This window comes from Cuculus canorus, chromosome 4, assembly GCF_017976375.1.
Source record: "Cuculus canorus isolate bCucCan1 chromosome 4, bCucCan1.pri, whole genome shotgun sequence".
In the NCBI taxonomy this organism is placed as follows: Eukaryota; Metazoa; Chordata; class Aves; order Cuculiformes; family Cuculidae; genus Cuculus; species Cuculus canorus.
This window is the reverse complement of record NC_071404.1, coordinates 53,641,820-53,748,258: the sequence shown is the minus strand read 5'-3', so window position 1 is coordinate 53,748,258 and position 106,439 is coordinate 53,641,820. Positions and strand designations below refer to the sequence as shown.

The 106,439-nt window shown below is 39.8% G+C and overlaps 2 protein-coding genes across 5 annotated transcripts; both read right to left on the bottom strand.

The window, feature by feature from the left end:
- Positions 1–2,125: 2,125 nt before the first annotated feature.
- On the bottom strand, positions 2,126–67,657 carry NFKB1 (nuclear factor kappa B subunit 1). 2 transcript variants are annotated; one of them, XM_054065687.1, is made up of 24 exons: positions 67,476–67,657; positions 55,133–55,179; positions 53,974–54,058; positions 41,844–41,884; positions 39,194–39,292; positions 31,942–32,090; positions 30,223–30,386; positions 29,287–29,445; positions 27,191–27,295; positions 25,195–25,286; positions 24,541–24,679; positions 21,930–22,052; positions 20,813–20,932; positions 19,736–19,927; positions 16,918–17,059; positions 12,490–12,604; positions 10,240–10,441; positions 8,951–9,120; positions 8,024–8,126; positions 6,996–7,120; positions 6,094–6,160; positions 5,592–5,764; positions 5,281–5,458; positions 2,126–3,679 (listed from the first exon to the last, which is right to left on the bottom strand). In XM_054065687.1, exons 2-24 carry the CDS (start codon positions 55,169–55,171, stop codon positions 3,492–3,494), a joined length of 2,970 nt encoding a protein of 989 aa, XP_053921662.1. In that variant the 5' UTR covers positions 55,172–55,179; positions 67,476–67,657; the 3' UTR covers positions 2,126–3,491. The 2 variants fall into 2 exon arrangements, with proteins under 2 accessions (XP_053921662.1, XP_053921663.1); XM_054065688.1 differs by having other exon boundaries at positions 41,844–41,881.
- A 2,552-nt stretch (positions 67,658–70,209) lies between these two features.
- Positions 70,210–79,580, bottom strand: LOC128852060 (uncharacterized). 3 transcript variants are annotated; one of them, XM_054065529.1, is made up of 3 exons: positions 79,404–79,580; positions 78,598–78,842; positions 70,210–72,776 (listed from the first exon to the last, which is right to left on the bottom strand). In XM_054065529.1, exon 3 carries the CDS (start codon positions 71,975–71,977, stop codon positions 70,532–70,534), a length of 1,446 nt encoding a protein of 481 aa, XP_053921504.1. In that variant the 5' UTR covers positions 71,978–72,776; positions 78,598–78,842; positions 79,404–79,580; the 3' UTR covers positions 70,210–70,531. The 3 variants fall into 3 exon arrangements, with proteins under 3 accessions (XP_053921504.1, XP_053921505.1, XP_053921506.1); XM_054065530.1 differs by having other exon boundaries at positions 70,210–72,515; XM_054065531.1 differs by having other exon boundaries at positions 78,598–78,705.
- Between the last annotated feature and the right edge of the window lie 26,859 nt (positions 79,581–106,439).

Below are 106,439 nucleotides of genomic sequence, written 5' to 3'. Positions count from 1 at the left end.
AAACCACCACCTTATTCCTCGCTTTTGAGAACTTTGTGAGTAATACCCATCTCAGTTTTGTTTCCTCAGAGAGAATATGTAATATAATGGGAAAAATACCCTGTGCTGCAAGGTGTAGTGAGGTCCATGTGCTAACTTACTGTGCTAAACAAAACCCGAGACTGTTACATCATTACTATCCTCTTGTTAGCTGTGAAGTAAGAGGTTCCTCTCTTAAAAGCCAGGTAGAGACAAGAGTTCTTGGGCAGCAAATTCCTGTGCTCCTGCGGGACTATTTTTTTAGTTTATTCCATCTCATTTGTGAAACAGGAGTAGCATTTCCTTTCTGGGCAAGGAGGTGTAAGGCTAAAATAGCGTCTGAGGTGAGCAGATACAATGATAAGGCACATAGATTTATTCTTCTTAACAGATGTATTTGCTTTAAATGTTTCTGTTAAGATTAGTCTGCATCACTTAAGTAAGCTTTCTCTTGACAAGCCTGGTTCCTCTGTATGCTGCCTTCATCATCGCTGCAAGGAGCCTGGCCTTCAGCACTGGTGAGACCGCATCTCGAGTACTGTGTTCAGTTCTGGGCCCCTCACCACAAGAAGGATGTTGAGGCTCTGGAGCGTGTCCAGAGAAGAGCAACAAAGCTGGTGAGGGGGCTGGAGAACAAGTCTTATGAGGAGCGGCTGAGAGAGCTGGGGTTGTTTAGCCTGGAGAAGAGGAGGCTGAGGGGAGACCTTATTACTCTCTACAACTACCTGAAAGGAGGTTGTGGAGAGGAGGGAGCTGGCCTCTTCTCCCAAGTGACAGGGGACAGAACTAGAGGGAATGGCCTGAAGCTCCGTCAGGGGAGGTTCAGGTTGGATATCAGAAAAAAATTCTTCACAGTAAGAGTCATTGGGTACTGGAACAGGCTGCCCAGGGAGGTGGTCGAGTCGCCTTCCCTGGAGGTGTTTAAGGAACGGGTGGATGAAGTACTTAGGGACATGGTTTAGGGAGTGTTAGGAATGGTTGGACTCGATGATCCAATGGGTCCTTTCCAACCTTGTGATTCTGTGATTCTGTGATTCCTCCCAGGTACAAGACAATGTGCCCTTTACTGGAAGACCACCTCCTAATAAGAATAAAAAGTAAAGCAGAAAGAATAAAGCTCTGTGGTTTAGAATTTTAATTGAGCTGCTTGGAGTCAACACTAGGCTCTGCAGTTGGTTTGTTGTGCCAGCTGAAAACTACACAAGACTACACCAATGGCTCCAACTAGATGTCATGCCACCTTCTGCAGCGTCTTACACTAACTGGTGTGTTCTACTTCCTACTCTGACATAGTTCTAACAAAGCGTGTGGCATGCCTGCAACACACTGAGCACGCTAAGAGTTAATGCAGATGGGAGAAGTTGTCCTATTATGTGACTTGATTGTAAAAACTTAGTGTCCCTGTTTGAATGAGTGAGAATATTTCTAAATTAGTATTTTTCTATTTCTAAACAAAGGCAGGAAGAAAGGACCAAGTCTCTCTTGTTAAATAGACTGAAACAGAGATGCTGTGAAGAAAGAAGCTGCCAGGCTGCCATTTAAAGCACTTGAATACACAGGGCCTAGGGGAGGTGTCCCGCTGTTCATTGCATGGTTACCAACTTGACGAATAGCTATTATGCAGCATTTGATCATGAAGCGCTTAAGGAAATACAGACCCAGGTGTCTTCTGGTGGTTTAAAAGCAGAGCTGGTCAGAAAAAAGACTAAAAGGTGTGAATCAACAGCCAGGGTGACCTGCGGAATTGTCGAAACTTCAAATGGCTCTGCCAGCCCCCCGAGATGTGCTGGAAATTCTGTGGCAGCAGAAGGTGCATTTGACTCACACCACAGATCTGCTCAGGCTCAAAAAGCTCCACCACCCATAGAATATAAGAACCTTTGTTTCTGTTAAAGCTGGAATGCAAAGAGAACACTGGACATGAACTGAACAAAAATCCATACACCTTTGACACTGCATATGTAGGTTATCCATACAGTAACGGAATAAAAGAATGGTATTTTTACTATCATGAACCTTGTTTCTTTGGAAGTAATGAACACTCAGTAATTCAGCTGGATATAAAATTATTTCACAATTTTTTTCTTTATTATTCATATTTTAATCTGTAACTACAAATCCTACTCTAAACATATCGACTCTTATGTTTATCTTGATTCATTTTCTCAGGAGTGACACCTACTTACTGAGGACTGAGCTGAGCCAAGAACACCACTGTCACTCTCCATCTCTGCGCCAAGAAAACTGGCTAGGAGTGAGTGACAGTGGTACAGCGCTGCTCATTCCATTTTCAGAATGAGTTGATGCCTCTTCTGTATTCTTAGTAGGGCCAACATCTGTTAACAGTTAGACTCATCACCTCAGAATTAACATAAAATGAGAACAGATACTGCTCAGAAAGACAGTCACTAGGGGGTTTCTAGATAGCCGGAAGAACTCTCATCAGAGTTTTGCTGAGATGCTAAATGGTTGGTTTCAGAGCAAATGATTCTCTGCTGCTGTAATTATGAGAACTAAAAGAGACCATGAGTCAGAGGCTTTAGTTCCAAAGTGCAGACAAAGCACAGCTGCTCAACAGTAGCTGATGCTCCTGGTCTCCTACCACAGAAGATATTTTAGCTTTAGGACAGGTGGCTTGCAAACCTTCATGCCGATTTCCAAGTACTAAAATAAATAATCTTGTATCAAAGCCTACAACTGAAATGATAGGTCTTCAATAGCTCTACTTGAGAGATACATAAAAATTATAGCAAGTGTACACAAGAGATTTCCTTTTGGATTTTTATTATAAAAGTAAAATAAAAATAAGCATTTAAAAAGCACACTTTTTTTTTTATTAAAGCAACAGATATAAAAAAACTATTTACAAATAGGAAAATGCTGAAGTTGAAAAATTTTTCTAATAAGAGGCACCGAAGTGAAGTTTAAATACGTTATTTGAAATATACAAGATTCTTTTTTTTAGGATTCTCTTTTCTCTGAGTTGTCATTGTGATTAAAGTAATGATTTTTTTCCTTGTGAGCTATTTTATGAGCTTTTTTTCATGCAACTGTACTGCAAAAATTATGGAGAGCAGCTAGAAACGGTATCCTTTGATTGCTCTGTGTGCCTTACCTCTTTTTATTAAGTGACTTGGTATTATGCATTAACAAGGAGTGACTTTTACCTATAAAAGAAAATCCTTGCAAACCCGAGAAGCTCAGTCAGTCATTTGCAGTGTCCAGTCCTTGTATTAATGAGGCAGTAAAGCCCTGGTTATTGCATAGAGTTTGTAAATGAATAAAATTAAATGTACTTGAGGAAGGAAGCAGAGGCTAGGAGTTGCACGCTGAAATCGCCGTTGGTTCAGGTTTGTGTGGTTCCTCCAGCACGCTTTTTATTGCGAATTCACTTCCCTCTGACCAGGGTGACACCGATGTAATTTTAAATGTCACATTTGTTCCTGTAACTGTATACTGAAAACTGAATATTACTAGTTGGCTATATAATTGCTTTGCGCTGAACTTTCATGTCCATAGCCCAGAGTCATTTTGCTAATTGTTACTGATGACTTGCTGTTCAGAGAGTCTGAATAAGTAAAGCTCAGTTTGCGGAAGGAGGTTTCCACACCACTGTCACACACACTTTCATTGTCTTGAAATTTGCTATCGTAAAGGTCGCCTGAAGGAGAGAGGAAAAGTAAACACATTATCATTTAGGTTGCTTCAGTAATGTTGCTTTCTGAAAAGCCTAAGGAATGCAAACTGATAGGTTAAAGCTCTTGTACAGGAAAATAACTCTGACTTTAGATATTATAATAGGAAAAGCTATGCTGAAGGTTTCTGGTTGACTAAAGCATGTGATCTGATGCGCTGCTAGCAGAGATCGACTGCAGCTGGAGCTTGGATGGGATGGGAAGCCTGGAGCTCTGCTGACACTAACGGTGTCACTGCTCTAGTCACTCTACTCAAGTGTGATAGTAGCAGGGCAAAAGCTTCTCTGGCTCTTGGATTCATAGACTGTACAAGTCTACAGCTCCAGGATAAGGCTCCTAAAACTTTCTCATGTTATTTCACTTACAGATTTCTTTTTCAGACAAATACTTCAACAATTTTCACCTAGTAAGAGCCTGAAATATGACGAGTTGGCAGCTGCTGTTGTCTGTGCAAGATGCACAGAGCCCCTGCCTGCAAGAGAACTATATCCAAGTTGAAGGTATGATGTGGGCACAGTGTGACTGGAACAGTGGTCAGCATATTAGAGTTCAGTATTATTTTTCTAAACAGCCATCTTAACATGACACGATGCAGTCCCTTCATGTTGCAATGCAGAAGAACCCCTCTTACCCTTCAAGATTTACCTAAGAGCATTTTGGGACCAGGCATGAAGATTGATTCCATGACTGAACAAACTATTTTCGATAGAGAGTAAACTGGCAATGTTAGACCAGAATAGAATTACTGGGCTATGTGTTTCTTCTTTTGAGAAATCTCTGTAGTATTTTCAGATAGGGTTCAGGTTTCCACACTAGGACACTACCAGCACTACTTGGTATTTGAACAGGGCCTCAGGAAAAAACAAAGTTTTTTTGCTACTTCTTGTGGCCATGCAGTGACTGAACATCCCTGATGACTTAGTTACTGCCTTCTCACAACACCTGTTTAGTAGAGCCCCAAAACACCATAAGACCTCCATGGGTGAAGATGTTCAAAACTCAATTGGACATGACACAGGCAGCCTTGTGTAACGTCACATTGGACCTGCTCTGAGAGAGTGACTGCTGGATGTCCCCTATTACCTAAATCATCTCCGATTTCAGAGTGCCACACTATGTGGAAGAAGAAATTTAATACCAAAGTCTTACTGAAACTTTTAAGAATCCAAAACATTTTTGTTTATCCAGATATTAGTGGTGGGAGGAAAGTAAAAACGTAATGGCACTTGCATAGGCCTGAGAGATCATTCTTTTGAAACATACCCCCAGTATATCTAAGGAATCACCACCAGTAAATGGCATATATGAGATTTTAGAAAAGGGAGCCAGTATAATCAATACTGTAATGCAGGGCAACTAATTCAAATGGTCCGTTTTCCTCCTCTCTTCTAGGCCTAGCAAATATCTACAACGAAGTCCTACTGCATTAAAGTATTTCTGAAACAAGAATCTCAGGTGTTGTGTGTAAGAAAATATGCAATCTATCAGCTGTACAAGGCAGGGCTGGGGGCAAGAATTGAAAAAAATGTTTTCAATAAAGCTCTTGATGCTAGGCTGTCAATTTTACCTGTCTTTCCATTTGTAAAGGTGGGTGGTGATGATGATGGAAGAGCTTTTGCTGCATTATCCTCCTGGCGAGATGAGCTTTGTGAGAGGGATAGTGCTTTCTGAATGACTTCAACGGCTTCTGTGTGATCCATCTCTCTCAAAGCAGCCATCAACTCCTGAACTGTACCACCAGAAACCTGAGAGAAGACAACAGATGATCACTATCACCCAGGCTAGCTAAAACCAAAGGGCTGCGCTGTCTCACTATTCAGGACAACGTTCACTACATGTCTGTGTGTTTGGTATTATAACTCATTACAGTCACATTACCTCATAGTTATCTAGCAGAGTTTTTGATGGGGAAAGGCTCAGCCTGAAGGCATTGTTAAGTATGCCAAGACCTAGTTTTTGTGCTAGAGTGGACCAGTTCTTGTTTGGATCAGGTCCTTCCAATAGTTTGTAAAGGTGCATCTTGGAGCTTTTGTTCAGATCTCTCAAGTGTCCTGGGGAGAAGAGAAATATGTTAGTTTATATAATCCATGCACCATGCACCAGTTCATTTCTAAGCAGAAACAAAGCCAAATAAAAAGGTATTTGTGCCCATCAATCCCAGCCTTTACTAATGTATTGCTGTAATATTGAAAAATGTGCTCGTTTGTATTCTTGTGACCCCTCTGTTAACGGAATCCTCCTCATTCTGAGGAGGACTGAGTGGGAGGATATCTCTTCTCCCTCCCCATTTCAGTTACAAGCTATGGCAGGATAATGTTTTCTGCAAGTGCACTTTCAGTGCCCAGTTACTAGAAAGATATTGTATCTTTGTAAGTGTTACCTGGTATCAGTAAGTCCTCTGAAACCATGGCTGGCTCATAGGGTTTCCCATTTAATATGTCGTACACCTAAGAGAATACATTAATAGAAATCTGGTTAGCACCCATTATCTTGACAAGTCTCATTAGTATTGTACAAAGCCCTAATTCCCTCTGTAAGTGGGCAGTTCTTTTTGTGTCAGGATCAGTACGGCTAAAGATACCATAGGATACCTATGCAAAGTTTGAGGGAGAACTCCTGGGAAGCCAGTCTGTCTCCCTCGCCCTTTAGCTATGTCACCCAGCAACTGTTTTCAAGATACAGAGGAAGTCTTTCAGTAAATGAGCGGCAGTAGCAGTGGCTACAGGAGGAGTTATTGCCTGCCTGCAACTAGTAATTTAAAACAAAGCCTGCGTTAGATTTTTAGCTAAAACTAGTACCACTCCCCAGACCCATGTGATGAGAGACGCCGACTGCTTCTACCTTACACTCACACCAAACCAACCGCACGTACTCAGCTGTTCAAGCATGGACTGTGCAGCCTAATCATTGTTTGGGTGGAACACAAAAAACTATATTCCCTACACACACAGCCTGTAATTCAGAAGAAAGCAAAGAACCCCCTAGAGTCTCTCACTGAATATGGGCCTTCAGACACAAGACTAACCAACCAACTAAATACTTCTGCATTTTTAAGACTATTTCAAGAACTGCCTGGTCATTCCTGTTCAGCAGAAGTGGTCTGTTAAATAGAGTTTTCTTCCAATACTATTGCATGGGGTTTTTTTTTGTGGATTAATTAGTTTAATTATTGATGGCAAATTAGTAACTTGTTTCACTGCATCCACACTTATTTCAATGATGACAAGTTGGCTTAGAGTGCTGAACTATCATTTATTATTAGAAAAAAAACAGACCATGTACCTCACAGTTGGCTGCCATATCCAGTGGTGTTGTTCCAGGCACAATCCCTTCATCGTCATCATCATCACCTTGCACATCGTCTAGGTCAAATAATGGCTCAAAGTTCTCAATGTGAGGATTTGCACCTAGAAAACAAGTGTGCAAAAAAATTCCTAAGGCTTCAAGTTGTTTTTCAACAATATTTAAAATATATATTTTGTTCTGAATGCCAACCTGCTAACTTAGCTACTTAAGCTAAATTATGATTTATATTAAGTCAGAAAAAAATTTTTTTTGTCAACTAAAGTTAAATGCTGCAGAAGTCACATCTCTGCAGAATGCTACTCTCCATTATAAAGAGGGAAAAAATGACAAGCAGAGTGTTATGGCCCGAGATGTGAGCTATGATTACACGAACTGACTTCCAGTCCCATTCTTGGCTCACACAGAGCATGGTGTGGAGGTGATGAAGCAGTGGTGTGGTGCGGTGCTTCTTTTATAGTGTCAGAGAAGGTGTGGGTATTGTTAAAAGATCAAGCACACAGTCAGAGCAATGGTAGGCTTAGATTTCTGTTTCAAATGAGAAAAATCAGGTCTAAATACAATTTAAAGGATGTTCCAATAAATATTCAAAACTAACCCTTCCTCAGTGACAGGAGACACTAACAAGCTCATGTTTCAGTGACCTATTTTTTTTTTTTGTTTTCAAAGCAGTCCAACATTTATCCCAACTATGTAATGAGGTCTCTTCTCTGCTTCTTCAGCCATAAAAAACTACAAAAGAAATACTCAAATACCTTTCAAGAGTGCTGGAGACTTTTTACCTTAACCCAACATAATTTGCTTTTTTAGCCATTAGATGGTGCTAAAGATCAGTAGAGCAACTGAAAGGAGGACTTTTCTCGGGGAAAACAAACCTCTATGCTTTTAACATCTGATATCTTCTGCTGATTAAACAAGTTCACTGGCATATTGCTTTCTGCTTGCAGCCTTCTAACCTGAAGTGTCACTATGAGACAAAACTCTCCAGCAAATATCTATTTTCATACCTGCTGCTTTAAGAACTGCTGCCAATTTTGTCAAGCCCCTTCCAGCTGCTAAGTGAAGAGGAGTTGTCCCATCATATGTAGTGCTGTCCACGTCTGCATCACCCTAAGATTTTATTGAACGACAAAAAGAGAAGTGCTACTTGTCTATACAGTTCAGCTGCAGAGACTCATGCATAAACACTGCTGGTGCAAATAAGCACCATTCCATGCCTGAGTGCATAAAAACTCTCATTATTGTCTGAAAACAAGGAATTAGAAATTAACTGTCCACATGCAGGAACAGATGGTGTTTGTGTGCTCCAGTTACAGCAGGAGGCACAGCATATAAACCCACATGGGTCAGGCAGATAAAAGCCCCTTTGCATCCTGTGTAATGTTCTGCCATCTGAAACAGCGTTCGGAGTCTGGACTGGTGTGCACAGAAATCTGCACCTGCCGGCTGCTCTTCAGGATAGCAGGTAGGCTGGTGGCACATTCACTGACAGATACAGAGGAAAGCTACCTCGCCCAGCTCCAGCTGTGGGTGTGTAGAATTCAGCACAATAGGATGAGACAAATATTTAGATACACACAGCCACCTATGCACACCTGTGTACACATTCCACTTCACAAAGATGAAGCAATTAACCTATTCATGACTGGTTTCACTGGCTACCAGGGCTTGGTGCAAATTAAAACAGGGCATATGAAGTCAGGCCAGGGTCATAAACTGTAAATGCCTCAACTTGGGCTAAAGGTTCTCCAGCAGAGCTGAATAAGTAATAATGAATATCATTAGCAATAATTTTGTCATTATACCAATTTAAGTAATCAAGTCTATAAACAGGAAAAAAACCCCCTTACTTCTGTTCCAAAGCACTTGAGGTTTTTCAAGACTTTTGAAATATGCAATTGAAAAGACCTGGGAGAAAGAAATTCTGCCCTTACCTCAAGCAGAAGGCAGCCTGCCAAAGGGATGTTCTCATGTTCAACAGCTAAATGCAACGCAGTTCGTCCAGATTTTTGTTCCTGAGCATTGACATTAGCTCCAGCAGCAATCAGCTGTTTGAGGCAGGACATGCTATTCGCCATCACCACTATGTGAAGTGCGCTGAGACCTACACAAAAGAAATCCATTCCATCATGTGCATAAACATTTTAAAAGGAAGGAAATGTCAGTGTAATGAAGTGGTTGCCTCTATGAGAACTGTAAAATGATTGAGAGCTACTGTAGTTACCTGAGCAGAACTTACGTATTTTTTCTGCTTATACTTTGATTGCATTAATTAAAACGTTCTTTATGTATAAATAGGAACTAGTTGTGTTACTGATGGCGAGTCAAAGCCATGCACGAAAAAAAAATCAGCAAATTACGAGGTCGAAAAGAAGGCAAGAACTAAAGAGCTCACCTAGCACATCTCTACCTCAAAGGATAGTAGCCTTTAGAAGAATAACTGCATCTTGGTACTAAACAAAGAGGTGCTCTGCACTGGCCCCATCTGCTACTGAACAGCTCTTCTACAGTCTGGGGAATAATTTGTATTATTTTATTACCACACTCCTGTAAGGTCAGGCTGCCCTATTGCCTCAAGATTACCTGCATCAGCTCAAGAAAAGAATAATAAAGCCTTGTATTTAAAAACCAAACGTAACCCCAAAGCAGCCAACCAACAAACCCCCTCTCTCTGAGGAACTGAATACAGGTTTTTGAATCCCATAATGACATTTTTAGGTCAGACTTTTTATAATCCACTAGAGCAGGAGTGCTAAATTCAAATGACAAGTGCCACTGAAAAACAGGAAAATTATGTCTTCGCAGTTACGTTATATGCTCTAATTCTGCATGGTCATAAAGAAGCAGATATGAAAATCAGCAGTGGTCCAGAAATTATTTTTGAAGGCATTTCCTTCACTAGAGAAGAGGAGGGAACATTTTCTTCAAGGGGGATTCTTTTTAATAAAAATGGTTGCGTAAGGTACTGTAACAGAAGTTCAATTCCATACTGAGACATATGACCATTACCAATCTTTATGTTCTATATAATCACAAAACCTACATGTCTATGTTCTGTCTTCTGTGACTGCAGGCATATAAAAGCCAAGGATGGCATGTGCCAAAAGGGGAAAGATGCTGTTTCTAAGGTCTGTATCTACCTTATAGAAACCACTGTATCAGCAGGAATTGTTGTGTATTTGTCTGGTGGGTAGGTGTAAAATACAGCCATATCTCTCCATACCTTCACCATTGGAAAGGTCGATCATTGGAGCTACCTTCTTATGCTTGAGAAGTAGACTCAAAATCTTGTTGTCTCCTTCAGCAGCAGCTAAATGTAAGACAGAATTACCACGGCGATCCAGAAGGCTGACATCTGCTCCAGCCTTCAGCAAGTCTTCTACCACCTCCGCCTGCTTTGTGATTACTGCCAGGTGCAAGGGCGTCTAGAAGAGACAGAAGCAGGCCATGAGAAGATAAGCAACAGCTACATCACCTCTGTAGAAATCTCTTAAACCCATAAAAGCTCCTAGTGTGAGGAGATGTTACTCCACTTCGAAACAGAAATTAAAAGCTTGCATATCTGTACATTTCTTTTTACTGCATACAACAAATGTGGTTTCTGCTTACTGGAAATAAAAGCTGCCTTGCTGGTGTCAGTAGTCAGACTTCGGGAGGAACAAAGATGTTAGCTACTCTGTAAGCCAGGGCACTGACCTGGCTAGTTGAAGGCTGCAGTGCAAGGGGTTTGGGAAATGAGATAATCCTTGTGCCCCATAAACAATCTAACCCTGCTCCCAGCTGCCTCATAGCCAGGTTCATGCCACAGAAGGAACACATGCACTTTCCAGGCCCTGCTAAAACTGTCTGTGGCACAGAACTTTGCTCCTGAATAGATCTGCAACCATGGGCTTAGAGACTTCCTTATTGTTCAAAATGACTGCAAGGAAAAGAAGAAAATCCAGCTGCTCTGTGTATTTGTCAAAGCACAGAACAGCAGTGCATCTCAGCAGCAAGCATCTAGCTAGCTGAGTCTATCCACACATCCTCCATTTTTGTGCGAAAACACTATGGCACCAAGAGTTTCAAATATTTCCAAAGGGTGATTGTGTGCTGCATTCTTGAAAGTCTGGCCAGTGAACGGCATCACGTAGAACATACTCAGAAACATATGTATTTAAACAGGAAGCATTCCCATAAGGTTTGGAAAATCCTATTTCCAACACTAAAATATGTAAAAATTGCACAAGATTCCACCTCCACATCATTATCCTTATATTAACAGAGCACTGTAAAAAAAGACTTCCAACTCTGTACAATAAACATGTGTTTGTCGATGGACTTGTCAGCATATTTGCAATTAATTACTGCCTCTATAAGGTACATGTATGATTCAGCTTTCAGAACGTCTGTACAAAAAGAAAATTGAAGCCCAATTCTAAATTCCCTCCTACCACTGGTTTAAGTTTTAAGTAGAAAGCAGTGATAGCTGTAGAGGTCATGGTAGTTAAGAGATTTATTTCTTGCACAGCTTTGCTTCCTGTTTCTGTTAAACAGAGGGCACAGAATTCAACTCAAAATCTTCTGCTTGCTTTTATCAGTTTCCACATTTCAAACTTGCTTTAAAGGAGCATAAAAATGAAATTTGAAAGAGAACAAAAAGTAAAAATAAATCCCCTAGGACTATCTGTGTAGAATAAAATCTTGCCTTTACTGTTCACAGCAAAAGCAACGACACAAATGTCAGAGTGCTGCCGTGTAACATCTAGCTGGTTCCCTTTGGGACAACCGAATGGTGGGCAGAGCTGAAGAGAGATTCTTTTCCAGGCAGATTTCCACAGCTCTTTTTAAAGCCTGTTTGAGTTACAATACAAAAACCCTCAGACTCTGCCATAGATGAAATTGAAGAAAGAGAATTATGCCTGGCAGTTAAGAGTTCTTTTCCTGCTAGGTAAAAGACATAGGGGGTTTTGCTGGTTCTGGGTTAGTTTTTTTTGCAATAACATGAATCTAGAAATGTAGAAGACATTTTGGCGCTCATGTGATGGGTCCAAACACCATCTGGGCTATAGGAAGGGCATAGTTTGTTACAGCTTCCACATGCCTACAGATAACTGATGACACATCAACTGACTCATGATCCTGAGTTATCCTATGTTAGAAAGGTCAAAAGAGCCCAGAGTTGGCACACTGTAGTCCATACCACTGGCTTAAAAAGAGAGAAGCCAAATAATGAAGACATTAACTGAAAAATTTCATATTTTTTGCCTGTCGTACAATTAACCCATGGAGACATTTCTCTTAACATCAAGGGGAGTTATGAACTAACCACCTTACAACAGGACATTTGTGTTTCTAAACTTGTTTGCATTACAGTTTGATCTGGGTTCGTTTCCAAGGAACAGAAGGAAAATAAGACAGATGGTAAGTTGTGCAGTTTCTTTTTTTGCTGGCTAAACAACCCGACAATACTTATACCACCACAACTGCCCACCTGATAAAGGTCATTTCTCATGTTAATGATGTCATTATAATTCAGATCAGGCATCACTTCCAAGAGGTTTTTCACCAGCTCAGTATGAAGATGGATAATTGCTAAATGAAGGACACTGAAACAAACAAAAAACAGATTAAGAAATCCACACTATTTTCAGACTTCTTATAAAAATTTTAAGGTTTTACTGTAGATCTGATTGAATTCTGATATAAACACTTGACTGTTAGAGGTCATGATTTCAGCACTAAATATCAGCACCCAAAATGAATCCCAACATTAAAAAAAAAAGCTAGTCATAAGATAACTGTGTTTAACCCTTCAATCATAAAACCAGACTCAAGATGGCTTTTGCTAGCCTTGGATGTAGCTTCACTAACAGTCTAATAAATACAAACTTTGTTTAACAGAAGAATTGTTTCGGAATTTGTTTGAAATCCCCAGATTCTTTGCTGTTTTGTTTTTTTCATGTTTTGAATTATGCGGTACAGGAACATCTCTCACTGTCAAAACCTTCCCCCTCAGAATTTCCACAGGCCTCTGCCACCAAAGCATATTTCCCCTTGGGGGTTTCCCCAGATCTGCAGGTTTTTCTTTTCTTTGTTTTCAAACAGAATAATGACTCAGGACTCAGGCCCGGTGACTAACAGCCATACAATTTACAGCAGCAGCCAGAGACATCATGCCAAAGGAAAGAAACTCTTCTGGGACAAGAGTGATTCTGCATAGCAAGACACTTCACTTCTTCTACTAGGTTAATGCAATGGCCTTTCCCATGCTATTCTCCAGAGTCAGGTCCTCCACCACTAGCCAGAGCAGTTGTACTTGCAAAACACCACCAGAAAAAAAGCAGGTTGCAAATCTCATCGCTCCTCTCCAACAGAGATCAATTTGCCTTGTTCTCTCGAGGCTTAATTTCAAAGCCACACTCTATGTTTTGAAACACATCTTGTAAAGTTTTCCCTTAACAGACGCTGACCACTTTGAGACTTATCTTTTTAAGATATTGCTGCTGCCATACAATATCAACATAGGACATGTTATGCTGCTCCAGAAATACTTGAATATACTCACATCTACACTTTCATCAGAAAAGTAAAACACAAGTTTCTTGCATTCCAAGTGTAGAGTCATCTTGAAATTGGGACTGAGAGCATTCAAAACCAGAAGATATGTTAAAAACAGGGGAAAAAAATGATTCCTAAACAAACTCATCCTTGAAACACCTGTTTTATTGGTTCTGGATACTGCCATAGGCAGTACCATGGCACTTCTGCTCTCCTGTGCTGTTCAGAGCCCCATCACTACTGTAAAATCTCCTTTCCTCTGCTCTCTGGTAGATGCTTCTTATTAGCTCTATCATGCTCACATTTTATTTCCAAATCTCATTTCAGAAGCAAATTTGCTCTTACACTGCCTTTAATTCTTTTCCCTGTGGAAAGTATTTTAATAAGCGCAGTCAATTCCATTTCTTAAACAGTTCTATATCAAAAAATGCATTTCAACACTGCTGAGGAGGCAGAGTGCCGTAATACCATCCAGGCTCCTGGAGAGCAGTGGCGCTGGTATAAACACAGTAACAGCTGGTGTTACGGTGACCGCTGTAAATACACAGACTAATGCTGCACTGCCTTTGCATGGCAAGGTTTTATAAGCAGGGCAGCTGCAGGGTGGCTTCTGTGAGAAGCTGCTAGAAGCACGCCTGACAGTGACAATGCCTAGTCGGCTCTCAGATGGACTCACAACAGTGGTATACAACAACTCTGGGATATACAGCACCTCTGGTATAGTGTATTTAAGAACCGAGGGCAGAAAAACCTGTGCAATTTTAGCTGGAGAAAGGACTCAGACTATGTGAGAGAAACATCTCCAGATATTGAAGTCAGTGAAGAAGGAAGGGAAGGAGGTGCCCCAGGCACAAGAGCAGAGATTTCCCTGCAGCCAGTGGTGAAGACTATGGTGAGGCAGGGTGTCCCTGTGAAGCCCATGGAGATTCACAGTAGAGCAGATGTCCACCTGCAGCCTGCGGAGAACCCTGTGCCAGAGTAGAAGGATGAGCCCAAGGCAGGCTGTGACCCTGTGAGTAGCCTGTGCTGGAGCAGGCTCCTGGCAGGACCTGTGGATGAACCCACTTTGGAGCAGTCTGTTCCTGAAGGGCTGCACCTTGTGGAAGAGACTCACGCTGGAGCAGTTTGTGAAGAACAGCAGTCCGTGGGAAGGGCTCACAGTGGAGAAGTTCAAGGAGAACTGTCTCCTGTGGGAAGGACTCCATGCTGGAGTAGGGGAAGAGTAAGAGAAGTCCCCCCCTCTGAGGAGGAAGAAGCAACAGAGACAAGGTATGATGGATTGACTGCAACCTCCATTCCCCATCCAACTGTGCTGCTTGGGAGAGGAGGTAGAGAAATGGGGAGTGAAGTTAAGCCTGGGAAGAAGGGAGGGATTTGGAGGGAGGGTGTTTTTAATATTTGGTTTTATTTCTCATTATCCTATTCTGATTTGATGGTTAATAAACTAATTTCCCCAAGCTGAGTCTGTTTTGCCCATTATGGTAATGCATGACTGATCTCTCCCTGTCCTTATCTTGACCCACGAGCCTTTCATTGCATTTTCTCTCCCCTGCCAGGCTGAAGAGGGGAGTGACAGAACAGCTTTGGTGGGCATATGGCATCCAGTCACGGTCAACCCACAACAAAAGTATTTTGTCTCAAAGCCACAGAACACAACACAGAGTCCTATGAAAGGTATTTTCAATCCCTACATGCTACTTCGATAGAACATAAGCAAAATTGTTGACATCAAAATTTCTTTAAAGGCTTAAGCAAAAATTGTATAATTTTTCTATATAATTTTTAACAATTAAAGTGAAAATTAGAGAAATTAATTTAAGAGTTGCATTTTGGATTTTTGTTTTGTTTGCCTTCTTTTTTTTTTAAACAGCTTCTTGAGAGAGAGCTGAAAGACAGTCACCAAAACTTCATTTTGTTAACAAGCTGCAGAGTAATTTAGATATATTACATGCTCACAGACTAAAATCCATTCCAGAAAGGCAACATGAGCTTGAGCCTCACATACTTGTAGGTTCTTCTTGATCCAGGAAGAAAACAACTATTTACCATCATTCTGAAAAGTATTCTGGCTTTGTTGAAATGCTCTGCAAGTCTAAATCTGAGGGGCACCTTATTGATATTTAAATGCAGGTCTTGCTTGCTCAATACTCCACTAGCAACCCATCCCCCACGTTTTTTTTCCTTTTTATTTAAAACACAGAAGCTCTATTGTCCAAAGTGCTGACTGCTTTTGTTGCTAGCTCCTGCCTCATTCATATTCCTGCTTTCCTCAAAGCACACATTAGGTTGCCAATTGGAAAGCAAAGCACGCAAAGTAGCTATCTCTGATTTTGCAGTCCTTAGTGTACGCTATTTATCAGTAAGCTGAGACCTATTATCTTACTTCAAGTGAAGTACTCGGTTCTCAACAGACTCATCAAACTTCGGGGCAGCTTGTCTCAGTCACTTGTAATTTTCCATGTAGCTAGACGCCTTAAGGCTTCTATGGCTTCTATGTACCAAATACTGCAATTTAAGGAAACAAGTGAAACACAGGGTCTACCCAAAGCCTGCTCAAAGCTAAAAAGATGAGGATGTGATAATGTCACTTGCTTATTCAAGAGATTATTTTTGCATGTGTTCAGAGCTACTTTCACTGAATTTGCTTTTAAGTAACTACTCATCATTAGTTCCTCACTGTACTTCACTCTGAGTTCCACAGAATCTGCTTAGCTGTAAAGGAACAAAACGGATTTCTACTCCAGCTCACATTATTGAGGGATTGACAAGCAAATACTAGCAACTAAGTCTGCCACACACAGCTGTGCAATCTCTTGGAAGACAACAGTACAGTTCAGATGCAAGCAAGAGCAAAATACTGTCCTCTGGGAAGAACTTAGTGTCAGTGGGAGAAAAGCAGCATGGACCCTCCAGCTACTATGTCTTCCAGTGCATCTGCAATTTAAAGCTTCCTATGAGACTTAAGGACTTGTATGGAATAAAAAGCAGAGCACTCTCCCCCACCAACTCTGTATCACGATGGCAACACAGCCTTCTTGGTCAATAAGACTTTAAGTAAAAAAAAAAAAAATAAGGCAAAGAAACTTGCAAGAAACTCAACACACCCTCAAGGATCAGATTATTAGCTGACAGGTACTGAATCAATGAACTTTGTGGTGTGAGTGAACTTTCTGCAAATGCAACAAAAATGTCTAAATCACAGCTGCACCTCTCAAAAACAGCACAAAGGAGAATGATATTTATTTGAATAGAGCAGTGCCTGCAGTCCATGGCCAGCACCCACAGCGAACAGCACAAATTGACTACACTGTTCTGCTGCCAAAAACATGACTTTTGACCCAGTAAATAGAGGGCAACTTACCTGTCTCCATTGTCATCCTGGACAGCAGTGAGATGGCGCTGAACAGCCAACAGCATCTTCACATCTCCAGTTACAGCATAATCAAAGAGAGCATTGCAGTGACGCTTGGCAAGCTGCATGGCCTTCTCCAGGAACAGATCATCTGCAACAGAGTTTTGTCTTCATTAGTTCGGTTGCCTTCTTTGCAACACCACCTTCTTTTGACAGGCATTTGTGCTGCCAAAGAAATATGAAGTGCAGACCACCAAGCATTATTTACTGATTCACTGAGAGAGATTGTTAATTGCTCCTAGGAGGTAAGGATAGAGCGAACCAGTCCCTTGGAAGAAAAACTAGCTGCATGCTGAGCATTCAGGCAGCAGGAATCCTGAGAACAGTCAAACTGGAAACTACCTTTAGTTTCAGTGCACCAAATTAATTGCATTTGTGTGTAATGAGACACACGGACCAGGTATTCAGATTTGCTGAGATACAAGCAACACCTAAGGACTCCTGTGCAGTTCTGTGTAGACTTGAGGAAACTGAGTGAAACAAGAAGCTTAAGTGACCTGTTGATTATTGCACAGAAATTCATAGAAAAGCCATAGAATGCAGGACTTTGTGCCCCCTCTCTGACTTGAACCATACAGTTTCTCCTGCGTTACAGCAGCAGCACAAGAGATTGTGTTCACCTGTTTAAAACATTCCAGTGTTAAAGATAATTAGTATTTGTAGCATCCTGGTTTGAGATTTATAAAATGTACAAACACTGAGATTTCAAAAAGCAGAATTTGTCATGGTGGGGAGCAAAATGGAGAAAGGGGAGGAAGGAAACTAATTTGTGGGAGAAAAAGTCACTCTAGCTGCTCTGTTGATACAAGAAGTAGTTATTATGTCAGTAACTTTCACGGTTCTCTATCAGCAAGAAACTAGCGAAATTGAAACAGATGAACTTTCAAACCACAGTCTTCATTCTGGCAAGCAGTATCACCTGAAACTAGTCTGTATTTTGAACAGTTTAATGTTTCTATAAAACCTTGTAAGATTAGAAATTACTAACCGCAAACAAGTAAAACAGGCTTTTCCATTTAAAGCACACATGTGGAGAGAATACTGTGATTTCCAGCTTCACAAATAGAGGCATTTAGACTGGGTTAGAAGCATATCCTAAATGAATGTGAATGTCTCATTTCTGTAAGCCAAAGTCTTACTCAGCTATCCATGAGGCTTATTGTTTTACTCAATACATCACTGCAATTCCTATACTCTATGCCCAGGCTGATATAGTTATATTTGCTATTTACCTCTTAACACTAATAATAACACTAAATGGATGTTACATTTAGAATATATACCCAGGGTAAAGTGTGATAAGCAGTTCAATCTTTTCTCACTATAGACATTTTCGAAGTCCAAAAAACTGGATGCTGAACCCTCTTGGTTTCCCATATCAAAACCACACCCAAGATATCCTTCAAAATACTACAAGATAGCATCTTTTAGTTTAATACCCAAATGTTCTACCCTGCAGTAGCCATTTAATGGAGCCTATTCTTCTGCTTCTATATTCTTCATATAATCTGGAGTTTGAAATTGCCTCTTTTTATTCCATTATAATAGCTAAAGAAAAGAAACAGTCAACTTCATGCCTACAATGTTCAGTACTCAGAAAGTCAACAATTCAGGCCCCTTCTTGGTTACTGCCAAAAGTACATTATTTTTTCTTCACATATCAGCCAAAGATTTTTCTTTCTCTATAATTCACAGGATTTATCACAACCAGAACTGCAAAAAGCAAGTTCTTGAGCTTTTTTTCAGGAGTACCATCTGTTTCTCAGGTCACAAGATGCTATATCTTGGAGGCTTTTCACATTTCCACTATGCGACTTTGGTTTTCCAAGCCAGTTTCTAGTGCTGTTAAGAGCAAGTGTCAGACAGGCCTCACACACAAGGTAATATGCCCCCTCCCTGACCAAGGAGGGAACAACAACAGTGGTCTAGATCACGTTGCACTTGGTAAAAGCCAAGAACAATAAATTCTTTCTTGCTCACTTCCTACCACTACAATATCTTTCTACTCCAACTGTTGTTTTTTTTATTTTATGAGAAGTGTAATTACTCAAATCCTTTAAAAAAGGGATGATCATCTCTTTTGAAAAAAAAAAACCAGGAAAAGGAATTCTTACTGTCTGGGAAAAGGTGATTTGTAGTCTTTATATACTTCACAACTCTACCACTAAATGATTTCTACTGACTATGCTTGCCTTCCCACTCTTTTGTTCACCAGTTTTATGTATAACACTTTGCCACCCAACAGTGTTCTTTTACTGTGGATTTGTCACATGGGAACAGATATATTTACATTTTAAATTCAAACCTTTAACACTACTTTACATGCAATTCAACAGCAAAATAGCAGGGAAGAATACTGCAACAATCAGGCCAACAATTGTTTACTCATCCACTAAAGCCTATCAAATATCAAAAGCCAAGTCAACCACTGAATTGTATTCCACTCACTGCTTTCAGCGTTTCTCTTATGGATTTATTATAAAGCAGTGTTAAATGTGCCCAGCAAGCTATGCTATCTCTTCTCCTTTCATGACAAGCAGAAGGTCAGTTGCCCTGTGGCAGTATGAAGGTGGAAGATTATCTACAGAACTATGTATGGAGAGGGATGTTAGATTTGGGGATATGGAATCCCTCCTGTTTCCTCCAAGAGGCATTATCTCACTTTGAAAACAGGAAGCAGATGTTTATGGAGTTTCCAGGCCTTTAGTACCAGCTTTGCCCACACTTCAGACTGATCGACCCTAAATATATGTACCTGTTCACTTACCCTGCCACCTACAATCTGCTTCATTTACTTCAGTTTTACAGGAAGAAGCATCCTCCTTCTCCTCATTATCACCAGAAGTTCTGCACTCATCCCTCTCCATAGTTTCCGCTTTCACATCATGTTTCACATCCCGCCGGTCACATTGTTTATCACAGCTCTTCCCATCCTGCTTAGCTGTGCTATTTGATAGTCCTTTAAACAAAAATTAGTATCATTAGTGTCCAATACTGTTGCTTTTTTACACAAGCAATAAAGCTCAACTAGCCATAACCAAACCGTAAAGAACCCAATATAAAAATTTAATTTGACATAAGGGTTATCCTTAAACACTCATGAATCATAATACTCCATATGCCAACATAAATAGACAGACACAGCAATATAACTTGCTCTAAAGTGATGCTATGCTTCTGACAGCCTCTGCTTTAAAGATAAACTTTTATATATAACAACAGATACACCTCTCTTTTTACGGTACAAGAATGCAAATCTGAAATATTCCCAGTAAATCTAGTAGAACTATTCAGATTTACTTCTATTTTTCTGATGGCAAATTCATCCCTGAGACTTTTTAGGTAACTACAGAGTATTCAACATGTAAATTTAAAATGACTTCTCTATTTTAGGAAGTCAAGAAAGCTCTTATTACTAACTTGAACTTTTCCATTGTCTTGAATGTTATTTCTGTGGGCTACGGTGTAGTACTAGACTGCGGCAATAAGATACCTTTTCTCTAGTCTAGTCCTTGGCTCACCTGTAATCAGCATGTTCAAGCAAGCAAAGTGGCTGTTGCTCAAAACATACACAGAATATAGAAACACATGGAGGGATTTGGTGACTGCTTCTAAAGAGTTAGCAGTAAAAAGGAACACGCATGTAGCCTTTAAAGTAGACTTGGAGAGAGTTAAAGAGAAGCAGGGCAGTATAACCTACACAAGCCTCTCTGCTTCCAGAGGTTGCAGAAAAGACTGATTCAAAGGGAAAAACTATATCCTGCCCCAGCATGCTTAACTAGACGTGCATGACACTTCAGCTCATACTGTAGAAGAAAATTAAAGACGGTCAAACTCAATTTACCTGTTGCAAGAACCACATTTTCACTGTTACAATGTTTCATTCCAGCATTGGACTTTGTTGTGCCAGGGTGGAAATGCATGCCTCCAAAAGTAGAGTATCCATATGAAGGATAACTGAACCCTAAAGAAAGGAAAGGATTAAGAATTAATAGAATTATACCCTAAAGCAATGAAAACACCATCTGGAAGGACATTGAGATTAAAGAACTGAAATCTTGTTTTCTATGTATCTTCTGCTTTTTTCTCTATGTGATTAAATTAAATTTTCAGAGTGAAGGGGAACTGTCCCTCAGCCCTTCAAAAATCCAAAGAAATTCTAGATACTTGGCTAGTGACACTCTCTTTCCCAACATCCGAAAGGCCACACAAATGTATTAGCACTAGTATGCTTCATCTAAAACTCAGTTGAGACTCTACACACTACCTCTATGCTGTCAAATCTTTGCATTTACAACACTTTCAAAACTGTTGCTTTGCCTCTGCTCTAAAAAATAGGTTGCAAAGGTATTGTGGTTCAGATGACATTTACTGATGTACAGGTTTTTAATGCGCTGCTGCAAGAATCAAAGCAATGCTCCTATGATCCTGCACCTCAGCTATGCCCTGGCTTCAAAAGCCAGAGCACAGTAGAAAATTTACTAAATGGTATCTCAAGTTTTTAATAGTTCTTTGCACTAATGGAGTTAATTTGTCAAATTCCACTCCTGGTCCCAGATATAATTAAGACCCTATTTAATTTTAAGTTCCAAGTTGGTACTTAGCTGAGCTCTCTCATGAATTTCAGTGCTCTTGACCCCTTCAAAGCAACAAAGCTAAGGTATGATGGACTCCTGACTCAGGCTCCCTCAACAAGAAAGGTGTTATCTGTGACTTAAAGCTTCAAGAGAGAGAAAAAGTCACTATGAGCATTATATCCAAGTAGGAGGGCAAAGAAGCTTAAGAAATATTAAGAAAACAAGGAGACGCTTGACTGACATGAGTAACACTGCTAGAAAGACAGGAGAGTCAGGTCCTATCTACCTAGAAGGACACAAAATCCTCATCATGTTTTAAAAATCAGAATAAACATTTGTCCTGCTCTCAAAGCAGGACTCCCTCCCCTCTTCACCCAACCTTACCAGAGCCAGCGCCGCCACCTCCCCCTCCATACATGCCACCGCCTCCTGCACCACTGCCTCCACCATAGCCATCAGAGAAATTTGGCATGAGCTTCTGTCGTTTCCTTTGCACTTCTTCTTTATCTGGGTTAGAAGGAAAAGATGCGATACGGAGTCACTCTTACTGGTGGCCATGCACAGAACAAGATATGCATACAGAAACCATTACTGAATTTTACTAGTTTATAAAGGAAAATTCTGAGTGCTGTAGAGGTGTCTGCTCTCTTCAACCTCCAAATAACAGAACAACTAGCTTTGTATGTAATGGAGCAATGAGAATTCTGGTGAGAAACAAGCTACTGCCATGGTAGGGGGGTTGGAACTAGATGATATTTCAAGTCCCTTCCAACCCAAACTATTCTATGATTTTAAGTCCCCAGCCAGACCAATAGCATCGCTCGAGCCCACTTGGTCTCTTCAGTTATGTCAGGTGCCTCGCCCTCAGACTGGGAGGGAAACATGTAGAGATGCCTTAGAGGGCTCAAACATTCCTTCAAAAATGTTTCATGTACATAGAGCCCTGGAAATCACTGGTCTCAAAATTCGTCTATCTCTAAGGCAAATCATAAAGCAGCACAAGTGCTCGGAACCACACACTTGTTTAAGAAAAATTAGTCTTTGGGGAATATAAACACAGGCTCTTCTATTAAGCAAATCTACTTCAGAAATAGACCTTTATCAAAGGGTCAGCGGTCACAAGGAACTTTGAGTTCCAACAGTGCAGAGTACCTGCTGTGCCCTTTGAACTTTAGTCTAAAGGTAATGATGACAAGAAATGGTGAAAGCAATATTTGCTTGAAATGATTTACTTAAATTATCACAACAGCAACCAGAATAAAGAGAGTTTACTTTCAGGCAGGACATAATACTGTCAAACCATGCTGAGCAGCAGTATTAAAAAAAAATGCCTAGATGTTTTATAGTGTAAGTATTGTACTTAGCCCTTCTGGAAAGCAAACCATAAAGATTTAAAAGAAGTATTCCAGTGACTGGGGAAAGTGCAAGTGTCATCATAATAGCTACAAAAATAGGAATACAAGCATAACAGGAGTTAAAATCCAGTAGAACTGCTGAGGAAAGAACATAATATCCCTCCTTCATTAAACAATCTAGTAGTTTTTCAACAGCCATATGACAAAAAGAAATTCCATGCACAGGCACATCAGTCAGTGTGACAAATGAGACTGAAACAGCATACTGAAAAGTGCAAATGGATTATCTCCAGGCATACATGATCTGTAAGTACATATCCATGCATGCACCAGGCATACTCACACTGGCGAGGAGAGATAACTCTAGAGAACAATCTAGTCAGAGAAACAAACAAAAAATTCAAATATATGTGTCTAAGTTTTTAGTGAACATTCGCAACAATGGAAAAAAACCAGCCCCTAAATTGTGTTTTCATGATTAGGTTGTATTAGGGATCCAGAAATGCACATAACAATATCGAATTCATTTTACTCCATTAATAGGCACACAAAAGAGGTTTGTTTCAAATCTGGCAACTTTGGTCTGCAGTTGCACTTTCCATAAAACTGGTGCAAGAGATTCCTGAAATCATTACCAAGACAAAGTCCTCTAGCAACTCTGGTGTAAATGCATGCTTTTTGCTCTTTATTACAACAAGCATAAAGTAGATTCAGTTGGATACCAACTACCACCCTTCTCTCCTCAGCTGTCCTTAGCCCATTTCCTATGATACACACATATTTAGACAGTTTGACAGGGTATTGATTTCAATGTGGCTCTAAGTTAGCCACAGAAAATGTGCAAGATTAGGACTTAATCGTGTAACCTGCAGGCAAGTAAACTGTTATGCAGAAAAATTTTTGTCTTAGTACAACGAAACACCAATTGTGACTTGGGCCTTACGGCATTTCCATATCACAAATGTTATTGATATTTATGCCAAATAGTTCAATGTAGAATTTAGATCTCCTAGTTCAACTTCTTTTCACTAACAACTTAGGAAGCCAGTCAGATGCCAACTACTCCACTTCTGCTAGCCAAATAACATTTTAACATGAGAGACTGAAATAGCACTTTCCCTCCTCTCAAAAGAAGTGTCTTGGGCTTACTTAACTACTACAGGCAACTGAAAAAAAGCAACATCAGTGAAATTGTGAGGCACAATGGTAAAAGGAGAGAACTACAAAATACCTACTTTTCCCACCAGATACCAACCAGTCCTTGGTTTAAGGTTTCATCTGAAAGTACTGAGAGTAAAATGTCCTCAGATACTATTTTGCAGAAATTCAGAGGAAGAGAGTGCCATCTACTGTACGAACAGGCCTCTTTGCATATAGGGCACCTGCAGGGAAGTAAGCCTTACCCGGAAAATACTCAGATTTACTGCCTACCAGTCTGACAAAAAAAACCTACAAACCCATTACAGAGCTACTACTTTTCATATTAGCTCTGCACAAAACAAGGAAGAAAATATCCTATTTTCCAGAAATTAAAACTACAAAAAAATCCTTCATCCAACGAAAGTCCTATCTTACTAAAAGCATTCCTAGGGACCCTGCAGTTTCTGTTTCCAATATATAAAACAGGTTTAGTGGATTACCTTTGATTTCCGGATAGTAGAGAAAAGGCTTTGGTTCGCTTGTTTCTAGGTCAGATTTCCTACGCAGTTGTACAAATACAGATGCTGGCTTTGTGATATTGACATCTCGATATTTGGGTGTTTTGAACACAATAGCAAACTGTGAAGGAAACAAAAATAAGCACATCTATCATGCAGCATGGGTTTTGACAACTTTGATTTTACATTTGTGTTGTTCTGTATGAGTTGGTTCACAGCTTGGGAGGCAAAAATTCCCAGCAAAGGGCTGCTACAATAGTTCTCTTTTAGTTTTCAATTGTACTTTTTGGTGCTAAAGCACTTTGGAAAAGACAGAACTGCCATGCAAGCATCACTACACCACGTATGTTAGTAGTGCATTGTTTGCCCCTTCATCGTACAATATTTATTCTGTGGCTTTCTCAGGATGTTCATGGGAGCTCTGAGCTTCTTATATATCCTACCCCAATTCACACTGGTGCATGTTAAAGCAACTATCTCCCAATTTCCTCACGCTGTATTCCTAATCTGCCAAGCTACCTAAAGTACATATTGAAGTTAGCACAGGATACAGATGCTTTCACCTAATTTACTAATTATAATCCTAGTTTACAGAGACAAGAAAATCATTAACGAATGATAAAAGCTGTTACCTACCTGTCTATGTACATCTGTAGGAGAAAAGTCTCCAAAGCCTTCCCACATACCTCCATTCTCATCTTCTTCATAGAAACGTATTTGAATATCATCTGTGAAGCGCAAAAGAAACACTCTTCGAGATGTCTGTGCATTTGTTTAACCTTTGGGATGTTTGTGCATTTGTTTAACCTTTGGCTAAGTTTAGCTCAGATAAAAATCAACATGGTTACATTTTGGCAGGATGATAATACCGCATGAATAATACACGACCTCTTTCCATTTTATGAAAACATCATAAATAAACCATTTTTACAACAATTTCAGATCAGCCAAATCTTAATGACTTCACTGAAGTTCTCTCTTATTTACTGAGCCATAAAAGGAGAACTAGGTTCACTAAGTCTTCCTATTTTAGGGCTACAAAACATTCCAGAGGTGCTTTATTTGGAACAAAAACGTAGGGAGGGGAGAACTTGAAGCTTGAAACGTAGAAACCACTCTCTCCCCTCCAACAGTTTCAGTTCAAAAAAACTGCAGCAAAACCTGAAGTGCCATAGTTCAAGTTCCGCTTGCTGCTGGCAGAATGCCATTTGGAGCTGCAGCTCAGAGAGATGGCAAGGGGGTGAGCGAGCTACACGTCAGTAGTGATTCTGCACCCTCCAAACACAGCACGGGCCAGAACCAGGAGATTTGGCTTCTGTTCCTCTAAACAAATTTTCTTTTGTTGTCTTTGTATTGATTTATTTATATTTCTTGCAGAAACTGGGAAATATCACACTAGCATATTCCTTTCCAGCACTCCTGGTGTGAAAATATTAGAAAAAGCCTATATTGTCTTACGGTAACTGATGCAGGACAGGATTTTGGAGCAGACAGACTGGTTCCTCTGATCTACCACCTGCTAGTCTCAAGACTGAACCACCACTTCCAGTCCTGCTGTCCTGCACGCTCAAGTTCCTTCAGGCAGGAGGTTTCTGAGAGCAATGAGGTCAGGGGAAACCCCAATCTGGCTGAGGGGAAACCCCACTCAGGGCTTCCACTGAGTCAGACATTTATTTAATTTTTTTTAGTGCATAAGTGTTGTTTAATCTCAGTGCTTCTGATAGCAGGGGGTACGGGGAATATACCTACTGAAGGAAAACAGTTTTCCGAAAACCCCTTAAGGCCCCCAAAGTCCTCTATCTTTCCTCAGTAGAAAAGTAACACTTGCAAGAAATAGAGGTCAAAAAAGACAGCTTGTATTAATAGAAATCATCAATGTGATTTTAACAACACGTGCAGGGACTGATTCCAAACAAGTGAGAATGGGGCACCCACTTCACCATGCAGCCTACACCAGGGAGTCCCAGGTATTACCCATAGCTGAGAAATGCAAAGGCTCACTCAATTCTATTTTTCTTCCTTTTAATTCAGCCCAAATACTACAACCAACCACATTAATGATTAGCTTCCGATCCAAAAACAAAGCATCCAAATCCACACTGCCCAATCCTGATACAATTGTAGCCACAAGCAGAGATTACAATAATGAGTTTGTGAAAAGTATCTTTTGACACCAAATAATCTCTACCATTGGTATACAAACAAAAATGAAGTCACCAGCAGCAGTATTGAACACATTCAATTCCCAGCAGTGGTTAATAGAGAATGCTCATACTTATTCTTTATTATCAGGAACTTAACAATAAATCAGAAACTTCTGAATAATTCAGAGCAGGTGTTATTTAATCGAGTCAAACATCACCCACAAAAATCCCAGAACACAGGCAAGGGCAGAAATTTGAATAGAACACAGATGATCATATGGCCTGTGTGGAGACAGCACAAGCCGATTTTGCTTTGCAACAGATTATTTTATTTATTGTCTGGACTGATGGCTTGACTTCCAGAAAGGTTGAGTGTTTACAAATCCTGCCACACTCTCAGAACGGGAGAGTACTACGGCAGCATAGCAGGCTTTGTGTGTACTCCAGATGAATACCCTGGTGTGCCTTACAATAATCAGGACTCTTACCTTTCTGAACCTTGTCACAGAGAAGGTAAATTTCTTCCCCTCCTGTTACGCACCCTGCTGTTCTGTCCATCCTTACGATTTTTAAGTTGGAGGCATTGGGAGCTTCTATTGAAAAGAAAGGTTAAAACCAGCTTACTTTCATAATAGTTTTTTATTCAAAAAAACCCAAGCACAACACAGAGAAACGCAATAGAAAGACAAGCCTCCAATAAAACCTACCTAAGCCTGTGTTTTTACATGAATAAATCAAGAATTTTTCATCTGAAGGGTACAATCTTGTACCTTATAAGCTTTGACTGAACTGTGAACAATACAACAAGGCCCTGTACATTCCAGCACAATTACTGTGCTAGTAAAGTAGCACAGCAGTGAACTGCATCCAGTCCTCTGCAATAGTACCAACTTGATGATAACAGCACATTACAAGAAAACATATTTTTTTCCTCCCCATTTTCTTGACAGCATGACACTCTTGAGAGAGTGCTCCCTGTCACACAGTATCTCACCATTTCAATGCAATAAGAAATACTTTGTGGCTTTCTTGAAAGCATCAACATTCAGCCAACATTCTGAACTGCAACCAAAAGCCCACCTCCATGGATCTTAGTAGAGGCATCAATGAATAGTTACTGGTCCTCAAGACAGAACATCTAATAATTAGCAGTGGTGATAGACAGTTATCCTACCACAAGGAGTATCTGCTCTGTGGAAGAGGCTTGAATGGTTTCAATGAAGAATATCAGAAAAAAATTAAACCTGAGAAAAATCTTTTGGAATTAACAACGGCAAATTCATCTTGGGAGCTCAGAAACTAGTAATTGACATCTATGTAGTAACTTAAAACAGCAGAAACACGCATCCAAAATTTTCCCTTTATTCATCTCCTTAGTGGAATCAAAATTTTGATGACCAGATTCAGAAGGACAGGGTAAGTCTTCATATGTATGGCCTGATACAGACTCTACCTCTGTTGATGCTTTTTCCTCCTACTATTCTTTGCTTTACAAATAGTCTATCGTTAAGCAGGTGTGAGATAGAATAATGAAAACAAATGGAATCTGTAATTGTTTCTAATGACAAACAAAATTCCTTAAAGACAATGCTTGGTAAATCAACTCAGCCTTCAGATGAAAGGATTGTGTTTTTTCATCCGGAAAATGCAGGTCATGCGTACCACAAGAATAGCAGATATTACTTTTTTTTCACCCAGTGAATACATGCAAAATGGTTGTGCTACATCATTACATTCCCCAACTAATAGCAAGCAACACACGACATTAGAAAAATTGCATTCAATACCTTTTTATCTAGACCTTGTCCTTAAAAAGCAATGATATAGACATGACTGTTGTGCAAGGGAAAAACCGGTACTTTTTCTGAGTCATTACAGAGTAACTATCAGGAACACGGTAATCCACAGCTATAGCGAGGAAAAATCAGGCAGCAGAAAGGGTTCAGGTAAGATTAATAAGTATAATCGAAAAGCACAAGGAGAAACATGAAGTGAAAAGATTCACCTAGCAAAAACACAAATAGAAGGATGTAACAGAAGTATAAAAAGTACTGACAGGTCTAAAGGAAATGGATTGAAGTTGAGTTAGTCTCACAGAACAAGGACAAGCAGATAGCCAGCAAAACTGAAAGGTGTCAAATTCTCAACAAAAGCTAAGTATTTTTTTCTTCACATATTGTGTGATAAGGCTTTATCATAGAAAGCAACTGAAAACTCTGCAAAATTCAAGCACTTCTTACAAATATAACAAGAATTTATTTAACAATAATCCTTGTAACAAAAGTGACAGGATTAAACATGCTAACAGCAAAATAAAATCTCCTTTTATGGTTCACATCACCATAAAAACCAGAACGATACCACATGTACTTGGACAGACACGGGGCCAACTACCCACAGGCTACTTAGTTGTTATTGATTAAATAACAGGCAACAAGCAGTCTAGGTAAGACTACACAAGCAGTCTAGGTAAGACTACACAAGCAGTCTAGGTAAGTCTACATTAGCAATATTTACAGATCATTTTTGTATGTACGAAAGCTTGCTTCTTATCAAAAAAGTAATTAAAGCCAAATATACTTACTGCTGTCATATATCGCATCTGATATAACAGGATCAAGTTTCCGTGTGAAACTACCATTACTGTCAGGTAGAAAGGCTGTAAACATAAGACGCACCACACTGAGATCCATTTCTTTAGTCTGCTGTATTGCCGCTTGACGAATAATTTCTCTTTCTCGTTCTGGAACCGATAATTAAATAGACGAATTAACGCAAGGAGTTGGGGACCCGTAGCAAAACAGAGAGAGCATTTTCCAAACTTTACTGTCAAAAGGCATTGATCATGAGGAAATGTTTCCCTTTTCATTTAGTATCCATCAGCTCCTCCTTTTAAGCAGAGAGGAGCAGCTATTCACAATATACTGCATTCATCTTGCAGTTTGTGTATCAGATGTTATTTAACACAAGGTATATAATTAAGAGACATACAGAAAAAGACTACTTTCTGAGCTCAATTTATAGAAGTTGTGAAAAGGACAAAGGCTGACACTAAGGATATCTGAATGCCTGGTAGAAAAGTGATAAAAAGAAGGTTGGTCCCTCTATATAGCGCCTAAAAGCAACATAGGCCACAGGTTTTATAGGAATGTGGACAAAATGCAGCTGTATAAAAAAGTCCCAAGTCACTTGAGGACATCACGTCTTGCAGCAATAATGCAAAATGACTTTATTTACCAGCTTATTGAACAAGGTAAGAGCAATGAAACATAGGTGCAGAGGTGGGTACAGGCAGCTATGGAAGGAAGTTTATCCATTCTCGTGTGCATGTTGACAGCAAAGACACTTTTTCTCTCAGATTCCGTAAAGCATCACAACAAAACACCACCTCTTAATGCACACAGCCATATGCTGCTTTCCTACCCAAGACCTTTTTCTGGCTAAGAATCTGTGTTTTCAGAAGCAAAACTTGTTTTTAGTGAAAGACCTATTAAAACCAGGACACCATTTCTCTACATACCAGTTAGCTGTCTGTCTCCACACCCATCTGCCTGCAGATAGCCAAGTTCAGGATGCACCAGGAGTCCCGGGTTGTAACCTTTCTTGCAAGCATCTATCATGCGTGTTTCCAGAGTTTCAAACACTTTCTTCTTTGTGACGTGAAGTATTCCAAGATTTGCAAACCTGCCAAATTTTGATGGAGGGAAAGATTTTCTTAATGCTTCATGCCAAATGGGCAGTGGGTAGTCTCCCTCTTACCAGAGGCAGCTACACAACTGAAGTCAACAGAAGGGCTCTATAGGCTTATGTAGGCACTCTTAATTCCTGAGGGCAATTTTTTTCCAGCAAGAATAATTCAGCCCAAGCTTACAAAACACATAAAATGTGCACCATTATATGGCAGCAATTGTATGGGTGCGTGGGATTTTCCCATCGCCCAAGTAGTAGACTATCAGGTTTCCAACTTACACTGTCAAAGCCACTTACAAAGCATTTGAAAATCTGGTTATCACACTTTGTTTGCTCTGCCTTGGCAATGACATTAATATGTCACTCTGTATGGCTGCTACACAGACCAACTGGTCAGAATAAGCTCTATCTGCTCAAAAATATCTGGAGAGCAAGCTAAGAAGCTACATTAGTGCAACATTTTCCAAAGGAAATGTTTTAAGCAAGGCTCTGGATGTTTTTCAGCAAGACACTGTAGGTATCTATTGAATGAAAACTTCCATAATACAATATCTGCTTTTGTAGAAATCTTGTAGCACATTTAAAAATCAATTAAACGTGTAAGTATAAAAACAAGACAATAACTCAATTTTCATGTGGGTCAATTGAGGATAGAAAAGCTGTTTCTAAACATCTGATGAAAAACAAGACAGGTTAGGAAATGAGCCAAACTTTTCAAGATGAAAAGAAGCATTTCAAATAAAGCTATTTAAATTGATGTGCTTGGTAAAGTCATTGCACTGGGCTTGGACATCAAAAGTTACGGTTTAAAAGAATCTTTCTCCCCCAACCTCCTCAGCTTTTTAAACTTCATCTTCTTTACCAACAAAGACATTCTTGAGATCACAGAAGTAAAACTCACAGCCAGTGTGAAACCTGATCTAAGCCTGAAAATGTAGGCAGGAGCCTCAGCTCCATATACCGATATAAGCAATTATTCTTTTAAATTAAACAAGAACAGAGCAACTACAATTTCACAATAATCTTAACTGCTTCAAACTTAAAAAGTTTGACTCATTTAGCATTTTCATGTTTATACATGTCTTGCATTAATTTCAATTTTTCTAACCTTATTTTCTTAACACTTTTCACTATATTCCTATCGGCAGATTTCAGCAGAAGTAAAATATTGATCAAAATGGTAACTAAAGCTTTTCTTCTGTCATTTTATAGTCCCTTCTCTTTGATCAATATTACTTACATTTTAAAGAATTCAATATAATACAAATGTGGACTGTACACTCTACAACGTGGACTAAAACTCTACAGATTCCAAGTGAAAATTATTTGCTTAAATCTATTTAGCCTGCTTAGGGCAAATTCTACAAAGGTAAAAGAGAAGCCCCATTAATTTTTCCATTTAAGATACAAACAAAACATAGATCAGAGCACAAAGACTACTGCTCCAATTAGCTGCGTCTTAGCAGCATTATATTTGTGCATTGCTTCTTAAAGTGTTTATACTTGAATCTCTCTCCCTTAGCCTGGCTTTACAAATAAGTTGACTTACCCTACAACCATATCTTTAGGTCCTGCATTAACCGTGCATACTCCATCTTCACAATATTTACCCACCAAGCTGTGAGCATGTAAGTGGACGTATTTCCCATTAGTAACTAACTGGACAATTACTTTTGCAGGTCCAACATAATTGCAGATCTGTAAATAAACACACAAAAAATGTGTAACTGTTTGTTTAGGTTTTTTTTTAATGGAAGAAGTAATTATTCCATTTGAGTATATTCTGTCAACTAAGTACAATGAAACTTCCATAGGAGAAATGTGTATGCATTTCCTCATAAAATACGAATGACAAACTAACTGCATCAGATCATCACAAAGAAAAGCCAACTCTTTTCCTGCATAATTAACTTATCAAACAAATGGAGGAGTAGTGACCAAAAAAGTTAAAAAGAATCAAACAAAGCTAAATGAAAACAATCTTTGGTTTCCCAAATCATAAATCTCATTTTTACATTGTGGCCAGATACTTCACATTGCTCACCTTAAATTTCAAGCACATTGAATTAACAATAGATATTGGTACCTTTTAAGAAGCATTCAAAAAATGTACTATTTAACCAAAAAACCTGCATTATTTTACCCAATGTAAAAACATTTAAATTTTTTCTTAAATACTATGATTGTTTTAGAACATTTTGGCCTCATTACAATTACTCTTCAGGTAGAGATTTTAAAATTAATTAATTCTATATTCATAGGTATTTTGTTAATACACTATGCTACATTAGCACATATTACCCAGTCCAGTAATTATTTCCCTTAAGCACCCATGAGGATATATGCTAAGTCTGCCCCTAAGATTTTGCAAGACTGGAACTATGATAAACTGTGCACCTTAGCACAGCCAGCTTTGGAGGACTACAAAACTTTTTTCCCCTGCCATAGTTTCTAATCATCATACATTTATATTAATAGCTCTTAAAACTGTGACATCAAGTAATGCCTCAAAAAAACCCTTCAAATTCCTATTAACATACCGTATTAGTAAGTTATTTGCTTTACATATATTATTTAGAACTTTATTTTTTCCTCACAAGTAACACTCTTCAAGTCAGCTATCAGTTATGCACCACTTTCAAATTATGCTAAATATAAAATTACCCACTTTTAAAAAAGTAAACACTACCTTCCCTTCCAATTCACTTAATTAACCCTTTTATCAACGATGGGATTTTTCCCTCCTCTAATTTTTCTTCTAATTTGCCATGGGCAAAGTTCTTTGTATTACAGAAGCATACAGATCTAATCAACCAAGGTGTTAAAGGATCAGATAAACATTAAAGTGATGAAACAGTGATGAACTGAATACTTAAGGTTATATATGATAAAAGGCTGATAAACAGGCACTGCCATCATTTCACCACGTTACTAAGTCCTGATAAGCTTCCTTCACTCCAGGTTACGCAGCTCTTGAACTCGTATCATCACAGCTGAAACACTCCGCGTATGTACAAAGGGTGCCCTCCCCATCTTGCTATTCACTGCTAAAAGCAGAAAAAAACCCCAGACTATGAAAAAGGCATTCCAGGAGAAACAGGTGTGTAAGAATCCTCACATTACTCATTGCATGCTAGTTAGCTTTATAACTGTAGCATAATGTACACTATACAAGCAGCAGTTTCTAAAATACAAAACACGAGGGACCCATGCTTCCTACTGTTTCTAATCTGTAATTGCTCCTGGACTGAAACAATACAGAGATGCAAAATAAGCACTGCTTTATCATTTCCACCATTTCCCAGCAGTGAGAAAATGCAGGGATCCCTATATAACTTTCACATTGTAATCTGAAACTAAAAATGTTTCTATTTGGTGCTAAAGGTCACCACCACTACTACCACAATGAACTTTTCAAGATGGAAGCTTTTTAATAATTATTTTAATTTTATCCCTCACTAAACAAGCCTTTCCCTGCTATGAAGTTCCCAACATATCTACAGTGTTATATTCATTATAAGTAATATGCATGTTCTAGTAGCACATCAGAAAAGTTCAAGACAATCCTTCATCAGCTGTAGAAACCACAATGAAACTGTAGGTAGGACTGCTGCACGTCAAGGACTTTCCAGCCTCTGAAAGCAGACCACATAAGTGCAGCAGTAACCAGATTGCTATCTTCCCCGTTACTCAGCTCAGCATGATCTTTGTAGTCTCTCTCAGGGGAAAAAACAAGAGTTCTTAAAATGTAATACTTTATGTAGGTCATAAGGCAAGAGAGGACTACTTTTGTCATCCAGTCCGATGTCCTATGCTGCAAAGGCTGTAGAATGTCCCTGAGCTGTTTCCTACCTATTTTTCTTATAGGCACTTTCCTACTTGATTTTGAGATGTGCACATTATCTCAGTGCCCAGAAAATACCCTCAGTGATTAAGTATCCTTATGCACCATAAATTAAGTCTGAAATAATTTTTTGGTGTCCTTGAATCATTGACGCCACAATTTCAGAATAACTCAAAATTTATTTGGGCACTAAGACATACAAATAACTATTCCCTTTTACATACCAACTTTAAAAATACTGTCAAAGTTATTAGAAGTTAGACAGTATGTTACAATGCTGTATATCTACAGAAACCTAAGGATTATGGTGTTGACACACAAACATATACTCAACAGAACTGACAGCATGTGGGTGCTGTACTGTTTAAAATCAGAGCTGTGATCTGAAAAAAAAAATAGTTACTGAACTTCAAATTAAAGATAAGAGAGAAAAAAGAAAATCAGGAGTTCCTGGGAAGAGCAGAGCTGTAATATTTGATTACATCCTGTACTGTAGCAGCATTCAATTGATCTAATCTGATAAAGTTAAAATGCTGCAGGCTCACATTTATCTGCTCTTTCTGTTTGAGAGATTTGTCTGACAGATTAAAAGGACCCTGTGAACTTGAAATTGAGTCAATTTCAAAACAAGAGTTGAAAGTTTTTTCAGTTATTTCACATCCTCCTGCAATCCAGACCCCAGTCAATTTTTCATCGTTTCTGGAACTTTATAAAAACTTTATAAGAATGCCTTCCTACTTCAAAGATATTTTTTCCAGTTACTCCTACAAGTCAGAAGTGAAACCAACTGGTAGATGACAGAAAGCAAATGATGGGAAAGATCATGTCAAACCTACAAAGCCAGCAACGACAAAAATATCTATTTCTCTTTCTAATCATTTGGTTAAAGCAACTATAGCCCAAATCCTGCCTAACTGTCACAGAGTGCGATCAGTGCTGACCTCAAATATGAGCATATAAAAAGTGCTCCACAGATAAGGCATCACTCACTCCTTATAAACAGTACGTTTTCACTCAGAGGCACAATTTTATTTTCCAGTTGCTAGATCCAAGACAAAAATATTCAGATGTGGTGCAAATCATTTAGGCAACTGAATACTTAGAGGTCTAAGAATAAATAATGTAAAGTAATTTAAATCAGTGGGAACTGAAGATCTGATCCTCTGAATGTGAGGTCACTCTTATGCCAAAAAACAGAAGTTGAGTGCTCTGCTTTAGGAGTCCAACTAAATCTGTGGCTCATATTTAGCCAAATTAACCATAACAGTAAAAGGCACAAATCTCACTGAATTTAGCTTTCGCTGAATTTGGTTCAGTACAGGTTTTTAAAAGGGGTAAAAATTTATAACAAAAAGTCTGCTTATTCTTGCCTCATGTTTTTTCCTTACTACAGCTGTTAAATGCTTTTTTCACTTGTAATCAGTGATCTATCATTGTACTACTTAATTCCTATAGGAGGCAAAAAGCAAATATCCTGCTCCTTTCCTCACCAAGAAGTCTCATCAACAAAGTAACTTGACTTACTTTCCATAAATTCCCTTCCTGAACTTGTACATGCTGAAATTCCCGGGAAACGTTTATCTCTAAATTGAGGTGTAATTTAGGATAGCTCCAGGACATAACTGAATGGGCAGTTCTCCTGTTTGGATGCCTGGGTTCAGGGCTGCTTACCTGGTGTGCAGCTTCTATTTGCAAGCTGAACTGCACAATGTCCAAACTTTCCGGCAGAGAAATAGTGCTCAGAGAGATAGTGCTCATTAGCTTGGGCACACGTCTAAGCAATCGGTTAGCAAATCGGCTCTAGGCTGGAGCTGATTTACATCCAGCCCACAGAGAATAAGTAACTTGAGCCTGCAGCCACCCACTTAGATTTGCACCCAGGGAGATGAAAATTCAGGACATTTCCTTCACGCCACTAACTGCAGCAGATTCTTTGTACACCCCAAAATAGATCAAGTACTTCAGTGTAAACCAGGAGTATTGCCTACCCTAAAATCAGTACGCAAGATGAGGACACGGATGGTAAATACATAAAAAGGCTAGTGGAGATTTTCTGTGCAAGTTGTCTCACAGTTTTTGAAATACATAAATCCATGCAAATTATGAATAAAAATTGAAGATAGTTAAGTAAGCTGGTGTTAATATTAAACAATTCAGTTTTATGCTTTCTGCTTATACTATTGATTTTTTCCCAACAAAAAGCTAACGATGAATAAACAGCTAACAAGCTCCGATTTCAACTGTTCTAGATAGTAAAATTTTCCAGTGTTGTGTAACTTACACTAAGCAGATGAAAAATAAATTTAAATAAAAAATCTTAAGTAGGTTTTTACTATAATCATGAAACTTGTTATGAAATGTAACTTCATTATAACGTGTTCAATATCCACAACTGCTCTCTGTAACTACACGCAAAGTTACAAAAAATCCTCTGAAAATGTAAGATGTTTTGTACATGCTACTAGGATTACTGTTACCAAAGATAGGGTTCAACAAAGGAATCTAATTCTATAAACCATAAAGATTAATTAACGTTATTTTTTCATATTATAGAGAAATACTAATCCAGATTCCATTTGTTGTGACTGCGGTGTTAAAACAAGAGATTTTAAATCCATTCCACCTTGCTAGCCAGTGCAGATTTGTCTTAAGTGTAAAGACTGGCATTGTAGAACGACTATGTAATTCCTGACCTACAGCATCTTCTACTATATTATACAGGTGGTGGTTAAATATAATTAACTACTAAAACATCTTACTTAGAGACACAGTAAAACATTCAGCACTTCAGCATTGAAATTAAAGATACATCTTGGTGTGTCCCAGCTCAGCTACAAATTAGGAAAAAGAAAAAGGGTGAAGCTGAACATTCCACGTAATGCAAGATATCATAACAGCTCAATGTGTTTCCTTTTGGCCTTCAATCCAGAGTCCTACAAAAAGGGAGTAGGGACACTGCAACACTTTTTCGTGCACTGTTTTCAGAACATCCTGTGGTAGCTACCAGTAAATTACACCAGCTTTCCCAATGTGAGCTGCACTGACCACACCATGGCCAAGGTATAAAGACCTGTCACAAAACCTCCTTTTTACACTACAGCCAAAGCTACTGTGCTTTCACAGCACTGCAACCAGCTAAGGGAGTTTTTATAGTGAAAGCCTTGGCATGAGAGCAAAACATACCTCACCAAATAAAAAGCTTAAAACCAAATGAAACCTCCCATTGTAACAAACTCCAGCAATTTTCAATTGTGTTCACCTCAGTTATGACAAGGTGAGTACCCTTTGACAGAACACAGAAGAGACTTACAGGAAAAGGTGTGAAACATTTCTGTATTTACTGGCACCACTTGAATCGAGAACAGGCACTAACAAGCAATGGCCTTGAGGAATTTACTTGTTGTGTTCCCTTGCCAGCCTCTCCCAGCAGGTGTTGCCATGTGGGGATTTGTACTAGAAAAAAGCCAGATGCACACAGTAGAACGAGAAGGAGGGAAAGGCACACATGTGTTTGGGGAAGCTTTGGGTTAAACTGAAATCTGATGATCAATGAAACCATAAAGTTTGATGGAAAGCCAAAGAACACTTTGCTTTCTAGTTTACTCATGGAGAAATTTCATTTTCTGTAGAACTCCGCACTATATATCTCCTTGTCATGCTATTGTGCAACCCATCACATCTCTATAAAGAATCATTTCTGTTATTACCAACACAGATTTGATTGGAATCCAAAGGTCTGGCTTGTTTGAGGTAAAATATTTCATATGTGAACATACCAGTGAAATTTCATTCATCATTACTGTCACAATAGGAAAGGAGAAAGCTACTAGATATTTTGCCTGGCCTAGTAATTTTTCATAGGAGTTGTGCAAGGCTACATGAAATCAGCTTTCCCAGCCTCTTCTCAATTCACAAGACTAATACCCTAGGCTACCTCAGCTAATGTAGATTATTTTCCATTGAGTCATGCTCATACTGATTCATTACGGATATGTAACCATTTCAAACTCCAGTCCTCATGAACCACAGAACTACAGGCATACTGCAGGCAAAGCTGAGCCCGACTGCTTGTCTCTCTTCCCGCCCCTTCTCTCCTGATAAAGGAGAGAGTAACACCAGAATCAAAATACATTAACCCTCCTCTTCTCACAAGACAATGTCTAGTGCAATAGTTCAAAGAGGTAATGCAATACCCAAATTAAGACTTCCAAAAACACTTTTAAAGTTAAAAAAATACCAAAAAGACATAGTGTATTTTTTCCTGACTTTCATGGAAAAAGAATTTGCTACAAGATGAATAGGCAAACACAGTTCTTCTCTAATCATGGATCAATTAATCACCACTATTATAATTTTCATATTGTACTAGCACAGAATTTTTCTTTGGTTAACACACTTGATATTTGTCCAGGGGAAAAAAGACGTAAAAAATGTTCAGTGAGCACCAAATATAACACCATGTTTATTAAAATGAGAAGTTTTCCATTGATATTAAAAGAATTAACGTCTTAAGAATAGAGTATCCTACAGATATCGAATAAGGAGTAGTATGAACAGAAAAAGAAGGAAAGCTTGGTGAAAAGCATCTTAGAGTGGAACACTGAACAGACTTGTGCTTTGCAGTATGCTATAAGTGGAGTAACTGAGCAGCTCAGGTCTTGCTTTACACTAAAACTGCACCTCAAGGAAGAACTCCATTAGTCTGCACGAGGGCAGTGAGGTGGTAGGTGCAGGAAAGCCTACCGCTTAACTGCTGGCAGGTAAGTACGGTGCCAAAATAACTCTACAAATCTAAAGGCAACTTCCTTTTCAAAATCAATTACATTTTGAAACTTGGGAATGAAATGCAGTCAGCCTTGAGTAATTTCACACAAATTATGTTGATATGCAGTAAGGCCCTGCACATGTACATATGACACTTGCATTCAGTTTGTAAATCCAATAGTTTATTACTTACTTTCACCTGAGGGTATGATTTTTTGTTCTTTTCACTAGAAGCACCAGGAAGTCCACCATGTGAAGGCCCTTCGCATACGTATCGGAAACGAAATCCCCTCTGTGGTAATAAAGGAAAAGAAACTTGAATGCTGTTTAGAAACAAAACTTTTTAAAAAAGTAAGTACATGCACAAACAAGTGTGCATGCACACAAACAAGACTTACCCCAACAGCCCGCTGACAGAAAAGTTACAACTGTTCATCCCTGAAATGCTGTCTGGGTGCTGGTTGACAAAGCACCACTGAACTGTAACCCTGGAGAAAGTGTTCTATTCCCACTCTTACACACAGCAGCAACCCGAAATTGTTTTTCCAGTAAGTGATTTTGAAGCAGAGATCTATTCATATGCTTAAAACAATTTATAAATTACAAGACAGAGAAGGCAAGAGCAGATACTCTTTCTCCCATGATTGCTGCTAAGTAGAGAGAATTGAAGCCAATAAAATCAAGAAAGTACAAAGCATCATAAAGAAAAGAACAAGAGTGAATCAGAAATGTTTCATCCTTCTGGGAAAAGCAAGTGAAAGCTGTATCGCTGAGTGGAGTCCAGAAACAGCACAAGTTTCAGGGGACTTTGAATGGCTGGATTTTCATCTCAGCTATGTAAATAGATGGCTAAATATACTTCAGGGAACTGCAAGATATTAGCAACCACTCTGGAGTACAACTGTCCATCTATTCAACTTTTATTTGTAAGAAATAACAGCCTCTTTACAGGCTAATTTATAAGGCACAAAAGATGCAACTCTTAAGCAAATTTATTTGGTAACTCTAACTCTACTTCACTATATTATTTCACATGGCCCCTAACTTTGAATACTTTCCGATCTCCTCCCCAGTCCTGCAACTCCTGGCAAAAGTCCCATCTTATATAGAGCTACCAGCATATGTTCAAATACCATCAGTAAGTGTATCTTTGTCAAGAATCATTCAACTTCTTTCTAATAGCTGACAACTCTGAACTTAAAGCCTGTATTAGCTGACAGTAAACACACTTAAAAATTACTCTGTAACCATTAGCTTCAATACCTATCTCACTATAGCCTTTTCAGTTTAAAAACTTCCCAGGCAAATGGCAAGATCTGACTTGTATTCAGATACTGACCACACAATGTAATTCATCCTTAAGCAAGCACGTATTTGCCTTCCTACAGTGAAATGAGTGACAGGTGATAAACTTCAACACAAGTTGTCCAAAAGGCAAAGCAACCTCTGCAGTCACAATGCATAAGATGACCCAGTCTCTCTTCACCTCTATGTCTTCATTCCAACAGAACCAGCAGTCATCTATGTGGCTTTGCCCTGTTTATTGCCCTTGCTATCCTTGCTATTTTTTTACACATGCAGTCTCACTGTCACCAGCTGTCTCTTTGCTCTAAATAATTATCACAAGCACAGCACTCTGCTGAAGGCGCACTCTCATCACCCTGTTATAAAGCATTGACCAGCTTGTCACATGGGTACTCCACTAGAGAAGCTGCTTGCTGAGAAGTCATGTACAGCAACGACAGTTCCTCCTTAGGCACAATACGCTGTAGGCTCTACCATGCAAAGACATGGCCTGATTTGGGATGAACTGAAACAAGGAAAAGGAAATGTATTCTTCCAAGAGTTCACAGTTCCCTGCTGTTTCACCTATGATCATGAAGTGATGTGGAGAGATGTTTGAGCACAAAAGTGTCTTTGGTGTGTGGCTGAAACTAATGTTTTCTACTGCTTCCTATAAGGAAGACTGGATTGCAGCATTCTTCTGCAGAATATGAAACAGAAGACGACACAGCTTTCGGTCACGCTCTTTCTCTGTCTACTTAACAGCTCCACGAGGTAGGATTTTATGTAACTGATTGGGACAGGCAGGAAAGGAGTCTGCATACCGTAACAGCTTAAGAAGGTATACCAGTAACTCTCGATGCCACTAGTCAAATGGGAACAAAATCATGGCATACTTCAGGGTGATGTCAGCTCAGCAACCACTTTCTACATCAGTTGCATGAAACCTAAGCAGTGCATTGGGAGGACTTTCATACTGTCAAAGGAGTGTGAGTGTTTGCTACACAGCTGCAAAAATTTCACTCAAGCATTTATCTTCATTTTTCTTGGGTGATTCAAAACATCTAATTGAGATGAAAAGAATCTCAAGGGACAACAGAATTTCTTTACCATGACAAAGCATAAGTCAAAAGTTCCTGTAAGTTGGCAAGAGAATTCAATGTTTTCATTTTTTCTTTCATGTGTTTCAAGAAAGAAATTCTAAAAATCTTCCATGCTTGGTTTAATGATTTACATTTCAAAATACTGGGGTACTGTAAGAGTGACTTCTAAGATGAAGAGTCTATACTTGGAGCAAGACATGTTTTTTAAGCCTTCAGGGCTTTTTTGTGTCTTATGACACTTCCACAGAAACACAAAGATTAAAGCAGAACAAAACAGGAAACGATTTAACTATAGAAGTGAGAGGAAAAACTGCTCATGTTTAAGTGTCACATTTGTTATAAGAATTCAATCTGTTCAATACTGCCTCTTTCTCATCTTAAGTCATAATTTTATTCAAAGCTGAATAGAGCGACATAGCTACTTTAAAGATTTTCAAAATGTACTGTGGTTCTTACCTGTTTTGGCTGTTCTATGATTTGAAGGTAAGGTCCATCTGCTAACATAAAAGAAAGAAAAGTCATAATACAAATTATATTTATATTTCTATGACATGTAAGTTGCAGGAGTAAGACTGATGCCCTTGAATGTCTTAAAATGAAAATTCTGAAAGCACCTAAGCGTCTTAAGAACTTTAATTTTAATAACTCAAAACCTTTATTTTGGCTTAGAGAGCCTCAATAGGCAACTCTGATCACTCAGTTAAGATTTGCAAGGGTGAATAAAAACAAGATCCTCCCCTTGCCACTTACAAGCAGCCTGGCCTTCCTGAGCTAAGGTTAACTTTTGTATTTAAACCCCTTGGGCTCTAAAGACTATATTCACAAGCTTTTGGCCCTAAGGCTTCCTAACAGATAGGAGCTTTAGAAAGTTTAAAGACAGCCAATGGGAAGCTCTGAAGTATGGGAATACAGGAGGAATTTAAGCTGCCTCAACATGCCCTAACATTCAGAACAGCTTTTAAAAAAAAAAACTTGGATCTGAGGAGACTAAACAATTCACATTCTTTTAATAGTTTCAGATACACAGTTCTGCTGTGCCTCTAACAACACTGAACACACTCTGTTTGACTGCAGATGCAGAGTCTGTAATGAGATCCAGCTCTGAGTATGTTGCAAATACATAGGACTATGTTCTACTAAAAGTCTATTCGTGTCTTTCAAAGAAGGCTTCTTGAAACAACTTTCAGTCTTGCACCACTCCCTGAATAGTGGCTAGCTTGATATCATACACCTCATCCAAAATTCACCAGTTTAAATCGCCTTTAAGCTGGCCCTAAATCCAGTAAGAACTCTGCGCCACCACATGTAAGAACTAATCACCTAATCAAAGTTTAGCACCAAGTTTAGATTCTTTACACAGAGAAGGAAATGTCTCTCTGTGGATGCCTGAGAAATACCTCTTAAAATGCAAGCCACTGCCAAGTCTGAAAATGACAGTTCGAAGAGGTATGATTTATTCTCTACCTCTTGCTAAGCAGAGACAATTCAGATTTCAATGCTAAAAATTCAGTTATTGTCAAAGCAGATCCCAAATGACAGCTTCATTGTGAATACCTACACAGTAGTTCACCAGCTAAATTCCTGTTTGAATTATGCGTCTTCACTTATACACTATTCAAACTACTAATGCTAAGGAATCAAGGAAGCTCACCAGGACACATGAAAGCTCCGAAGTGGACAAGCCACAGTGGGCCTGATCACCTGGATGTCCTGCAAGTGCCATGCGATGGCACTCAAGATTATATGCTCCTTCTCTGGCACAGAGGTCAGGCTGACAGGCCTGTAGCTCCCCAGATTCTCCTTAGAGCCCTTTTAGTAGATGGGTATCACATTTGCTGATCTCCAGTCAAGTGGGACCTTCCTGGTTAGCCCAGACTGCTGATATCTGATGGTGAGTGCTTCAGCGAGAACTTCTGCCAGTTCCTTCAGTGCTCTCAGGTGGATGTCATCTGGCCCCTTAAGACTTGTTCATGTCTAGGTGGCATGGCAGGTTGCAAACCATTTCCTCTTGGACTATGAGGGCTCCATTCTGCCCCCCAACCCTGTCTTCCAGCTCAGTGGGATGGCTACCCAAAGAACAACTGCTCTTGCTATTAAAGACTGAGGTGAAGGAGGCATTAAGCACCTCAGCCTTTTCCTCATGGTCAAATGCATCCTTCTTGGCTCCTCAATACAGCTTCACTTTAATAAAACAGACGTTCATGTGTTTAGTCAGCACAGGTCTTAACTGAACATGCTTCTCTCAGAATTCAAGTTTTGATAAACATACTAACAGATGAAATTAGTGCTTTGCTGTAGAAGTTACCTGACTCAGCAACTGAATTAGCTTCATGTCAAAGTTATGTTGCAAATGTTAGTCATAACAATTTGTAAACAACAACACGTAAAGATTCTTTATTTCCCCAACTCCAACACTCCTCCTAAGAAAAAGTAAGCACTGCTACAATTAAAATCTTGAAGTCATGCAAAAAAAATTCCTCAAGACCATATACACATCATCTCACATTAGAAAGTATAAAAATCAGTTTGAACTACAGAAACTGTAAAAGATGTAGAGTAATATCTAGCTTTGGTGTGGTTCTACGTTTCAGTTTTTGTCTGTAACACGGAGCTAAGATCAGTTGAGTTGGGTTTAAGCATTAGATCAGCAATGAAATTTAAGACCTTTGTTCACAGACCTCTAACTCTCCTCATGCTTTAGGCATCTAAAAATTTATACTTCACAATCCAGACACCTTGTACCTTCTAGGCTCTGGCAGAAATAATGCACCAAAAATACAACTGTGTAGTTCAACTTTCAACTAAACCTCCAGGCCAGGATCTGCCAAGTAATTGTTCTCCCCATAGGAACTCATTTTCAAGGCACATACATTAGGTTAGTATTAGCACAAAATATTACTGCTTTCTCTTAAAACATTAGCGAGAAAAGGAAGCACTCTTTTATCCAACAGCTAAATGGATGCAGCAGGATGCAGCAGATCCAGGTTCCAACTTCTCTTCAGCTTGAGGAAATTCAGACTCCTAAGAGAAGGATATACACTGTATTGGTATATTGGAAAGCTCAAGGGGAATTCTTTGTACCACTGAAATGCTTTCACATTGCATGACACTTGTGAAAACTCAGGACAATTGAAAACTTTTGATGATGTTTCTTAAGCCCCCTTGGAAAAAAAACATATAAAACCCACACAAATATATTAAAATAAAAAAAATCTAAATATCTTACATACTAATGCACACATGTGCAAAGCACTCAACACTGTCCCACTCAACATTGTTGTCTCTAAATTGGAGAGAGACAGGTTTGATGGGTAGCCCATTCGATAGGTAGGAAATTGGCTGTGTGGTCCACTCAAAGAGTTGTGGTCAACAGCTCAATGTCCAAGTGGAGACCAGTGACAAGTGATGTTCTGCAGGGGTCGGTATTAGGACTGGTGTTGCTCAGCATATTTGTACTTCAACATTGAGGGCATTCTCAGCAAGTTTGCTGATGACACCAAGCTGGGTGTTGTGGTTAACACGCTGGAGGGAAGGGATGCCCTCCAGAGTCACCTTGACAGGCTTGAGAGGTGGGCCTGTGCAACCCTCATGAAGATGAACAAGAACAAGTGCAAGGTCCTGCACCTGGGTCAGGGCAATCCCAAGCAAAATACAGGCTGGATCGAGAACAGATTGAGAGCAGACCTGAAGAGAAGCACTTGGGGATACCAGTGGAGGAGAAGCTCAACACGAGTCTGCAATGTGTGCTCGCAGCCCAGAAAGCCAGTCATATCCCGGGCAGCATAAAAAGAAGCGTGACCAACAGGTTGAGAGAGGCAATTCTCCTCCTCGACTTGGCTCTCATTAGACCTCACTTGGAGTACTGTGCTCAGTTCTGGAGTTCTCAGCACAGGAAAAATTGTAGAATTGTTTGGGTTGGAAGGGACCACTTGTCACAGATCTCCATCTGGACATCAAGCCATTGACCACTACTGTCTGAATATGACCATCCAACCAATTCCTTATCCACTGAACAGTCCACCCATCAAATCCTTCTCTCTCCAATTTAGAGAGAAGGACGTTGTAGGGGACTGTGTCAAAGGCTTTACAGAACTATAGATAGATCACATCCATTGGTTTTCCCATGTCCATTGATGTGGTTACCCCATCATAGAATGCTGCTAGGTTGATCAGACAGAGCTTGTCCCCGGTGAAGCCACGCTGGCTGTCTCGAATCATCTCCCTGTTCTCCATGTGCTTTAGCATGACATTTAGGTGGATCTGTTCCATGATCCTCCCAGGCACAGAGGTGAGGCTGACAAGTCGGTAGTTCCCAAGATCATTTTTTCTACCCTTTTTAAAAATGGGCACAACATTGCCCTTCTTCCAGTCACCAGGGACTTCTGACTGCCATGACTTTTCAAATATCACAGAGAGTGGCCTGGCCACCATATCAGCCAATTCCCATAGGACTCTGGGATGCATCTCATCAGGTCCCATAGACTTACATATATTCAGGTTCCTTGGGTGGACACAAGCCTGATCCTCTCTTACAGTGGGAGGGGCTTTATCCCCCTGGTTCCCATCTTGTTGTCCATTGATCCAGGAAGTGTGAGGAGAGCAGTTGTCAGTGAAGACTGAGGCAAAAAAGTTGTTGAATATCTCTGCCTTCTCCTTGTCTGTTGATACGAGGTCACCATTTTCATCCATCGATCGGGGTACACTTTCTTTAACCTTCCTTTTCTGGTTGACACACCTGTAGAAGCCCTTCTTGTAAGTCTTTTCTTCCCTTGCCAAGTTCAGCTCCAGCTACACCTTGGCCTTCCTGACCCCATCCCTACACAACTGGGCAGTGTCCCTATACTCTTCCCAGATTCTCTGTCCCCGCTTGCACTGCCTGTGCAGTTCCCTCTTGTTCCCAGCAGGTCTTGACTCAGCCATGACCAGCCGGTCTCTTCTCTTCCCTGATGGACTTCCTACATCTGGGGACTGAGTGCTCTTGCGCTTTATGGAAAGGATCCTTCAGCACTTGACAGTTCTGTTCTACTCCCCTGTCTCTGAGGCCCATGTCCCATGGGGTTCTTCTGACTTGAAGAGCTGGAATTCTGCTTTCCTAAGATTTAGGGTCCTAACCATACTCCCTGTCTGTCCCGTATCCCTCACGATCTTGAACTCCACTAGTGCATGATCACTGCAGCCCAGGCTGCCTCCCATCTCCATGTCACTGATGAGCTCACTTGCACCGGTGACCATCAGGTCCAGTATTGCATCCCCTCTGGTAGGGGTGTCTTTTACCTGCGTTAAGAAACTACTCTTCAATGCACTCCAGGAGTCTCCTGGATTGCCTACAGCTTGCCGTGCTACTTTTCCAGCATATGTCAGGGTGGTTGAAGTTCTCCAGTAGGAGGAGAGCTTGCAAGCATGAAGGCTCTTGTAGCTGGAGGAAGAAGGCTTCATCATTAGGCTCTCCTTGATCAGGTGGCCTGCAGTATACACCAACCACAAGGTTCGGTTTGTTGCCTCAGTCTTTTATTCTAACCCACAAGCTTTCAACCTGTTCGTGACTATTCTTCAGAGACAGTTTGTCACACTCTATCCATTTCTTGATATAGAGGGCAACACCTCCACCCCTCTTTTGCAGTCTATCCCTTCTGAACAGCCTGTAGCCATCGATAGCCACACTCCAGTCATGGGATTTGTCCCATGAACTTTCTGTGACAGCAATCAGACCATAGCTTTCTAGTAGCACGGTAGCTTCCAACTCCTGTTTGTTGCCCAAGCTGCATGCATTTGTATAGAGGCATTTCAGCTGGGCTGTTGGCTGCGTCACCTTCTTAGTGAAAGACCCATTATTTCCCTTATGGTGTTCTGCTCCTACTACTTCAGGAGCCTCCAGCTCATCTCTGCAAGACTTCAGCTGTGTTGCAGCATCTCCAGCATGCCCCACGGCAACAGGTGGAGAGCCCATACCAGCACCCCATCTCTCTAACCATTGTGTGTCCTCCTGTAGCTTGTCATAGGCAAGGTTGATATTATTCCTCTCTCTCTTCACATCTAGTTTAAAGCCCTATCAACGAACCCTGCAAGCTCCTGAGCAAAGACCCTCCATCCTCTTTGAGAAAGGTGGCTCCAATTTGACACCTGTAAGCCTGGTGCTGTGTAGGCCATCCCATTGCCAAAAAAACCCCAAAGTTACTACAATGACACCAGCCACAGAGCCATGTATTAATGGACTCGGTCTGTCTGTTCCTTCCAATGTCACTGCCCGCAACTGGAAGGGGGGATTTAAAAGTCATCTGGGCCCCAGATTCCCTCACTAGCCGTCCCAAGGCCCTGAAGTCTCTTTTGACCACCCTTGGGCTAGGTGCTGCAGTTTCATCACCTCCCACATGGAAGAACAGTTACAGGTAGTAGTATGAGGGCTGTGCTAAACTGGGGAGTTTCCTAGTGATATCCTCTCCTGGGATATCCGCTGGGAGACAGCAGACTTCCCTATGCTTGACATATGGGACCCTCTGCTCCCCTCAGCAGGGAGTCTCCTATAACTATGACTCGCCTTTTCTTCCTCATGGTTGTTTTAGTAATATGGGAGAGGGTGTTGTTCTGGTCCTGGCTCCTCATCTTTTATAGATGGATCAGCATTCACATTGTCCTCTGATTGGTCCTTTATAGCTAGAGCCTCATTTTTATTATGGAGAGGCACCCAAGGAGGTGTGGTCAAGGAGGGTGCTCGTTTGTTGCCCCATTGGCGTACTTGCTTCCACTTGATACTTCCCTTTAAGTTCCTGCCTACATCCTGGTAGGGGGAAGATATCCAATCCTTTTGATCAGGGGCTCTTTCTGGTGGTTCTCTCTGAGAGGTTAGGGTATGGTTCCACCAGTCTATCTCTTGCTCAGACTCTGTGATGCTCCTAAGCCTACCTACTTCCTCTAACAGCATTGCTACCAGGCTAAGGAGATAGTCCACCTGCTCACACCTTACACATGCACTGGAGGAGGGGGCGCTGGGGTGCTCACTCTCTTGCTGGGCTTTCCAAATGCCTTCGCAGTTCTAACCACAGTTTTGCCACTTTCAAGAAGGGTCCCCCAGTGCAATTGTCCATTCTGGAGAGATCTGCTAGAGCAAGTCCCGAGGAAGGCCACAGCTATGATCAGAGAGCTGAAGCACCTTCCATACAAGGACACGCTGAGAGAGCTGAGGTTGTTCAGCCTAAAGAAAAGAAGGCTCTCGCAACACCTTATAGCAGCCTTGCAGTACTGGCAAGGAGGCCTGCAGCAAAGTTGGGGAGGGGCTCTTTAAGGGAGCGTAGTGATAGGATGAGGGGTAATCATTTTAAGTTGAAAGAGGGGAGATTTAGGTTAGATATTAGGAAGAATTTTTTTACTGTGAGGGTGGTGAGGCACCGGCACAGGTTCCCAGATAAGTTGTGGACTCCCTGTCCCTGGAGGCGTTCAAGGCCAGGCTGGATGAGGCTTTGAGCAACCTGGTCTAGTGAAAGGTGTCTCTGCCAATGACAGAGGGGTTGGAACTAGATAACCTCTAAGGTCCCTTCCAACCCAAACCTTTCGATGATTCTATGATAATATTCAGAAAGTGTGAAAAAAGTGCAGTGTAAAAGTACAAAGGCAAATTAGGTATCCATTAATATTAATCCCAATTATATAAGTCATAAACGAATGCATTTAAAAAAAAGTTTTGTGAGGTCTTATTTTAACCTTTTGGTTTTGTGACTAAACATTTCTTTTTTACAATGACTAAGCAATTCTCTAGTATAGCATCTAAACCAGATCCGAGTAAAAGTACAGAGAAGGCACTGTAATGCAAAACACTTCATTACACCTGTGATGCTATTTAAAAACAAAGCAACAATCTACAAGGTAACTTCGAAGCATAAGTGGTATGTTATTCTGACTATAAAGAGGATTTTACTTAGTCAAAGGTCTCAAACAGCTGCCTTCACTAAATTCTGAATACTTTCCAGAAGTACATTAGACAGACAGCCTAATATTGGCTGTGTGTGGTTTCTTATTTCTCTCTCTCATCCTTTCCCGTGGGGAAAAGAAAAGATGTTTAGTGTTTTGCACAGGGAAGTTTTTAATATTGTGTTTCTATTAGTAGGCATGTCTGGTCTAAGCAGACAGTAGGAACCTGAAGATGTACACTTTGTAAGAGGAATTAATAAGGACGAGACTTGTGATGATCTTTTGCACCTCTGTTCTAGGCTGGAAAGTTTCTTGCTTTAAGTTCTTGTTTAACAAACAACCCCCTTTTAAATGCTAAACAACCACAAGAAGGAACAGGACTTAATGCACAGCTCAAGTTCTACTTGAGAGGCTGAAGCAATACACAGTCATGGAGCTGGCCTCTACAAAGGGATGACTCTCACGGCTGCCAACAGCCAAGTTTTGACATGAGGACTACTCATGATTTACCTGGCACTGCTGCAGTCAAGAGGGTTAAGAACTACAAACAAAACACACACTCCTCCAGCCTGGAGGGGATTTAGTGTAGACTGCCACATACGCTTCCTTTTCTGTCTTCTCCTCTCAGTTGCCACAGACCAACTCACATCCCACTGCCTCGCCTCCAGCCTGAGTCACAGTCCCACTTCCCTATATCCTCTTCAACTGCTACATTTCCTAATTTTCCTTCCTGCCTGAGTCAGAGGCCCTCCTGCACCTTGACACTCCCATCACTTACATTCTTTCTTCCTCTTGACAGGCTTCACCCTGCATACACAATTCCCAAAGGAACACCCATCTTAAGCTCCTTCTTAGCTCCTTCTTCCCAAAGCCACAAAAAAAGGTCTGTGAGGTTGATGGGATATCCCTGCAAGCCTGGCAGCACCACAGAACAAATGGAGTCCTTTACCTAACAGCTCACCCAGTCCCTGAAACCATTCAACCTCACCTGCAAACAGATGTGGTCAAGCAACTCCGTCACCTCCCTCTTCTCGCTTACTAGGTCCCCAGAACAGGCATTTCGCCCTTAACTGTGTGCTGGTTTGCTCAGTGCACATGGACAAAAATGCTCACAGCCTCTAGGTTTTGACTGTTAAATCCAACACCAACCCTCTTGCGTCCATCCTGACAGTGGTACCTTGCTTCTCAAAGCTTAGACACTACATCCAGTGTCTTATCCTTCCTTCAGTCCTATTGTAGCATTTGTACATCCTGCCCCCCTCAGGGATTCACCCGCAGAGCAACATGCTCTCACACCTCAGCTCTGCAGTGTTCGAAGTATGATATTTATAGCAAGCAGCATATAGGCTTTGCCTCTCTCTTCCCTCACTTCACTCTTCCACAAGCACACAAAATCTACAAAAAAAACACCAGAAGAAGCATGCAAGTCTGCTCACGCTTCTGAGAATTAGGGCCACTGCTATAGGACAGGGAAAATGAACACTCATTTTTAGTGATGGTCAGGCTTTATTGAATCTCTTTCTAACGTTCTCTCTCTCTGAAAAAGTATGAAATAAAGCTTTTTCTAAGGGCCTTCTTTTTCCCTATACAGTCTTCTCATTTCTCAACAGCAAGCATCACAGAGGGTTGGGGTAGAGGAGGTTAAAGAAATATCAGATAACTGTGATTCTAGCAGCCTCCAGACAACGCTGTTCAGCCGCTGATGGCTTCAGAGGGTTAGTCTGACTGCAATAAAAAACCCACAACACCTCAATGCCAACAATTAGTTAGACCAGAGCCCCTAAAATCCAAAGCAATTAACCAGTTCCCTAAACCATCCCTAACTGGCACAACAGATTGCTATGTTACATGGTTGTAGATGGCCTTGTATAATCAGGAGAAAGTAAGAAACACCCCAAATTATAAAATGCTTTGCTCAGAGCTCTGCCCATTTCATCTCCAATTTAAGGTATCACTTTGTTCCTCCACTACACACTGGACATCACACTGGTGCATATCTGCTTTCACGCAGCCTACATATGTGCCATGTATAACTTTCCCACCATCTCTGACAACACTGAGGATTAGTACTTAACTCTCAAAGGCAGGACACAATCCAACAAGCCAAAGAACAGCCTGACTTTGTGACATACTGCCCTTGCTGCTGGTAGTGTCCTGCAGTTCATGTAGGCACACAGAGACTACTTATCTTTCTAGATTTAAATTTAAATGTAGAACTTGAACCACGTAACTATTTACTGTAGCTTTAGAGCCAATATAACCAAGCCTGACTTCTACTTAAAACTGATGTATGAGATAGAAAAAGAAGGGAGTGAAGACACTTGAGCACTGACAATCTCATCATGAAAATCCTTGTCCTGACATTGCAAAGGTTTTCTACTGTTACTGTAAATGTTAACATAACGGCAGAACACCTACCATGAGAAAGTCCCCAAACTCCCCAGCTATTTGTTGATTCAGCTATGCTGGCATGACACGGCAATCCATGGTTATATATTAAACCTGCCTGCCAATGTAATGTCTGACATTGCGCTTTTATGGGTGCACAGACCGAAAGATGCAGGCACAACACCAAATCATGAGCAACAATGAATGTCTTTGGTTCTTCCTCCTTAAATCATCCAGCTGTTCTAGAGAGCAATCCTTTTTAGAATACTTATTCTACCCTCTCCATATCTCAGCTTGAAGAGCTTCTGGAAAACCTCACATGAATTTTTAACTGGCCCCACTGTATAGAAAGAAATCATTAGTTCTTGCTTGGAAATAATTAAAACTTGGCATATACATTATTATAGCATGTTATAACTAAAGGCCTAGCCCTCAGCAATAACACACCACACTTTCAAGCAGGGGAGGAACTAACCATTACAGTATACTATTCAAGAAACAAAATCACTATGCAACAGGTGGCATTGAAATAAACTTATTCTAAAACTTACAACTAACTTTTTGTTATAATAATCTGAAATCCATGATCCTTTATTAAATTCCATTCCAGACACAAGGAACTTGTCATACCTATAGTGCAGCACTAAACAAGCACAGTGTCATTAAAAAAATCAGGCCTTTTCTAAGCAAGTTTGCAAATTAAGAATAGATTTAGCATAGTAAGAGCTTTCTGTGACTCCAGAACTCAGTGAATTCTTGACTCCCTCATAAGGTTTTAAAAACAGCTGTTTTCTAGTTTAGACAGGACATAGATATCTGAAAATCAGTTTTATATAGCTGAATAATTCGTATGGAATGAATCTGTCACAAGGAGTACAGCATAAGCTTAAAAGGTACATGCAAGAGACATCATCATAGGGAAATCAAAATTCCAACAACCTTATCTGTTCCACAGAAACTCTGTGAGAACAGTAAAAAAACCCCTCAGTATACAATGCACAGCCCCTTTAATGATACACAGATGAATCTTACTGAACAATGTTATCTGCCCTAACAAAAACACACTGCAAACAAATGATTGCAACATTAATTTGTTGGATGCTTGTTCATATTTGTCAAGAGCTTTGCTCATCAGAACATCTGAACTTGAAACAAAATTATCTGTACCATATGTGTTTCTTGATGCTTTCTCAGTACTATTAAGTCAAGAAAAGTGAAATATGGTTTAAACTAGGAAATACTAAAACAGTAAGCAGCCTTCAATTTTTATTTTTAAATAGTATCTAGTATTACTTTACAGTGTAAAAAGTGAGTTGCTTATTTCATTTTACCCTTCACACCTTCACTGCTACTAAGTGTATCAAATATTTCAAACAAAAGTGATTTGCATTTTCAACAAAAGCAAGCAATCTGCAATACAGAAGTCAGCAGCTACAATCCGATACAACAAAGTCAAACAGGTCAACAACGGAAAACTGTCACTTTAAAAGACGTTAAGAGCTATATTGGAGCTATATTGTCAGAGATATACATTAAGACAAAGTTCACACATAATAAATTTATCTCCTTCCTCCTTTGACGTTAGCTATTCTAATAAATTAAGCAGGAGGAACAGTTTCCTAAATTCAAGCAAGAAGTAACACTTACAAGGAAATTGAGCAAGCAAAACCAGACAAGGGCTGATCAAGCAGCTCATACTGGCCGAGATATAACACATTTCTATCTGATATTCCTGTTCCGAAACCATACTGGAGGAACTGCATATCAGACCTTTGCAGAATATTATTTGCTTATTCTTATTGGTTGGTTGCAAAATTTGACTGAACTTTCAAATTAGTGTTATTATTCAGGAAATTGCCAGGTACCTTTAATACCAGACTCCCACTTCACAGGGAAAAAAAGAAGTCACTGACAAGGAAAAATGGATTTGAATGATACAGGAAGTTGAATATACTCTACATTTCATTAGTGAAAAACAAGCACCTTAAGAGTTACTATAACAAATTAAATACCATTTAAAAGAAAAAAAAAGTACATGCTGCACTCTGCAAATTGGCAATACAAACATATGGGTCATCAAAGATGCAAAATTAGAAAAAAACCAAAAATAATTTATAAAAAGTCACTCAAAGTTCTTTGGTCAAGGCTATAATAAAATGTCTCACTGGCAATTTTGGGATCCAGTAATTTGAAATAAAAGACTAAACAAAAAAAGAGTCTGAAAAGAATGTCACAAATAAACAAACGAAAAAAAAACCCAGCAAGACAATAGCACAATCGTAGCAACAGTTCCTACCTGTTCGTAGTGGTAAGTCTGAAGTGATGTAATTTGTATTATTAAATAATGCATTCATTCCCATGAACTGATCCATTGTAAACATCTATATTGAAAGAAAATATACTCTTCATTACGACATATATACATAATATCCTAAAGCATGTGTCAGCAAGGAATTTCAAAGCTGTCTGCAAATATTGAGACTGGAAACAATACTGGGGTGCAGTATGTAAACATTTTACATCCATTTTATTTTTTTCTGGCAACAGCAGTGCAAGCAAAGCTGACAGTACTGACCAAGTTTTACCAGTATCATGAGATACTCGTGCATAGCCTCTAAGCACAAATTTTGGCAATAAATTCTGAAAATCTGACCCTAGATGTCTCGCTTAAGGCCTTGCAGAGAACCTGTGAGTTTTCCACTTCTGTGATTAAACCCACCAGACTACATTCCTTCTGCAAATATATTTACAAGCTCTAATGAAAAAAAAACTATATGCAGGATGAAACTTCTTTTTTTTTTTTTTTGAACACTGACATGTCTTAACTCACTGTAATTGTCGTGTCAGGTATAAATCTATCTTCTTCCAAAGCTGAACAAGCACAAAGGATTAAATATATATAATACAAATGACCTGTTCTTCATTCTAACTTTTCACTCAAGCACCTTTCTCACAATTCCAATGAATCACAAAATGACCTAATGAGATCAGGAAGCGCCTTATGAAGATCTGTGTGAGTGAAGGAATATTTTAGTCAGCAATGTCAACACAAATTTAACAAGAAAATAATACAAAGGGGCCTTTTTCAGCATAAGGGGCTTTGTTTGCAGATGACATACAATGCTCACCACCAAACAAATTTCAGAGCAAGTGTCTCAGGCAGGCAAGGCATAAAACTGAGTATTTTTTTCAATTCCTTCTTTCACCAGACCTAGATCTCTTTTTCTTTTCAGCCATTTCACCAGTGGCAGGGCATTTTAGAGGTGACATAAAGAACACCTGAGAGAAAAAGAAAAAAGCCTAGATTTTCCTGAAACCTCATTTCTGCCAGTAGCTGGAATGCTTTTATATCTCTGTGTTGTCAAGCCTAGGAAATGACAGACAACACGAGAGGAAGCCAAAACAGAGAACTAGGACAGAATATAGGGATACTGAAAATACACAAATCCACTTACTTGAGGATCAGACATAATATAGGAATCTTCTCCTGCCATTTTAAGTCCTGTAACACAAAAACATGATCAGAACTCTTTTTTTTTCTTCCCCCCTCCCCCAATGTACAGCAATAGAGAAACTTGAAAAATGTTAAGAGATAAAAGCCCCATATCTGGTTCTTTTTATTTTACTCATAATGTTAATGATTTCTGAAATACTTTTAAAATTCCTCAGTATTTGGAAGGGGCAGGCTAAAGCCAGGATAAGCTACAACTAGGATTTTCCATTGCCTACCACCAAGAAACTAAAAATTAGTCAAAGTCTTTACATCATAATTTATTAAGATCAGGAATTAATTTGTTTCTGCCTTTGTTCTGACTATTCTGCCATTAATAGTTTAGGCACAATCATTATCATAGTTTAGCAAAAAGAGTACTCTGCATTTTTATACAAGACTTGTGAGCATTCATGAATGCCAAATGGTTTGCCCAAGAAAGAATATCCAATATGTTTTGTTTAAATAAAAACAGGAGTCAAACCCTGACTAACTTTGGACACCTTTATTTCCAGACATCCACAAGTTCTTGGCACCCATGACAACTCAGTGCTGACAATAATTATGGATGTACAACATACTTAGTCCTCCCTCCTAGATCTAGATATAAACACTAGACACGGGGAAAGTTTAGCCTAGTTTAGCTTTCCTGAGGCCAGTAGCAGAGCCTGGAGATTTTCTTAGGAATTTGTTAAGGTCCTTTACAAAAGATTAGTGTAATTTTCTTTCATGTAGACATTATTGACAGAATTACAATTTCACTTATTGTTGATCTTACTGAAAACTGCTCTCCAGGGGAACATCTGAAAATAACTGCAGTGACTATTTCAAAAGACTCAGGTCTGCATGCAAGCAGACACTAAGTAAGGTTTACAACTAACAGAAGACAGAAACACATCACCAGCCCTCATATTCCATCACAATAAACATGAACCATGTTTTCCAGCACAGCAAAGTGAACTGCAAAAAACCTACTGTGTTATGAAAGAGAGCAGGGCAAGCATCAGTAAATGAGTAAAGAAAAACTGAGTCACTGTGTACCTTCTACAGGAGCTAGAAAGAAAAATATCTAAAAGAAAATTGGAATACTCCAGTACTCCATTTTGACAGAGGCTCAACTCAGCTTGCTAACAAGCTCCAAAGACAACACATAGCCATCCATCCCACACAAGCAGAAAACAAAAGAAAATTTTAAATGGAGAAACACAGACACTTAATACACAGATAACTTCCATGAAAAAGAGGTCCACGAGGATAAAATTATTTTTAACTCAGAAAACAGAAGTATTCACCTGTTTGTAATTCCTTTTTAGAGTAAAAAATTTACTGGGAAATACTGATTTGTATTATTTGAGCACATATCAAATAACTGCTCATAAGATTTCAGTAAAAAAATAACAACAAATGTAATAAGCAGCCACAGTCCCCCATGCTGTACTTCATCACCTAATACCTCTGGATTTCAGCAATATAAAAAATACCAGTCATTAACATTATCTCACAGGCATATTCTGCAAAGCATTAGTCAATAATTTGCTACTGTTATTATCAGTCTTTGTCGAAAAAAGCAAACTTACAAGGCACAACAAAACTTTCAGCTTACAATGTACTTTACTAAGATGTTAGTATTTTATATTGTGTTCTATAGAAACAATATAACCCTCATCACCAATTAACATGTTATTGAAATCACTGAAATAACTTTAACTTAGTTTTTTGCAAACACTTTCCACTTAAAGGTGTAGCTATTACAGAACAACCTGACACCCTCAACGGCCAACATTTTTTTAGGAAGCATCAGAAGATACCCACCCTGCTGATGCACACTGATTAGGTAACTAGGAGTGCAAATGCCAGATTTATTCTGCATAAACAGAATAAAAACTGGTCTTAAAAGTCGTGGTTTATAATCTCTTGCATTTAATAACTTGCTATTTAATGAGTCACATATTGCAAAATTGGGTTCCAATACACCTTAAGTACCCAGATTTGAGTAAATATGCTTGTTCCGAAACAAAAAAAAAGATTCTGAGGAGCTAATATGACTAGCACCTGCCCACTTGCCGGTTTGCTAAATGTATACTTCTTGCAAAACTTTCAAACAAAGTGTCTCACAGCTTTTTCTGTAAGCCTAATATGATAAATTTAACAGCATATTCTATCATCTTTGCCTTGTTCTCGTTTCTCAGCCTGCATCACTTTCACTCCAGTAGAACTCTGTGGGAGCAGGGTAGGTCTCACACCTGCTATGCTTCCTGGTCATATTTACAATTCTACAATACATGACTTCAACAAAGCAAAAAATAAACCACAGAGGCAGCATTTCTGACAACTTTTAATTTAAAGTACTTTGATATAAAAATTTCAGTCCATGAGGAAACAAAACTTATGCCCATGTGAACCAGTCTTTCTATTTCACCTGATCAAAATGTTCATTTCTGGCTTTCTGGCTGATGCAGAACGAACAATGTCATGAAAGCACAATGGCAGTCATTAAAGATGAATGTTACACTCAAGCAGCAAAAGAACCACTCACACACTACCCAGTCACTGTAGGTATGTACTAGTGAGTTTCTAATCAGGTATTAAACACAATCTCTCCTGCACAAAAAGCACAAGTGTCTCTTACTTGAGATCTTTTCTCTTCAATAGTCAGCTACACTATTTGCAGAAGTTAAAGACATTCTCTCTGGCTTGGATGCTAGGCTACTTCATTACAAACACAGGATGATTTAGATGTGCAAACATATGCCTTTGTGTATGTAAACTGACACTTGATTGCCTTTTCAGGACCTAGACAAAAATTAACCCAGCAGTTTAAAATGACCCCTCTAATCGACTAAAACCACTCTCAGTTTCACTATATGTTTTGTCCTCTTTCAAAGTCAAACAGCTAACAAAAATGTTCCAGGAGCCCTACCTCCAAACCAGAATTTGTTTGCTTAGGATTTATTTAGTTAACAAATCCCTAAGCTTCCTCTTCTTACAAGAAAATTGGTGCAGATCTAGGAGTCAATAACATGATTTAAAAAAACAAAAAGATGCTGGTAGAAAAACAGATCCTAGCATTAATCGTACTACTTTTAATTAGCCTCTTCTTTTGTTGTTTGAGTTGCTAAGCACCTTTCTTCCATGCATTAAGTGGTAAGATTAGCATCTACCACGAGCAGCTTTGTTCATGATCTCACAGCTGTACTTCTGGGGTAGAGACTGTTTTTACCCAAGCTGTATTTGCTGCTATATGCATCTTAGAGGTCAAAACTACCTCTCTCCCATTTGAAGACAACTGTGATCAAAATTATTTTGTGGAAGTACATTTTACCACATATGCTTGCTTCCCACAAACTCTCCAATTCCTATAAACTGTATGGCAAATTTGCATCTACAATTAAAAAAAATACCCCTACACCTGCAGACCACAATCAACCACAACAGTTTATGACAACCCTGGAGATCATCTGAAGTCTTTCAGATAATGAGGCCCAGGAAACTAAACATTTCAACTGACAGCATTTTTCTGTTTGAAAAATTCAAAGGTGGATGAAAGAAAGTCATTTTGCTCCCAGTGCAAATGTAAAATCCAGCTAGGCTTGTCCAAAACCACACAGCTGTGCCTACTGAGGGACTGCAAGTGTATATGCGTGTGCATATGCGAATGTATGCAGCATTCCTTTTTCCCCACAGCAGGTCAGTTACCATTGAGAAAGAGGTTAAAAAACAAAGGAGAAAAAGAAAAAAAAACTAGGAAGAACCATGTACATGTACATTTATGGAAGAAGGGGGTAGCACCAAGAAAACATAACAGAAGTTACTTTGCATCACTACTCCTCCTTAATAGCAAAAAAATACCAGGTACAAGTAGGCACAACTTCATTTGTTGTATTCTCAGTATTTATTTTAAAGCTTAAAAAAAAACCCAGATTTTTAAAATGGAAACAACATAACACATAGGACCAGAAGAGGGGGGGAAAAAAAAAAAGCCAAAATATGACATATGCTTCCTTTCCCAGACCTTCTAAGACAGATAAGCTAAGCAGGTCTCTACATTTAATCCATCTTCTTTGAATATAAATATATTTTTTAAATATCAGTTTGGAGAGATGAAGGATGAACATCATCACCAATTTCTTTACCCCACAAAGATCTGCCTCATCATAAGAGATGCTGATGCCTAGTAGAAACTCTATCAGCCACTCATTTCTCTCAAACTTTCTGTATTTTGAGCCAACAAAACAAAAGCATAAAAACTGATGTGACAGGATGCCCATTATAGCCTCAGAAAATCAATGCAAAAGACTAACATCACACTATCTGCCTGATGCTGTATTTTAAAATGCGAAGAAGCAACTCATCCTTTTTAAAACTTGTCCGTTACTTTTTAATCAATTAATTATAAAGACTGAGTTCAGGACAGATGGATATTTTATGGAAGAAGGCTTGGTTATAGCATAGATCAGTTTAACAGGATGGAAATTAAGGCATATTCTGTAACAGGTACACTGAAGGTGTGTGTTGCTGAGTAATGATTTTTATTATCCAGAGCTCATTATATATATTATTAATTATTTTTAAGTCAGTCTGATGGCTTAAATAAATTTCTACGTTGAAGAACATCCATCCCTTGAGATGTTTTACATTAACCTCTTCTCACCTTTCAAGGCTGGGATTCAGAAAGCAAACCTCAAAAGACAAGAAACTCGACTACTACAGCTGTCTTGATACACTTAAAGCACAGTTCTTCCTGCAACTTTTCTAGCAGATTGTTTTTTCTCTTTAACTTGGCTTTCATTGGAATTTCTCTGCTACAAATAAACATCTTTAAATGGACACTGAATGAAAGTAATGAAATTAACTGTGATTATGCTCTTAGCCTGTTTATTTTCCTTATTAAAAATCGAGAGAAATAAGGATGAAAGTGAGGCAAGACACTTGAGTTCTATGTATTATACTGTAAATGTATTTTTGCTACATCAGGGCTACAAAATACGGCAGGCTGTCTCATTGTAGTTAGCTATGCTTTTAGGAACAGCATTCATTTCTCTGAAATCTTGTAGCAGCTATGAAATATTGAAGTAGGGATAGTAACTGTCGCACCGCACAGGCTCTAAAACGTGTTTTACCTGGTACTGTCTTAACTTCTTTTAGTGATAACTATACATCTTCGAGCATCACTTTTCTTTCCTTTACAAAAAGTACTCTGCATAGAGACAACTGTTTAGAGATGAGCATTTCCCAAACAGAGATGCTGGGAAATGCGTTGTGCAATAGGCGCTGTGAGTTGCCGGGTCAGGGCTGGAAGCAGGACAAGAGCTGCTGAGATGATTTTGGCTTGAGGACAGAGCAGGCTGCTTTGACAGAACACAGATACCGATCCAAGACCTTCAGTCTCAAGCAGTCATCACTGCAGTGCCTCCAAAGCCAGGATGTTCTCCTTCAAAGTCTGACCTTTTCACCTTAGCTCCAGTCACCTCCTCTCAACTTCATCCAGCACTCCATTTCCCTTGTAACCCAATGTTTTTCCCAAAACACTGGGAGCACAGCTCCAGAACAAAAAAAGACCTGTGGTACAGAATATATTTGCAGAGAAGCACAGGGAGGGAAAAAAGGAAGTTCAAGAACTGCTATTTCCAATCTCTGCACAAAATAGCAGACCATACACATAGACAGGCTCAGGTGTCCTGAAGCTTCAGAGGACACTTGATTTGGGTCACAAAACTACAACAGGTACATGGACAAACCTTAGTTTAAGCTGCACATGCCCTTCTAACTACTTTATTTTTTTAATACTGAATAAAAGGTGCTTATCTTAAGAAAAATAAATCTCATTTTTGTTAAAAGCAATTTAACAACAGTGGGAATATTGTACAGGCATGATTCCAAATAGTTGCTAGCATTTTGAACACATGTTGACCTGCTTAAAGCAGGTCTGCACAACTAAACTCTTACAAGCTGTTAGCCACCAGCACCTTGTACTTCCATTAGTGTTGCCATTTACAAAGCTGCTGCAGAAGAAAATTTTCTGGAGGAGGAGAGTAGGAAAGAGAGAGATCCCCCTCCCAAATACTAAGAGAGCAACAATCTTAGCACAGAAAAGGTTTCATCAATTTTTTTTTTTAATTCCCACTGTTCTCAACTACTCATTTTGATTGTAGCCATTTTAATAAATTATACTGTTTCTGAAGTCCCCAGGCAAAGGTTAAGACTGGATGAAATACTTATCATTTGGATAAATACTATCGTGATGCAGAGTCTGGAAAAAAACTGGGAAAATGAAAGCTAAACACATATCCATCTGCTACAGATAGCAACTTCCTGGATTGTTCAACATAAGAGTTGACAAACAGCTACAGTATTCTGAAATATACAAAGTAAATAGAACCAAAATGTTAAGGGAACATCATGCATACTTTCACCCTATCCATTGTCATAGATCTTTAAGCACAAACAGGAAAGAAAAAACATTTTTCAAAATATGAGATGCGATTGCTAACTTGCTCAAACGGACAAGGAGCCCCATCAACCATGTTTTTGGAAGGGATTTTAACTTAGTAAAGAAACAGACTTGAAATTTGAAAGCTGACTTTAAATGTTTACTAATCAGCTTCCCAGGTTCAATACCTGGGTGTGTAGGGGACTGTTTAAAGAGAACTGAATGCTCAGTATAAAATTCAACAATGTTCAATTTCCGCAAAAGCGGCATACGGAAGTTGTATTTTTTTTCCCTTTCCTTCAGCTGCTACAAAGATGTGTAATTTCTGAATAATGATTTGATTTATAATTTTTCAGTACACAGTGAGAATAGGTTTGTGCAGAGAGGCATTTTTATCAAAGTTAGTACTTCCATCCACAGACTTATTCTCATCGGTAGACTGTTGCAGCTGAAATAACACCACATGACCCAGAGTTACACTATTTGTTTTTCTAATGTAACAACACAAATTTCCTCCTCTTGTTGTTAATTAAGTCTGCTTATATTATTTCCTTTTGGGTGGGACCTAGGAGCTCTGGCTGTGTACTTTGAAAATTAAAAACCTGTTTAAGTTAAAATTTTCAAATATTTTCAGTCATGAGCAGATGCATTATTAGATAACTGTATAAAAACTACAAAATTTAGAATCAATCACAATTATTAAAGAGATTTCAGAAGTGTGATGTTCTGAATCACAGTTGTTGGGTGCAGAATTATTGTAGGAAATCTACTTTCAAATGTATTACACCGCATAACTACTAAATTTGAAGAAAAATTCATAGCATGAGTAAATTCACTCAGCAGAGAATAACTAGAATACCCAAATGGTTGCTTTATTAAGTATCTTCACAAACAGAATTTTTGTGTGTTTTATTCTTCTCTCAAATGTCAAAATAGTGAACTAATATGACAAGAGGAAACTCTGAGATGGCTTAAACATATGAACTGTTTTTTCCAGGATATTGTTAAAATAAAATGAGAGTGTTTCTGTTAAAACATATTCAAAGCAACTTAAACAAAAGGAATAAGCAATATTCAAATGTATGGCAAACATACGGCTTTGGAATATGTCTAATGCTAAGTATATGTAAAAATACTGAGGTTCAACACAGCAGAAAAATTCTAGTAAGTGCCCTGTGTTTTAGCCATGTGGGGGGTAATGCTACGAGGACTACCTTGACCATAATTTTAAAATCCCATTCCTCTTTCCAACAGATTCTAAAAGAATCACTGAATGCTCTTTAGAAATAGTTCTCATTGATACAAAGTTGCTCACCAAAGTCAAATTTTAACTAAAAAGGCCACACATACCCATTTCACAAGCCTTAAGTGTAATGAGTCATCGATATTAAACAGCAAACCTTTTCCTCTGTGGGGGAGGGAGGCAGAGAAGAACAGCATTTCCAAGAAGCCAAATAACAAGCAAACCCAGGATTTCAGAAGCTCAGTTCACATAAGGTTTGCTGTACCACCAGGTACTTTCACACAGGTTCTGTGGTCCTACTGAAGACACAGTCCTTCATTTGATTAACAAAGGCAGCAGAAGAGGACTGGGCAAAAGGTAAGGGCTGTTCCCACCGCAATCACAGAAGTGAGCTAAGGAATTCTCAGTGTCCTTTTGGTTTCCAACAGCCACCAAAAACTTAATATGACAGAAACAACAGCAGTAAGTGGAACCAAACAGGTAAAACTGAGTCGAGCACCGCACAGTAATGCACCAGATTTCAAATATACAGGTGCAAAGTGGTTACTAAGGCAGGTTGTTGGTTTTTCTTTTTTTTTCTAATGCAGCCTCAATTTTCTACAAATACAACAAACAACACTTAGACTAATGAGACCCATCAACACATCTGCTTACTTTGTTCTTCCTTAATTTGTGTGTTAAAATCTAACCAGAAGTGTTTAAACAGATAGGAATACGATCTGTAAAGTATGACCTGTAAAAGAAATAAACAAAAAAACCAACCCCAAACATAAAAAGCAATGCCACATAACTCAGACCTACTTTGTTCTTGATCTGTTGATACTGCTACATTTTGCTTGGAGGATGCAATGAAATGCAGAAGTATTTTAGTTCAGCTAATTCTGCATTTTAAATTGTGATGAAAAATAGATGTGGCACTGGTTTTTCAAAAGAACATGAAAGTCAAAAGGGGGGAAAGTGCTAGTAGTAGCCACAGTAGTTTCCTCTCCACACATGTCCTGTCAGCTCCACCTAGGTCTGAAACAAAAGATTTTACCTTGACACTAGAATAATTTGAAGCATCATTTAAGGCCGTACTTCTGAAACTGTCAACAGTGTTTCAGCAAAAGTACATGTGCTTAAATGAAACCACTGAAGACGACTCATATTTTTTCAATGCTCAAAATTAGATGCAAACTTAGTGCCTGACTGACCTAAGGGCACAGTTAAAGACAACTGTAATTATGATTTTATCAACGCAGAACTTCACAAAAGGTTCGTAACTTATTTAAAGGACATCAAATTCCAACTTTCACTTTTAAAATAACCCGTCAGAGCTAAAAGTGACCAAGACCAGGAGTTTCGTTTTCATTATTTGCTCGAATCATTCTCTCCTCTTTGTTTTAAAAGAGCTGTGTTCTGTGTCTGAGAATCAAAGAAAAGCTATCAACATTTTTGAAGATAGGTACTTCTGAATTGAGAGCTGGCAAACATTTACAGCACCAGAAGGTGAGAAGCTTTGTGCAAGTAGATTTTTAAGCGATCTATGAAAACACAGAGTAATTAACCAGAATCTCCAAAGATTGCAGATTTTTCTGATCACTACATCACAAAGCCAACTGTAGGTTTGTAAAAAAAATAGTCTTTCACTGTTACCTTTGGGACTTCAAAACAACATTTGCTTTGCATGCAAGTAACCATTGAGGCAGACTTGAATTTTCTAGTCAGCATAGAGCACCCTTGATAATAAAGACTGATAGGCCTTCAAACCTGGTTCCTGTCCTTCCGGATTCAGAAATGATCAGCACAACAACATGAATTCCTAACTGCACTTATTTCTGGAGTTTGCATGTATTCATTGCAATGATGAAAAGGAGTATTGTTTTCACAGAAACCTCAAAAATCTATTAATTAGCCAATCTGTATCAGTGATATTTATTTGTAGGTATCCATTACTTAATTCCCGCAATGCCGCCTCAATGAAAAAAAAAGTTTAAATTGATTATTAAAATTTATTTAGAAGTCAAATACAAAATAACTGAGAAACAATTACGTTGCTGTTTTTCAATAAAAGAAGCAGGAAATTTCAGAATGGGCATGTAAATGAAGAATCGCTGTCTACTTTCCACCCTCTTGCTCTCTCTCAAGATTCCCTTGTTCTCTCTCCCAGCACACTTTTTTTTCCATCAAGTTTTTCTGATTACAAAGTATATACTACAAAAACATTACCAAGGTGCTGGCTAAACTAAGGGACTACAGGTATGAAGTTTATCTGCTACATTATTTTTCAAAAGCACACAAAATGACAGAAAGTGATACAAAACCATTTTCAGTTTCACAACTTCAACTCAACTCGAAGTGTATTCATTACTTGAATGAGAAAATAATCTCATTTTTGATGACTCCATCACTGACTGACATTACTTTCTTTGAAAAAGAGACAAAGGTTGGGAAAAAAAAGGCCATTTCCCTCCTGTTTAATATTTCAGATTAAATTATCTAGCAGATCTTGCATGTATTTCAGCACTGAATTTCCTTGAAATCTCCACACTCTGTGGCAGATCCTAGCAATAACATTTCAGCATAACTGTCAGTTAAATTCTTGAGCCAAGGATGTTTACAGAACTGAGATCTGCCTCTGGATAGTTAGACTGCTTTTTCCTCTTTTGTTTTCTCAATTAAACTGTAGTCGTTCCTGTAGATTACAAAACACTGCAGACAGCATGACGCCTTAGAATGACGCCTAGGTTAATGCTTCCCTAGAATGGGCAGCTACATACCCTTTTGAAAGAAGAAAAATGCTTTGACTGAAATACAATTTCAGAAGTTGATACTTCATAGCACAGAGACTCTGGATGTCAAGAAAAGCACTATATTTTCAACATTTTGTGAGCTTGACAGTGGTGGTGCTGCACCTTACAGCATCGTCCCTGCCCATAGCAGGGGGGTCCCTGCCCATGGCAGGGGGGTTGGAACTAGATGATCCTTAAGGTCCCTTCCAACCCTAACTGTTCTATGATTCTTTGTAAAGCACAACGTGATATGGCATTCATCCACTTAGTACTACTTCTCTTTGTGAACATTGTAAATTAATAAGGCCTTCCAAAGCACAAAACATGTGAAATATAATTGGCACTTAAAAGCCATTAAAAAAAAATCCTTTAAAACGTTGTTCTTTAGCAACAATTTTGAACAATTTAAAACAGGAAGATGAAATGCAGCAGACTATTACTTGCCGATAAAGCCTTACTTTGCAAATGCTTACAGGCACTCATATTTACTTATTTGAATGAAATTACAAAGCAGCACATTGCATTATGATAATGGCCAAATAACACATACCTCATCTGTACTACAGTTCAGAAATAATTCTCCAAATTATGTTCACATAGAATAAGTCAATAATGCTTCTCTATCAAAGTCACCATCAAAGCAGAAAGCATCAAGAGGTGACTAAAAAAATAGCTGTGATGATGAACAGTTGAACATCCCTGGTTTTAAGGTCAAACATAGCAAAACATCAATCCAATGACACTCTTTGTCATGGTGAGAACATTTCAGTTTGATCACTTACTACTAAATTGCCATTAAAAAATTCACCACTTGCTACCTTTGCAAGGAACCTTTATCCATGTGACACTAAGAACTGCCGCATGCCCCACACGAAGCCAAGACTGATATCGAAAATGCTTTCTTATATCAGGACACAGAGCTGACAGGGTAACCGGCTGCTGTTTCGGGCCACACTGTGCTGTGTCCCGGGGTTGGCAGCTCTGTCACCTTCGAAACCAGAAGCGTAAAAAGCAGCAGCTCCTCGGCCTGCCCTCACCCACTGTGCGGTCAGCAGAAGTTGGGCTGGCAAGTTCATAGGATCATAGAAGAGTTAGGGTTGGAAGTGACCTTAAAGATCATCCAGTTCCACCCCCTGCCATGTGCAGGCACACCTCCCACCAGACCAGGCTGCTCAAGGCTCCATCCGACCTGGCCTTGGACACCTCCGGGACGGGAAGTTCTTTCCCTTCACTTGCCAGTCCTTCCCAGCTAGGAAGACCCCTATAACACATCAGCAAACCCACTACTACGTGCTTTAAAAACCCAATCACAGAAGAGGCGTGTGGCGGTTCGTGCCCTAAGGGAGTACAGCGTCCCACACCCGCAAAGGAAAGGAAAGCGATGCGGCCATCGCCCTTCCCAGCAGCTCCGCACCGGGAAAGAAGGGGGTGCCCGCTCCCTCGGAGCGACCCGCAGGGAGAGAGAGGGCAAGGCAGACGAGGAGAGGGCAAGGCAGGCAAGGGGGGAGAAGAGAGGGCAAGGCGGGCAAGGGAGAGGGCAAGGCGGGGGGGAGAGGGCAAGGCGGGCAAAGGAGGAGAGGGCAAGGCGGGCGGGGGGAGAGGAGAGGGCAAGGCAAGCAAAGGAGGAGAGGGCAAGGCAGGAGAGGAGAGGGCAGGGCAGGCAAAGCGGAGAGAAAAGAGAGCAAGTCAGGGGGAAAGAGGGCAAGGCAGTCAAGGGAGGACAGGACAAGGCAGTCAAGGGGAGAGAGGAGAGGGCAAGGCAGGCGGGAGGGGAAGGGAAAGGCAGGCAGGGAGGAGAGGGAAGGACAGGCAGCGGAGGGCGGGCGGGCAGCGACCAGCCGTGCAGGGGCTGCCTGGGGCTCACCGGGCGCAGGGCAGGGCTGGCGGTGCCTCCTCCCCCCTCGCCGTCGGGTCTCTCAGCGCCGCTCCATGCACACGTCTCCGCGCGGACTTCCCCCCTCGCCGGGAACCGCTGCGAGGGCACCGAGCGGCACCCGCCGCCCTTTCGCCTCCACCCGCCCCCCGCTTCCTGGCTGGAAATTCCCGCTGACGCTCCAGAGAGGCGGGACGGGGCGGGAGGAGCGGAGTCAGCCCAGGGTTGCGCGATCGCCATCGGCGCCGCCTCGCGGATGCTCTGGACGGGAGGAAGAGCGTGAACCATAGAATGGAAAGGACCTTAAAGATCATCTACATCCAACGGGCAGGGACACCTCCCATCAGCCTATGCTGCTCAAAGCCCGATCCACCCTGGCCTTGAACACCTCCAGGGATGGGGCAACCACAACTTCCCTTGGTAACTTGTTCCAGTGTCTCACCACTGTCGTGGTGAAGAAATTCTTCCTAATGTCCAGTCTAAATCTGCCCCTCTCCAGTTCATACCCATTCGCCCTCATCCTATCCCCACAAGCCTTTATGAATAGCCCCTCTCCAGCTTTCCTGTAGCCCCTTCAGGGACTGGAAGGTCGCTACAAGATCCCCTCTGAGCCTTCTCTTCTCCAGGCTGAACTAGACCAACTCTCTCAGTCTGTCCTCGTAGGGAAGGTGCTCCAGCCCTCCGATCATCTTCGTAGCCCTCCTCTGCACCCGTTCCAACAGCTCCATATCCTTCTTATGTTGAGGATTCCAGAACTGGACACAGTACTCCAGATGAAGTCTCACAAGAGAGGAACAGAGGGCCGGAATCCCTTCCGTTGACCTGCTGGCCACGCTTCTTTTGAGGCAGGATACGGTTGGCCTTCTGGGCTGCAAGCACACGCTGCCGGCTCATGTCGAGCTTCTCATCGACCAGCACCCGCGAGTCCGTCTCTGCAGGGCTGCTTTCAATCACATCGTCTCCCATCAGGTACTGAAAACAGGGATTGCCCCAACCCAGGTGCAGGACCTTACACTTGGCCTTGTTGAACCTCATGAGGTTCTCACAGGCCCAGTTCTTCAGTCTGTCCAGGTCCCTCTGGATGACATCCCGTCCTTCCGGTGTGGCAACTACACCACTCAGCTTGGCGTCACCTGCAAACTTGCTGAGGGTGCACTCAATCTCGCTGCCAATATCATTGATAAAGATATTAAACAGCACCGGTCCCAGTACGGACCCCTGAGGGACACCACAGGTCACAGATCTCCATCTGGACTTGGAGCCATTGACCACTACCCTTTGAATAAGAACATCCAGCCAGTTTCTTATCCACCTTACCATTCACCCATCAAATCCATCTCTCTCCAATTTAGAGAGAAGGATGTTGTGGGGGACCGTGTCAGAGGCTTTACAGAAGTCCAGACACATTCCATCTCTTGGTTTTCCAGTGTCCACAAATGTGGTTATCCCATCCTAGAATGCTGCTAGGTTGGTCAGACAGGACTTGTCCCTGGTGAAGCCATGCTGGCTGCCATTAATCCTCTCCATGTCCTCCATGTGCTTTAGCATAGCTTCGAGGAGGATCTGTTCCGTGATCCTCCCAGGGACAGAGGGGAGGCTGACAGGTCAGCAGTTGTCAGGGTCGTCTTTTCTACCCTTTTTAAAAATGGGCACAACGTTACCCTTCTTCCGATCACCAGCGGCTTCTCCTGGCTGCCACGACTTTTCAAATATCATGGAGAGTGTCTGGGAATGCGAGAATAAGGCTAAATGTGGGGAGAAATGGGGACCCTAAAATTTTCTGAGTATGAGGCAGGTTTTCTTTAAAAGCAAAGTCAGTGGAGATGCAACACGCACAGGGGCAGCATCCTTCTTATCACAAAGGAGTGCAGGGAGGACCTCTTGCCCTGTGAGGTGGATGACAGGACATTTGGAGACAAATGGAGCCAGCCCCCGCTGTCAGCAAGCATCAGCAAGGAGACTGGTCCGACCGCCCAATTATTTGCCAAGGAGGTGAATTGTAGCTGCTGCTCTGACCATCCAGCTCCCCAGGTGATCTGTACTTATCATAGCATCACTGTAAAATCATTATAATACTAAAACCCACCTCCACACCTAACGCTACCCGCCTCCTCCCGGCCTCCGAGGCAAACCACTCCCATCACCACTCCTACTGGGCACGCGCAGTTCCGTTTTGGCAAGTGAAGCGAGAACTTTCTCTCTGCCAACTAGCAGAGTTTGACTTAATGCCTTCAGTCGCCCAAGCTTCGCTTAAAATAACACAAATTATTATGAAAATCCAAGGCAGTGGTGGGACACTGGGGGAAACTTTCCTGGGATCAACTGACAAATTGATCTCTGTTCCCCCTCCCAGTCGGGCATGCCCCCTCGTATGCACACGCGTGTTGACTTCTGGTCTCCCGCTAGCCATCGCTGTCTTTTGGTACTTTGATCTTAACTCTATGTTCTACCTGCGTGTTCCTTTCACGTACATCTGGGTGTTATTTGCTACACACGTGTCATTGGTAATTGTGGTGTTGTACACGTTTGGGTGTTGGGTCATATGTAGGGTTGTGTGGCGTGTTTAAGCAACTGGTATCTTATCCCCAGTCATCATCAAACCCTTATTCAATCAAGAGCTGTTGTAATCGCTTATTTTTAATAAAATTGGCCTGTTCGAACATATACAAGTCTCAGGAATGATACAAAATGTTAAGAGGGATTTCAAAGGCCTTTCTGGCTTAAATGAAGTAAGCTGGACGTATATTTTCATTCTTGCAGAATTGTCTTGGAGAAGAAGGCTTTTTAATCCCGAGGAAGGAAAGCAATGCAGAGAGCAAGCTGGACAGGCTCAATTGCCCTTGTGTGACTGCTCAGTGTTTGCCGTTCTCTGACAAGCTGGACAGTTTCTTTTTGTTCTTGTGACATTGTCCAGAAAAGGCTTAAGCAGATCGGTAAGCCATTTCTCTGAAGTCCTTGGTATTTCCACATTTCCTTTGTGAAAGGCAGTTGGGGTACTACTGCCAGGTGGTCAGTGTGTCAGGTGGACCCACTGCCATGGACAATTCTTATTGAGGTGGATCCACTTCCATTGGCTCCTCGCTGATGTCCGGAGGATCCACCTCCATGGGCTCCTCGCCGTGCTCTGCAGGGTCCACCTCCATGGGCTCCACGTCATCTGTTGCAGTGTGGTCGCGCCTCCATCTCACACTCACACCGTGCCTCCATAGAAAGGCACGCCAGGTCTCCATCCTCTTCCACCTTCTGCTCACAGGTGCAGACTGAACAGCATTGGTTGCACGAGCACAGGCAACGCGTCTCTTGGCAGGTGACGTGATGACATCCTTGAGAGTCGTGGTATTACCTTGTGGACCTAAAGCCAAGGTTGCCCGTTTCAAAGGTGAGCAGCCACTCGCCTGGCTGCTCTGGCTGGTCCCTGGCACAGAGACAGGTTTGGACTCAACGCTCCTCCCTTCTGGATGTAAAGCCGATGCTTTGCACTTCAGAGCTGAGTGGCGACTCTCCTGGCTGCTCTGGCTGGTCCTTGGGAGGGAGCTATTCTTGGGATGTGTGTTGGCCCCTGTTGCGTTTCCAGGCAATGCTCTCTGTTTCGGAGATGAGCTCCTACTTGCCTTGTTGCTCCCTGGCATGGAGGCAGGCTTAGAGTCCACTCTTTTCCCCCCAGGACCTGAAGCCAATGCTCTCTGCTTCAAAGGTGGGCAGCCACTCGCCTGCCTGCTCTGGCTCTTGCTTGGCAAGGAACTATTCCTGAGATCCACGTGGCTCTTGTCTACTTTTAAAGCCAATGCTGTCCGATTCAGAGGGGAGCAGCCACTTGCCTGGCTGCTCCCTGGCGCAGGGACAGGCTTGGCCTCCACGCTCCTCCCTTTTGAACCTGAAGCAAATGCTGCTGCGTTCAAACAAAAGCGGCCACTTGCCTGTCTGCTCCCTGCTGGGTCTACAGTCACGCACCGCACACCATTGCCCAGAGGAGGACGGCCAATCTCCCTCACGGCATGGGAGGTGGCGTTGCTCCTCTTCCACTGCCGACGACACTGATTCAGGCTCCTGGGAGGTGCCTTCGACTTTGGTGGCTGCGGGAAGCGTCTCTGTGCTGTCCCGTGCAAAGGGCCGCGGCCACTTGCCTCACTCCTCTGGCTGCTCTTCCTTCCAGACATGTTTGCCATGCAAACGCCTCGAAGCTCAGTGAGCTCTGAGCCAGCTGCACCGGACACAGCTTTGCTAGGTCCTGAGCAACAGCCCGTCAGGTGGCTGGGGACAGCACGAGGCCAGTGTGATGTCATAGTGATTGTGACTGTGGCCGAGGGGGGCTGCCAACTATGGCAGGTTTTGGCTGGGGGGGCGCGTATGACCTGAAAGGTACCTCTGAGCCTTCTCTTCTCCAGGCTGAACAAGCCCAAATCTCTCAGCCTGTCATTGTAGGGAAGGTGCTCCAGCCCTTTTATCATATTTGTAGCCCTCCTCTGGACCCGTCCCAACAGCTCCATATCCATCTTACATTGAGGATTGCAGAACTGGTCACTACTCCAGATGAGTTCTTACTAGAGGGGAGTAGAGGGGCAGAATCATCTCCCTTGACCTGCTGGCCATGCTTCTTTTGATGCAGCCAGGATACGGTTGGCCTTCTGAGCTGAGAGCATGCATTGCTGGCTCCTGTGGAGTTTCTCATCAAACAGCACTCCCAAGTCCTTCTCTGCAGGGCAGCTCTTAAACAACATTTTCCCCCAGCCTGTATTTAAATTGGGTTTTGACTCGTCCCAGGTTTAGGACCTTATAATTGGCTTTTTTGAACCTTATGAGGTTCACACAGGCCTACTTCTCCAGCTTGTCCAGGTCCCATCCTGTCCTTCTGGTGTGACAACTGAACCACTAATCTTGTTGTCATTTGCAAACTTGCTGAGGGTGCACTCGATCTCGCTGTCTATATCATCGATGAAGATATTAAACAGCAGTGGTCCTTGTAATGGACTTCTGAGGGACACCACTTGTCACAGATCTCCATCTGGACATTGAACCATTGACCACCACTCTCTGAATGCAACCAAACCAAATGAAACCCAAGCTAGAACAGTAACCAAGTCTCCCAGACACGTCTAACCAAGGCTGACAAAAATCAGATAGTGCCACATTTATTAGGTGCAAATATTATGTGAAACATTTAGGTTCATACATCTTTATGCAGATTCTTAAATGTCTGCTTTGCTAAGGGCAAGGAGCATCTCAAGTCAGCAGCCAGTGTAGCTCACCCAACGTGCGTAGTCCCAGGGATTCTACAGCACACCTGAAAAGCACCTGTGGAGGATTTTGTTGTGCTAAGGCCACATGACATGGAACTCACACTATTTATCTCTGAATTGAAGGAGACTAACAAGAATCATAATTTATAAAAGGGATTAAAAAAAACCCCTGTAACTGTATGATACAACTATTTTTTCTTGTGTTAAAGCAAGGAATTCTAATCCAGAGCAAAAGTGGAATAAAAAGAAGAAGAGTCAAATCATAAAGCACCTGTTGACTGGTACAAGAAAAGGATGTTTTCACCAGAGAGCTATTACAGCTTTATCTTTAACACCGTATAGTCCAGTTATGTCAGAGGGAGACTATGCTGCTCAACACTTCCAGGCTATCCAGATGGTAGTGTATTTCATTCATGGAAAGGGAGTAGATTCAAATGTTACACTTTATGCCCTGTCGCAGGGTTGGGACAGAAAACTAATTTAAAATTAGTCCTGAGACTATGAAAGGGAGCTTGGGAATGCTAAGTATTTTCTCTGTCTCTTGATAAGGGAACTGAAATATCATACAGGTTATACATTGATATATGTGAAGAGAGTTATTTCCTTTATTTGGATTGCCAGTCATGCTCTGCGATGCAGTTCTAAAAATGCATTTCCTCATTCTCTTCCCAATCCAAATTGGGAATTGAGAATGACTCAGCATTGCTGAGTAAAACATGTTTTTCTTTATTAAATTGGGATTCTTTGCACCCAAATTCTGTGCACCCAAACCCCAATATTAATCTTTTCTGTGGAATTAAGTGCACTGAAGTACGCAGAGCAAGCAAGGAGTGAATTGCACCCCAAAGCCCTTTAAGAAGGAAGTCTTTATGGATTTAAAATACAAGAAGTGCTTCAAAATAAGACTAATTTAAAAGGAAAGGTGCCGTGTCACAGCTAGTCAAAGGCATGCTCCCAGGGCAAAACCTGTATGAACAAGTACCAGGAAATCAGACGAAGTGGAAAAGTTCCCAAATTTACCGAGACTTACCTGATGGATTTATTTTAAAAGGACACATTATCAAGTACTCAGACTTGGCTTTCCCTGTGAAATCCTAATCAGCTTCCACAAACACATAGATTTTAAAAGAAAATCCTCTTTTCAGTTATATTGAAAGCATAAACTTGTCTTTCTTTGAAGAACATCATAACAAATGCTATTTCTACTGAAACCCACAGAGCTACTAGACTGCCAGCCCACAGTTTGGTGAAGTTCGGTGTCCTTCAGAGAACATTCAATAAATGAACTGCTTTAAAGTACAGGATTCTCACCTGAGGAGCCAAATGAGCAATTATTTCTATAATCTGTTTTCCAACCACTAGGGAAATTAGGCATTTAATATAGACTCAGGTGTGAGCAGTTAGCAGAGATTAAGTGGTGCCTCTTTCCTGGACAATACAGGTTTGCACTGTTACCATAAAGTTGTTTCAGTACCTGGATAATAACAGCTTGCAAATGTGGAGCTGCATCTGTTCTCTGATACTTGCTTTGGGAGTACAGAACCCTTTTGAAGGTCAAAGATCTTTGGCCTCAGTACTTTTTAATCCTGGAACTAATACAGTTTCTCATTGGGAAGAAAGTGTCATTTCTGAGAATTAAACTTTACTTCTCCAGGGGTCTCTGAAAATTGATAAACATGTAAGACTGACGGAGATTTTTGAAATAATCATTCTTCGTTTTAATTTGTATGCACCAACTGAAAAAATAAATCACTGAAGATTCCTACTTTATTTTTTCCCTGTATTTATTGGAATTGGGACAGCACCTTTTCTTTCCCTTTGACCCAGTAGCTTTGATACTAAAACAGGAAGAGATAAGGGAAAGTCTAAAACAGCTGCTGAGAGATACTTCCTTCTAAAGCATTCAGTTGCATGTCTTCATTGGCCTGCTAGGCCATGCTATCCCAATTTCTTTCTGGCTAATCCATTATTTCTGTATGATCCAGAAGTTCTAACTTAAAACTTGATTTATGTTGGATGGTAGCCAGTGATTGTCCTACACACAGTCCTCCTAGATGTTATCAAGGTTTAGATAACACTTGCCGTTGGTTTTGCTGTTTTCTCCTGTAACTTGGATCTGCCAGGAACATAAGAAGACGATATGTTTTAAAAAAAATTCGTATTTTTCAGACAGCGCCATCATTCCATGACAAAATATATATTGAGCTCTGATGAAATAAACAATAGAAACTATTAAAAAACCCCATCAAATCATGAAAGCACATATGCAAAGCTAAGCGGTTTGACCTGCAGCTAGAGCAGGGTCTAGAAGTCAATGATGCTGTTGAAACCCCACATTACAGCATCCAGGAGAAGTAATTTCTGTTATTACTGTTTTCTGGTGGATGACGTTCTGAGCTCAATTCATCATGAATTTAATCAGCAATTAGATGGACACAGCAACACCCTGCAGAACTTAGAACAATGTTGTGTCTCCTGTAGTTAACTCTGGTTGCTTCCTACAGAACTGCAAATCAGACCTGGGATCTCATATTACCTCCAAAGTGATTCAGACCTGTAATTATGCTAAAAGGCTAAATTTCAAGTGGTTTGGGTAAAAGTGCCAGAGCTGAAACAGGAGAAGATTTCAGTAGTTAGTAGCTGTTTGGGTGAAAAAATAGATTTAGTAGGTGCAAATAAGAGTACCAAGAGGTTGTAGATTTAGCTGATATGTATAATTGATAAAGAAAGGGAAACATTCGTATAGAAGTACACAAGAAGAGTAAGATAAGAATAAGTAAACAAGAAGAGTAAGAATAATAAAAAAATATGGAAGCGATCATGAAACCTTGAATAAGGCATTACTAAGGATAAAAGCTAATCTGAATAGGAGTGTGAGTGACCTTGTATTTCTATGTGATAGCTGGCCATTGTGCATGAAATGCAGATGGAGGTAAATAATTTAACAGGCTAGTTCAGTCCTACACCCCAAATGGGAGAGATCTGAATGGATGGAAGAGAGGTTTTCAGATTGCCTTTTATAAATTTCCTCTTCTAGAGTCCTTTAGTTTTCTTGCTGATAGACACAGTTATGAGCCTACTTTTATATCTTCTTTCATGAAGTAAGCCTGCCAATTAATTTAGAAAATAAATCTAGGCAGAAACACTCATGTTAGATGTAATGATGGGAACTTTAGCTCTCACGTAATCTGCTTTGTTTTCATATATGACTGCTTAACATTTAATCTCACAAATATGATAGAGTACGGGGTATCACCTACCTAAAGACATGGAAAGAACCAAGCAGAGAAGGCAATTTAATGTATAACATTTTTGGAATGGTTAGCCTAGCCTCCCCTCAGTTTGGCCATGTAATGCCAGGCCTCCTTCCTTCCTTTTTCATTGGCTGATAGCAAGCAACATTTCACAGCAAACTTCTCAGATGCATTGGAAATGGTTTCTTACATATTGTGTGTGAACTTGCTGCAAGGGGGCTGCTCTCAGGGAAGAGCTACCCAGAGGACTGTAAAAGGCTGTAAGCCAACTTGCTTGCCAAGGCCTTGAAGCTTTTTCATGCAAAAGGTATAGACTGCTCTGAAAGTGCTGCCTAAGATAGTCCTACTTAGCAGCCCAGGTTTAGAGGCTGAGCTGTGTAATACTGTACGACGGTATGTTATGTGTATTCTCAGGTTATAAGTGGTTATGCTTATAGAAACTAGTTATAGGACTGTTAGTTGTATGTAGTGGTGTAACGATGTGAAGGACATACACCTTAAAGCCAAAAGCAAATTGCCACAGCAAGCAGAGTCACAATTTAGAGATGTGCTTTCTGGTAATAAATCTAGCGATCTACCAGTAAGTTCTTTGGAATCTGGACCTACTACACATCATGAGTCATTCACTCTTCTGTTGCTCAGCTACATAACACTACGGCCAGACACTAAAGGCAGAGGTGTGGGCTACTGCCATTTGAGTTCAGTGACAGCAGGTTCTTACCAGTCCACTGCATTAATTCCCTTCTCTTCCCACCTACAGTCCCTGTATTATGGTTAATACTGCACTATGTTCAGTATTTCCTACATGCGTGGGTTGGTTTCTCTTCATGGTTGTTTTCACATCTGAATGATATGTACTTCTAACTTTTATCTGATTATACCCATCAGAACCCAGTTCAGGGGCCTGCTTTTTTCCCAACAAGACAGGAGTTCTTCCCATTACATGACTGCAGCTTTAGAGCCTCAGCAATGTTTCACCCAGTTAGCTAATGCAAACTAGAACAGCTGTTTGATTCTTGTTGATATTGTTGCTTTGTTTTGTTAATAGTCATTTTCATTATATATATGCTCAGTTCAGTTTATGAGGTCAAGTGTACTGAAGAGAACCAATGTTCTCTCTGTAGAGAAAGCAGAATTTAGCTGACTTGGGTTTGTATTACTGCTACTTTATGCTCTAGCGATCTGTAAGGCCCCAGTAAAAAAAAAAAAAAAAGTTCCAGACAGCTAAGCATTGTACAAATACATTGGGAAGATATTTCCTCTGCCACAGAACTTTCAACATGTAAATATATAATGGAAAACAGAATACGGAAACACAAAGTGGCACTCTCATAGCTGTCTGAGCTCGTGCAGTGATTCATTTAAGTCTTATGGTCAACTCTTGGTAGAAGGATTTATTTCCTGAACTGTTTCTCTTGTAAGTTTTATGCCTTTACTGTAATTTGTGATATTCTTAAAATTTCAATCCTGTAATCTAGTTTTTTTCCAGCTAGTTTTCTCTTAGGTTTTGATAAAAGCATAACACGTTTAAGAACCCAGAAGTATCAACAATCAAAAGATATCTTTTAAATGGATGTGATTCTTTTTAGGCAAACCCTGTGGGCTTAGGGGAATTTATTTGCAATTTTGTAATGTTGGAGAGTTAACAGCAGTGAGCAGTGCGCTAAAATAAATCACTAGTGAATGGATCAAGTCTTCTAAAGATATAAGATTATAAAAGAATATTGGAAGGCAGTAGGAAAGGCAAGTTGTCTCATGGATTTGTTTCATAAAAGTTTATGTACTCCCTTTGCTCCAGAGCTGTGAGGACTAGAAACTTTTTTAAGGAAACTATTCTGTACTTAAAGCTGCAATGTTAGAAACAGTACAGGTGCCATCTAAGATTGCAATAAGATGCAAGAGGCTGATGAAAAGCAAGAGAGTATGCTATAAAAAGAAAGAGCCCAGTGACAGAGCATGGTTTCAGAAGAGGGGGGACCTTAGTTTGTTTTTTACTCTGCACAAGAAAAACAATGAGTGATAGTACGGGAGGAAGCAGAGTGTTCTCCTTATTCTAGTTTCATTCTCAATTCCCCTCTTGATTTAGTGATTGGAAGCTGAAGCCTGGATGGTAATGGGACAGTCTTTTATTCTTTCTCTTTCCTGTGCAAGAGCATGGTGCAGAGGCTTTTATGCTATAAATAAACATCCTGTCACCGAAGCCAGAACTGGTATGACCATGCAATTCTGTTGCTGTTCCCAAGCACTTTGTCTTGGCTGCTGTTTTGATTGCCTTCCAGGCTAAGAATTCCCACACAGTCCTGTAAAACATTAGGTATGAGTATTTGTACAGGCTCAGGGTCTCTGCACTGCTGAGGCCTGACCTGAAAGTGCATGTGACTTTTTCTCTCTTAAGGGCAGGGAAATAGAATTGCGGTCTTCAAATGTTGCTGTTTACCTAGACGTCCAAATAGGAATGAGACTAGGAATGAGACTACTGTTTAAGCCCTTAGGTGTATTTACAACAGCTCTTCCCATTGTGCTGCCAACAACTGGCTGCACCCAAAGACACTCCCTTAGATAGCATAGTGAGAACTCAGTGCTGCTTGTATTCAGATCAGCAGCAAACTCTTGTTGACCTACCTGGGTGTAGGGCTGGCAGCTGAGGGAGGATCTCTGCCTTCTCTGCAGACTTGGAAAGCATTCTGACAGTAGGCTCACGTGGCTGTAAATAGTAGGGCTGGGCAGCATCTGCAAAACCGTTCAAGTATTTTCTTGAAGCAAGACTTGCCTTTGCAAGCTGCATATTGGTTGGTAAGAAGGCAAGGTGAGTGTTGTGGAGAGTTTATGCATGCTTCTGGGTACATCCGTCTGATTCTACTGGAGTTCTGACAAAGATATAGACAGGTTGGAATGGTGTACTTGTGATGAAGATGCTATTCTTATTCTAAGGATACATAACAAAAGCCCAAAGAAGTGAAGATTGAAAATGTGAATGTTCGGATGAATCTGAAACAATACAAGTCTCATTTTCCCCACACTTCTTATCACTAGACAGATGAATATGCCCACAATTACAATCTATTATGTGCCACAGTCAGACAATTCATATGGCTGTGGAGCCCACTATGTCTTGCTCCATCCCATGACAATAATTCCAGGAGGTGGTTGTGCCATTAGAAGAAACTCATCTGTCATTTGACAGTACTACAGTACCTGCCTGACTAGAAAAGTTGGACACACTGGTGTAGTACTTGCTATTTTCAAAGCATTTGCCCCTGTTGACTTCAGTTGCAGATGTGTTTTAAGTACTTCTGCAATCAGACTTCACTGTCCAAGTCAAACGCCTAGAAAATTAGGAACACTGACTACCTGTGAAAAGTTTGGTTTAAGTGATGTGACTAGCATTACACAGTAGTTCTGGAACAGAAGAGAAGACTACAGCCTACCTGGTTAGGATTAAGGATATAATCCTGTCTTTTCCAGTGGTTATCTGCTTGTTTGTTATAATCCTCCCAGCTTTTGCCAGGAAATTCATGGAATCCTATGGAAAGCAGTCTTTTTAACATGAAATTCCCTGGAGCAGCCCCATCCTAGCAACTCAGCTTGATACGGGTGCACCGGTGTGGTAACTTTCATAGAAAGCAAAAAAAAAAAATTGTTAAAGTTATAAACTGAAAATAATCTCTTAGTTATAAATTCTCATCAATAGTTTATCAGTACTAGTAATATAACCTGCCCCATTCATAATATGAGGACAAACTTGTGGTTAGAGCAAAAGACTCAGAATATGGGGTCTCTATGCAGACCTTCAGTGTAACTTCAGAGAAAATCTCCAAATCCTGATTTTGCTGATTTAGATAGAAAAACACATACTCTTATTTTGTCCCTCCACTGACATGCAGTAGTGTGATACACATATACATATTTATCCTCCTGCTTGCATGAAACACTTGTAGTGTGAAACATTAAAACCAAACAGCTCCTACAAGTCGGTTTCCTGATCTGCCAGCAGTTTCATTAAGCTATGCCTTTTAGAAGAGTGGCTTTAAAACCTTGAAAGAGCCTTGAATAAACTTGAAACTGGAAGAGACAGGGTCAGATTTAATCAAAATATATATGACTCATCTTCCATTCTTTATCAATATTTTATGTGACAAGGTCACATCTCTAGCTGAAAAATACCGTCTCCCTGAAAATGAAGCTAGTGATTTCCACTTTAGAAGATGTTCTGCACATGAACAGCACAAGTTGAAAGAGAATTGCAGAGCAGGGAGGTAAACCTGGAAACTGGACTACTGAGCTACAAAACTCTTGATGCCTTTATCACAATGACCTACATAAAAAGTCCACCCCTGCTAACTTTCATCCAATCTGACCTGAAACTGTCAGGCATCATTGCACCTCAGGCATTTATTAGTTCTTTGATGTTACTGAAACAGAAGAATTCTCCTCATACTCACCCGTTTTAGAAGAAAAATATTCCTGAAGTAGTTGATGGTTCTCCTTTCCTCCCCCCAAACAGTGTGAAATATCTGCATGGCTTGTCATACTGTAAAGTCAGGAAATAAGCAAGTAGCACTGCAAATGAGGACACCGTCACCTCAAACTGTTAGGAGTCTAATGTTTGTCTGAGGATTCTAGCAGTGTTTCTCAGACTCTGATTCATATCTTTAGCAGAACAGGTCAGAGATTTCTGTAGAGAAGCCTGATTGTATGCAGTGCATGCCCAAACCTGTTACAGTTCTTTACCCAGGGGCCAAAACCAACCACAAGTGTTTCTGTTTCATCACCTTAACTGAAAAAAACAGCTATTTAGATTTATTATGTTTGTTATGAAGTTCTCTTAATAGTGATGCAAAGTGCCTCTTTTTAAATGCATATATCAAAGCCATATCATCACAAAAAATAATTAAAATGTCAGTTCTGACTCCTTTTAACTCCTGCATGTGCTTCTGGGCCAAGACTGCTATCAGGGCCTGAGCTAGAAATTTTAAAATATGTGCAATCAACAGAATACTTTGCCAGACTGTCACTGGCTATTTCTAGAAAGGAAAGCTTCTATTGATTTTGAGTTCTAAATCTTTTCCACTTAGATTGGCATGGAAACACTTGAAAGACATATTAAAGAACAGACCAGTAGAAAAAAAATATTAGTGATGTATGCCGAAAATTCACATCTAGTTAATAGAGACCACCTAAAATCCGTAGAAGAAAGAGATGCATTCTGTTTTAAACAGCTAGGTTAAAAGGCAATTGACAGTTTGAACAATCTCCAAAATTTCCAGATTGGGTAATATTCATGTCAGACCTTTGTTAGGGAAGGCCTTCTCCTGAGTTGTGAACAGCAGCTCTGGAATCTCCTGACTTGCTGAAATGGATGTAAAAAAACACTAGGCAGCACGTCAGACTTCCTGCAGCAATCTAAACTTGTTTAATGAAGACCGAAGGGAAAAAATATAGAGGAAATTCTGAGTAAGTGGAGTCAATATTTATCAGTGTCTTGTCCTGGCTGCGGAAGAAAGGAGACAAACTTGACACAGAACAAACAAAAAAAAGCCCCAATGGATTTCCATCTAATCCAATTAAACACTAACCCACGCAGACAACTGGGTACGGTTGCCACTGCGTGAAGGCTTTCCATAGCAGAACTAAATGCCAAAGAATTGTAGTACAAACAGAAGGTTACAGAGTTAAGGAAATTACTCTTAAAATAACAGCTTTCTAGAAGTTAAATAGATTACCACAGAGGAGAAACAATCTGCTTGGGGGTACCAGTAAATGCATATTGACATTTAAGTCACTTGATGAAGATCCCATTACCTGATAGAAGGCCTATGACAGAGCTCCTGAAAAGCCCTAACGGTACTTGAAAATCTAGTTTTCTCTAGCTGCTACAGTGGATGATTTATCAGGAAGACAGTAATAACAGAAAATATCCTGGTCTATTTCTTTCTATGTGGAATCTCTGAGACACTTAACAATAGGATGAGTCTGAGCAAGGATGCTTAGTTTTAGGTGCTGTGCTCTTCTTTTTCTTTTTTTTTTTTTTACCTCAAGAGCTGTGTCTTTTTTATTTTTTATTTTTTATTTTTTTTTCTGGAGAAAATGTGTGCTGTGAGGAGAAATCTGTTTCAAAGCCTTTCTGTTTCTGAAGAACTAATGTACTTTGTGATTTTGCGGGAAGTAACATATTTAAGCTCCTGAAGGATTTAGGGCTAGGCTCTGTAGAGAGAATATTAAATTGTGACCCTGACTCCTAGAAGAGACAGTCTGTACCCTGTGAGCGGTTTAAGGCAGTGTGTTAAAAACATTCACCAGAAGTGATGCACTGAAGACAAGCACAAGAAGCTTGTGTCTAGGGAAAGTCTCAACCTGGAAAACGAGTAGAGCAATTGAATGAAGTGAGCCTACACAATATTTAGTGACAGTGGGACCAATGTAATGCAGACTGATGTGACAGTCTGCTAGTTGGGGCAAATGGATAACCAACCCTGAGAGTCTAGAAAAGACTATCTCATGAGTTATCTATTGGGTGCAAAGGCAGGGGATCTTGTTTCTAGCTGTACAGAATTCCGCTCTAGCTATTTGAGAAATGCTAGAGCGGAACTGACTTTTGCGGTAAAAGGGGTAACAGTGACATAGAGAGGTTCTGCATTCAAATTTAGGCTGTGATGTAGAAAACCAGAAAGCAGAACATCCATATATCATTTTCTGAAATGTGCTTAACGCTACCAGCTGCGCTAGTCAGATTTGCAGAACTAGCTTCAATATCTAGCTGAGGAAATGACATCAGAAGGAAAGTTTGAAAGTTGTTGGGAAGTGACTGTGTAAAATGTGAGAGGTTATAGTAAGTGCATGTCATACCATGCCTAAGGATCCTGGTCCTCCAATTGCTTCAGCTGAGGACATGCCGAAAGCCTTCCTCACCACAGAAACCAATATGCCAGAAGCTAACAGATTTTGGTACTTTCTTTGCCGGACACTGAATGAGGTGATCCACTATGTGCAAATTGGGCTGCAGAGAGAGTTCATAGAACCATAGAATCATTAGGTTGGAAAAGACCTTTGAGATCATCAACTCCAACCATACCTGTCCAATACTAAATCATGTCCCCAAGCACTTCATCTACCCATCTTTTAAATACCTCCAGGGATGGTGACTCAACCATCTCCCTGGGCAGCCTGTGCCAGTGATTGATAAGGCTTTCTGTGAAGAATTTTTTCCTAATGTCCAATCTAAACCTCCCCTGGTGCAGCTTGAGGCCATTCCCTCTTGTGCTATCACCTATCACTTGGCAGAAGAGACCAACGCTCACCTCTCTACAACCTCCTTTTAGGTAGTTGTTGAGAGCAATAAGGCCTCCCCTCAGCTTCCTCTTCTCCAGGCTAAACAATGCCAGTTCCCTCAGCCGCTCCTTGTAAGACTTGCTCTCCAGCCCTTTCACCAGCTTTGTCTCTCTTCTCTGGACAGGCTCCAGGACCTCAATGTCTTTCTTATAGTGAAGAACCCCAAACTGAACACAATATTCAAGATGTGACCTCACCAGTGTGGAGTATAGAGGTAGAATCACTTCCGTGATCCTGCTGACCACACCATCTCTGGTACAAGCCAAAATGCTATTGGCTTTCTTGGCCACCTGAGCACACTTTTGGCTCATGTTCAGTCAGCTGTTGACCAACAGCCCTAGGTCTTTCTCAGCCTGGCAGCTTTCCAGCCACTCTTCCCCTAGTCTGTAGCACTGCATGGGGATTTTGTGTCCCAAGTGCAGGATTCTGTACTTGGCCTTGTTAAACCTCATCCCGTTGTTGTTGTGCCATAGTGTTTCCTTCATAAGCTTATATAGAGAGACTCCTAAATTCTTACTTTGAGATGCTAAAGGCCACAGAGTTGTTGCTTTATAGCTCTTCCAAGTAAGCTCACCTATTTTCATTGATCTGAAACGGATATTTATTACCAAACGTACATAATACTGTTGAAAGACCTAAAATTACTCTTGAACAATCAACTACACAGAGAACACAAAATCCAGTAGGTTTATGAAATCAGCAATCCACTAGCTGGATTAATTGTGTAATTAATTGTGTAATTAATTGTATAACATGTACAGTAGGCAATAATCCATATAGATAAACTTGACTCAAAGGGTAAAGATAATCAGAGATTCCTACCCTGCATATGCTGCATTGTTGTTTACAGGTATGAGAGCTAGCTTCAGCGCTGAATGCAGCAGTGAATTCATACAGTTAGTTGCAAATCATTTCACTTTGCCAATACAGATACAAGTGTTCAGCATTGGCAGCTGTTGTTTTCCTAGTGGTAAGTTATTTTGTCTGCTGCATTGTTCTTCCTTGTGTTTTAATATAAAACTAGCTTTATCAGAACTGTCCCTAAAACTCTGCTCTCAAGATTAGTTCCAATTCTTAACAGATGTATTCATAAAAGACACTGATACTAAGCCAAATGAATACACAAACAGCAACAACAAATATTTAGTCAAGATTAATAGAGTAAAGACTAATTTAGTAAAGGGGGACGGAAGCAGTGGCTGCCATGATATTAGAGCTACATATAGCTTGGCTGCAACTTTCAACCTTGCTGTGCTTTGACCATGTCCTTTGCTTGGCAAGGACCAACTCAAAAGGTGATTGGAGGTTATATCTAATAATGCTAGTATTTGGTCTCTTGTTTGTTGTAGGGATGAATAACTTAAAGGAGGAAGGAAAATGAAAAAGAGTCATGGGCAAATCAACACTGCCTCCAGCCCAGATTCTAATAGGTTTCACTGAACACAGTATGGGAACGCATGTAGAGCAAGAAAAATAGGAAAAGATATCACTGCTTATCTGGTGAACTGTGACTTGGAGGGGGAGGAATAAAAGATGTTATCATGTAGATAAAAGCAGTCATGGTGTATTTGGATAAGGTAGAGGTGTGGGTACATGAAATAAGGATTTACAGCCTACCTGAATGCTCACAATCTTGTTGCCAAGTCTCTGATATCACAACATCCCAACCATAATGTTCTTTGTATAAGTACATATACAAAAATGTATTCTTAATCAACTGTGATAGTTGGGTTGCACCTTAACTGTATCAAACTAATTAAGTAATTTAGCAAGGATTTCAGTTGAGTTTAGTTCCGTCTTACTAGCTTCAGCCCTCTGGTAGCCAGGCCAAACCTGGGCAACTCAGTATGTGCTATCCATTTTTTACCATTAATCTGGGTTTCTCACTGTCTTCACCATGAATATTGAATCTCAAACCAGAAAACTAAATTTTATGTGTTTAAGTGATTTTTAAATGCCTATTTTAGCTCTTGCTATTTGTTCAACATTTAAAAAAAGGAGTAGAATGATATGTTTTTAAAGGAAAACTGTACAGTATTGCTTCTAAACATCAAGATAAGACCACAAACCCATTAAAAATACAATCATAAATTATGTTCTGAAGAAATTACAACATAGCTCCCTCCCTTGAGAAATAAGAATATAGCAGCATGGCCCAAAGAGTGTTAACTCTACTCTTTTAGACTTCTAGCCTGATCTAATTCCTGTGCGAGGGGAAATATAATCTTTTGAAATGAGTTTCATCCTACAATTTTGACAACCAGAGAGGCAATGATTCTTCTCTTGATTCTGACTGTCGTCTCACCATCTACTTCACAAGAAAGAAATAATTTTGTTTGGGGCTTTTTTCCAGGTTGGTTTTTTTTTTTTTTTTGTTAGAGTGAATAAGATAAAATAAGATAAAACTGTAGAGCTACTGCCACCTACAGTCTTGCTGCAAAAGTTCCAGCTTCGGGAAAAGTACTGAAGTGGTACTAACAACTGGGTCTTAAATATCTACCCAAGGAACGCTACAATATAACTCAAATGAGTTAAAGTCCATTTAGGATTCACCTAAGGATTCTGAAATATCTATTTTGAAGAAGAGCTCAATCACCTCCTATTTTCTTACCCTTCATCATGTGGTAGTTGATTTTTGTCATAAATACTAAGAGTGGATACCCTAAAAAAGCCTTTTTATTAAACGTGTATTAAACAGCCTGTTTTTTTAAGGGTTTAGGCTACAGGAATAGTATGTTTGACTCCACTTGATGGCGATATATAGAAAGTATAGGCTAGGTTTCTATCAATTATTGGAGCTCTATCTTCAGGTGTTTTCAAAGTTTGTCACACTATAATGTTCTTTTCAGTGATTCAAAACCAGCAATCTACCAAATCCAACTCACGTGGTTCTAATTAGTCATTGATGCTTGAATTTGTCAGTAGGTTTGGACAATGATTGCTTGTATACCTGTGTTCTTTGGAAAATGAAGGACTTATATATAACTAGAGCATACAATTTGGAAATCAAAGGTAAGCCAACAGGAAAATGTATACATTCTGCTGGGAGTAACTGCTGTTGCTGTCATTTAGGAGCACATGCTGCAGGTTTGTGACTGACTGTAGATGGAAGAAATTCAAACCATAAGCAATTCTGGCATTGACAGGTGAGGTATTTGTGGCACTGAAGTGTCTTACGGCTCAGAATTTGGTAGGAAGTTATACACTTAGAAAAAGTAATGTTAGTTGGGAATTTGAGATGCTTCAGGAATGGATCCAACCCACATCCTGTATCCTCCTTTTATGGCAATGAAATAATTGTTGAGGTTATATATACAAACACAAGGATGAGTCTGTGTGGTTAATGTGCCACAGAAAGATCTGAACAGCATGACTTCAGCTCCTAACTCTGTGATGGTCTGTGTGACCTGGAGTATGCAGGGCAAGACCAATAAAAGGGCTTAGACACGTAGCTCCTACTGGATTTTAATGAGTATTAGGCACTTGAATTTCATTGCAGATTTGTCCATTAATCTGTTCGTGTCCAATTATTTAATCTGATATAAGGATGATATTTACTGAGAGGGCGGTCAAAAACCGGAACAGGCTTCCTAGAGAGATGGTCGATTCCTCAAGACTGTCAGCGTTTAAGAGGCATTGGGGCATTTCCCTTAACTTGGTCAGCCCTGAAATGGTCAGGCAGGTGGACTAGATGATCATTGTAGGTCCCTTCCAACTGGAATATTCTATCCTATTTCTCTTCCATGCTGCAATTTTGCCTCTTTTATTTGTGAATGCTCTTCATTAAGGACTTTTTCACAAATACATGGAGAGACCAGTAGTAGCCTAGTCTCAATGGACAGTAAGATAATTTGCAGCAATCTGTAGCAGTACTGATAATAACCACACCCAGCCACAGAAGTGAGTTAAGAGTTCTCTGTTCTGTGCTTGAAACACATTTATTTCACTGACAAGGAGTGGAGGAGAAACTAGACTAACATACTTTTCCCAGAAAGCAGTGGGTTCCTGTTACAGACCTGTTATGGCTCTCGGTTGTTTCTAAAGCATCTGCATTCTCTTGTGTCTCTCTCAAATTGTAAATGATTTGTGGAAGACAAGGAAACTGCGAATGCTTTTTGAATTCTTATGACTCCAAATACAAGGAAAATAATTTCAGGAGTTTGGATTTTGATGTTTCATAAAAAAGTCACTCAGGACATTTTAATGCATCTGTTCTATCTAAAAAAAATCATGATGGTATGTCTTGCCCTTATTGTAACACTTTATTTTTTGCTGAGAGAAAAGTTGAAGAGAATAGGTTCTGCAGAAAGCTTAAATCTTAGTTAAGCATCATTTTACTGGAAAAACATTGACTTAAACACTACTTATTTGTAATGGTATCTTCAGTAATGGAAAGCTTCTGAGTTGGTTGTCAAGGCGGAGAGTGCAGCTGGTTCCTGTAGCAATCTCATAGACCCTGCAGCAGAAAGACCTGTATCTGACAATGGCACATTGCTTACATTCCTCCTTAGATCATTAGGGTACCCTTTGAGTGGCAGTAGTTCCTGTGAAAATTAACAAATAAAATGTAATTTAATGATCCCATATTTTAACATTCCAGAAGAAGAGTCAAATAGGGTCAGATTTCTAATATCTGTGCGTTCTGTTTTTCATTCATACGTGTAACTGCAAATGGATGCAAACTAAAACCCACATTTGTTCTACTGGTTGAGTTCTACTCTCATATGAGATGTATTTGTGAATTTAAAGCATGTTCTTTCTGTCCTCTGTATATCAGAAAGATGCACTAAAGGGAGGCGTTCAAATGTAGTATCCAGGAAAGAAAGAACAAAGCTAGAAAAAACACATCCAAAACATTAGCAAATTTTAAAAATACAGTATCTATTTAACTAGACAGTGAATGAAGACAAGTACTTTGCTTTTTTTACTTCCTGAAAGTTTTTAAATATTTTATTAAGCATGAACTGAGGACTTAGGGAAATGCATGATTATTTTAATATGAAACTGCTCACATCAACTACAGTGTTCTTTAGCATTTAGTTTTGGATTAGGTAACCGAGCCACAGTTTGACTAGTATTAAAATTTTTAATTTTAAGTGCAATTTTTTTTTAAATTTGATTGGAGAAATTCATCGTAAGAGGTGTCTTACTCTGGCCTCTCGTGTAATTACTCTGTAGCAATTACACTCTCCAGAAAAGTGTTTTACTTTTAACAATAAAGGCTTTAGAGACTCAGCTGGAAATGGAACCTTTATTCAATGACCTTCATTTTCCACTTGTGAGGCAACAGCAGCCTACTATACCAGCTTATGGAGGTTAATTTTCCACAGATGTGTAAGAGAAAAGCATACTCTGAGCATTTTAGTTTTGCAGCACTGAGTAGAAATCGTTGAGTCATTTTGCTATTCATCTGGTCTACACAGATTACATGGTTTAAAGGGACAAGCATCCTAGTATATACTGGTGATCTTAATGGCACTGTGATCTTAGGTAGTTTCTCTAAACGCTCCTGGAAGCAAACTAAAGAAATTAACTACCTGTTTTCCTTTGGATTTTGAACTTAGCCTTGCCACAAACCTGCTCCTGAGAGCAAGTGCATAGTGAGTTTTACTGAGCCAAGTTCTGAACCTGAACTACTGGAGCTGTTTCTTGTACCTTGAATACTGTGTTCAGTTTTGGGCCTCTCACAGTAAGAAGGACACCGAGGTTCTGGAGCATGTCCAAAGAAGAACAACAAAGCTGGTGAAGGGGCTGAAGAACAAGCCTTACGAGAGGCAGATAAGGGAACTGAAGTTGTTTAACCTGGAGAAAAAGAGGCTGAGGGGAGACCTTATCACTGTCTACAACTGCCTGAAAGGAGATTGTAGCGAGGTGGGTGTTGGTCTCTTCCCCCAAGTAACAAGTGACAGGTTGAGAGTAAATGGCCTCAAGTTGCACCTGGGTGGTTCAGATTAGGCATCAGGAAAAAATTCCTGTCAGGCATTGGAACAGGGGCTGCCCAGGGATGTAGTTGAGTCACTATCCCTGGAGGTATTTAAAAGATGGGTAGATGAGGTGCTCAGGGATATGGTTTTGTAGTGGACAGAGATGGTTGGACTCGATGATCTCGCAGGTCATTTCTAATCAAACGATCCTATGAGTCTATGAATGTGGTGTACTGCTCTTCCTCTGAACACATTGAGGAGGAAGGAAGGGATATGTGCTTCAGGCAGTATCATAAAACCTAATATTGTTTTGTAATATTTTGTAGGGAGCCTGGCTCTCTACATAGTGGTAGACTGTTTAGGTACAAGATAAAGAGCTGTGGCAGTTATCTCATCACACCTTCATATCAGTCACAGCCTGCCATGACTGCTGCCGATCCTCCTAAACACTGAGAAGACCAGAAACTGGAGTCTGTATGGAATGACTTGGGCTAGATAAAGAGCTGAGGCCATTATCTCATCATGCCTTCATATCAGTCAGAGCCCTTGGTGCCTGCTCACTGATCTGAGCGACTGCTGCTGATTCTTCTAGACACTGACAAGACCAGCAACTGGAGTTTGTATGGGATGACACAGGCGTCTGTGTGGTGATATTAGTGGGTTTCTCTGTGCTTGTCCCACAGTTATATTTTAAGTGCAGCTGCCATCCATGACTCAAATGTGATTTTTGGGGGGTAGGAAATGGCCTTGTTCTGCCTAGCTTTTAGTGCAATGGAATCCCGGTCTGGAGTTTGCATATTACTATCAAGACAATGATTTGGTACAGCAATATCCTAAGTAAGACAAATCCAGTCACAAAGTAAAAAATAGAGTATGTATCATTAGCGATGTTGAAAACAGGGCATTTTTAGGAGTGAGGTGACTCATTGAACTGTTGTGATGCAGCTAAATGCTGGTCAGGGCTCCCTATATACTGTACACTTAGTATCACTGTACTTACTGTGACCCCGATTATTCTTGTTTTTCAAGACTAGTGCAGCCATACCTTTGTTGAAAATAGAACTATGGAAAAAGCCCAACATGTTAATAGCAACAGAACTGTAAGAAACACCTTCCTATCCTTAGCTAACCTAATTGTTTTTATCAAACTTCTTCCATGCTGACATGAAAGTTTTCTTGGAAGTCTGTGTCAGGGAAATGAATGCTATTGTTTTAATACAACTCTAATTACTCTGTGCGACATCTCTCACGCTTAGCAAATCCTTGTCCAAGTGTGTTTTCCTCAGCTCTTTAACAGCTCTGACTTTTGGAAGTAATTCAGAGAAATCATTACTGTTGCTTGAGTGAAGGCTTCCTGATGCAAACCTGCCATTCAGGCACTGTAATTGTGCCCTGATTTGAATGAAAATTGATCACTAGAAGTCATAAAACTGTCAGCCCCCGTGGAGAGTGCAAAGATGTCTGGCAACTGTCAAAGGAAATCAGAGATGATGCCAACAGAGGCCAATTAGAAAAGGTAACAGGTACCAATTCTGCCTCTTCCTAGCTCAACAAAAAATATTTTCTGAGGATTATGCATGTCCAAATACCGTTCAACTTTCTAAAGATTATTTATGCCAGTTATAGTTATTTGGCAGCATACAGCACTAGAAGATGCATTTAATAACTGTATTGGTTATTGCATATGAAAAGTTGCTTAGAAAGAGCAAGCACTCCCTTGGAACACATCATGTTATCAGAATTAAAACACTAATCTGTAACATTATTTTCAAAACATTGTCTGATTTTAAGGACAGTCAACACTTTCGATACTGAGTTTTCAGTGTACTCAATTACTTGGACAATACTTTCTCTGCAATATCTCTTCAAGAATCCTAAACAAATAAATTCTAAACTGCAGTAATGATCAGCAAAGTCTGTTATTTTGTAACTTGACTGACTTAAAGAACCAAGGTATGTACCTAGACAGAGCATGTGCTCTGCAATTATCTCTGCTTAATTGTTTTATAAAGACAAGAAGCTTGAAGAATATTTAAAATTTGCTAACATGGAGACTGTCTTAGCTGAAGTGAAGAATTCCCATGCTTTTAGATGTTACAGTTTATTGAAAACTAATTTGTGAACAGAAACTGACCTATTTCACCTACAGAAAGAAGATGAAATTAAATATCCATGACTGGTTAGTTTCAATTATACTGTGTTTCCTAAGAAACAGATAGTAACACTGGCAGTATCAAAAGAAAAAATGGAGTAAAGTTAGGAAGATATGTTGTCTCTTGGAGTTCCAATAAAAATTCCTAGAGGAGTAAAAAAAAGTGTGATGAATAAGCAATAACAGAAATAACATTGCTGTTGGCAAAGGTATATTCAAAGCATATCATGGACTTGGATTTATTCCAAATTCCATTTGTAAACATTGATGAAATTTCAGAAATTGTTCTAAAATTTGCTTGTCTCCGTTATTGAACAAAGCTCTTATAGTCCAGTTTTCAGTGGTTCTTATAAAACGAGTGTTTTCTGCTATGCTGAAATGACAAGTATGTCAAAATAATCCTACAAATTAACTGATTGCATTTTTTAATTATGTCATGCATCTACTTACGATCTTCATTTTAAGTTCAAGGCAACCAGCATAGTCGCACAACTAAGTGGACAACTGAGACATTTTCTTGCCAAGAAGTGTTTCCCTATTTCACGCATCAGAAATCCTTTGATCATACATGCTGTTGAAGGCCACTAGTGGAGAAAGCAACTATTTCAATCTCAGAACAGATTCCTATTGGAACAGGTCAGAGAGTTCTAGTGGAGGAAGCTGGTTTTCTAGTGTATTCTTTGGCAAACCATTAGTCTTACAAGTATGCATAAATTACTGCTCCTTGTACCTTTTGGGGTGTTCAGGAAGAAAAAGGGAATGGAGAGAACAATGGTCATCTAAATATATGTGTGGACAAAAATAGTATGATAGAATAACAGAAAATCTTTCCTCGTGACTTCAGGTGTTATTGTCGCTGCCAATTGATTGGGTTGTGAGGGTTCACTGTTCTTGAAGGTCGTGTCCTAAAAACATGTTTTTTATGGGTTTTTTTTTATCAATTAAAAAACTCCAAATACTTCTGGATTCTCCATCTGAACTTCCTTATCAGATTACTATAATATTTGACTGTATCTTCCACCTGGAATTGTACAAAGGCTTAGTCCATTTCCTCGAGGAAACACTTTGCTGTTCACTATTCAAGCTGAGGAGTCAGCTGTGTACCTCACAGGACATTAAGTTGTTACATCACTGAATTTTCTGTTCTTTTCCAAAACTAGATCAGGTTAGATGTGTCTGAAATGTGAAGAAGTAAAAGGCTTGGGGGGACAGTATTGGTAGTAGCAGAACAAGAGATAAACAGGTCAAGATCTCTCTCCCTTCTGCTGCTACTTCAGTGATGCTGCTTTAATTTATGTTTAAATACTTGCATACCTGGAAAGCTGTCTGTTAATTTATAGCAGAACTGCGGGAAAATCAGAAATCGGGATCTAGTATTCTAAATCCAGGGCAGTGGCTTTAGCCGGATGATTTAAGGCTTAATCCTTGAAGTCACAGAGATATGCAAGAAAGAAAAGACTGGTCTCTAAACTGTGTGGTAATGGAGGCTCTTTTAAGTAAAGTATTGACATTGTATGGAAAGCCTCTTATCAGTAAGTGCAGCTGTTCTGTTCACTGCACAAATGGACTGATTTGTTCTATCTGTCTTCTTAAGTCTTTAACTGCATTTATCTGATAATTTTTATTTTTAAGTAGCCATTCTGTAGTTCGGGACAACATTGTTTGCAATGGCGATATCAGGAAGAGGGGAAACAATAAGGCTTTATTGTGTTTGCAAACAAGTCCATTGTGACCTATATGAAATCAGGAGCACAGGCTGACCCTTCAGTGTAGGAAGACAGCGCTGAGCTATGAAGTGTATGTGTTTCTCTCTCTTGCTGTCAATGTAGACAAGAAGAAAGATATGAAATCTAACTTGTTTGATCCCTGCTGCCTACTTTCCCATGTGTTTCGTAGGTAGTTTTCTGCTTTGCCAGCAATAAAACAGACAGAAAAGTACTGTTTCCTGGAGATAGGGTATATAACATAAAAATCTAGCATTATCTTCATCACTTACAAAAACCTGAAAACACCACCACCTGAGAATGGTACTGCTCTCAAGACAGGTTTAGTTTGAGTGCAGGTGTAGTGACAGAATGGCTGTTGAGAGCATTAAGCATGAACTGCTGAATTCTTACTTAAGCTAGCAAAGCTATACACAGCGGTTGGTAACTGCTCGAAAATCCGGAAACAAAACGTCGAGTTCATTTGCTTTAACCTGGGAGGAATGCTTTCTAAATTTAAGCATCCATAGAACATGTCTGAAAGTTGTGTTTATTTAAGCTGTAAAACATATCCAATGATTGAGACACAATCGTGTCACAGGTGATGCAGTCATGACTTGGAGCCCACGTACACAAATCCTGGCATATCTTACTGGAACTAGGAGCACAGTCTAAGGACAGCTGAGAAGCTGTAGACTGAGTCAGCTTGGGTTGTCATTTTGGTCTCAGTGCCCACAATTGGAGCTGGAGGACTGAAACAACAGCAGAAGAAGGGAAACAGTGATGGTGAGAAGTAGAAGCCCTATTTTGTTTGGAGAAAGATATGGCAGAGGAGTCAGAAAGGGAAATAATGTGGACTGAAGAAAAGTGTGCTGAGGAACTGGACCAGAGGAAGCACATCATACTGACTAATTTCTCAAGTAAATCTTCACAACAAACAAAAACGCCTGCTTTAGAGTGTTGAAATAATTTTCTTCTCCCTCAGAACTGTTGTGTTTGCACAGAGAAGGCCACAACAGGGCACAGCAGAGTTTCAGTTGTCCAAACAAATAAAAAAGTTTCCGATTGTCCTTTTAACAGCATGTTTCTTATAAAACATCCAGTGCAGATTATATCACTAAACATAAATACATAGTCAGGCATAAAGCCAGAGGATTAGCTACAGTTCTGGTTTATCGAGAACAACAATACTTGTATCTGCGCAGAGAGAACCGGAATACTCTAGCACTGGATACATGGTAATTAATGGCTCCTTAATAAGTACTTGGTGAAAGGCTGACGTACTGGGTGTTCCCAGTAAGTGACTGAAAGGCATATTGTTGGTGTGGCAGAGACTCAGATTGGGGTTTACAGCTGAATGCTTTCATTAGATCCTTAGTTCCTTAGCAAATGTAGTTGCCTCTGAGTCTTTGCTTTAATGCTAGTACTCACGCGCCTCCCTAACTGTGTCTAATACAGCGACAAAATGGTAATGTAAAGGCCTTGTCTGCCCTACCTATCCATCCTCAAGGGCTTTTAGATGTAAAGGTCTTCTCACTAGCCCACTAGTGTGAGCAGCTAGTTCTGTGCTGCACATCTGATTTTAGACTCTGGATTGGGTCTTAAAATCAGCCCTATAGACTGCACTAAAAATAAACCAATACTCCACTAACATCTGGAGACTTTCAGATCCTGGATTCTAATCTAAATTTACAGCATGGTTACTCTCTAATTAAGGATAGCTTTCGGTGGATTAGAAACTGTGCCACATCTAACCCCAATGTGAATGAGATATATTAGCTCTTTGCCTAGCAAGTGTTGAATAACTGGGTTTAGTATATTAAAAAAACAACACCCTGATATTTGCTGGAAAGACAATACAGCTGGACACACGCAGTCTAGGATGTTCCTGCAGAGCCTTGGATGATAACTTTCTGACACAGGTAGTGGATGGAGCCAATGAGAAGGTGCTACTGGACCTTGTACTAAGAAACAAAGAAAGTCTGATTGGGGATGTAAAAGGTGGGGGCATCCTTGGCTGCAGGGACCACAAGATGGTGTAGTTCAGGATCCTGCATGGAAGATACAGGTCAATAAGCACGATTACAACCCTGGATTTTGGGAGACCTAAATTTGGCCTCTTCAAAGACTTACTTGGAAGAATCCCATGGGTTAGGTCTCCAGAAAGTAGGGGGTTTTCAAGAGAGCTCGTCAATATTCAAGCACTTCTTCCTTCAAGTTAGTGGTGGATCCCTAGGAGTAATGTGTGACCACAGAGAGAGAGGGAGAAGGAGAACCAACTTGCCCTGGTACTTCATGTGCTGTTTACACATGGGATACTTAGCATTTAAACATCATAAATTGAAAGAAAGCTCAGTCTTGCAAGCGGATTGTCTTTAGTGCTACTAACAGGTTCAAAGGACTCCTACTTGTTGGTGTAGCACTAAAGCTGTAGGGTCATGGTTGGTAAACAATGGAGGCAAAACAACCCTTGTGATTCCAGAAGAAAGTGAAGGGCTGTGTCTAACAGGATGGAAAGGATAAACTTCATTTAAAGAAAACACGATAGGTGTACTGCTTCAAGCCAGATCTGGAGCTGCAGCTATTCCAGATAGCACGATTTAGACAGCTCAAATAATTTATGGCGTCATGAGCTGGAAGATGACAATGAGCTAAGGGGTGTCCTCCGGTTTTCTGGTAAATATTTGGCTATGCTTAATTTCAAATGATTTTTTTTTTTTTGTTGGTATTTTAGCTTCTGTAAAAGTGCCTGGAACTGCTGGCAAACAGCCAGTTTAGAGCAGTCTTTGGCTGCTCCAGGATTTTGAAAACACAGAAAGGATTTAACACTTTTGCATCCTCCAGATCCCTCCATGCTTTCCATGAGCTTAGCTTTCTGACTTGCAGCCAAATCTTCATATCTCTGCAACTGTCTGCTTGCTGGGAATGCGGCCAAATGCCAGCACCTGTCAGAGCAGAACAAACTGTAGGGGCACAGCCCTTGCTGTTGATCAGCAGGGTGCTGGGATTGAAGGGTCGGGGCAGGCCAAGAGGACAGCTGTGAATCTCCTCCTCTTGGCAGGAGCTGTGCCATGTATTCTCTGATCCAATGGGTTTGCTATAACAGGACTAAAAGTAATGTCCTAAAAAAGCAATTAAGTGTCATATAGCTTGAAAGAAAAATGCAATATAATCCTGAGCCATTACTGCATGAAGTGTTTGAATGAAATGAATAAAATGTTTGATTCCCAACTTGCAGGAGAACCAGTGAGAACACTTTTTAAGGTAACACCACATTGGCTTTCTCAGGGTGATTCCAGTTCCCTGTTCAGCAGTACACTTGTTTATCAGTTCTTTTGTTGATATACATCCCTTACTCACTCTCTGTCCCTTCGTCTCTTAACATCTATGACTACTCTGTTGTCAAAATCCATGCCCGTTTGCTGTCTTTGTGCATCCTAGAAGTAATGAAACTGATTTAAGTCTTACACAGCAGCTCAGTTGTTTTGTTTTCTAAACAATTTTATCCCTTCTTACAAATTAAAGAGTCAAGAAAGAGAAAGCACCCGTCCAGTCCTGCCTCTATAAGAATAAACTACTAGTCTTAAGAGGGGTAGAGTTTTTCTTGGGTTTTAGTGAGGCAAAGCCTTAGTTTCTTCGGTGTTAAACACAGTAGTAGCGATATTAAAATAAAATAATGTAAAATCTGAATTTTCAATTCAAGAATGTAAATAGCTTTAAAACCACAGCAATTGCTCATTTTTAAGAGTTAAGATGAATAAATGCTCATAGTAGTTTTCTGATAGAAATTTATTTTTCATAAATCATTTGAAAGTGTTTCAATTATTTAATGCAGCCTTTCTTGAGTGTTGACAGTTGTTTTTACTGATTTGTTTTGACTGTTTTTTCACTGAAAAGTGAAGATAACTTCACTTTTGATATTAAGTTATTTATTCTTTGAATCTTGTAGCATGAGATGAAGATTTTCTCCTTCTTCAATTTGGCATTATGATCAACACCTATCTGCTTCCAATTTGTCTATGAGGACCATATTCCTGCCAGATATTTCATAATCAAGGAGCCAAATCCTATTACTTCATTAAAAGATCAAAGGGGAAGTTGTGTATATTTGCCTGGCGACATTAAAGACACCATTGCATGAGAGTGGTATTCGGGCAGGTGTTAGTCATTGCATTTTTCCATCATGAGGCCAACACCTCTTTCCCGTATTTGCAATAGCAATCATAGTGTCTCAGAGAAGTCTAATTTTTGGTTTTAAATATGAACAATGAAATAACTTTCAACTTTCGGTCCACTCACCAGAAAACTCCATAACAAAGTATGGAGAAAGGAAGTGGAGACAAATGACCCAGGAATAGCTGCCCTTGAATGGCCTTTGGCTTTTGCTAAAGGGGGTGACAGAAGGCACTAAGAACAACGTATTGCTGTGGCTGTATCTTCCTCTGCCCCTTGTACTCTCAAGACAAGGAGATTTTGTTCAAATTTCAAGTGCTCTCATATTACTACCAAGTCAAGTGAAGGACAGAGAGGGGAAAGGTTTGCTTTATAAACAACAAGGAAAATAGAGTGTCTGAGAAGATGCAAGTATTTAAGTGCATAGTCATAATATTTATTAGCAGACACTGTGACAGAACCTCTTCTCCATAGACAAAGGTATGTATACTCATCACTAAATTATTTGAATTTTATTTATGTTTCTTTCAATCACCTAGATAGGTGTAAGCAAATGCATTATGAATGTGTGTTGTGTATTCAATAACTCATTTTGTGTATTCAATAACTGATTTATATTTCAAGAATTCTTTTTCATCACAACAAAAATTGTAAACACCTCTTAGTGAAAAAAAACAAGGATGCTAAAATGCAAATAAAATACTCTTACAGAGTGAAGCATGGATGACGTTCTATGACACTTTGAGAGTTCAGTCCTTGGAAATTCCTAAAATGTCACAAAATTGGTAATTTTGTGATGAAAAACTTGCGGGTCTTGTTGGGTCTTTAATGATGTAATGTGGGATACTTTAGAAATAGAGTTCAAATTCTCTAAAAATTTAGAACATGGAAGTGCTAGAAGATATACTAATAAATTAATCTTTTCTTAATAATAGCCTCTATATATCTGAGCAGATTAAAGTAGTACACAATGCTGAGCTTACTAGCCCTGAGCTGATATCTGTAATGGGCACTGTGGGAAAAAGTTGGCTGTTTTTGCTCTCTTAAATACTTCTGTTCTGACAGTTTCTGATGTTACCAGTCTGTGCAATATCATTTTGGATTTCTCAAACACCATCTGGGTGGTTAAGTCAGGATTTGGTCTCACTGTGTTTCTTACCGTGATAAGTATATTGGAAATAACAAAAGCATGAAAAAAAAAGAAAACATGGGACCACATTTGAGATCCATTATTTAATTATGGATTCCTCTTGCAATGTAATTACAGTTTCAACACCCCTCTCTGTGCCCTCCCCCAACAGTTATCTGATGCTTTCCAAATCCCCCCTCTTCCTATTCTTTCTATGCTGTGAAATCCAAAGATCTCATTTTAATGTTCTGCTTCAGCTGGTCTTTGGAAGAAAACTCATTTGGCCTCTGCGCACAAGCCAGTTGACCTGATGGCAGATATTTCAGTGGCATGGCATCTTTGCCACACATGAAATCCTTTGCCTGTCATTTATCTCACAGGTGTTAGTGATGAATGCTTTCCTTACAAAAGAGATCAGCTAAAAGTCTGGAACAGTTAGACTCATCTCTAACAGTTACGGTCATCTCTTACCACCGTTAAGTAATGTGCTGCTAGCAAGAGGAGATATTAGTGCTTCTCTCATGTTGCTGTGAACTAATATTTTACTTCGCTTCCTCGCTTCCAAGCAACAGAATTACAGCATTAAATTAGAATTAAAATTAGAATTAAATTAGAATTAAAAGCCATGGTTTTCTATGTCCTGGGTTGAATTTAGTAAACAAACAAGCACACAAAAAGTCTCTTTAAAGTGCTTAACGCCTCTCAAATTTTGCTCGCCCCTTCTGCTTCTCTTGTTTAGGAATTTAATCCCATACACAGCCTTGCTCTTGTTGAATAGTGTTTGTACAAGACCTAGGTCTATAGAGCAGAAGGGAGTGAAAAAAGTGGATTCCATGCACTTGAGATTCTCAGATGAAGGTCATGCGTCAGGTGCTTATTGCTATTAAACTATTGTTTCAGTTGCCCCTTAGTGAGGTCTGAAATTGTGCTTACTTACAGGGATTAGGTGGTCAATCTTTCTTTCCTGAAGAATTGTAATTAACTGCCAGTAACTATGTTAGGAATCTCTACAACTATGTGATGTTCAGCAGCAGACTGATAATTGTTCACTTACCAAGCTTTCTCACTGGTTCTGCTGTGCACTTCTATAGTGTGCTGGTCTACACCCACCAGCAAAATGAACCATTTCTAGGGCAGTTGTTTAAGGCTGTTTGCTTTTTCAATTTGTTCTCTTACAGCTATTAACATTTGCTCACAAGGTTTTTCAGTTCTACTCATAGTTTTGTGCTAAAAATTATTATTCTGAATAATTTTGTAATCTCTTCATGTTTGTATACTTTGAAAGCTATGCAGGTATATATAGAGAGACCATTTTCTCATCTATAGTAATTTGCCTGCTTCTGGAGCCTAGAGCTTGGAAACATGCTTTGTCAACACATTGGCCTCACAAGCTGACCTGAACTTTAATGTTTCTTTTCTCCCTGCTAGGCTTGCTTGAAAGGACACCGTTGTAGGCCAAGCAAATAGAGACTGTGGGACTCTCTTAATTTTTTACTTGTAATTCGTGATTGTAATTCATCCTCTGCTCTGCTTTGCCAGAGAGATTGTACTGATTTACACCAGAAGAGACTCAACAGACTTATTGTATTTAGTCTTCAAAGACCTTTTAAAGTGTTAATGGACTATAAATCCTCTACAGAATTTTAGGGCTAAGATTATAAGAAACCAATGTGTGAATTGAGCTGCAAAATTATTGAACACTTCTGCAGCCACCTTCTTTAGTTAGTGATATTGAACCACTTGTCTGATTTCTCTTGTGATTTTTTTTTTCATGTGTTCCACAGTTGCAAATCCCTGAGGCTTTTTTTTTTTTTAATCCGTAACTTGTTCAGGAAGTGTTCTCTGCCAGATGTTTGTCCTGTGTTATCCTTTAGCCCTTTAAACACTTTCTATTCCACAACTGATAGGAAACACTTTGGCAGGTTGTGGTGGGTTTTGTTTACTTGGGCTTTTTTTTTTTTTTTACTTTTTAAGAATTGAGTCATTCATATCTGCATTTGAATTGTGGTAAACTGAGGCAATGGTCCTTGGAGGTTTTTTTTAGTATTCTGACCTGAGGATAAGTTAACATTCAGCTTCAAAAACTTTGTTTTTTAAAGCTTCAAACCCTTTTCTTAAAGCATCTTTTTCTTTTTTAGTCATAGAACCATTCTGGTTCTGTAAATTCCTGACTCCTTTAAAGTCAATGCTCTGGTACACACACGACTTCAGCCTTGGTCTTCTGTATACATTGTGTATAAAGACAACTCAGCAGAGCTTGCACTACTCCTTCCTCAGAAAGCTAGGCTTAATAGCGTTAAGCCTAAATGAGAGTAAAAGATGCTAAAGCAAAAATAGTTGAATAAGAAAATAATATGTTGTTATTTACTAATGGTTTTCCTCACCCATCTCCCAAAGAAAAAAAATCCAAACAAGCACACACACTATAGCATCCAGCTCCAGCATTAAGTAAAACTCTAAAAATAGGTGTGTTATGGTGACATTAGAAATGACATTAGAAGCACTTACATAAACAGTAAGCATTCAAATCTGAAAATCACCACCACCATCTAGGCTGATATACGTTAAATATTTGCTTGTCAGAAATAACTATCCAAATAACATTTTGGAACTTGACGTACCAGTGAAAGAAGGTTCAAACTTATACCTCATACTGCCAAAGGCTGTTACAGACAAATTTGTCAGATGATCCTGAAATCCTGCTATGCACATACACAACTTTCCTCTGTTAGTAAGTGATAATTCCAAGGGACTCTATGGTATATCCTCTCATACTTTGCTTGACAGAGTGACCTCTCTTGGAAAACAGGGCACTGTGGGAAGGGTGGCTGCTGAAGTAATCTGTTTGACTGGGCAATTTTCTGGGGAGAGAAAGGAGAAACCAGTGAGTGAACATTGCTGAACACCTGCTTGCTACAGGAAGTATTGTTTCCTTCTGCACCTCAGGATGCATCAGAGAGGGGTTTTTCTTCCCATATATTCTAGTGAGCTCCCCAATAGGCTGTTACATAAGTTGTTATGTAAAAATCTATTTATTGATTTACACATGTAACCAAAACAGGTTTGGTCTTTCTGCTCTAATTGCTGAAGGAAGACATAGCACCAACATTTGGGGCCAATTCCACTCCACTGATATTTAGCACACAAGTATCAGCTAAATTAAATCCCTGAAGCTGGGTGCATCCATGCCCTTTGAGAAAATATATCAGTAAGAGCTCTCTTTGACTGAATTGTGTGTTTTCCTTTAAGAGACAAGAATTCTAAAAATACTTGAAACGCACAAGTTACTAAGAGCTTTTAGATTCCTAAGATAACTTTTTGAAAAATTTGCTAATTCTATTTACAATAACACTGAACACAATCTTCTTTTCTTCTTTCTCCACTAGATACTTCAGACACTGGGTTTCAAGTGCTGTGCATAGCCTATGGGTGTCCTAGTACCTCTGGCTGCATGTGTTAAAGATTTTCCTATAAAATATTTGCTGTTGGAATATTCTTAACACCTCTCTTGTTTGTGTTTGTGCATGCTCATATTTAGTGAAATAAGCATGAAAATGAATTCCACTGTTGAGTGAACTAAGTCCATAATAATTCATATGCGTAATACTTCAGATTTGACTGCCTTTTTTTGATCTAGTGTGGTCCTTCTGTGTATGGTATTAGAAGCTTCGCCTTGGCATGTATAAAATCCAAACTTGCTAAGGCCGTCTGTAGGCAACTTCATATCTAACTGTTACACCTATATGTAAGGTTCATATAATTTTCTCTTTTATTTCATAAAGTCCTGTCTGATGTACCCGAATATCTTGACTATCATTATGAATATTCACTCATGTTTCATTCCTTATCTAGCCTCAAAGGCATCCTTTGGGCTGTATTTTACAGCATAATTATGAGTTGTGAGAGTTTTAGAAAACCTATTTTCTAATACTTTCCACAAAACAAAACCTGCTTTCATGCCAGGCAGAGTTTGAATATTAATATAAGCAACAAATATTTGTAAAAAGTTCATGAAAGCACAAAGAGTTCAAAAGCTGTCATGAAATGCATGCAGCTCCGGTGCTCCATTGTAGTAATGTGGCTGGTCTTGCTATAGAATGATATGAAATATCTTTGAAATCATGTTTACACACTTTGTTACTTGCAGTTAGATGCAAAAATACATTCAGGAGGGAGTTAAAACTCGGATGCTTTCTGTATTAAAGTAATACTCCCCAAATGAATGAACTAATATTTGGCTGAGAGCCATGTCTCAAATTTAAAAACTGTATGATTTGGGGAGTATTATTTTAATAGAGTAAAGTACTACAATTCTAAGTATATTCTGAGTTTAAACTTGGCATGGTGACAGTACTTACTTAAGAATTTCTGCAGGCTTGAGGTACTGTCTGTTAATCGCAACTTTCAACATTTCAGTGTTAAGTAAGTGTGTAGAAAAGAAATGACCGAAGGACCTGATTATGTATGATAACTCACTGCATCCTCAGCTAGGAAAGTGGTAGCTGCAACTGTGGTTTTCCTCTGAAGGAGGATGTCTTCTACCTTATAACAACTTTTCTCCTCTCTTTCATATTAGTAGTTGTTGAAAAATTATGCTGGGTTTAATGCATCTTTGCCAGTCCCAGGGGCCTCTACAGCACCTACTAGGAGATGTGCTAAGCATACTGACATGATTTACAAACTCAGAGCTGAGTTTTAATGTTTTCAGGAAGAATTTGTTTATTTAAGCATTTCTAGCAGCTGTACTTCCAAGGAACAAAAGAAGGAACCAATGTATTGAAGGCCACTGATCTGGAAAAGTGTCCAGAACAATTGGTTTTTTCCTGAGTCTTCTAATGGGAGCTGGTTAGGCTGTTCTGTCCCTCCCCAGAAACTCTACTTGTTTTTTCACCCTGTTAGATCATGAGGAAAAAGCCTAAATGACTCGTGCAGCTGGTTTAGTGTTGCTCTCTCACAGGGTTAATCTTGATCCCTGCAGAATCCAGCCTGTAAAATACAACACCAGCATGTTGTGTCTCAGACAACCTGCTGACACTACTCTGCTTATCTAATCCTACTAATACTGACATATGACTGCTTCCCCTTTATTCTGTGCTAACCCTTGTTCTCTAGATACATACAATTCAGTGCAGATATGTCAATATAATTCGGGTTTGTAGTTTTCAGTAACCTACTGGCCCTCCCCTGGGATCCTTTGGTGGATTTAAAGGTCATCACCGGGTAAGAGGTCACTACTAGGGATGTTCCTACAAAACATGAATTGTTTCATTAGTGATTTTGAGAATTGAAGGTTGGTTTTGATCTAATTTTAGAACAATAGAAAATTTAAATTTCAAAGTGTGTTTGAAAGACTTGAGGAGAATAGCTGGAATGTTTCACTTTGAAGTTGTGAATGTAAAAATTCTTTTTTCAGTACGGCTACCTTGAAAAAGAATGTGTAGTGTCTCTTTGCTTTTTTAAAAAAAATATATTTGTCTTCAAAACTGTAAAAGACCTGTATTTTTTCCAGAAGATGACTCTTCTGGTAAAGATAATTTGAGAAATGTGAGCTAACGTGAGCAGTATTCATCTTCAGGATGAGTACCGCTCACTTTTAAGGAAGTTTATTACTTTCTATCTCTCTACACACCTATCTTGGGTACTTTGAGTCCTGACCCACAGCTGCTATAGGCTGGCTGAGCTCTCCAGGCACTGGCTCATCTCATACCATACAAAGCTGAACTGAACCAAACCCAACTGAATTTGTCAGTTAGAAGCCTGTTTACCATTTGAAAACTAGAGATGGCCCTAGGCCAAAACTTTAGGTTAAAAACAACTTTAAGCTTTGACAACAGCAATATGATCTAAATAGTCTTGGCCCTACGTTAACAAGGTGGGGACACACAACGTTTCCAAAGTGTCAACGGAATTTTATTAAGCTTAGTTTTCTAATGAGCAGCTATGAATGAAACAATTTCATTTGTACAACTCCATTAATGAGAGCTCTTATTCTTCTTGTGGCTGAAGATCCTTAGATATCTCTATGTATTAGTACCTGAAAATCTAAGCAGTGAAGAGTTTTCTGTGATTTTAATCAGATTATTTTGTTACAGAAATTTGTTTTTTAAAGATACTTGCTTAAACAATGTTTAGTCCTAAGGAGCAAATGGATCACATTTCTTACCAGAAGCAGAGTATTTTATAGTTTCACAGAGAGTGCACTAATGAACTCGCTGGTGGAGGGTTGTAGAACAAGTAATACCTCTTGCTGGGTGGAAGGTATTGCATAATATTAACCTTTTATGTGAGCCAAGCTTGTCAGAATAGTAAACAATACACAAGTTGTACCGATAGCACAGCCTCAGAAAAGAAGCAAGCTATGATTGATTTACTGTAGCAATGCCATTAGACCTTTCATACTCTGAGGTCCATATCACTCCCCTAGCACTTGTAATTAATTCACTGTTAAACTATTCAAATTATAGAGTCAAACTCTTCTATAAAACTTGAGATCTGACTTTTCCCTTTGAATGTTTTACTGTACCAATATGAGGTATTTTGGCCAATGTGCCTTACAGTAACGATTCTTTTTAATCCTGTAATTTCAGAAATTTTCTACTATTTCTAGTGCCATTCTCTGAAGGAAAGCTTTAAAAAATGAGTCAAGATCTGCAAATTGATGAGATTCAGGCTTTTTTATCTTAAGATTTTTGAGCCAAACAGTATGTTTTTTATTTGGCTGCTGTGGTTTTGAGTCTTCACAGTACCCTTTGCCTGTATTCCTAGAGCCTAATCTCTGCATTCCCTTTCATTGTTTGCAAGAGCACAGAATTGAAGAGAACTGCAAGATTCCTGACCTGGCAATATTGACAACTAAGTATCTATCCTAGCAAGCCATTAATCTGTAGTTTGTTTGACTGTGAGGCTTTGAAGTTAAAATACAGTGGCTGTGAGTGTTTGAGTCAGACTGGTCAAGTTAAAAATGAACAAATAGTACTGCTTGGAATTAACTTACCACAGTGAAGAGAGTTGCTTAGGGAAAATACATGAAAAAAAAGACATCAGTCCAATATTTTTACATATCTACCTAGACAGTTCACCTAGAAATAGCCATTGTGATATGTCATTTCATTCAAAGGTGTTTACTTTCAGGATATCATATTGTAATCCTATTTAAATAGTTATTCCAATTAGGAATTGAGAGAAAAAGGGTGCAAACATTAATACAAGGGATGAGTCTGTCTACTTAACTGCCAAAGGACAGAATTAAAATATGATTGCTGTTTTCAAATAGCTTTATTTCAATAAACAGAGAGGGTTCTTCTGAATTTGAGATCAGTAAATAACACATAGAATTACAAATCATGCTAGCTTTGATGTAATTAGCTGCAGCTTCACTGCATTTCCGAAGAGAAACCCACTTCAAAGAGGATTTGGCCCTTTATAAGATTGGAGAGGCTGGTTATGAGTCTTGCCTACTGCCAGTCACCATCTGGTGAGCTGGCACCTTGAGGTGATTTAAATGTCAGTAACATTACACAGGTGTAAGAAAAGCAGGAAACAAAACAATAGTGAATCAAGACCATGAAGTACTGTTGGGAAATACTTGGTTTACAGTGTACAAACAGATTGTTCTTTCAGTTTGAGAAAGAGAATTTGGCTCTGTTAGGATTTGGCTAAGCTTTATCAGGCTTGACATGAACAAAGTTCTGAGTTTTTGGATATGTCTGTACATCACAAGAATAGACATAAAATCTGGACTAGTCCTTTAAGTGCTGTACATACAATTTGAAAGGTACGTGACCTCCTGTCTTAATGTTAATACGCCCTTTCAGCTCTTGTGGTCTTTTTTTTGATAATTTTTGGGTTAGAAACTATTTTTTTTCTTCTAAAATAGAGCTTCACTCCTGGAGGAAAAATTTTGTCTGTCTCCCACAAGTAGAGCAAGGTTTTCATTCTTCAGAGGACTGGCAAGCGAGAATAATTCTTTAATGGAATTATCCAGGAATTCCTTGAACTTTTCAGCATCATGCCAATATGGGCTAAGAACTAATGCAAATATGGGTTTGTTTAAT

Excerpts from the sequence above, each read along its gene's own strand:
- NFKB1 (XM_054065687.1), bottom strand. The coding sequence starts at position 55,171 with ATGGCAGGAGAAGATTCCTATATTATGTCTGATCCTCAA. Across the intron at positions 39,293-41,843 it reads TCATAGAACAGCCAAAACAG|AGGGGATTTCGTTTCCGATA; the intron begins GTAAGAACCACA and ends TTATTACCACAG. Across the intron at positions 19,928-20,812 it reads AAATGTGGTTCTTGCAACAG|GACTATCAAATAGCACAGCT; the intron begins GTAAATTGAGTT and ends TTTTGTTTAAAG.
- LOC128852060 (XM_054065529.1), bottom strand. The coding sequence starts at position 71,977 with ATGGATATGGAGCTGTTGGGACGGGTCCAGAGGAGGGCTACAAATATG.